At 39.5% G+C, this 144,179-nt stretch overlaps 2 protein-coding genes and 2 long non-coding RNA genes across 6 annotated transcripts in view; 3 read left to right on the top strand and 1 right to left on the bottom strand.

The window, feature by feature from the left end:
• The window catches only part of OBI1 (ORC ubiquitin ligase 1), a 54,322-nt gene extending 49,616 nt beyond the window's left edge, over positions 1-4,706 (top strand). For both annotated transcript variants that reach the window (XM_073614354.1, XM_073614353.1), the window contains one exon: positions 3,168-4,706. In XM_073614354.1, coding sequence (XP_073470455.1) covers positions 3,168-4,539 — 1,372 coding nt within the window. In that variant the 3' untranslated portion in view covers positions 4,540-4,706. The remainder of the gene's footprint in view (positions 1-3,167) is intronic.
• A 29,472-nt stretch (positions 4,707-34,178) lies between these two features.
• Positions 34,179-38,193, top strand: POU4F1 (POU class 4 homeobox 1). Its single transcript, XM_073614352.1, has 2 exons — positions 34,179-34,884; positions 35,785-38,193. The coding sequence occupies exons 1-2, from the start codon at positions 34,762-34,764 to the stop codon at positions 36,784-36,786; spliced, it is 1,125 nt and encodes a 374-aa protein (XP_073470453.1). The 5' UTR covers positions 34,179-34,761; the 3' UTR covers positions 36,787-38,193.
• Positions 38,194-41,851: 3,658 nt separating this feature from the next.
• On the top strand, positions 41,852-143,938 carry LOC141127648 (uncharacterized). Its single transcript, XR_012241571.1, has 3 exons — positions 41,852-42,149; positions 54,769-54,872; positions 141,765-143,938. It is a non-coding gene; the product is annotated as an uncharacterized lncRNA (long non-coding RNA).
• On the bottom strand, positions 54,458-98,347 carry LOC141127649 (uncharacterized). Of its 2 annotated transcripts, none has more exons than XR_012241572.1 (3): positions 98,113-98,347; positions 85,559-85,602; positions 54,458-54,862 (listed from the first exon to the last, which is right to left on the bottom strand). It is a non-coding gene; the product is annotated as an uncharacterized lncRNA (long non-coding RNA). The 2 variants fall into 2 exon arrangements; XR_012241573.1 differs by having other exon boundaries at positions 54,458-54,828.
• Positions 143,939-144,179: the final 241 nt, after the last annotated feature.

Genomic DNA, 144,179 nt, shown 5'->3' with positions numbered 1-144,179 from the left:
TCAGGAAGGATGTACTGGAAATGGAGCGAGTACAAAGAAGGGCAACTAAGCTAATAAAGGGTCTGGAGGATATTAGTTATGAGGAAAGGTTTGCGAGCACTGAACTTATTCTCTCTGGAGAAGAGACGCTTGAGAGGGGATATGATTTCAATTTATAAATACCGTACTGGTGACCCCATAGTAGGGATAAAACTTTTTTGCGGAAGGGAGTTTAACAAGAGTCATGGCCAATAATTAAAATGAGAAGAAAAAGAGGTTTAACCTTAAACTACGTAGAGGGTTCTTTACTGTAAGAGCGGCAAGGATGTGGAATTCCCTTCCACAGGTGGTGGTCTCAGCGGGGAGCATTGATAGTTTCAAAAAACTATTAGATACACACCTGAACGACCGCAACATACAGTCATAATACTGACATACAACCAGACAGGTGTTTTTTTTTCAACCTCACCTACTAAGTACTATATGTAGCATAGAGCACAGGATTGAGGGGCATTTTAGGCAATTTCCAAGCAGAAAAAGTCACAAATCATAGAATGTGGTGATATATGATTATAAAGCTGTAAAAAGTTTTGAGACTTCAGTTTGTCTTTTTAAAGTGATACTAAAGTCTTCCTTCTTTTTTTTGTTTTGTTTAAAAATAACATACATGTTCTACTTAACTGCTCTGTGTAATGGTTTTACACAAAGCAGCCTAGTTCCTCCTCTTCTCGCGTCCCTCGCCCGCACTCCTGGCCCCTCCCTCCTGTTGAGTGCCCCACAGCAATTGGCTTGCTATGGGGGCACCCGAGCTGAGCTTCTGCTCTGTCTGTCCATTCAGACACAGAGCCACTGCTCAGCGCCGCCCCCTCTCTCTCCTCATTGGCTCACTGACTTTGACAGCAGTGGGAGCCAATGGCCAACCATGTTTTTCGTGCAACATTGCTGGATCGAGATGGGGCTCAGGTAAGTATTAGGGAGCCTGCTGCACACAGAAGGCTTTTTCTCTTAAGTCAAGAAAAAGAATCTGCCACTCCAGGTGTGTACAATGACCCTATTGGAACTGAATAGGGGTGCTATCCCCGGCCCGCCAAAGGTTCCAAAATGTGCCTTTATTGAAATTCACCAGGATACACCAGGACACCAGATGTTTTGTCATGTAGACGCATTTCACACATCCAAACTGCTTAATCATTATTATAGAAGAATATTATACAAACACTATTATAGAAGATTATTATACAAACACTATATGTAAGTATAAGTAAAAGAAACAAAGAAGACTACAATTCTGTACATGTATGACACAACTAGGTCAACATGTATATGGAAACTGGTGATTTTAAGGGCGTTAGGTGTGTTCACAGGACCTGCCAGTTATCAAATATGCATATATTAGTATGTGACGGCAAAAAGGAACACACAAAAATGTGTGTATTTCAAATGTTTATGGAAAAAATAAGAGTGTGCTTATTCAATAACGTGCCATGAATTAATATAGTTAAAGAATGAACATAAGTATCCAAAACATACAAATAAATAAATGTAAATAAAAGTCCAACTAAACCCCAATGGTAGGAGTCAGTTCACATAGAGATAAATGTACCTTTTCAAAGATGCTGATTTTCAAAGTTGCATAGATGGGAACGGGTGCCATTGAAATCAATGGGCTGTAACTTGTCATGCAACTTTGTGTCCAAAGTCACATTACAAGTCCCGCTAGTGGAAACAGACCCTTATGCCCCGTACACACAATAGGATTTTCCGACAGAAAATGTTCTATAGGAGCTTGTTGTTGGAAATTCCAACCGTGCGTAGGCTCCACGGAATTTCTGTCACACAAAATTTGAGAGCTGGTTCTCAAATTTTCCGACAACAAAATCCGTTGCTGTAAATTCCGATCGTGTGTACACAATTCCTACTCACAAAGTTCCACGCATGCCCGGAATCAAGCAGAAGCATTGCACTGGCTATTGAACTTCATTTTTCTCAGCTCATCGTATGTGTTGTATGTCACCGCGTGCTTGACATTCGGAATTTCCGACAAGATTTGTGTGACCGTGTGTATGCAAGACAAGTTTGAGCCAACATCCGTCAGTAAAAAAAACGGATTTTGTTGTCGGAAAATCCTATCGTGTGTACAGGGCATAAGTGTGGTTGCCTGTACTATGATCATTGTAGACTGTGAGCTGAGACCCCAGAGCACTTCCAGCTACACTGACAGTCATCCCACACCATGTCCAGCTCCCTTCTCCTGTGCACGGCTATACTGTATATGTGCACTACACCTCCCAGCCCAACCCCCCCGTGTCCTGTGTGGATGGGGCTTTTTCTTCATTTTTTCATGAATTAGGATGTACAATGAGAGAACACTGGGCAGGAACCTATGATTAGCTCCTCCCATCCTGTATACCCTTACTGCCTACACAGGAACAGTGTTCCTCCCTGGAAGTGATGTCATTAGCTTTCAGTAACCACACCCACTGGCTGCTCTCAGACTCAAAAGGAAGTAGAATTGAAGTCATGTGACGGCACTGAATACTACAAAATAAAGTATATATAACTAAAACTGGGATTTTTTTTCATTTTGAGGCATAAGTGTGAACTTAGCTCACATTAATGATTGCAGGGGAGAATTTAAGTATTAGGCTGGACTTCCACTTTAATGCATATATAGCATCAACAGTTTGCGCAGCACTTTACAACATGAGGATAGACAGTACAGTTACAATACAACTCATTACAGGGGGAATCAGAGGGCCCTGCTCGTTTGGACTATACAATCTAGGAGATTATTTGGGTTACTCCTCAAAAAATTATTGGAAGTTGTGTTGTGAAGAAGAAATAATCAGTTCTACAATATTAAAGCAGTTTTAATATGTTAGGTCCAAGTTGCAATCCTAATTATTTTGCAAAACTTTTTTTATATTTTTTTTTTTTGTGTTGTAATCTGTTATTCCTGAACTTTTTTTTTTGCCTTCATTCAAATCCTGACCGCTGTGGACAGTGCTGTTTTAAAAATGTATTACGTTTGATGCAAATAATTTCTGGGCAGTTTGTATTGGATGTTCTCATAGTGAGAAGGGACTCTTATTAAATATTCCTGAGTATCTTTTGTAAGGCTCTCTTTTTATCAGTCTTTCCAGATTTGAGATTAAACTTTCTGTCTTTCGTTTGTTCTCTGCTTTCAGATTTGGACGATTTACAGTGGCTGCATTGCAAGCTAAAGTAGATCAGTATGAAAGAGAGATGAGCAGACTCAAAAAAGCTCTAGAGAGGAGTGATCAATACATAGAAGAACTGGAAGCGCAGATTGTGCAGCTGAAAAGGCCACCAGAGGATAAGCAAATGGAAAAATCTCAGTGTGGAAATACTGCCTTCATGGAAGAACATACTGTCAGAGCTGCAACTAGTCACGTCTGTCAAGATATTAGCACTGCCAAATCATTTCCGAAGTACAGCAAGGATGATGGAATCTATTCTGATGACTCCAAAGGCCTTTGCCCCATTTCGGTTAGATTAAAGCTAACACAATCTAAAACTGTTGGCTCACCTAAACGGAAAATTGGTTTACATACCACTGTTTTGAATGACGAGGAACAAACTAGCTTGGATAGAGATAGTCCTAGTAAGATCATGGTTTCAATGTCCCAGGACCTGGGTAGCCCTTCTTCGTCCTTACCTTTTAGCTCTCTTCAGCTGAACACACCAAACTGCAAAACTAGCTCTCTCAGCAATACAAATTTAAAAAAGCCACTAACATACCTTCGAAAATTAGTGTTTGATGATTTGCCTCGGAGGCGAGAACTTGGCAGATTGGCTCCTGCAGGTGGTGAGTACAATGCAAATAGTGCTGATGGAGCAGCACAACCTGGGCAAACAAATGCTGTATTTCCACATTTTTGTCATATTAAAGAAGACTCCCAGGACAAGAATTCTGAAAAGGCAGACAATAGTTTACAGCTCAGAAAACAAGGGAGAAATGCGGCAGATCAATTTTTAAGCAGGTTACACAGTATAAGTGGAGAAGACTTAAACCAGGCTGGGACCTCACATGAAAACACTGCAGATGTAAACTTAAATTATGACAGTGTTGATCCCAATATAGCGGTGTCTCACCTGGAAAGCCAAGAAAATCTTCCTCATACAAGTGTTCCCTGTTTGACACCAGACTGGGTCAAACAGTTTCAAAGTGACTCTCCAGTCCACATGTGTGAATCTTCTGAAAAAACTACACTGTCTCATCATCATGAAAGCAGTCTGTTCAACTCACTGTCCTCTTCTTTAGCCGACAATGAAGAGCAAGCAGATTTGTTTATGGCTCAGTCATCTACTGATGGGTATAATATAGATTTTAATAACCATTTGCACTCAAATAATTTACCTTGTCAAGAAGAAGTCAGACCTCATGCTTATTCTGATAAGGTCTTCCTTCCGGGATATATTTCCGAGCCAGCAGATCTATCTTCCTCTCTTCCGCAAATCTACTGTGGAAGTCCTCCAGCAAAACGAAAGCTACTGAACCGAAGTAATGACAGTCCTTCAAAATCCTCCAAACGCTGAACCTGCATCCTCCCTCACACGTCAATATAAATTGGCGTGATTGATTTAGAAGCTGAATATTCTTGTAAAATATCCAGTGACTGCTCTTTTTAAAACACACAGAATTTGATACACATCTATTTTTCTATACTACTTTACTTTTAACTTGTAATAAAATGTTTTTTTAACGGTTTTGAAATTATTTGGATTTTATAGTTTGATCAGCATTTTAGTATTGTGTTACTGTGGTACACGAAATGCCTCTCGCTTCCCCACTCTGTCCAAAAAAAAAAAAAAAATATTAGCTAGCGATATCCATAATCGTTTACCTTCAAATGAAAGCCCAATTAGTCCTGAAAAAAACAAAACAAGGTATAATCCACATGGATGCACAAAGTAGTTGTGATGATACAGTATTTCACAAAACTGAGTTCACTCACATTTTTGTAAATATTTTATTATACCTTGTGACAACACTGAAGAAATGACACTTTGCTACCATGTAAAGTAGTGAGTGTACAGCTTGTATAACGGTGTAAATTTGCTGTCCCCTCAAAATAACTCAACACACAGCCATTAATGTCTAAACCGCAGCAACAAAAGTGAGTGCACTCCTACGTGAAAATGTCCAAATTGGGCCCAAAGTGTCAATATTTTGTGTGGCCACCATTATTTTCCAGCACTGTCTTAACCCTCTTGGGCATGGAGTTCACTAGAGCTTCACAGGTTGCCACTGGAGTCCTCTTCCATTCATCCATGATGACTTGCACCCGAGGGTACTTAGAGAACTCAGTCAAGTGATTGCCAGACCGTTGTTCCTAATTTTTACAGACTGGAATGGTACCAGCTGATTGGAGAAAAGCCAATGTAGCACCAATATTTAAAAAGGGCCCAAAATACATCCCTGGGAATTAGACCAGTTATCTTAACATCAATAGTATAAACTCTTGGAGGGGATGATAAGGCACTATATACAAGATTTTAGTAATGAGAGCAGTATCATTAGCAGTAACCAGCATGGATTCATAAAAAATCGTTCTTGCGAAACCAATCTACTAACCTTCTATGAGGAGGTGAGTTGCCAGCTAGATAAAGGAAGGCCCGTAGATGCGGTGTATCTGGATTTTGCAAAAGCATTTGACACAATTCCCCATAAACGTTTACTGTACAAAATATGGTCCGTTGTCATGGACCATAGGGTGAGTACATGGATTGATAACTGGCTACACTGGTGAGTTTAGAGGGTGGTGATAAACGGGGAGTACTCGAAATGGTCAGGGTAGTGTAGTCCCCCTGGGTTCGATAGACGATACTAAGCTAAGCAGGGCAATAACTTCTCCGCAGGATGTGGAAACCTTGCAAAAAGATCTGAACAAATTAATGGGGTGGGCAATTACATGGCAAATGAGGTTCAATGTAGAAAAATGTAAAATAATGCATTTGGGTGGCAAAAATATGAATGCAATCTATACACTGGGGGGAGAACCTCTGGGGGAATGTAGGATGGAAAAGGAGCTGGGGGTCCTAGTAGATAGGCTCAGCAATGGCATGCAATGCCAAGCTGCTGCTAACAAAGCAAACAGAATTTTGGCATGCATTAAAAAGGGGATCAATTCCAGAGCTAAAACAATAATTCCCCCACTCTACAAGACTCTGGTCCAGCCGCACCTAGAGTATGCTGTCCAGTTCTGGGCACCAGTCCTTAGGAAGGATGTACTGGAATTGGAGCAAGTGCAAAGAAGGGCAACAAAGCTAATAAAAGGTCTGGAGGATATTAGTTATGAGGAAAGGTTGTGAGCACTGAACTTATTCTCTCTGGAGAAGAGACGCTTGAGAGGGGATATGATTTCAATATACAAATATCGTACTGGTGACCCCACAATAGGAATTGATAGTTTCAAGAAACTATTAGATAAGCACCTTAATGACCACAACATACAGGGATATACAATGTAATACTGACATATAATCACACACATAGGTTGTCTTTTTTCAACCTCACCTACTATGTAACTATGTAACTTCACGGAGCTGGTGGATGTTAGAGACCTTGCGCTCCTTCACCTGTTGGAGGTTGCCCTACAGATGCTCAATAGTGTTTAGGTCTGGAGACATGCTTGTCCAGTCCATCACCTTTACCCTCAGCTTCTTTAGCAAGGCAGTGGTCATCTTGGAGGCGTGTTTGGGGTCGTTATCATGTTGGAATACTGCCTTGCGGCCCAGTCTCCAACAGGAGGGGATCATGCTCTGCTTCAGTATGTCACAGTAGATGTTGGCATTCATGGTTCCCTCAATGAACTGTAGCACCCCAGTGCTGGGAGCACTCGTGCAGCCCCAGACCACACTCCCACCACCATGCTTGACTGCAGGCAAGACACACTTGCCTTTGTACTCCTCACCTGGTTGCCACCACACATGCTTGACACCATATGAACCAAATAGGTTTATCTTGGTCTCAGACCACGTGACATGATTTCAGTAATCCATGTCCTTAGTCTGCTTGTCTTCAGTAAACTCTGGGCTTTCTTGTGCATCATCTTTAGAAGAGGCTTCCTTCTGGGATGACAGCCATGTAGACCAATTTGATGCAGTGTGCGGTGTATGGTCTGAGCACTGACAGGCTGACCCCCCACCCCTTCAGCCTTTGCAGCAATGCTGGCAGCACTCATATGTCTATTTCCCAAAGACAACCTCTGGATATGACGCTGAGCATGTGCACTCAACTTCTTTGGTCGACCATGGCAAGGCCTGTTCTGAGTGGAATCTGTCCTGTTAAATCGCTGTATGGTCTTGGCCACCCTGCTGTAGCTCAGTTTCAGGGTTTTGGCAATCTTCTTATAGCCTAGGCCATCTTTATGTAGAGCAACAATTCTTTTTTTCAGATTCTCCGAGAGGTCTTTGCCGTGAGATGCCATGTTGAACTTCCAGTGACCAGTATGAGAGAGTAATGCCGCGTACACACGGTCGGACTTTTCGTCTACAAAAGTCCGACAGCCTGTCCGACAGACTTCCGGCGGACTTTCGGCGGACTTGCAGCAGACTTTCTAACGAACGGACTTGCCTACACACGACCACACAAAAGTCCGACGGATTCGTACGTGATGACGTACACCGGACTAAAATAAGGAAGTTCATAGCCAGTAGCCAATAGCTGCCCTAGCATGGGTTTTTGTCCGTCGGACTAGCACACAGACGAGCGGATTTCGGGGTCCGTCGTAGTTACGACGTAAAGATTTGAAGCATGTTTCAAATCTAAAGTCCGTCGGATTTGAGGCTGAAAAAGTCTGCTGAAAGTCCGGAGAAGCCCACACACGATCGGATTACCAGCCAGCTTTAGTCCGTCGGCGTCCGTTGGACTTTTGTGGACGAAAAGTCCGACCGTGTGTACGCGGCATAAGAGCGATAACGCCAAATTTAACACACCTGCCCATTCACACCTGTGACTTGTAACACTAACGAGTCACATGACACTGGGGAGGGAAAATGGCTAATTGGACCCAATTTGGACATTTTCACTTAGGGGTTACTCACTTTTGTTGCCAGCAGTTTAGACATTAATGGGTGTGTGGGTGTGTGTTGAGTTATTTTGAGGGGACAGCAAATTTGCACCGTTATACAAGCTGTAGATTCACTACTTTACATTGTAGCAAAGTGTAATTTCTTCAGTGTTGTCACATGAAAAGATATAATAAAATATTTACAAAAATGTGAGAGTGTACTCAGTTTTGTGAGATACTGTATCATCACAACTACTTTGTGCATCCATGTGGATTATACCTTTTTGGGGGTTTTTTTTTTAGGACTAATTGGGCTTTCATTTGAAGGTAAAGGATTATGGATATCGCCTGATTTTTTTTTTTTTAATTTTACTAATATTATCAAAGGAAAACTGGCCCAAAATAACCTATCACTAAAGAACAACCTAAAATAATTTATCCTGCTCCTGACGATCACAGCGATACCACATATGTATAATGTATTTGTTGTTTGTACCCGTAGTACAGCCCAGATACAATAGTGCATGTTTTGTTTTTTGGTTTTTTTTGTGTCCTACCTAAAACCCACTGACACTGATGTGAATTTAAAAAATCCTACCCAAAATATACTGGACCCTGACCTTTGACCCTTTACTCAAATACTAACCCTGGCGATGATTAAGTAGGGGAGTGTGAAACGCGTTTGCTGACTTTCCATGAGCTGTACGTGCATGTCTTGTCCTTGCCTTTAATGAATTTTCAATAAAGACATTGATATTTTATGGTGGAAGTGCCGCTATCTCTCCTTTTTGTGCAACTAACCCTGGCACTGACCTGGATCAATCCTTTTTTCTAGGTTTTCTTTTTTTTATTCTTTCTCCAAAGAGAAAGAAAGATGCATTGTATCTTTCTTCTCCATTCACAGAGAGAGAGAGAGAAACACTGGGGTGGGCTTCACAGAAGCTACCACAGCAATCGGGTGACCCAGAAAAGGTCCCGATCGTTGCACATATATGCAGCCCCACAGAAAAAACCCAGTGCAGTGGGGAACGCATATATGTGTCGGCATCAGGACGTAAAACATGAATAGAATTTTGTTGCAAAGAGCCCAAAATCATGTGCGTTTCTTTTAATTGACAAGTCAGGTCTGAATCACACTTGACTTATTGATTACAGTACCTGTCTGTAATTACCCACTTGTAATGATGTCAGCCATCATAAATGAATGAACTGCCAATGAATGACAATAGAAGGAAAATGCAGCGCATCACATTGCACTTTATGGGCATTGTGCTGCATTGTGGGTTAGGTCTTTACTGTGCATTGTGTGTTGGGGTTCCATTCTAAATGTGGTGCATGGTTTGAAACCAACCTAAATGTTTAAATTCTGTTCAGTAAAGATAATCCTTCATCAAATATGTATTTGTTAAAACTGGCTTTATTATTTTTAACTACTCCTAAATGAGGGGCAAAAATCTAGAAATTTTCTAAGAATTCACAACTATTTTTCACAACTGCATCAGGTTATCTTAAATTAAAAATGTTGATGTTCCCTCAATGCAGCAACAACATTCCTACATTGTTCTTCCATCCAAAACCCTACCTTGATAAATGAGTCAAAATCCATTTTATAACTATTAGGTTAATAAAATAAAATTTGGAAATGTAAATTCTATAGCGATCCTCACCCTCATATAAAACTGTGTGGCTCAGTTAATTGTCTTCACATAGGGAGTCTTCAGTCCAGGGTCCTGGGAAATGCAGATATATCTTCTGGTTTGCAAATAACTCTCCCCTGGGGTTAAAACCCAACTTGACCAAAACTGAAGTTAGCTGTAATGCAGTGTACACAGTAATAAATATGTTGATCTTTTAGAATTTTTTTTTTTTTAAGTTTCTAAGTGCTTCAGCAAGGGTTAAATACCCAGTTTCCAGCAGACTTACCCTGTGCTGTAGCACTTAGAAATTATTACAAAAAAACCCCAAAAAGACCAGCTTATTATTGAACATTCAGCATGACTGCATTAAATAAATATAGAAGGTTCAGTTGGGCTATAAGGGTAAATGTTATACCTCTAAATCAAGGGTCTTCAAACTTTCTAAACAAAGGGCCGGTTTACTGTCCATCAGACTTTAGGAGGGTCAGACTGTGACCAGTTGGAATAGAAAATGCCCCAGTGTCGGTGGGAGTATACTTCTCCGGCTTTGTGGTCAGTGGGAGTAAGAAAAATTACATAATGCCTGTGGTCAATAGGAAGAAGAATGGTGCCCCATCATTGGTGTCAGTGGGAGGAATAGTGTCCCATCATTGGTGTCAGTTATAGTAATAGTGTCCCATCATTGATGTCAGTGGAAGGAATGGTGCCCCATGATTGGTGTCAGTCGGAGGAATAGTGCCCCATCATTGGTGTTGGTTAAAGGAATAGTGCCCCATCATTAGTGTGAGGAGTAGTGCCCCAACATTGGTGTCAGTGGAAGGATTAGTGCCCCATCATTAGTATCGGTGGGGGGAATAGTGCCCCATCATTAGTGTTAGTGGGAGGAATGGTGCCCCTTTATTGGTGTCAGTGGGAGGAAAAGGGCCCAATCATTGCTAAGGAAATAATGCCTCGTATCAGTGTGAGGAACAGTTCCCCAAGGGCCACAGTTTGGAGACCACTGCTCTAAGTTAATGCCCCATGCACTGTATTCTTTAAAGCCCAGCTCTGTTTTTTATTTATTTTTTTTATTTATTATAGTGCATGATTACAATTGCATCATGTGCCCACTTGTGGAATCGGATGTCCTTACAAATAGTGCCATTCAGCTCATGATATTATGTTCAGACAGTGGGGTCCTAGTTTGCCATCCCTTTTGAACAACACCATATCATCAAATCAAATAATCCACTTAAGGCTCAGAAGATTTTATCTCCCTCATGACCAGGTCATTTTTTGCAGTTCAGCACTGTGCTACTTTAACTGGCGATTGTGTAGTCATGCAATGCTGTACGCAAAAGTAATTTGTATAATTGTTACACACAGAGCTTTCTTTTGGTGGTATTTGATCACCGCTGTTTTGTTTTTTTTGCTATATAAACTAAAAAAAAAAAAAAGAGAGGCAAATATATATATATATATATATATATATATATATATATATATATATATATATATCCCACACCGGATTGTGTGTCCAGTTTCGCGTGCCAATGGTCGCTCAAACACTGGCTCTGTCTTCCAATCAGCATGCAGCGTGATGTGAGTGGGGTCCTGTGGCGATGTGGTGGGTATTTATTCCACACAACTTATGGAGCACACACTCAGTCTGCTCCTTGCACCTTGATGACACTATGCACATCTCTGGACTATGCTTTACACTTCATACTAAGGGTAACATTTGGCTTTCTATTTATCTATGTTTTTTGTGCTGTCTTTGATCACATCACCCATTCTATGGTGAGTCACTCACGATCTGGTCTCTGTTTCTCTTCCCTTTGCTATTGGCTCTTTTATCTTCTCCAGTTATTTATTGTTTAGTCACTTTGATGCACTTTATTTACAATTTTTCCGCAGAAGCCCTATGGGCCCCTATTCAGCACTTTTATTACAACCACAGTCATTTATTGGGGACGACATCTCTATTGATGCTTACCTCTTGTTTTCTGTTCACTGCTGCCGCAGTCACCGCCACCTCAGTTTCCGGGGATGATGTTTGCCATAGTGCCTCCAGCTACTAATATACTGTAGCTTACTTATAGCTTGGATTAGGTTGTGGTTCTCCCTCTTCCTGTTATTTTAGTTACTATATTATTTGGTATTTACAGTATATTTTATTACAGGCATCCCATTTGCTCCAGATGAGTGGAATTTATCCATGAAACGTGCGTAGAGCTATATACCAATGTATTGTCACAGCTACCATGCGTCTACTATGCGACTACCTTGAAGAAATTTGAATCAATTTTATATTATCACGTGTGCAATCAATCATGTTTATATGCAAGTTTGGGCTATATTTAATACATTTAAACTATATATTATTTACTATGTAGGAACACTTGTGTGTGTGTGTGTGTGTGTGTGTACATTTTTATGTATTATGATATTTGGTACATGTTGTTTACTGTTCCACATGCATCCATGTGCACCACTAAATAGTATCTACTAATTGATTTATTTAGTTCTGGTGTTATATGCTTCATACAAAGTCCCCACCATTCCCCTTTCCCCTCTTTTTTTTCTTTGATTCAGGGATGGAGACATACAAACTCTGTAGCAGTCTTGTCTCATATAAAGTCCCAAAAAATGTTTTTTTGTTACTACTACCCCAATTCCCAAAAAAAAGTTTGGACACTGTATAAAATCCTACATAAAAGCATAATGCACTGATTTTCAAATCTCATAAATTTATATTGTATTCACACTTGAAAACAGAAACGTATCAAACATTTGACTGAGAAAATGTACCATTTTAAGAAAAGATTAAGGTAATTTTTAAATTAATGACAGCAACGTGTCTCAAAAAAGATGCCACAGGGCCGTGTTTACCACGGTGTAGTGTCTCCACCTTTTAACAATCTGTAAACATCTGGGAACTGAGGAGTTGCTGAAGTTTTGGGAGAGGAATGTTGTCCCATTCTTGCCTGATATAAGATTCTAACTGCTCAACAGTCCTGGGTCTTCTTTGTCCTACTTTTTGTTTCAAGATACACTAAATATTTTCAATTGGCAGAAGTTATGGACAGTAGGCAGGCCAGTTAACCACTTCAGTACCAAGCACTTTTACCCCATTACTGCCCAGGCCAAATTTCAGCTTTCAGCACTGTCACACTTTGACAATTGCGCGGTCATGCAACACTGTACCCATAAGAAATTTTTATATTTTTTTTTGCCACAAATAGAGCTTTCTTTTGGTGGTTTTAATCACCACTGGGTTTTTTTTTTCATTTTTTGCTAAATAAACCAAAAAAGACTCGTGAAAAAAAACAAATTTTTCTTTGTTTCTGTTATAAAATTTTGCAAATAAATCTTTCTTTATAAAGTTAGGTCAAAATGTATTCTGCTATATTTCTTTGGTGAAAACAACCCAAATTAGTGTTTAATTTAGTCTGTAGGAAAGTTAGTCTACAACCTATGGTATATATATATATATATATATATATATATATATATATATATATATATATATATATATATATATATATATATATATATATATATATATATCTCTCTGAAAATCGATCAGTCCTGATGTACTGACACCGTATCTCATTTCTTGAGGTCCGAAAATGCCAGGACAGTACAAATACCCCCAAATGACTCCTTTTTGGAAATTAGACAGTTATTTAGTAAGAGGCATGGCAAGTTTTTTTCAAGTTGTAACTTTTTGTCACAATTATTTGGAAAATTAAGAAATATTTATTTTTTTACATACTGTCACCAGTGCAGTACATCATTATCATATAACTGGTGTGGCAGTGATCAGAGACACACTGACTGGTGACAGTATTTTTTTTAAGATTTTGCTTTCTAACACATTGTGACCAGAGCAATACAGCATTACCATAGTAACACTGCTCTGGGGATGTGATCAGGATTTTTTTTTTTACATATTATGATTGCATATACCAATTAATTTCGTTGGTATAAGCAACCTTTTTTTACTGAATGAAACATCATTCAGTGTCTCTTGTTGTGATTAGTTGTGATTGGTCAAAGCTAATCACATGGTACAGATGGGCTGGGATTAGCCCTGTCTGTACCATGTGATCACTGTAACCAATCACAGCTAGCAACAGAATTGTATACAATGGGTGGCATTAAAAGAAGTCATCCATTTTTTTTACAATTGTGTTATCCGCTGTGATTGGTCACAGCGATCTTATAACACTGGCAGCGGGATGGTGCAGTGATCAGTCATTGGCTGTGTCTGATGGACACAGCCGGTGACAGATTGCGCCACTGCGCAGCCCTGCAAAAGGCATGTCCAGAGAGGACTTCATTTGACGTCGTCCCAGAACAACAGTGTTCCTGCCCAGCTGTCATTTTACTATAGGCCTGACGGGAAGGTGTTAAGCACCTGGACTTATCTACTTCAAAGCCATGGCCTTGTTCCTTGCACACAGAGATTTCTCCAGATTCTCTGACTATTTTGATGATACTATGTATTGTAGATGATGCTATATATAAAGTCTTTGCAATTTTACATTGAGGAACATTATTCTCTAAATTTTAGATGTAGCTTTTCACAAATTGGTGAACCTCTGCCCATCATTACTTCTGAGACACTCTGACTCTCTAATAAGATGCCTTTTTATACCCAATCATGTTATCCGCCTGTTGCCATTTAACCTAAATAGTTGCAAAATATTCTTCCAGCTCTTCCTTGTTAGTACTACTTTTTGTTGCCCTGTCCCAAGTTTTTGAGACATGTTGCTGTCATCAATTTCATAATACCTTATTTTTTTTTAAATGGTACATTTTCTTAGTTTAAATATTTAATATGTTTTCTATTTTCTATTGTGAATAAAATATAAGTTTGAGATTTGCAAATCATTGCATTCTGTTTTTATGTAGATTTTACACAGCATCCCAACTTTTTTGGAATTGGGGATGTACATCAAGTATGTTTCTAAGAGCTCAAATGTTGGTTTGTGAAACAGTGGTCATTCAAAAATGAAATGTTAACTAAAATTAAGTTTAAAAAGACCAGGCTTTAAATCTACTGTTCATGTATCAATTTATTTGCTCTTCACAAATTATCAACTTTATTCCTTAATACATTTACAAAGTGTTTTCTTTTTTTGATTGTGTGATCAGCTATTTTGTTATCTTTATGCACACTAGCCAGTATTCTTTAGAAAAACTCCCGTAATTACTGCTTTCTGGCTTATGAATATGTAATGTGTCTAACTTGCTAACAAAATTTGCGTAAATGCCAGAAGTGCGCACTTCCATGCTGCATCAAAACTTCTCATTGTGGACCTGAAAAGAGTGTTTATTAAATACAGTGTGATGCAAATTAGGCTATTCTGTGTCCAATGTACACTTATCTCAGTTTAATGACTGGAACCCTTATGTCCATCTCAAGTTAGTAATTTAGTCAGTGAGTACTGCTACAGAAACTATTGTTGTCCCTTCCATGTGCTTTGCCAAATCAGAAAGACATTAATCTGTCATTGAGCTGTCTTAATTACTGCCTGTGCAGTGTAGCTTTAAAGGTTAATTAAGCAGAGCAAAACAAGTCAACATTCTTGTTCACAGTTGTACTGAATTGTTATATGCAAATGTATACACATTGCCATAATACTGCATTGTCTATTAGTTAATATTTAGATTATGCATCCCCGTTTTAGCTGTTTTCATATAAATTAACATTTGGAAAATAAAAGCACAACTCTGTTTATTCCCCTTAGCAAGTGAAATGTGTGATTAAGATTTTCTCACACATGATTAAACTGATTTGCCATATCAAGTTCCAATGCCATTTGTTTGTGACAGTATATGATTTTGTTCCAAGTGGTGCAGCTTTGTAACAACTCTCTTCAATGTTTTATGTGATCGTGTGCTGCCAAATCTATCCATGCTTTAATTCACAATGGGATGACAATGACAATAAGAAAGTTGAGGGCCTTGCTGGACGAGAATGAGGAACACAAGGCAGATCTTTAATTGAGCAATGAGAATGAGAGCCCCTGCTGAGCAGAGTGAAATTCATTAGAAGTGTGAGATGTCTGGCTTGCTTCTAAATGATGCTGTGAGATACAGTATTGAGGAGATACTCCTGAGACCAAAGGTTCTGTTTATAAAGTTAATGATTTCTTTCATTGTTTAGGATTGCAAATGGCCTAAATTTGATGCACATTGCACCCTTAAATTGTACTAAATATGCCCTAGTGCATCTTTCCTTCATTAAAATTCTAATGTCACTACAGTTGTAGCTAGTGATTAAGTCCACTATCATTAAAAATGTTATCACAAATAATCCAGTGACCCAAGCCATTTTGATATTAAATGTTTAAAACTAATTTTACAGTCTGTAACCACTCTGAATTTCTGAAACTGCAGTGATGGTCAAACTTCAGAAAAGTGAATATCTGAACCAGGATTCAAAAAAGTGTATATTGCAGAGAAAGAAATATAAAATTCTGCAGAATGGTTTTGGGAGCTGATTGGACCAAAAATATCCTGAGCCATTTCCTTTCATAATTCTACTAGGGATACTGGGATAGAAGGGTTTGGCCTGGTAGCACTGGTGGTCAAGCTATAGTTCCTTAGGCTGTTTTTCTGCATATTTTCTTCTGCTGTTCCCCATGGAGCAGCCTTCAATACCTTTCTTCCAGAAGCCTTTTGGAAATCTGAACCACCAATTATTTACCAAGTAGACCTGGATTCTAAAGCCTGGTACACACTGTCAGCTCTGGTTCTGGTTGGAGCTGTTGTACTCACTATGCAAAGTAAGTACAGCGATCTCCCCCCGCTGAGCTATTGTGTACTGACATGGGGGATGGCCCCCCACCAGAACACTCCAATCAGCGCTCTCCACCATTGGCTTAGAGCGCTGATCCGGAGTTGGTCGGCTGCTGGTTTCCCAGCATGCTAGTCTTCTGTCGAATAGACTAACATGCAAACAGACCGAATGTCAGGCGGTTTATTTTTTTGAACCAGCAAATGTCTCCCGACATTCGGCCCATGTGTACCCGGCTTAACTCTTTCCCCACTTTGTCAAAATCCAAACACAAAGCTTTTGCTGGAGTTGGACCATAACAATTCTCCATTGCTATTGACCTTTTTTGTAGGAAATCAAAGGAGGGTCTTTCACCCTTGCACACCCATTTTATGGCGTCTGTGATTAAAAATATTACAGTGGACTATCACCATCATCTAGTAGAACAAGCTATTGCAGCCTATTCTATGACCAAAGTTGCCTTTGTATCAGCTTATAGTCCATCAAGCTGATGTTTGTCATAAGTGTAAGGGTATTACTGTTGCTTTTTTTAAAGCCCTTCCTGCCTAGCCCCGGTATCCCTTTATTTGGGATTTTATAGCCCTCTGCTGCCCATAGATGCATGCGTGTGGCTTGCGGGCTTTAAAACCCTCCATTTTGCCGCCGCACATTAACGTTACGTGGGCGGCAACAAGTTAAGTTCTGAACTAGCTTCACAATATTGTTAAACTAGACTTAAAAGCTGTGATGACATTTTCATCTATTCTGCAGTGACTCTAAAGAAATGAATATAATCCATCTTCTCAGTTAAGTTTTGCTGGCAAATATATTGTTTACTTTGTCAAAATGCAAACTTCCAAAGTGTTCGCAGAGTAAACATTAAGCTACCTTTGGGAAGAAAGCTTTGCTCAGCTACAAGTAGATGCATACTGTTTGAGGAATGATAGTAATTCAGTCTCAGCTTCTTCCACTGCATTTAGTCCATTTACTAATGGGCCCTGTAGTGTAACTTGCTTGTGCCCATTGATTATTGGAATTCATTAGGTAATAAAACGATGTTTTGGAAGATGACTTGAAAACACTCTGAAAACAGAACTGTCATCTTTGCACATAACATTGTAATTTCCTACATCACAGAAATGTTTCTCTTGACCAACAAATTTGCACATTCTTATTTTAAGTGTTTAACCCAGTAGGGCATTTTGAAGCCACAACAGGTTAGATGATTTGACAAAAAAAAAATGTTTTACAGGTCACCCCGTAGTCTTTTAAATGGATTTGAATGAGTTACAATGATCATATGAAGCACATCTGGTGACATTGATAGATGTCTGGGCATGTTGCCAAACCGAAGGGAATTCCTGGCTTATCCTATAAGGATTAATAGTGATCCTGATCCCCCCCACTGCAAATAATCTAGCGCAATGAAAACTGCATGGGTTTAAGTTTCTAAAGATGTAGGGCCTCCAATATTGTAGCTGGCAGAAATGCTTGGTTTGTTGTTGCCAGCCCAAATACTTATATTAGCTTTTCTGACCTAGCTATATGGAATCAAACATTTTTAAAGTAGATTTAAACTCAAATAGTTTAGATTTGCTTTGTTATAGGAAATATCTAGAAGAGTTATTTATGCCAGTGCAGTATCCTGAAAAAATGTACCCTTTGTCATGAATAGTATGTTGTACCACTAGATAGGCCAATGTGGTGTCTATTTAAAAAGAGACCAATGTAACTACAGACTGGTTAGTTTAACTTCTATTGTTAGGAAGATTTGGGGGAGTTTAATAAAGAGGCCACATAGACGTTTTGGCTAGAAAATAATATTTTAAGCAATAGTCAGCATTGATTCACAAAAGACCAAAATGGTAAAACAATTTTTTTTTTTTTTTTTTTTTGAGGATCAAGTTAGATGGTTTTGTGCCCCAACAAGTATAGGAATGGAATCGGTACCAATGTTTCTACTTACAGCTTGATAGTCATACTCCTATTACTTTATAATGACTAATCAGCTGTGGTAAAATCTTTCTTAAGTAAAAATTTTTATTGCTATGCAAATCAATTAAATTAATCTTCAGTGAGTGTTAGTGGAAAACATTTACTAAGTACCCATTTTGTTCCAATACTAGGGTGTTTCAACCCATAAAATTAGCACATGCAACATCTGCTCCTCTGTCATGTAAATGAGGCAAGGGACTGTGAAATGTTAACTGTATAACTGATTGGCATATTGACAAACAGCGAGCAGCGACAGTCCGTATTTGTAAATTGAACAGTCAGTCATGGAGCTCTCCTTTACCAAAATAGTAGAATTACTTGAACATGCTAACTTGAAGCAATGTCATGTGTATCTTGTATTACTAGTTTAAGAAAATTGTTCTTCTTTGACCTCTGTTTTTTTAGGTTGGTGCTAGCTGCCCTTAAAGGGGTAATTCTTAGGCTGCAGTGCATATGGCTGATATCTATAATGAGGGCCAATTAACAAATTAAAAACTGGATGTGTAAAGACATTAGAGGTCTATTTATATATTTTTCACACAGCTTTCACCCAGTATTTGAATATGTTCTAATTGGATGTCATTTCTATAAATATGGGAATCATGGGTGAAATCTTGTATAAAAAATGTAATACATTGAGCCCTTGGTGTTTTACCAGTGCAATTATTATTATGCAGGATTTATATAGCGCCAACAGTTTACGTAGTGCTTTACAACTTGAGGGTAGACAGTACAAATACAATACACTTTAATACAGTATGAATCAGAGGGCCCTGCTCCTTAGAGCTTACAATCAAGAGATTGCAATTAATTTTATATTACACAAATAAAGTTATTTTCCAAAATTATCATCTTCTAAGCTTTGAATGTTACCCAATCATTGAACTTAAATGATTGATCTTATAGGAAAACTTTTTTTGCAAGGTATGTGACAGATTTAAAGTGTAAGTTCACCTTTTCGTAAAAAAAGGTTCCGCTGCACTTGCTCTTGTGAGTGATTAGCTGTTACTGCCCATGCAGCAGGTGCAGCGGTCCGGGGAATATAAAAGCCCTGCTTTATTTTCTTCCCTGTTTTTCCTTAGGCCCTTTCACACTACCGCAACTTCAAAGTTGCATGATTTTGCCGCGATTTTAGGGAATGCCTATGTAACTCTCACATCAGAGTTGGACCAAAGTAGTGCAGGAGCTACTTTGAAGTCTGTGTGACTTGAAGTCGCACAGATATGAATGGTACTCATTGGAAATCATGGGGTACGACTTGTCATGCGACTTTGCAGGGTGGATCAGAGCAATTCTGATTGGTCAAGTGCTGGTAGGTGACCGCTTTGACCAATCGGATACACTCTGATCAGTCCCTAAGGAAAAACTGAGAAGTGTGATGCTTTTGAATCCCTGGACCACTGTACCGGCTGTGTGGGAAGTGACAGTTGATCACAACAGGGGTAAGTGCAGTGGGGACAGAGAAGATGTGGCGGGGAGGTTGTAGAGTGTTCACCTTTTCATTTTCTATGAAAAAAGTGGACTTAAACTTTAAGCACTTCATTATTGCGCTATAGCCAAGAGATGACTACAGCGCAGCTCTCTCATTCTTGGAGGGCATCCATGGACATCCTCCCAGAACCACGAACCCCCTGGGGCGTGCATCAGGCACTCTCTGTGATCGCTACATACCCAGGACACAGCTGATCACAGATCGCAGTAAAGGGCCAATCACACCGGCCCTTTACCATGTGTTCAGCTGTGTGCAATCACAGCTGATCACATGTAAACAGACTTGCCAGTCATCAGCAGGCCTTTCCTCATGCGCTATGTCTGTGTGAGGAAAGAAGTGCTGCTAACTGGCAAGGCTGTTAGCACACTGTTTACACTGCTCAGTGTCCTAATTATTGGTGCTGCCTCATCAGTGTACATCAGTGAAGAAGAAAAATTACATATTTGCAAAAAAGGAAAACTTTTTCTTTCAAAATTTTAGTTACATTTTCATTTGTTTAGCAAAAAAAAAAAAAAAACCACCGGTGATGAAATACCACCAAAAGAAAGCTCTATCTGTCTAAAATAAAAAGATAAAAAAGTCATATGGGTACAGTGTTGCATGACCGCACTATTGTCAAAAGTGTGACAACACTGAGAGCTGAGAATTGGCCTGGGCAGGAAGGGGGTGAAAGTGGCCAGCATTGAAGTGGTTAAGCATCTCTAACAATAATTATGCAGTGTGAGGTATATAGAAAGACTGACTCTGAGCATATCATACATTGTAGATATTTTCCTACCTTGTAGCTGGCCAAATGTTTTCACTTTTTTCTTACAGTATTTAGAATGGAAGTTGGAACTACCTACTTTGGTGAAAAGTAACCCTTTTAGTGTCGCAATATTCTATCACATTTGAGCATATATATAGCTGACAGTTAATACTATATAAAAAGATTCTCCAGCAATGCAGAAAAGGCTGCGACCATAAGAATTATAAGGAATCACAATGTACTAAAGTTTAAACAAATTCATGATACTTACATGATCAAGCTGTTGGGATGTAATGATGGGTGAATATGTTTTTGGCCTAATACTAAAAGATCCTTTACGGTATATGTGTTTGTTGTAATGAGTGGTGCATTGAAGCCTTTCTAAAAGTGCATCTCATACCTCAGTGCTATGTTAACTACAAATAAGGAGGAGTATAATTAGGTAATAAAACATAGTTGTTAAAGTTGTAAATGTTTATAGGAAAACAGTACATCTTTAAGAAAGGGGTTTTAATTAATCAGGGAAATGTCAATGCCACATCAGAGAGTGCTTGTAAATCTCTCGCTAAATGCACAATCAGGAGCTCATTGTCCAATAATCATCCCCTTATAGTTCTATATTTGTGGTGGGCAGAAAATCACAGATGTTATCAGTAGGGTGCAACTGTACAGCACAGGGGCTGGGTGCCCTTTTTTAAGTAATATTGCAGAGGCTGGACTATTTGGTTTATCAAATGCATTATTGTATGAAGTAGAGGCATTATCGTATGCCTGGTATGTACACTGTGGAGGAAGTCTGTTGTGTATATGAACCAATGTTCCTCAGTGAATTAATTCATTCTTAGTGAACAAAATTTTGGCTTCTAGTTCTGCCGTACATGTAAAAATTTATTTTACTCACTTGCACTGAAAAGCTCAGATGGATGAATTCCCCCTCCCCCTATCAGGCTATTGTATTCTGACAACAGGTTAAAATGACTCTTCAAAGGAGCTCATCGGAAAATTGTTGGCTAGATAGCGCCTGTATCTAATCAGATGCAGGCACTGTTCGGGTATTCCTTGTTCACACTGGCACGGCCAAACCAGCATTTAGAGGACATTTCTAAATGAATATAAATGTATGTAATGTTTTTTCAACAGTACCATTCACACTGTGTGTTTAGCATTTAGAGAAAATGGAATTCTATGCATCCAGGATCCGATTAATTAAATTATTAATTTGAGGTCTCATTCACACTGGGCTGAAGCCCATTCATCGTGAACAGATCAACAGCCAACAGGTGCAGCCCATTCATACTTATGATGGTGCAACTACACAAACAGTGTGTGTTCAGGGCACTCACCTGCACCAGCATGCCTGCCACCTGCTGACTTGGGGCAGATAAACAAATAGCCTGACAGGCTCCTTTAACAAGATTCAATGTAACAATTGCATTTGTCGAGTTTGATAGCTGTATGATGTTCAAGGTTACTTGAATTTGAAAAGTATATGTTCAAAGTAAAGAAAACATGAATGAAAAATGTACCTTAATGGAAAAAAATGGTCGCAGACAGTAAATGAGGATGTTGTTTCCACACAGGTGTAGAAGCCGGCTAATGATTTTATGCTATGTTTTGACCCACCAGTACTGTGTAAACTAGGTTTGGTGTTTAATCTCTGTGAACGATTTGCATTCCTCAGTGCCTATGATGGTAAAGTTTTTTCATGCAAGTTCACTATACATTAGAAAATAAAAAAATAGCCATTTTCCCCAACAACCAAATGTTCAAACTGCAAAGTAAGGGACCACCCCGATGACACCACCGGCAAATATGCCTCCTCACCGACATCTTGTTGTTTAAGTCCTTTTTCTGGGGTCAGCATCCCTTGCATTTCATCAGACTTGCCCCTTTGGGTCCTCCTAAGACGTACATCCTTTCTATCTTATGTATACATCATTGGGTTCTGTATAAGTAATTGATATTATTGTTTGATTTATATCTTATCTTTTGCTGTTATTGTTTTTTGTATTTTTTGTCATTGGTAAAACTATGGGCGTTTAGTCATGTTTGTATTTCAGAATATAATTTTTACCTCCTGATGAAGATTCTTTATGAGTTGAAACTCGTTGAGGTGTTGGTACAGACTGATATTGAAGATCTTTGCCCATGATGAAATGTATACATGTTACATAAAAAACCCTGAATGTAATCAATTGCAATCCTTTTAATTGTGTCACGATTTTAACTTTTGTTAATTAATAAAATGTTATATTTTTATATAAATTCCTTTCTTTGGTACCTATATAAAGTCCCATTCCATGTTTGTATACGATATATACTTATTTGGGATGAAGTAACTTTGATTATATTGGTCAGGGGAAAGCAATAAGAGTTTATTGACACTGGCCTGCTGTTTAGAAGAATGGAAGTAACACCCCACAGTGGCTTTAGATGGATTAGATGATTCTGCAGTTAAGACAGAAAATTTACTCTAAGGTTCGCGTATATTAATGAACTGAAGAATTAACTAAAGAATGTATTTGCCGGTGGTGTCATGGGGGGGTGGTCCCTTACTTTCAGGGTTCTACATTTGGTGTGGTCCCTTTTTTTTTTTTTGGACCATTCAGGCTGGATGATAGCCATCTCCTTGCAAAATTTCAGAGCAGCTATTTTACTTTGTATCCCCTATTGTCTGCCCCTGAAGAAGTGGAATGTTATTCAAGAAACTCGTAGAGCCATATAGGGTCCATCCTAAATTATAGGTAGTTTTATCCACTAACTTGTTATAACAATTGATTTGTGAGGGATGACAAAATATGACAATTGGAGACACGTTTGTATTATTTGTTTTTAACAAAATAAAGTATTTTAATGGTTGAAATTATGTAAAAAAAGTCTTTGGAAATTTTGTAGCATTATTGTGTAAGTTGTGCCTCTAAAATCACACAATATTTTTTATATTTTATTTGAATTGCTTTGTTAGGGATGCGGCATGTTTTTGGAGCCAATACATTATACTTCTGAGTGATCACATGACCGCTGATCATCCTTCTCCGCTCTTCCCCTCCTGCACTCAGTGGAACACCAAGCTGGAGAGGGGGGTGGGTACAGCTGACTTGGACTCTCAGCCACACACCGAGAGCGAGGTGCACAATAGGATGGTAATGATGCAAGATTGTTATCACCAATACTGGGAACCATCAGTCTATAGGTAGGCAATGTATGGCAATGGGCAGAGAAGGAAAGTCATACAAGGTGATTTAGCAGATGATCCTGCAATAGTGGTGGACAGTCCGAAAGTTCTGGCAAGCTTCTTCAGGGAAGTAGAAGCACACTCCAGGAACATGTAGAGAAAGACAGAAGCAGAGGCACCTTCTAAGTGCAGACTGTATGGCATTTAATACAAAAAAGTATAAAAACACTCACATTTTCGTAAAAACAAGCACATCAGGAATATCCTGCAAGCGTGAGTCTCAATGCACGCTGGTGGGCTGCTCTTTGTGCTGTGTTCTGCCGTGTCTCCTGTGGGAGCTAAATGCCAGCTCTGTGTGTGGACCGGACCATGATGGAGGGCTGGAAAGCACCTGGACTGCAGCGGCGGGCGTGTGACATCACCGGAAAGACCGCAACGCATTTCCGAGCGTGCACACTGATGATGGTGATAACAGGTGCGCTCCTTCCTCAAGCTTCTCGAGTGCGCACACTTGGAAACGCATTGTTCTATTAAACTTTGTTCTATTAAATGCTATACATTCAGCACTTAGAAGGACCCCCCTGCTTCTTCTTTCTCTACACTGAGAGCGAGAGCCAGCTGTCAATCAGGCAGCTGGGTGGATCCTGAAAACATGGTCAAGATCCTTTCAGAACCTGGAGCTGCCTTGTGGGATCAGCTGACAGCGAGCTTTAGCACACTGTCTGCTGATTCTGGGTCACAGAAGAGCAAAAGAAAAGTGCACTTCTGTAACCAACAAGGGAAGTATGGCCAAAAAAAGCTTTGGGCATACTTCTCTTTTTATAAACTGCAGGTGAATAGCTGCCTGTACAAGCTGACAGGTCTGAACCATGGATGTTTTTATGATTCACTACTGTTGAGGTATCCCCAAGCCTTATTAATCAGTCTGCTTTAAGCAAGAACTGTCTGTATTAGTCCATGGGAACCAATCGGATTCACATGCAACCGTGCACAGTGGTATCATGTTTCTGAAAGCAAGTTTGCATTGAATTGATTGCAATCTGACACTTTAATAAATAAAGCCTGGAGCATGTCTTTTTGTGAGATACATTATTATATGCTTGGTGGCATTGTGTAAACACTTGGCTGCACTAATATGTTGCATATCTTAATTACTGACAACCAATAGAAAGGGAGAACATGGAGTGTGAATTCTAGGCACAAGTCTAGGTACAGCGACCTCAGCAAAGGTCTGTTCATTTCATCCTCGCTGATTACCCAAATAAAATGTGCTGTGCCTGGGGCCTAATCCGATGACCCTTGCTTGGATTTTATCTGGTGTAACCTCATTATCCACAGCAGAGGTTTTGGCTATACAAGCCTGAAATTCCCCAGGGGATCTCACTGAATTATTTGATTCCATTCACAGTGAAGTGGCCCTAATCAACAGCAGTCAACATCTGATGGGGTTAATGTGTTAACCCTTTCATTGCTGCAAAGTTTTGGCCACAGATCAACAGGGATGTTTGTAATTGGTTTAGAGAAAAGAAAATAATGACTGCTCTACATTCTAAATTTATGTAAGCCAGACAGCCATATCTATTATATATTTTAATACATGTTGTTATTAATAATAATATAGTACAAAATGTAATAATATAATACAGGGTTGTAAAGAATACATGAAAAAATACATTTTGTTATATTGTACATTATGCGTTTTACGTGTTTTCTTTAAATCTTCCAACAACTACACAGTACAAGGGCTTGCCTGGTTGAATACAAATTAAGTAAAGTATTTAGGTAACCTCTTCAGCTACATCATTTTTAGAGTATTTAAAGTTGTCTCCCAACATGTGTACCCGGCTTACGGAGATGTTACTGAGATTGTACAATCAGGATGTAAAGTCTGTGGTTAACTTTAAAGTGGTTGTAAACCCTTACATATACCCAGTGAAGTGACTGGCCTCAGGTGATACACAGAGATATAATAAATCCTCCTAAATAAGTTTTACTTGTTTATCTGCAGTTTTCTTGCTTCTACGTCCATTTAAAGTCCAGAATTTATAAAGGTTGTCTGAACTGTCAGAAAACAGTGGGCAGAAAGCTGAAATTACACACTGCAGAGCTCAGTGAGGAGAGCTCTGAGTGCTGATTGGAGGGAAGGAACACACCCCCATCACACAGCACACAGGAACATAGATGAGGAACAGAGATGAGGCTGTCAATCACATGCTGTGCGCGGGAGCTCCCTCCCCTGTCCCCTTTTTTTTCTCTTGGTGTCAGTTATACAAATGACCATATATACGGTGTGTATGTATATATATATATATATATATATATATATATATATATAGATACATTAACAAATCCGTGAAACCATTGTTAACTCCATAATTAAAAACAAATATAGATAAACAATATGAAAGTCTTTATTGTAGTGGATATTTATATAAAGAAAAAATCTTCTAATCCACTTCTTCCTTTCACCACATGTGTATGAAGTATCACATGCTTTTCCAAATTTTCCAGTGCTCCAATTAAATAATGTGTTCCATCACCTAATGTAAGGGGGGCCACTCACCAGATAGCTTTGGGCCACCAGGACCCTCACCGCTTTAGTAGTTGATCCTATGCTTGGCGTACACCTGGCATTCACCTCCTTCGCTCCAATCTCACCAGCAGAGATACCCCAGAAAGAGATAACAATAACGCAATAATCGTGCAATACGTTTATTAAAAGACAGCTAGTTAAAAATATGTGCCAGTAAACTCACGTTTTTATGACCGATAGAGCGGCACTCACTGTAGAAAGCCCGGTTATTTACAATCCTTGCAGCCGTTCATCTCTCTAAGCCGGCATGCGTTCCACCAGAGCTGGCGTACGTTCCACCTGAGCCGGACGTTGCGTCACGTCCGGCTCAGGTGGAACGCATGCCAGCTTGAAGACATGGGCGGCGGCAAGGATTGTAAACAACCAGGCTTTCTACAGCACTGACCTCTCACAGTTACAGTAAGGTGAGTAGTCAATGTTACCCTAGGACGGGAAATGTTACTGGCAGGATCACCAGGTGAAAGAAATAGCCTAAAAAAAAGAAAACTATTGCATCAACTACATCTAAGGACTGGTAAGCTGCAATACACTACATTTTTGTTGTTGGGTTTGGATAAGCCAGATGGCCATTTCATAATGTGATCATTGGCTCAGAATAAACTGTTTTCCAAGTCTATGGTCAACTTTACAGATGACAATTGACAAGATGGAAAAAAAGGTGTGTATATAAAATATGAGGTGCTAAAGGGGTGTAACCACATATAACATCGAATATACATAATTAACCCTCTACACACTGCCATACACCTATAGCAATGTTTGTATTAAAGTACAGTATATCCAAAGTCATTTTAAATTTTTTTTTTTTTTTTTTTTTTATATTCTGGACCTGTTGTTCCTCTAGAAAGAGTTTTAATTGTATCATTAGAGTGGTACTGTGGATTAAAAAAAACATACAAAAGTGCCACGTTCCGATAGGATTGGAAGGCTAAATAGATACATTGATGATGGACTTTGTAGGCACCACAATAACAATATTTATAAGATTCTAATGTCTTTATTACATATTATAAAACATACAAACATTTTCTATTCACTGTATCACAATAATTGCCCAATTGGCACATAACACACCACCTTGTTACACCAACATTGGTAAGCTGTCTGGTCACAAAACCATTCTGATAGACATAATTGATAGTTGATAGTATTACAACAAACTTGTTGTTCCTGTTGTTCCTCTAGCTAACCTCATGTATTCATAAACATGTACATGACATGCATTTGCCCATGCAGTGTAAAGACACTAAGTAATTCTGGTGCCCAGGTTGTCCTAGGGTTGCGTATAGCTGTCCATAGACATGAGTGGGTGAAGCAGCTCCTGTACATCCTGGAGACCAGAAATACACACTGGGGTGTCAGAAACCACAAATCAGACTGAGACAGAAGTACAGTTAAATCACACTTGTTTAATAATAATAAAAAAAGGTAAACAAAGTAAACGTAGTCCAAACATAGCCAGCGTTCAGGAACTGGAACAGATAATCAGACAAGCCAAAACTTATGAGCCAGAGATGAGCGTAGTAGAACAGGAAAGGCTGAGCCCAGCCCTGACATGGGGTTGATTTACTAAAACTGGAAAGTGCAAAATCTGGTGCAGCTGTGCTTAGAAACCAATCAGCTTCTAACTTCAGTTTGTTCAGTTAAGCTTTGACAAAAAAACCTGGAAGCTGATTGGTTTCTATGCAGAGCCGCACCAAATTTTGTACACTCCAGTTTTAGTAAATCAATCCCATAGTCTTTATGCTGCATTAGAAATGCACCGTGTGCATGTAGCCATAGCGTGAAAGGGGGAATCAAGTTATTTCTCTAATTTAGACTTCAGTATAGGATGCAAAAAATCTTAAAAGTGTATAGCAAGCTTTTCCTTCTCGACACTCAATAGGAAGTAAGAGGACATCTCTCCAAACGTAGCAACATTTTCTCTTAGGACTTTTTCACACCAGCTGCTGCATTGCAGTACCCAGTGATGATGCTCCCATCTTGGCACATTGAACTGTTTCCATTTCTTTTCAAATGAACTTTATTGAGATGTCACACAGACATGTCATAAAGTTCAACTGCCAGCCATGCAGTGTGAGGCAGTCGATTGCTTCGCACTGCGATACACTCCGCCACAACACAATGGTGTGAACTGGGCCAATAGGGAGACAAGGCAATTTGCCTTGTCATATGGTGGGACTGCGCTGGAATAGCTGCCCAACTCCGTCCCACCAAACGTGGTGTAAATGGACCCTTGGACAGCTGTCACCAGGACAAGTGTTTCTTTAAAGAGAAATCTTCCAAAAAAATTTCTTCCAATTTGTCCTGGAGACAATGGTTACCAGGGCAAATAGAGGTGGTGAACCCTTCCATTGGGGCACAGACAGCAATAAAACATTAACAGGGGCTCTAACTAGTGGTGGCCCGTGCACTGTGGGCGCACGGGCGCCGCTCCCCATCCATGCGTCTGGCCCCTTTCAGGACACCGGACGCATGGATTCCTATGGGGGGGCAGGAGGGGGTAGTACTTTTTGAAGCACCTGATTAGAGCCAGAGGCTCTAATAGGCTTCAAAATAGGGTGGGCTCAGGGTGCAGAGAGTGCACCCTGATCCCACCCAATTGTGTGACGATAGTGAATTAATCTATTAATCGCTATTTTCACACTAACCTTCCTCCCCGCCAATCATGAGGCAAGGCGTCAGACCTGTTTCCTGATTGGCCAAAGCGCCAGGCCACCCTATTGGATGCCTGGTGCTTAGAAAGAGGAGCGGAGGAGACACATGCTGGAGCGGAGGTCGCCGCCGCTCTGGTGCACTGAGAGGAGCTGTTGCCTGGAGGTAAGTGCCAGGGGGTCTGTCAGAGCCGCGCAGGGGGGGTTGGGGGTGCTGCCAGAGCCGCGAGCCCTGCAAGTGGGGGGGTCAGTGGGCACAGTGGCTGCATAAGATGGGCACAAGTGGCTGCATTTGATGGGCACAGTGGCTGTGAGTGATGGGCACAAGTGGCTGCATTTGCTGGGCACAGTGGCTGCATATGATGGGCACAATGGCTGCATATGATGGGCACAGTGGGTGCATATGACGGGCACAGTGGCTGCGTTTGATGGGCACACTGGCTGTATTTGATGGGCACAGTAAGGCTGCAATTGACGGGGGGGTTTCAGTATTTTTTAGTTTGCTTGCGCCCCCCCAAAAAAATTTTGAGCAACAGCTGCCACTGGCTCTAACCCCTTGCCATTCTATTCAAAAAAGGAAATGGCTTTAGGTTAAATTTAAAAGCAGTTCTTGCTTAGCATTTATATGCTCAAGCTGACCAACTTCTGCTATGGGACCCCGAACAAGAAGCGTGCAAGAAAGTATCTTCCATTCCGCTCTTTTACACATTTTGCCTCCAAAATCTTCAATTTTTTATATCACCTGAAACTTTTTTTCACATTTATTAGTGAATGTGCTATTTATACTGCATAAGCAATGTGAAATTGATGTTTCAGTTAAAAACAGGTTGCTTCCTTCAGCTGGTTTGAGATCACCCTCATTCACATTCCAGCTGTGTTGTGGTTTCAGTGACTCTATGGCTCCCTGTTTATCCACACCAGCAGCCAGCCCAGCTCCAGTGTTTTACTGCTAACTAAACCTCATTATTAAGTCACGAAACTAACAAAGGAGTTTTATTCCACCTTAACCTTGCACACAATCCTTTAACAAATTAATTAATCCTAATGAATTAACACTTCATTTATTTAAACGTGCTACAGTTCATGAATTAAATTTTCATGCAGTGATTAAAGGCTGCTAAAATATGCATGATTTCGTTAAAATTTTATCATAAATCAGGGCAATGTGTTCCATGACAAGGCAACTATTTTTCCAGCCCCTTTGTAGATTATTTGGTGAATGAACAAAATAGGGGGGGGGGGCTCTTATTGATGAGGAAAGGGTGGGATCAGTGTGAATTTTAGGGACTTTGAAGCACATGGAGGGAACAAAAAATAAATAAACATGTTCTTAGTAAGCAAGGGCTGTCTTGTTTGTGTATGAGTTATGAGACTGAGAGTTTTATTAGGAAATAGAAGAGATTTATTAAGATGTATGGATGGTCCCAGTTGAAAGTTTTCTTTTCCCTATAATATTGTAAAAATTTGGAAAAGTTCCGCTAAATTTCACCATTTTCGATGATGTGCATTAGAGTCAAGAGGTGAAATTACGGCAGTTTTTAAAGGTGCAAAGGGCCTTAAATGGTTCTGGTGATTTACGGAAGCCCCTTTATATTCTGGACTTGTTATTGTGCCCAAAACTAGCACTTGTTAGCTTCATTATTTTACCTTCTTTTATATAAGGGAAAAAAAAAAACAATAGAACAAAAATGTAAATAAAAATTTAAAGGGACAGTACACTAACAACATCAAATACACAAAAAAAAGAGGAAAATTAACATAAATGCTGAACAATAATTGAAATGGGCTATTAGGGTGCATGCTTTCACAAGCAGGGCCCTCCTAACCTACTTGTATTGACTTGTATTAATACTGTACTGTCTCTCTTTATATTGTAAAGCACTGCGCAAACTCTTGCCGCTATAAAGATCCTGTATAATAATAATAATAATAAAAAACTACCATAAATGCACCACACACGCACACAAGGGTTTGATTTACCTATGGTAAATAGGCTATTCACTATGCAAGGGAAGTTGCACTTTGCAAAAAGAATCTCCAACAGAGCTTAGTGAATATGGTGAAATGTCAGTTTGCAACGAATACCCAATTATATGCAAGGAAAAAAAAAAAAAAAAAAATATATATATATATATATATATATATATATATATATATATATATATATAATTTTTTTATTTATTTATTTATTTTTATTTAATTTTATTTTTTTTTTTTGCTTTTTTTTTTTTTTTTTTTGCTTGCACATGGTTGCATGATGGATGTCATCAAAAGAGCTGCACCTCATTCACTAAGCTCTAGGGAAAGTTCCCATGCAAAGTGAACAGTCTGTTGGCCTTTAATGTTTGCCTTTAATTAATCAACCCTGAAATCTCTATATAAAAAACTAGATTTTATTTTTCTAAGTGAATTTTCCCTAGGTAGCTTAATGAGTTCAGTTTTTGCTCTGTAAAAGTTCTTTGATGGCAAAGTTGGTAATTTTGAGTGAAATCAGTTTTGCTGCAATCACTTCACTCATCCCTACTACTAAGATCACCATTCTACAGACAATCCAAAGAAAATCTGCTAACCTGATTGGTTGTTTGGAGCTAAGCGGACAGGAAAAAAGTTGTTTTCTTGTTTAGTACATCAGAGTCATCTAAAGGGAGCAAAGCTAGAATTCAATCAGCTGTCTCATTCCATCAGTGAAGTTCCCTGGGACCCACACGACATTCCAACCTTTCAATTTTTAATTTGACAACATTCTACACTTTGGCAGTAAAGGAAATAATTGCAGCGTGTACTTAAGTAATTAGCAAGTGTGCTGATGTCAGGAAAGCCCCGATCCACTGACATGGAAATACTTTCTGCACAGACACATGTAGGACAGCTCTCCTGATTCCAATGCCTGAGACTTTCCATTTTTTTTTATATATAATATATAAAATAAACTCCCTCTTCCTGCACAGTGCATAGGGTGAATAAATCAATCTCCAAGCAAGCTAATATAAAGAGGCTTTTTATACACCACGCTGGTGGTAGAAGAGTGCAGTGATCTCATTCTTGATGGGCCAGAAAGATGCCTCCAAAGTAATTAGTGCTCAGGAACGTGCCATAAATGCAATTTATTTGGTGTTTGTTGTGCATCTTTGCATGGTAATTAGATGATCCTGGAGGGGTGCTCTTCTACACAGTGCAAGGCACATTATTCTGCATTACAGAGTTTCCCTTCAAAATGAGGCCTTGCAGAGCAAGTATGTCTCCTAATCCATCTCCCAGTAGACAAATCAGTTACCACTGACTTCCATCTATTTCTTATTCTCTTTGAAATTACGTTTTCTGTGGCTTAGTGTCAGCTTGCACGAGTGGAAGACCCTTACCTTTCAAATGCCAATTACTTTGGCAGGTCGATTTTCATCAAAATGCAACTAAATAATGAAGATGATGTGTACACAGCTATATTTTAGAAGCTTGAGCATTAAAGTCGGGGGATGCATAGGTTCCTAAGAGCTGGGCATAGCTGACATGTGATGTATAGTCGGGAGATCTCTAGATTTGGGCATCTGCTGTGTGATTTAGAGATCCATGACAGCCTCCCTTGGGAAGATGTAGTGACTGGTTACCCTGGCTGCAGGTCCTATGGAGAGGCGCTAATACAAAGTGCAGGCGGATCGCTGCCTGCCTCTATCGCTATGCCTAGCTGTCACTGTGGGGTCAGCTATAGGATGCCAGGCTGCTTGCCTCCTCCATCTCATAGACAATGCCAGCAAATATACATTCTGGGCTGATTCTTTTTTTTTTTTCCTGGGTCACTCCATCAGGAGATAATTCACTGAAATGGTAATTGAGATTGTCATTCCAGATATGATTAGCGGTGTGCAAAGTAAATGGACATTAACAGAGATGAGCTTTAGAATGTGCCAGAGAGGATGCAAAGTAGCACTGCCTGCATGTCTGCCTATAACAATCAGTGGAGCCGTTATGGGGTTAACCGCTTCACTGCCGGATGGGAACATACCCACACTCATGTCCTGTGTGGAGAGCATGGCTTATTTATGAATAATTGTCTGGGACAAATGATTTTTCATTTTTAGATCTTTGTAATAATAATAATAATAATTAGATAGATAGATAGATAGATAGATAGATAGATAGATAGATAGATAGATAGATAGATAGATAGATAGATCTCTTTCTATATATAATCATGTATGTGTACAGCTAAGAATTGTTTGAAAAAGAATTAATTGTCTGGGTGGTACAATGATAAATCCTAACATCTTCATGTGTATATATATATATATATATATATATATATATATATATATATATATATATATATATATATATATCATGAAAATGCATGAATTGTTTGAAATATATATATAGCTATATTCATGGATAATTGTCTGGGTTGTTTGGGTGATAATATATAGATATATAAACATATATATCTATATAGATATATAAATATATATGTGTGTGTGTGTGTGAATTGTCAGTAACTGTATAATCTGCTAGAAAAAATAGAAGCTATCCACCAGGAGAAAACTTACAGCACACACAGGACAATACTCTTACACATTGATGCTTGCTGTGGCCATGCAGCCAGTGGAGTGATGTATGTGTGCAGATAAGAGTTGTCTGGGAGTAGACATTCTAAGAGCTTTATGATATTGATATATATATATATATATATATATATATATATATATATATATATATATATATATATATATATATATATATATATATATATATATATATATATATTTATATATAATTTGCCATGAAAGCAAGAAACAGCCTGGATGTAAAATGCTAAGATCTGATCACATGATATAAATAAATAAATATATATATGTGAAAGTGATTGTCTGTGTGTAGAAATGCTAAGATCTGATCACACACACACACACACATATATATATATATATATATATATATATATATATACAATATGAATAATTATATATATGAAAGTGATTGGATGTAAAATGCTAAGATCTGATCACATGATATAAATAATTATATATATGAAAGTGCTTGTCTGGGTGTAGAAATGCGAAGATCTGATCACACACACACATATATATATATATATATATATATATATATATATATATATATAAATAATTATTATATATATGAAAGTGATTGTCTGGGTGTAGAAATGCTAAGATCTTTCTTGTAAATATTCCAATATGGAACCACGTAGAGAGTATTAGGATGACCCCCAGACAACAGGAGAGGTAGGGAGCGCATGCCTAGTGGTGGCTGTCAGGTGCAGCACCTGCACCGCTGTGGTGTGTGCTGGTCACTGTATAAGAGCAGCCTCCAGTCCCCAGCACCGCCCAGACAGCCAATTGAGCAGTAAACGCAACAAGCCCCACAGACAGCTGATGTCTGTCAAGCCAGGGAAAAAAAAAAAAAAGATCTGCAGTCTCGCGATACGAGGAGCCGGCTGGGCGCTGCGAGATGTGGGGGCTCAGGTGTAAGAAAGCATCTCATCCCAGTAGTAGAATAGAGCAGAGTGATAAGTGAGAAGGAGAAGCTGGAGGGACACGCACACACGCCGTGTGGTCATCATCAGGAGATTGCACAGCAGCCAGAGAGACAACGAGCTGCATCCTACACACCACAGCCCGGCTCACTTTTCTTCCCACTTCAGGACTCTTCCAGGATTCCATGCAATTCATTCAAGATGATGTCCATGAACAGCAAGCAGCCTCATTTTGCCATGCACCCGAGCTTACCTGAGCACAAGTACACCTCTCTGCACTCTAGTTCGGAAGCAATAAGGAGAGCATGTCTGCCAACTCCGCCGGTAAGTCACATTTCTCGTGTCTCTTCTACTTTCTTCTTCTTCCCTACCCTGGCTCCCTAGCCATATAGAAATAAATATGTTGATGTGGTCATTACAGGGATCTTTGTGAAGACACTGAGCTCAGCTCCCTGCCCTTGTAATTGCACCCAAAGCTCAGCTCAGTTTCCTTGTCCTGGTCAGACCCACAGCTTTGCCCATGTACTTCTCCTGTTTGGACCCATAGCTCCTTCTCCTTGAACTGTTTGGACCCGGTGCTTAGCTCCTTGCCCTGTTTGAACCCCGAGCTTCTTATTCTTGTCCCTTTAAAATCCGGACTTATCTTTTTCTCCTTGTCCTGTATGGACTCAGAGCACCTTCTCCTTGTGTTGTTGGGCACCATCTCCTTGTCCTGTTTGGACTAAGATCCCCTTCCTCTTGTCCTCTTTGGACCAAGGTCCCCTTCTTCTTGTCTCGTTTGAACCAAAAGTCCCTTCTGCTTGTCCTGTTTGGACCAAGAGTCACTTCTTCGTGTCCTGGTGGAACCCGGAGATCCTTGTCCTGCTTGGACCCAGAGCTACTTCTCCTGGTTGGACAGAGAACCCCTTCTCCTTGTCCTGGTTGGACCCAGAATCCCTTCTCTATGTCCTGGTCGGACCTAGAACCCCTTCTCTATGTCCTGTTCGGATCCAGAACCCCTTCTCCTTGTCCTGGTTGGATACAGAACCCCTTTTCTTGTCCTGGTTGAACCCAAAGCTTCTTCTTTAGGTCCTCTCTAAACCCAGAGCCCACATTCTTCTCCTTGTCCTATTTGTTTCGATAAATGAATGATTTATTGTACTGTGATATTGTTGTGGTTGTAGAAGTTGTATCCAGTTTGTAGTCGGTTGTGATCTAAGCCTGTCTTATGTGTTCTGATTGCAGCTGCAGAGCAATATCTTCGCCAGCCTGGATGAGACCCTCCTGGCACGGGCCGAGGCCCTGGCCGCAGTGGATATGGCCGTGTCCCAGGGCAAGAGCCACCCGTTCAAGCCTGATGCCACCTACCATACCATGAACAGCGTGAACAGCATGCCATGCTCGTCCAACTCCACGGTGCCACTCGCCCATCACCACCACCATCATCACCACCACCACCACCAGCCGCTGGAGCCCGGGGATCTTCTGGACCATGTCACCTCTCCGTCTCTGGCACTTATGGCCTCCACCGGGCACGATGGAGTCGGGGGTGGCGGAGGGGGTGGAGGTGGCGGCGGAGGCGGCGGAGGGGGGTTGATTTCCACCTCGGCCCACCCGCACAGCCACATGCATGGCCTAAGCCACCTGTCCCACCAGGCTGCCATGAACATGACCTCTGCCCTGCAGCACCAGGGGCTGGTGGCCCATCACGGATCTGCCGGACAGGTGACCTCAGTGGGAGCGGCAGGACTAGCCTCTATCTGCGACTCAGAGACCGATCCGCGGGAGCTGGAGGCGTTCGCGGAGCGCTTTAAGCAGAGGCGGATCAAGCTGGGGGTCACCCAGGCGGACGTGGGTTCTGCTTTGGCCAACTTGAAAATCCCCGGGGTGGGTTCCCTCAGCCAGAGCACCATCTGCAGGTTCGAGTCCCTCACCCTCTCCCACAATAACATGATCGCCCTCAAACCCATCCTGCAAGCCTGGCTGGAGGAGGCCGAGGGGGCCCAGAGGGAAAAAATGAACAAACCCGAACTGTTCAATGGGGGGGAAAAGAAACGCAAGAGGACTTCAATCGCTGCCCCTGAGAAGAGGTCCCTGGAAGCCTATTTCGCTGTCCAGCCCCGACCCTCCTCCGAGAAGATTGCAGCCATAGCAGAGAAACTGGACCTCAAAAAGAACGTGGTGCGGGTCTGGTTCTGTAATCAAAGACAAAAGCAGAAAAGAATGAAATTTTCTGCCACTTACTAAAACAAAAAAAAGTCCTCCTAGAACGAAAACATAAAAACTATTTCTGTATTTATTTCCTTATTTATTCTGAATTTAATTTATCTGGAGGGCTTTCTTCTCTTCTAGAGGACTCTAGTGAAACTTGAGATCAAGACGGAGAATTAAATCTTAAGAAGAATATTAGTAATAAAAAAAAGATTATTTATTGCCGGGACCAATGGACAATGAAGGGTGGAAATTCGGCGACTGGGACTCTGTGAAAACTGTAGATCTATTCTTGAATTTTACTAGTTCAATAAAATCAAGGGCAAGTGTACTTGTATTGGACAAGAGCAAGTCTATAGAAGTCATCACACGGAAGCCCTAGGGGTTAAAGTGTTGGTGATGCTGATGATCAAAATTAGAATAATGTGAAATTGACAGTATTTTAGCCGAGCTCTGTTTTATTAATTTATTAATGTTCTCATTCTGTCTCTTGTTGTTGGTCACTGGGGGGGAGGGCTGTGACTTGAGGGTCAAGATAATAGATCAGGAAGCATTGTTTTTTATTTTTATTATTATTATTAATTTTTCACTCATCAATTTCCAATAGTCTCATGTATTGGATACTGATGTCCATAACAGTATTGTATCTCACACTCCACAAAGGAGTATGGAGCCTTCACTTCTGTTGGCTGCTACATGACATGTGTCATTGTCTATTAGCAGACCTCCAGTTCTCTGCCATTAAATACAGGGGTTATGATCACTGCTTCATTAAACATTTTGCACTACGGCAGTGTCAATCATTTAGCAATCAGTAGATTATTTTCAGGAAGCTCCTAGCTAATATCATCTGTGATCTCCAGCTCTGCAGATACGTCTCATAATTTGTTTCTTCATAGGTCTTAGAAAAAAAAAAACAATTTGTCACCCTGTTAGGGGTATCTATGGATGAGTTGGCAGTCCAACTGGGATCTTTGAAACAAAAACGTCTTTCCTTTCCTTGTTTGCAGAGCAAACTTTCTATGCATATGGGCACTACATAGGCTAGTTTCTGGTAGACTTTGTGTGTGCTGTGATATTCACTGTTTTTTGGCTGTCTTCACCCAAGCAAAAAAAAAAGGAGAAAAAAAATATTCCACCACGTTGATGTCCAGTATTTTGTGTGATGCAGAGCAAAAATGTTGTAAATATTTTTAATTTTGACATGATGGTAAAAAAAAAAAAAAAAAAAGCGAGACCACAAGTTATTTCCTCCAGACGCCTCATCATTTTATCTACCTGTTTATACAAATTTGCAGAGGTTTTTTTTTTTTTTTTTTTTTCTTATGTACACCACCGACCCAATATTTTATTTTTTATTTCTATTTATGTACGCCAGATGCAATATGAAGATGTGCAATGGTGACAAGATACTTCTAAATAAATGCAAACATTGAAACATAACAGGCTGTGGATTGGTCAATTGTCGAAAGAAGTGGGGGCAAGGAATAGAAATTACAGATACGCGAAATTATAATATATACAGTATATATATATAATATAATATAATATACAGTCATATATAATGTATATTATAATCTATATGTGTAAATATATATACATGTATGTATATGTCTAAATATATATATATATATATATATATATATATATATATATATATATATATATATATATATATAAAGACACACTCGTGTTATATACACATGGTTTTGTATATATAGTTTTATATATATATCACAAAGGTGTATGTATGCATATGTGTGTTAAAAAAAAAATATATATATATATATATACGTATCATAAAGCCATACGTGTTTGCATTTTTTTTTATATATACACACACATTTTTTGCATACAGTAAAAAGTATGTGTGTGTGTGTGTGTATATATATATATATATATATATATATATATATATATATATATATATATATATATATATATATATATATATATATATATATAGACTAATAGGACTATTGAGCTCACTGTAATAAAATTAGAACAAGCCAGGCCATAAAACGAGCATTTACACACGATTGCAGTTTGTCATTAGGTGTCAAATGGTTTGGCTGATATAATTTCCTTTTGCACTAACGATGATTTTAGCAGAATCAAACGTTGACCTAACACGCTTCTTGTTAGCGTTTTATTAGGAGCTATAGGATGCCACCTACCGCTCCAAATGATCAAAGGAGATGTTGAATAGCAATTTTAAGGAATATGCCAAATACTCAAGATAAAATACAATCCATTATGAGAACACGGAGTCTGTAGACTATAGTAAAGTCATCAGAGTGAAATAGAGAACTGTACATATCAGTGACATTATTAATAGAAGGACAGTGCTGTGGAATGTGTTAAGAGGCTTACAGAACATTTGATAGAATGTATTAGAGATTATCCTATTAGAACCACCTAATGTAATATAATTATCGTTCATTCTAATTTCCTTGTGTTAAGCAGAATTACTTGCTTTGCTTCTTGTGTAAGGAAACTCTATAATATCATTAACACACTGGTGAAAAAGCAATATATCAATACAGAGAGTTATGTACAAAATGACTTGTCATTGCTTTTTTTCCCCAGATTATTCAAAGTAAAAATAATTCTTTTAGATTAGGGGTTAAAAAAATAAATAAATAACAAGTACAAAAGTCAAAACTAAGCACAATTTATTGGCACTTTGCGGTTATTTACTGAGCACCCTGAAAGATTAGTCGCAAATGACTTGGCTCTGATTGTCCCAGCAGCTTTTTACTTGCAGGTCCTGAGTGCATGGAGTCTGAACTATCACAACGCTGCTTCTAGAGTGTCCTTCACTTTACATTAGCCCATTGTCAATGAAGAATAGACAGTAGCTGCCATGATACTATTGATTTTCTTCTCGTGCCATATTAAAGCTATTTCTGGCCTCATTCAACAAGTGCAATGATTTAGCAGAACACCGAAAAAAACAAACAAAAAAAAACAGGAAAATGTTCTGTAAATCGAAACCTAAATTTACTGAAATGTTAGCAATGTGTAGAGTATTTAATGATTATTTTTGGTATTCACTTTCTCATTGTTATAATAAATTCTGCAACTCTGATTACTTGTCATTTGCTGACAGTTGTTTAGTAGCAAACTTTAAAATACAAACGCATTTCTTGTCATGCAAGGCAAGAGCAAATGAAAAGTACAACACAATATAACTTTAGGCAATGAAAAAAGAAAAAAAAAAAAAAAACTTTTGTGGACCACCAGTTTTAATCACGTGCACTACAAAGGGATGTTGTAAATACAATTACAGAGCCGCTGTTAATAATTCATGGACTGAGATTTGGAAAATTAATAAAATGAATTATAACAAGAGGCTAATTAAAAACTTTAGTAATTGTTGTGAAGACAGCTGAATGGGAGGAGTAACACACAAAATCATTTTACACTACATTCTCCTGGCCACCTGAACTATTCAATACAATTGTAAATGTGGCTCCGTGTTTTATTTTCTAGCATTTTTCTCTTTTTATTTCACATTTTTCCCATAACTATTAGACCTTTACCAGAAATAACAAGAACAAATAACATCGAAATGACACATGGTGGGTGGTTGAAGAATATTTATTAAAAATGTATACATGATTACATATATATCATTACATATGGGAAGAAAAGCATTTGTGAACATATATAGATAGTATCTATCTATCTATCTATCTATCTATCTATCTATCTATCTATCTATCTATCTATCTATGTATCTATCTATCTATCTATCTATCTATCTATCTATCTATCTATCTATCTATCTATCTATCTATCTATCTATCATATATTCTCTCTCTCTCTCTCTCTCTCTCTCTCTTTCTCTCTCTCTCTCTCTCTCTCTCTCTCTCTCTCTCTCTCTCTCTCTATTTATCATTTGTATTATATGTCTATCATATTTTAGCTATCTATCTATGTATTATATCTCTATCATATCTAATCTACTCTAACTAGTTATCTATCTCTATCCTTAACTTTTTATTCTCTCTCTCTATTTATCATATGTATGTATGATAAATGTACCATCAATCTTCCCTAGTCTATTTCTTTCTTTCTTTCTTTCTTTCTTTCTTTCTTTCTTTCAGTTATCTATCTATATTCTCTCTCTCTCTCTCTCTCTCTCTCTCTCTCTCTCTCTCTCTCTCTCTCTCTCTCTCTCTCTCTTTCTCTCATTATCTATCTATCTATCTATCTATCTATCTATCTATCTATCTATCTATCTATCTATCTATCTATCTATCTATCATATGTATTATATGTCTATCATATCTAATCTACTCTAGTCTACTCTACTCTATCTAGTTATCTATCTCTATTCTCATTGTTTTATTCTCTCTCTCTCTCTCTCTCTCTCTCTCTCTCTCTCTCTCTCTCTCTCTCTCTCTCTCTCTCTCATACGTATCTATCTATCTATCTATCTATCTATCTATCTATCTATCTATCTATCTATCTATCTATCTATCTATCTATCTATCTATCTATCTATCTATCTTTATATCTATGGTATACATTTCGGAGCTGTTAGTACACACAAACACACACGTAATTGTATGGATATATGTATATTATTATATGTGTCTGCATGATAATATATAATATTATGTGTCTGGGCGATTATATGAATATAATTCATATCTATCTATCTATCTATCTATCTATCTATCTATCTATCTATCTATCTATCTATCTATCTATCTATCTATCTATCTATCTATCTATCTATCTATCTATCTATCACAAGGGGTAGACGATTAGGGTAGTATAACCCGGGTTAGTTTGTCGCACAGTTCTTGTGCGTCTCTTTGCTCCAACATAAAATGTATACAAACTTTAGTACACATTGATCAGAATAAAACAAAATGTTGACAGCATCCAACGGTGGAAATTCACTTACAGGAGACTCTCTTTTCACTGAAGTGTTGACAATAAACATTTAATGAAGGCAGAGACTTGGATGTCTCCAGACAGAGTCAGAATACTTTAACAGACCATTAGCATGGCTTTCTCTACTTCAAACACATCACCCTATACCATAACAATATAAATATGAAAAGGGGAAAAAAATCCTAAACACAAAGCAAATCCGATGTTTCTAGGAAGGTTGGAGTGGCTGTGCTTCTTCTGACACACTCTGTATTTGCTAGGAGAAATTTGCTCATTGCAGATCACTGGCTCTTCAAAATGTTAAATACAGTTAATGCAATATTAATCGCCCTTTGGTGATATAAAATGCAATATTTTCAGGCAGCTATCGAGCTTTTTGTAGAGGAAGAGCTGATGAAAACAGTCACAGCTGAATAGTGGAGAGAAAAGCTCTATATTTATTGCTTTTGTTTGGCTTTTGGCTACAGACACAGGAACATTGTAATGGGGTAAGGACATTTATTTTATCTGCTATCTATTGCGGCAAGAGCACCACTGGCAGATGGGGTTTGCTGCTCCATTCGCAAAGTCGTTTAGAGCAAATCCTAATAACTAATAATGATTTATGTTAATTTGCTTCACCTATGCTACTTTATTAAAGGCGCATTATGCAATGGGGAGCCCAGCACAGTGGCTGTACAGTTAGAAGTGCGGCCGGGAACTTGTTTACTCTAGAATTCAATTATTTTCTAGCCTTTATTAGGTGAATCCATTTTTATTTTATTTTTGCATTTGTTCATCAGAGTTTTATTCAAATTAACCCATTATCACTGCAATTTAGGCAGGCGATCTCTTATAACATTGATATTTAAAAAAATGACACTGCAATAGAATAAGTTGGATTTTGAATCTAGAAGTTGCTGCATGGCATTGCACAAGAGTTAAGAACAGGATGCAGTAACTCGTTGCAACCTGATGAGAGGTACAATTGTATTGGTTGCTATGGGTTACTGTAGCTTGCACATCACTGTGGGTTCTGCTGCTTTAAGCATACGAATTTCTACAGATTGATGTGGGGGGGGGGGGGTGCAAAGGAGCATCAAGGTTTTGGAGACCTCTGTGTGTGATCATGGCAATTTTACTTCCACTTCTGTGTCTCATCCCATCTGCCTAAAGGCATTCTCTGAGAAAATAACACCCCTTCAAAGAGCCTTATTAACACCCTTTCCCCCAGATCACACACACTCTGATTGCTCCTCTTGTTTCATACTGCAGGTTGGATCACAGAAGGGTTAGGGGGAAAATTTGGTGTCATACAGAAAACATGACTGCATCAAGGGTGTAGCAAGTGACCCCTTGCCCTGGTGATTTACTAAATGGTGTACATTAGTCACCGTGATAGGATTATTATTATTATTATTATTATTATTATTATTATTTTGTTTATTTGATTTCAACGAATTTGCACCTTTTAATAAACATCCGATCTGGATGCCCAGCGCAGTTTAACAGTAAGGGATCTGAGCGATGTTTGCACAATAATTTATCAGAAAATGGCTTTTCCTCCTAGAAATCTATGTAACCCGATTTCATCTTTGTTTCCCCTGAGTATTCCTAATTCACACGTGATGTAAACGTAAATACACCGCACCCCAGCCTTGTCAGTGTGGAGTTGAAATGAAACTTTGAAAACGAATAATATGTTTTTTTTTCCCTGTGTGTTTAAACAAGAGAGGTAGATTTGTCACTGAACTCTGCCAGGACTATACCATCTCTCCTCCATCACAACAAGCGTCTCCCTTAAAATTGAGGAGTAATGCATTATTGAAAGACTATATCAAACAGCTCTGGCTTGCAAGCTCTCTACTCTGGGCTCTGGATGAAGTCTGACTGTCTGACTGCACATAAGCCTCTAATATGTTAATGGCCGTAGGGGATGCCTTAGGTAGCATCTCAAGCTGCTTCGCACACCATATGTCAGACCGTTAGCCACATGGATCTATTAATCAAAACAAAAATGTACCCCCACATACAGTACCCTGCCACATATCTCCCTCTTGCCTTTCAAATCTACAAAAAAAAAATTAAACAAATAAATTAGAATAAGTGTATTAAAAATGCAGATATTGCCTTACACGTACATGTTTCTTAGAAAAATGTACGCAAGCATGAAGGTTATGCAATAAGGCACCGAGCACATTTCAGCAATACCCAGCTACCAGTCAGAAATCAGCTTTTATTGTGTTTACTACTGTAAACTAGGAAAGGTGAAATTTGGTTTGCTAAAGACCAGACATGCCTGTTTGTGTATATATATATATATATATATATATATATATATATATATATATATATATATATATATATATATATATATATATATATATATATATGAATTTAAAAAAATATGTATATTTATAGTATACATACACATTTACATATTTATGAATTGTGCACATGCTGTAAAAAAGAATTATATATATATATATATATATATATATATATATATATATATACTGTATGTACGAATTAGGCTGTGAAACACCACTATTATTACATTTATGAATAAAACACAATATCTGCATGCTATGTATATAGATAGATAGATAGATAGATAGATAGATAGATAGATAAAAAAATACACACACACACACACACACACATATATATAGCTATAGATATAGAAATATATAGGTAGATAGATAGATAGAAAAATACACACACACACACACATATATATATATATATATATATGTATATTACATGCAGATATTGTTTTTATATATATATATATATATATATATATATATATATATATATATATATATACACGGTAACTGTAAAGCAACACTAGTATTTTCAAGTACCGTGACTTTCCTGAAAATCCAATGTCCCCATCCATGTACATCGCGTTGAACCTTTGAAGTGAACACGTGGCTAATTGTGCACGGAGGGATGCATGCAGTGTGGATGTAGGCAGTTGTGCATTCGCTCACATATGTCACAATCCAGATGGGAGTGTGGGTTGGTGGCAAGGTTTTTTAAGGCATAAGGCAATGTTTTATTTGATCCTTAAAAAAGCTGTCCTGTATTTCTGTCGCTTGTGGTTAAGGATTGAATCTCAATTCCTGCAGGCTATTCATCAACACAGTAATTACCAGCATATGGATGTAAATAAAATAAAATTGGTTTCATGACAGATGAAGCGGAGAGGCCTGACTGGGCAATCTCAAGTCCTGGACTGGTGTTTAAAAGGAACACCAGTTCCAGAATAAGGATGTGATTAAAGGTCTTCCCTGCAGCTCCATTACATGTGTTTATAGCCATGACAATTACATTAGTATCTGAGCACTAATATGTTACAAAATATTATAGTTTCACAGATCCTCTTTAACCTTGCTGAGCTTAGTGGTAAATATATAAAAGGAAACATTCAGGTTAATGCAGATAAAACAAAAAGCTGATAGCCGTTTATTTATTTGTATGACAATTGTTACAAAACACTATGGTACTAATATAATATAGGCATGGTTAATACCAATGTACACTGCAAGGGTATAGGAAAAAAGCAACTGATCACTCTTAACCATATAAGAAAAGTTACGCTTTTAAATATTACAGCACACTTATCACCTATTAAGTTTAGCTGGAATCAAACAGTCCTGAGAGTTACATGTTATGAGGATCACTTTTAGTAAAATATTCAGAAATACATGCTAACTGTGCAAGCAATAGCAGGCTGGGTACCCTGAACGTCCTGTCTGTGCTATGGAGAGATTTCAGCACCATGGCCAGCTCCAGTCCCAGGACAGCCCTGCTATATATAGCGCCTGGTGCTGAACATCCTCTACACGGGTATAGCTAGAAAATCTATCTTCTATCTATCTATCTATCTATCTATCTATCTATCTATCTATCTATCTATCTATCTATCTATCTATCTATCTATCTTTCATCCGTGTTATCTATAGATCTATCTTTACTCTCTAGCCATGTGTGATCCTGATTCTGTATAATTTAGAATAGGCTACCAACCATGCCTCGCTCCCACCATATTAAAATGAGGCCCATCACTTAATTAGAATACAATATGAATAGGGGTAGCATATGGAAGAGAATGTCAGGAGGAAGGCGCCAGGGGCAGATCAGAGGAAATTTGTATTCATTTCGGGCTCTTATTTGTTCAGTAATCTCTACCATCATGACTAAATCTTGGAGCAGTGATGTAGTTGAAGTTGTTGTTGACTTAACGTCAAAATTCAATCACTAGGGGTTTTGCTTCAGCCGGACTCCTTATTTGTCTAATAAATCCGTCATTTTGTAAGAAAAATATTTGAGCAGTCGCACTTGACCTCTTAGTATCCAGAAGTCACACTTTTTCCCTTCCAGTTTACAAATGCAAAATCAAGATAATAATTTAATGCCTGAAGGTAAAGTGTTGATTCCTGATTGGATTTTAGATGGAAATGTCTATTTTAAATACCTGTGATTAAATTGTAGGTGAATGCTTTCAGGGAGATATTCAATCTTGTTTTTAAAATATTAAAACAAAACAAAAAAAACCAAAAAAAAAAAAACAAATATATATATATATATATATATATATATATATATATATATATATATACATATATTTTATTTTTGTATGGTACAAATAAAACCACATGTCATTGATCCAAGATAGAACTAATATATATATATATATATATATATATATATATATATATATATATATATATATATATATATATCTTGGCTCAATGACATGTGGTTTTATTTGTACCATACAAAAATAAAATGCTATGTGCTTAGAAAGAAAACAAATATACATAAGGTTTTAAGACAGATAAACTGAAAGTTCATCTCATACAAATCTATTGCTTGAATGCAGCCCACCTGTATCAATCAAAACTGAAATAAATATGGTGTATTCGCTTTGTAAAGCCCGTGAGCGTGCTTCTTGGAGCAGGATTTATTATTGTTATTGATGACATTCAGTCACTCTCCCCTGTCAGGGTAGATAACAAGATAGATAGATAGACAGACAGATAGATAGATAGACAGACAGATACAGTAGATAGATAGATAGATAGATAGATAGATAGATAGATAGATAGATAGATAGATAGATAGACAGACAGACAGACAGACAGACAGACAGACAGACAGACAGACAGATAGATAGATAGATAGATAGATAGATAGATAGATAGATAGATAGATAGATAGATAGATAGATAGTCCTATTTGTTGAAAAAAAAAAAAAAAAAAACAAGGTCAAATTTTATATAGAGGATTTAAACATGCTTGGACTTTTAGTTCCATAAAGCATTTGCCAAACCACAACTTTACAGACCATGCCACTTACTTGTTTCTTATTTATAACACAAGTCTTGTTTCTTATAAAGATATTGAAGAAATTGATTGTACACCTGTATATAACAACTGAAGTCCACTAACTCCCATATGTGCAGCCAAACTAGTTCAGAAGTGAATTCATACAGATAAAACAATCTAGATAATGCCACAGGGATTAAACTCTTGATGGCTGAACAGTTATACAATGTTTTACAGGGCACAGCAAAATAGGATTGCTGTGTATTCCCTAAACAGAGCAAGGAGGTGACTGAAGTAGAATGGTTGTGTTTTTATCTGATTCTACTCACATGAAATCTGGAATGTCATTCTCAGACTTTCTTCAACTATAGTCTTTCTGCATCATTGCTTTGCTTGTCCTATTTATAGTATTCCACCTCATCCAATGCTGGAAGATGAATATTGATGGAAGATTGATTCCTTCATTATTTGTCAGTGTGCCAATACTACATATTGGAGCCCTATTTGTAAGGGTATTTATTGTGATCAAAGCACATCCTCCCGACAAACTCTCTCTCTCTCTCTCCTATATTTATTATTTGTCTTTTGTTCCTAATTACATTGACAAAGGAATATTTATTCTTATTTGGGATGGTCCCCCCAATTATTTTTTATTACTGCATTCATAAGGATCCCCACTGTTTAATGTGTTACATAACTATTTTTGATCTGTTTTGTTCAACCTATGCTTATTATATCTGAAAATACCATCATGTATCATTATTTACCCATATGGCCTTATGACTATTGTAGCACTAGTCACATGACCATCCCACTGTCTTTCCTCCACCTTGAAAGGGTTAACATCTAAACTTGATTTCTGGGTTTCCAGCCACTCACACATCTTTGATAGATTCTCTTTCTGAGCATTTCACTCATTAGGAACCTTTCACTGGAACATTATTACATCTTACAGGTATGTCTCTGAATGAATACATTTGTGGATCTTGAACCAATGGACTGCCCTTTATTATAATGTGGGGTAGGCAGACAAAAAATGTTAATAATCATCTTTTACAAGATCTTTTATCTTTAATTCTCTTAATCTAGAGTCCTTTCTCTGTCTCTTTCGCTATAATCCCCTATGATTCATACAGTGCTGTCTTATTCGATGGAACTAAACTAGAAGTTTGTATATAGTTATAGCAGTGCTTTTCAGTCAGTGGCTCCTGTGGTCTTCAGCCCAGTATTGTATTTCTTACACCAGCAAGGTGTAGTTCAAGTAGGAACTTTATACTGTTTTCAGCCCAGTATTGTATTTCTTACACCAGCAAGGTGTAGTTCAAGTAGGAACTTTATACTGTTTTACACTTTAAAAAAACAAAAACAGCAATAAAATATTTTATTTTTACGGAACATTTAGGTGGCTGTAGAGGGGATCTAAAATATCATGTATCATTTCCTAATGGTAACAATTTGGGTGCAATCTTCTAAAAAAGTGGTTTACACAATTAGGGGAAGTTACATTTTAATTGGATATTTGGGGCAAAGAGAATATTTGGATTAAGGGAAGAAATAACCATTTTAGTGAATTACTCCTATCCATCTTCTTAGCGGATTCATGCAATACCTATCATGCTTGAGGTGATTGTAGCCATATGAATGCAATTGAAACAAAAACAACTGAGTACTGTTTGACTGTAGGAGAAGGGGGTACACCCCAAAACCTTGTCCTGAAAATGTGAATGTTAGTGCAAATAAAAAAAATTACATGGACTGTATGCGGTTGTTTTTGTAATGACTAAAAATAGTGAAGCCAGTGGTAACTTAAATTCTTGGAAACATTAGTGTTCTATCAGGCAAATCCAGCTCCAGAGCAATTGGCTGGGGCTGTGTACTTACATTTGAAAACAGTTAAAGACAGTCAGCATGAGCCAAAATCTGATGTATATTGACACCTTAATGCTGGATAAACAAAGGTCATTGTGGTTTATCTGTTATTTGCTATCTTTAGATATATAGACACTTTTTGATTAAAAAGACAAAGGGTTTGATTTACTAAAAGAGCAGCAACTGTTCAGTTGGCAAGGCGAATGTTCATTTTGAATTTGTGTGATCACTTAATTTAGTAAATAGGGTGATGCTGTGTTCACTTTGAAAACCCAGTCATGGGCAAGGGAAATTAAAGACAACATAATTTGTGCATGTACATGATTGGATTACTGGAGTGAACACAGCCTCACCCTATTCACTAAGCTGAATGAACATTTGTTTTGTTGTGCAAAAATAAATTAGCAAAGTGCATTTTTTTTCTTTATTTGAGCAACCCCAGTACAGCAGTACTTCAAAAATATAGTATAGATTATAAGTATAGATTTGGTCTCAGAAATGTTTTTAGAAAGGTTGAAAATATTTGTTGTTTTGCCCTCTCCCTATTCTACTCTGCCTTTTCTGCTCTTTCTTTCTGCACTATTACTATTTTGGTTGGGTTGTTAAGAGACATGGAGCTACCGAGTGTAGGACTGGCCCACTTTACTTCTAAGAGGTACCTTGGTATGTTTTGTTATTTGGTCCATGTGTACTCCAGAAACCTAATGATTTAGTGATCTATAGGCCCTCTGGGCACATATTTAGAGGCTTGAGCAATGAATCCCCTAGCTCTAGCCTATTTACTTCTCACCTTATGGGGTGCTCACTGTTTGTGTGGTCTGTTACACCCCCACATCTGTTCTCACATCAGATGTACATTGTACCAAGTACTGATACGTGTTTTTTTATGTCTTGCATTGGTAGCATTATTTGTATGTTACCTCTGTGACTTTTCTTTACCAATATATAATTTGAACAAGAAAATATTTGTTATTTGGTAAAAATAAGGAAGTAGCAATTAAAAAGCATGTCAATTTCAGTTAGTAGTACCTTACCTTCTTGCGTAAATTCCTCTGTTGCATTGTAAATCTCCATCTATCATATCGCAACTTTGGTGTTGTTTGGGATAAGAGAGTGAACATGGTTAGCCGTCTTAAAGTTGGCTTATGGAAAAAAAATACTTTGTATTATGTAATGAAAAACCTTAATATTTGTTAGTTCTCTAATTGATTGTAGCACACATTGTACACATTCCCTTTAAATAGGTTTGAGATAATATGACTGATTACTATGGTAGTCAATTTCATCAAAGCTTTTGGATATTTGATCATTTCAAATACGCATAAGGTGTACACAAGGTGGGAAAGGTGTGTGTGTGGGGGCACTTTATAACTCCTTGAAACACTAAGGGGCCCCATGTGAAAAGGGATCATATGTCTCCACTCTCCTTCTGAAATCCCTTTAACATCAATGTAGCTCAGAGCTGTGGTACCACATTGTGAGCAACAGAGCTGTGTGCAATGAGAAACTTCTGTTGCTCAGCTCAAAATGCTATTGTTGAAATATGTCACATATAAAGGACAATCTCTGTGTTGTAGAGTAAGCAGCAGCTGAAAATATGAGGTTTTATTGTCTTTTTTAAAAGTTGAACTTCAGGCAAACAGATAAATACACAGATGAAATACATATAAGGGAATTGTTTTACCTTCCAAAAGGATTTTTACGTTTGTCTATCCATTCCCGAGAGTTAAGCGAGCCATAGAAATTTCCTTTCCTTCAACCATGAGTTGAAGGAAATGGGGGAATTTCTCCCGCTGTGCTGTTGTATTCTTACAGCGGGAGGTTTCCCCGCTGCCAGAATACAATGAACACTGCAGTGGCTATAGCCGCCAGCAGGGCTTTTTTCCAGCCGGAATGGAGTGGTACTCCATTCCACCCCTCGGCTTTCGCCCTCCACTCCCGGCTCACCATTGTCACTTGTAAACACAGAAGCCTTCTGTGTTTATAGGGACAACATTCCTCTCGGCGGCTCTCACAGATACCTGCCTGCCCTGCACTCATGGCAGGGGCAAGAGAAATGCAAATGAAGGTGCAGTGTGGGATAGCGCATCATGTTGTAAGTTGCACTGTAATCCCCATCTGTACCTAGGCGCACAGATGCTGATCAATGATCTCCCTGCAATAGAGAGAGGAGGAGTTGCCTATACTGCTGGGAGGTACTATAGCCGGGCTGGGTAGGTGAGGTGCAAGGAGGCTTTTTCTTTTGTGGAGGGGGGGGGGGGTGAGGGCTGTGGAGTGAGATGTGTATTAAATGCGACATCCTGTGATTTTTTTACTCTACTACTGGATACAATCAATGTCCCCATTACTCCATATGGATGCCTCATAATTCATCTGTGAAGACACCTATTACTATAGATACCTATTGGCAGCTTCAGTGACTGTTTGGCGGGCCACAGATGGCCAGGACCTTATGAATATGTAGACAGAGTTGCGAACTGCTTTGTTTTTGCGATATGGCTGGTTTTCTACTCTTTTTTTTACTTTCTTGTTCATTACAATATTTTGCCACACCTCTTGCAGAGCTACCCCTGAAAAAAGAGCTAATTGACTTTGAAACACATTGGGTTTCATGTGACAAACTCTGCATTTCAAGTTCCTATGTAACAACTATGTACTACAATTGTGGTGTAATGCATTTGTATGAAGAAGCAACAGCCATTAAATGTTTTTTATAATCACAACATTTATTATTGGTTAATACAATAAAGATCAATGTGATTTTTTAACAGTTGGTGTATTTCTTCTACTAAAGTCCCAACCAATTGGGGATAACCTTTTATAACCTGTTATAGACATAACTGCTCACCCATCTCTGACATTAAATATGTGAAATTTTTGACCATTTTTCAAGGCAAAGTTGTTTTCAGATGTCCTCCACAAAATTCCAAAGGGATTCAAATCAGGATTTTGCCTAGGCAAGTCCATAACCATACATTTCTTCTTTTTGAGACACTTTTTTTTAAAGGTACTTTATTAGTTTTCCAGTAAAGGGCAAATAATCATTGAACAGGGTATATATCATACTTTGAGACATTTCTTGCTGCTTTGAATCGTTATCGTGTTGAAAGATCCATTTCCAGCTCATTTTCAACTATTTTTTTGGCGGTTCTGTGCTGTTACTGGGAGTATAAGTAAGGGGCCTAATGTGGTGTGGCCAAAAGTTGGTGTGGACAATAAAGTTGTTTTTTTTTACCTTGTATGGCTTGTAGTGTGCGACCTTTCCCCCTTTGTTTAGTCAACATAAGGCCTGGGGGTACTTTGATGAGATAAACCAGCAACAATACCCCCCTGCAAGTGTTGGGGATGGAAATTATAACTTCCAGCAATAACCCCTAGAAAATATCAGGTCAAGTAATAACTTCAAGCCCATTAATAACCTCCAGCACAATGATAATCGCTATAAACCACAATAATAAACTTCCAGTACTGCACAGTAATATCTGCCATCACTGCAGAGTAATAACCATCAGCACTGCACAATAATTGCCAGCACTGCATAATAATAATAACCACAAGCTCGGCACAATAATAAACCCCAGAATTGTTGTGCAGTACTATGGCAGGGAAAAAAATCAAATAATGCTTCTATAGTACTGTGACTAATACACCTAAAGTGAGCTATTGGTAGGGACAACTTCTTGGCTAGTACAACTTCTACCAACTGTTCACTTCAAATGTATTTTTAAAACGTTACCAGCAGCATTAATTGCTTTTTGCTTTTGCCACCACAGTCCACAGAGTATTTTAAAAACGATTGTAGGCTGCAGCAGATTAGAAGAACAGCAGAACAAATTTTTTCACCACTTCAAGGTAGACCAAGGCAACAAATCTCCCATTACAATAAAAAAGCACAGCCACGAGTTCTCACAACATGCTTACAGTGATAGAGCAGTGAGAGGTGAGCACTCTCTTCCAGATGTAGGCAAACTAACATCACAAGTTCAGCACACCAGAAATTGCCACTTCACTGTCTTCAGCTGGGCATATCAGCTCTCCTTGCCAAGCCCTGTAGCAGTCTGCGTTGGCTCGGCAGGTGCCGACACTTTGGATAAATTGTCAGATGCCGAAGGGAGACTATGTCACGGGACTACTCTGCAGATGGATCAAATGAATAAAAAAGTCCCTCTCTCTACCATTGCTAGGGACAAAGCAGTCTGTGACAAAAAAAAAAAAAATATTTTTTAATGTTGCTGTACACAGTGGGCTGGTGCATGTATAGTTTCCAATATTGGAATATAATTAGTACACCTTGAAAGACCTAAGAAGAAAAATAAGGTGATCAAAGTGCATCTCCAGCCAGGTGTGTGGGGACATAGGTAATACCATGGGTGTTGCTTTACAGGGTATAGCTTTAAGTTCTCTGCCTCTTATTTGTTATATTTTAGACAAGATATGGTCTGGTCTAAGAATTGGTGTTCAGTGGTGACTTACCTAATTACACGCTCCCAAACTGCTGCTCTGCTCTTTGCTCTGCTGAAGCAGAAGCTATACTGTGACTGTTGGCAGGACACCACTTCACCACACAGTGTGGCATAATTACAGTGTCAGGTGCTGGAGTGCAGATCATTTCAGCATTTCGCACCTCACTGTCAATCTTTACAGTGTCCAATCAGCTTATAACTTCAGCTTGTTGAATTACGCTTTGACAATAAAACCTGAAAGCTGTTTGCTTTCTATCAGAGCTGCATCAGATTCTGCACTCTCCAGTTTTAGTAAATCAACCCCTATGGGACATCCTGCAATACACAGAAACTGAGAGACCAAAATCTTTGAACTTTCCTGCAGGATCTGGAACACTTGGCAGACCCACCCAATCTCTTCAGGAAAGATGCAAAGCCCCTGCCAAGTGGCACAAGGGTGGTTGCAAGCAGTTTTTTTTATAATCTACCTCAGTTACAATTTACAAAATTCTTCATACTTAATAAATGTTCATAACAAATAATATGGTAATACAGTAAAGCATATTTTTTACTATGACTTTACCATACTACAGACCTCAGTCAGATGACTCAGAAAGTTGGGACCGTGGAGCAACGGGAACCAGGCAGCTGAAACTCTGTGTCATGAAGCTGAACTGTGACTGCATTTTAAACACATCCAGCTCCATGCTTTGGCATGACTTTACGGAGGAGAAAGGCGGTTGCCGTGAAGCAGCTGCTACGTACAGGCATCATTAACATGACTTCACATTGTGTGGCCATTCTCTAGGTTGCTGTCAGCAGTGACACCAGCGCACAAATTTGTTGAAGGTTTATTGCAAAGCAACAGTAAGCAGTAGTGCTCAGTGTCCTGGATACTGCATGATAACCTACAGGACATGGACATTGTGAGACAGTATGCAAAATCCCAGGACTGTCCCACAGGATCCAGGGCATTTCTCAACTATGCCTTTGTTTTTAATGGGGGTGCTAGCAGAAGTTTTGGGTGTTCTGTAGCATACCCACACACCCACAGGTCCCGCCACTGCAAGTTTTTTTTTTAATATCCATATCTTATTTTAATTTCACTGTCATCCAGTATGTGCATACCTTCATATTTTGGTGCAATTTTAAAGGGAACCTGTCACTAAGAAGGGAATATTTGGATGTGCAGTAGTTCACTTGTAAATTTAGCATATTTGTTAGTGTATAAGCATGGAGTTTTAAAGTAGATCCAAAACTAATCAATGAATTCTCATATAATCTTTAAAATGTTAAAATAATTAAAACATTTTCAATATTCTTAAAACTGCAGATTTTATTAAGAAATACCTGTTAATCCTGACATAAATGTCCTTCTTCAGACTCTTTCTGTTATGGGGTGACAGGGCTTCGTCCCTGTATCCCAACTGCTCTCCTGTTCCCATTCCAACACTCATTGTTTTGCCAATGTCACCATCAGGAAGCCCACTGTGAGCAATGACATGCAGCCACCACTGGACATAATGTATCTGCAAAGAGGCTGGAGAAAATCATCACAACTGGGATGCAAAAACCTGAAAAAAGGTATTGAAAAACATTACAATTTTTGATGATACGCAATACTTTAGCAAACTCAATGTCATGGTTGTCAAAAATGCTACTTCTCCACTGTTGATTATTTGGGAATATCAAAATTAGTATAAAAACTAAAATCTTACTGCTTTGATTTAGTCTGATTTTGCTTCACATATAAAATTTTCATGAAAGTTATTAGAGAATTAACACTATTTAGCCTACAGATGAAAATGTATCTGTATATTATTATTAATATTTTAACCACTTGAAGACCAGGCTTTTTCTAGCACTTTTGTTTACAAGTTTAATCAGTATTTTTTGCTAGAAAATTACTTATACATCTTTTTTTTAGCAGAGACCCAAGGGAATAAAATGGCGATCGTTGCAAGTTTTTTTGTCACACAGTATTTGCGCAGCAGTTTTGCAAATGGAATTTAAAAAAAATACCCTTATTATACCCCAATGTAAAATGTAAGAGATAATGTTGCACAGAGTAAATAGATACAGTATCTCACAAAAGTGAGTACACCCCTCACATTTTTGTAAATATTTTATTAAATCTTTTCATGTGACAACACTGAAGAAATTACACTTTGTTACAATGTAAAGTAGTGAGTGTACAGCTTGTATAACAGTGTAATTTTGCTGTCTCCTCAAAATAACTCAACACACAGCCATTAATGTCTAAACCGCTGCCAACAGCAGCGAAAGTGAAAATGTCCAAATTGGGCCCCATTAGCCATTTTCCCTCCCCAGTGTAATGTGACTCATTAGTGTTACAAGGTCTCAGGTGTGAATGGGGAGCAGGTGTGTTAAATTTGGTGCTATCACTCTCACTCACTCTAACTGGTCACTGGAAGTTCAACATGGCACCTCATGGCACAGCGATCTCTGAATCTGAAAAAAAAATGTTGCTCTACATAAAGATGGCCTAGGCTATAATAAGATTGCCAAGATCCTGAAACTGAGTTGCAGCACGGTGGCCAAGACCATACAGCGGTTTAACAAGACAGGTTCCACTCAGAACAGTCTTCGCCATGGTCGACCAAAGGAGTTGAGTGCACGTGCTCAGCATCATATCCAGAGGTTGTCTTTGGAAAATAGATGTATGAGTGCTGCCAGCATTGCTGCAGAGGTTGAAGGGGTGGATGGTCAGCCTGTCAGTATTCAGACCATACGCCGCATACTGCATCAAATTAGTCTGCATGGGTGTCGTCCCAGAAGGAAGCCTCTTCTAAAGATGATGCACAAGAAAGCCCGCAAACAGTTTGCTGAAGACAAGCAGACTAAGGACATGGATTACTGGAACCATGTCCTGTGGTCTGATGAGACCAAGATAAACTTATTTGGTTCAGATGGTGTCAAGCGTGTGTGGCGAAAACCAGGTGAGGAGTACAAAGACAAGTGTGTCTTGCCTACAGTCAAGCATGGTGGTGGGAGTGTCATGGTTTGGGGCTGCATGAGTGCTGCCGGCACTGGGGAGCTACAGTTCATTGAGCATGATCCCCTCTCTTCGGAGACTGGGCGGCAGGGCAGTATTCCAACATAATAATGACCCCAAACACACCTCCAAGACGACCACTGCCTTGCTAAAGAAGCTGAGGGTAAAGGTGATGGACTGGCCAAGCATATCTCCAGACCTAAACCCTATTGAGCATCTATGGGGCATCCTCAAATGGAAGGTGGAGAAAGCGCAAGGTCTCTAACATCTGCCAGCTCTGTGATGTCATCATGGAGGATTGGAAGAGATCTCCAGTGGCAACCTGTGAAGCTCTGGTGAACTCAATGCACAAGAGGGTTAAGGTAGTGCTGGAAAATAATTGTGGCCACACACAGTATTGACACTTTGGGCCCAATTTGGACATTTTCACCTAGGAGTGTACTCACTTTTGTTGCCAATGGTTTAGACAATAATGGCTTTGTGTTGAGGTATGTTGAGGGAACAGAAAATGTACACTGTTATACAAGCTGTACACTCACAACTTTACATTGTAGCAAAGTGCAATTTCTTCGATGTTGTCACATGAAAAGATATAATAAAATATTTACAAAAATGTGAGGGGTGTACTCACTTTTGTGAGATACTGTATCTAACATGTCATGCTTTTAAATGGCGATAAACTATGGTACTTAAAAATCTCCATGGGCGATGCTTTTAACATTTTTAAACGTTACCTGTTTGCAGTTACAGAGGAGGTCTAGCACTAAAATTACTGCTCTCGCTCTAAAATTTGCAGTGATACCTCACCTGTTGCTTCAAATACCATTTACATATGCTTGCGTAACTTATGTATGCGTTTGCTTCTGCGTGCGAGTACAGATTTATTTTACTTTTTATTTTTACACTGTCCTTTTCATTTCATTTTTTTTAATCACTTTTATTCCTATTAGAAGGAATGTTAACATCCCTTGTAATAGAAATAAGGATGACAGGTCCCCAAATCTTTTCTTTACCTTTAAAAGCAAAAGATCAAAAAAAAAAAAAAAAAAAGATCTTTTGCTTAAAAAAAAAATGTTTACTTCTACCCTGGACCAGAAGTGATGTCATGACGTCACTCTGGTCCTCCAAGGCCATAGAGGCAAACACTCTTTGATTGCCTGTGTGACTAGCTGGTGGCACCGTCGGATCATTTCTCAGGCAAACTGGTAAGCGGCGGGGGACATACCCTCCCACCTTTTCTCATGAGCTGCTTGGAGTGCTTTCTGAGAAAGCTAGCCACTGACTGTAAAAACTATACGGGGTTATGGCTGATATCTTCAGCCATAATCCCGGTAAACCACTTTAAATCTGCAATGTATAAATACGTATTGTGGTCTTAGAGTGGCAGAGGAATACCTTATCTGGTGCTCCCATAGGCTTTCTCCACACTGTATGACTGGTCCCAGAAAGCCGCTACTCTTCGCCAGCTACTTAGTTATGGTCTCTTCAACATCATTATGTAGAATACAGGATGGTCCTACATTATGCATGAGGATGTTGAAGTCCTGCCACAGAACTGCAGAAGAGCACCAGCTCGTGGGGAGTAAAGAATAAGGTAAGTTTTCCTGTTACTATACAAGCCATTAAACTTTACTAAACAGGGTGCACATGATATTTATATTTTTCTGTTGACTGGAGTTCAGCTTTAAACAGTTCACTCTTGTGGAAATTTTCCTTTTTTTTCTGTCCCCCTTGCCACTACAGGAAGCAAAGGAAAACCTTGGAGACACAAATAGCAATAAAAACAAATATTTGTTTAGTACAGAGTATCACTAGTACCTCTGTCAGGCTTTGACAACTGTTTGCATTTTACAGGGGATAAATTACCTCACTCCCTGTCCTTGTGACATCTGTCTCCATACTACTAATACATGTTATTTCTGTATGTGTTAAGGGGATATCTCAGCCACAGGGATGCAGAAATCAATTAATAAATGCCCATTATGTAAAAAACGGCTGGAGTCGGACTATAAATTATACATGTTTTAAGAGAGAAATCTACTAAAGGGGTACTTTTTTTGCTGGCCCAATGTAGCTTCATTCCTTTCAAAAACCCAGTGAGTGTTCAGGGAAATACAAAATAAACTCATTTCCCCTGAAGCTGCCTGCATGTGTAGAAAAAGCTTGCTGGGTCAACATAAAAATGTGAAGACAAAAGTCTCATATTCATGATCACCTGTTGCTGGAAAAGTATATTGCTGATAAAGCTTACAACATATTTCAAAGTCTTTAATCCAGACATACTGGTATTTACACTTGTTTAATAGCAGTTAACATAAAAGATGTGGTATACATAGGCGTGCACTTATGTACCTTGATGAAAATTAAATAAGTACTTATCTTGAAACAACAATATCTCTCATTTTTATTTCAAATGAAATATAAATGAGAAAAGTTTGCTAGCACAAATGCATTGTTTTGCATTTAAATCGTTATTGTACACATCTAGAACATAGAAGGGAAATTGTATGAAATGTAAAAAATTTGCAAGTTGAGAACTGGAAAGCTGTGCATTTATTTACAAATCAGTGAACTTTCTGAATAGCCTAACCATATTAACAAATACTTATAGTCAGTATAGATATGTAGATTTAGGCTGGTTTCACATGCAGTGTTAATTTTGGCAGCAAGTTTCGATTTAGTTTTAGTCTTATGCCCCGTACACACAGTCGGACTTTGTTCGGACATTCCGACAACAAAATCCTAGGATTTTTTCCGACGGATGTTGGCTCAAACTTGTCTTGCATACACACGGTCACACAAAGTTGTTGGAAAATCCGATTGTTCTAAACGCAGTGACGTAAAACACGTACGTCAGGACTATAAATGGGGCAGTAGCCAATAGCTTTCATCTCTTTATTTATTCTAAACATGCGTGGCACTTTGTCCGTCGGATTTGTGTACACGCGATCGGAATTTCCGACAACGGATTTTGTTGTCGGACAATTTTATATCCTGCTCTCAAACTTTGTGTGTCGGAAAATCCAATGGAAAATGTGTGATGGAGCCTACACACGGTCGGAATTTCCGACAACAAGGTCCTATCACACATTTTCCGTCTGAAAATCCGACCGTGTGTACGGGGCATTAGTCTTAGGACTAAAATGGCATTTTAGTTTTAGTCCCATTTTAGTCTTATGCAATTGTTTTAGTTTTAGTCGTAATTTAGTCGACTAAATCTCCAGTACATTTTAGTCGACTAAAACTAATTTTAGTCATCTAAAATCTAATGGGTGTATTTAAATTGTAATGCATTAGTTAACATTTCTCTACAATTTCCAAACTTATTATATACTGCTGGAGTGAAAAATCTAATATGTTATTTATTATTACATTGAGGTATGAACATGCACTACAGACCAGTGTTAATTTTGAAGTCTAATTTCAATTTAGTTTTAGTCTTATGCCCTGTACACACGATCGGACATTGATCAGACATTCTGACAACAAAATCCATGGATTTTTTCCGATGGATGTTGGCTCAAACTTGTTTTGCATACACACGGTCGCACAAAGTTGTTGGAAAATCCGATCATTCTGAACGCGGTGACGTAAAACACGTACGTCGGGACTATAAATGGGGCAGTAGCATATAGCTTTCGTCTCTTAATTTATTCTGAGCATGTGTGGCACTTTGTGCGTCGGAATTGTCCACATACAGTCGGAATTTACGCAAACGTATTTTGTTGTCGGAAAATTTTATAGCAAGCTCTCAAACTTTGTGTGTCAGAAATTCCGATGGAAAAAGTCCGATGGAGCCCACACACGGTCGGAATTTCCGACAACAAGCTCCGATCGCACATATTCCGTCGGAAAGTCCGACCTTGTGTACAGGGCATTAGTCTTTTGACTAAAATGGTATTTTAGTTTTAATCCCATTTTAGTCTTTTGACTAAAATGGCATTTTAGTTTTAGTCGTATTTTAGTCATCTCAGTTGTTTTAGTTTTAGTTGTATTTTAGTCGACTAAAATAATATTCATTTAGTCGACTAAAATGTTTTAGTCATTTTAGTCGACGAAATTAACACTGTTCACATGGGTGTTCTCCGTAGTCTGGATCTGCCTGCTCAGCAGGGGATCTCCCCGCGGAGCAGGCGGATGACAGGTCCATGTCTGCTTCGCTATGCAGAGCGGACACGAACACAGCTCCGCTGTTCTCTATGGGGTTGTCAGATGGAAATGGACACCCTTCCTCTTTCCATCTGACTGTCATCGGATCCGCTGTTTTTTGGAGAAGAGGATCATATCGGATGCCGGCAGGTGTCAGCACAACACATGTCCGCTAGCTAACATCCACCGCTCCATAGAGAGCTATGGATGGTCAGATCAGGGCCGCCTTAAAAACTGAAAGGTGGACCTGATTAGACAGCCCGTGTGAAGCCTGCCTTAGAGCCCAACTCGTTTTGTTTATGGTCTGTTTTTTTTTTTTTACCCCAGCAGACTCTAGCTATAACATTTGCCCCCTCTCAGTTGCTGTCCCCCACAGTACCTTTTTTCACCTCTAGCTGTCCTCAGTGTTCTGGGTTAACTGGGATTCTGGATTTCTGTGGAACTGAGGAGTTCTTGTGAGTACAGGGTGTCATGAATCTACCCCTTGAGGGGGCCTCACCATAGCAGAGAGGGACAATGTTGTCATTATGTCAGTGCCACTCTCTGCATCATTAAGGACTGTCCACTGCTGGGAGATGATGAAAACGTATGGAAAAGATAAGTATAACCGCTTAATAATGACTGACTGACTGACTGACAATTGCGTGGCCGTGCGACGCTGTACCCAAACAAAATTTTCCTATTTTTTTTTCTCACAAATAGAGCTTTCTTTTGGTGGTATTTGATCACCTCTGTGTTTTTTATTTTTTGCTCTATAAACAAAAAAAAGACAGACAATTTGGAAAAAATAAATATTTTTTTTACTTTTTCCTATAATAAATATCCAAAAAAACAAAATATCTTCATCAGTTTAGGCCAATATGTATTCTTCTACATTTTTTTGTTTAAAAAAATCGCAATAAGCGCAAAAGTTATAGCGTCTACAAAATAGGGAAGTGACTTATGCCATTTTTATTGTTATTATTTTTTTTACTAGTAATGGCAGTGATCTGCGATTTTTAGCGGGACTGCGACATTGCAGTGGACAGATTGGATACTTTTGACACTTTTTTGGGACCATTGACATTTATACAGCGATCAGAGCTAATAATAGCCACTGATTACTGTATAAATGTCACTGGTAGGGAAGGGGTTAACACTAGAGGGCGATCAAGGGGTTAAGTGTTCCCTAGGGAGGTGTTTCAAACTATGGGGGCAGTGTACTGACAGGGAACAGAGAGAGATCGCAGTTCCTGATTACTAGGAACAGCAGATCTCTCTCTTCTTTCCTGACAGAACAGGGATCTGTCTGTTTACATTGACAGATTCCCGTTCTGTCTCTCTCAGGAGCGATCGCGGGTCTCTGGCAGACTTCGCGGCCGCCAGCCACGCACATTGGCTCTGACATCACACGGCACGCTCGCTCCCTATACCCCTTAAAGCAACCGCCGTACAGCTACGGTGTTGCGCACAGGTGGGCCAACCTGCCGTTGTATAACGATGGCGGCTGGTCGGCAAGTAGTTAGTTAAAAAAACATAAAACAAAACATGCAGTGACCTTTAGGCCTCATGCACACTGGAGGTTTTTGCAGATGCTTCTAGGGGTGTCAGAATTTTTTTCCTGCCTAAACTCCCCTGCATGTTAGCCTACGTGTTCATGCACACATAGGCTTTTAGCAGCATTAGTGGCAGGGGCTTATAGAGACAGAAAAAAAAAACATTGCCAGTTTATCCAGGAGCAGCAGAGTTTTGGCAGACAAAATATGGACACACATGTAAATGTATGTTAACCCTAGGCACGTTTAGTGCTTGAGTGTTAATTAATTTCAATGGCCAGAATAAATTATTATTCTGGCCAATGAAATGAATTGTCACCCATTTAACACACTTTTACAAGCGTCAGACGTTTTTTTCTGCCAAAATGCTGCTGAAGAAAAGCTTCTAGGAGAGTTTGGAAAATGTCCTGCGTGCATAAGGCCATAGATTGGGTGGGGAAGCCAGATACCTAGAACAAACGCATAATATTCCGCACACACACATCAGGCACAATTGAAATCCATGTATGGGTGAACTATAACTTACCAATATTTCTAACTATTGCAAGGCCTTAGGATATACGGTATTCACCACAAAGCAATAAAACATGATATTAACTTTATTGAGAAGCAAAATAATATTTTGACTGTATAAAAATAAACTTGCTGCAAATTCTTTTATAGTATTGTGGTGGCCAATCTTGATCAGTCCCGAAGCATGGGAAGATACTGATTGGAAGAGCGAAATATCAGGTATAAAGGTATAGACAAATATATTGTGAAATAATTAAAGTTTTATTCTTAAGGCTTAAAGTATAACTGAAGGCAAAACTTTCTATTTAGTTTTGGACAGAGTGGAGATGGATTAAAACACCTATCAGGTTTTTTGTTTCTGTTTGTGCCCCTATTAGTGAGGTTCACCCTTTCTATTTGTCCTGTTTACCATTATCATTGAAAGTGAAAGTAAAGAAAAATCCCAAATTTCCAATGGGGGCCCCCAAGGGATTCCTTTCATTTTCAGGAATTTTTTCTTACTGTCTGTTTTGGCTAGTGGACAGAGAGTGAAGGCAAATCTCCCCAATAGGACACAGGGCAAACAAAAACAAACTGGCAGTGTTATAACCCTGAAAAACAAGTTTTGCTCATAGTTTTACTTCAAGAACAGATGGAATAGTAGCTGGCCCTTAGGGGACGATTAGGTCCCCACAAGATGCAATACTGATACATTTACTACTATCCTACATGGATACTTTGCAAAATGTTCCAATCTGTGGGCTTCTTCTGCAACCCTGAAACTATCTTTGGACAATTTTTAATCGGAATCTCTTGGGTTACAAAATACACGTGTGTTAGAAACTGTTTGGGTTACAATTACATGCGTGTTAGAAAATGTTCAGAAACATGTATAAAATCATATTCATATAATCATAATCATATAAAAAATTTGAATTAATTCTTTGTGCATTTAAGGGCTGTTTGCAAAGCTTTTATAACACCTCAAAGCTTCCTCAAACTTTACGAGTGCTTAAGGCATACTTGGGGGCATGTTTTTTGTGCACCTTCATTGATATGACTAGATGTTTGCCAAGCAATTGGAAAGCATTAATAAAGCAAATTCCTGTTCTATAGGACTGTTTAAATGGGGCCTTATAGTGCTTCAAGCAACTTGATACAGGGAGACCATAGTAATAGGAGAAGAAACCAAGGACAACTAATGTTTATGAGTAGAGAAACAGAAAATTATGACATAATTGAAATGTAGTTGGGGGCTGTGGTTATGTACAAACCTAGCACCAGTTAATTCAATTAACTAAAAAAAATGAACGGCCTGTCTTGAGTAAAAAGTTGTTTTGAGCTAATTATTAACAAATAAGTTAAACAGCACAACTATTACTACTGCAACTAAATGTGTTACTTTGGGCAAAAGAGACATTGAAAAAGGCATTGAAAAGGAAATTTCATATATTTAAGGGAAACCTTTGACAGTGATGTTTGGCCTGCACCTTAGCTCATCCCTGGATGCTAGTTCTGAATGTTGGCTCAAAATTCTAACTGTTTGGTTGTGATTAGTGATTAGCCAAACTGTCCTAGGCTCGACAGGGATTCATCGAACTTCAAAGACATTCAAATGCCAAACCTGAACCCCATTGGAATGAATGGGAGCTAAATATGTCAAATTAAAAATGCCCAGTTTCTGGGCTAATAAGCAAGGGGGTGTTAAAATAGCATGGGGGAAGTTAGGCACTGGCCTTGGGAATATGTACCAATGAAAAAAAAATGTAACAAAAATTCAAATGCGACCGGGAGCAGTGATTTTTTTAGCACCGACATTTACAAAGGAAAAAAAAGTTTTAAATTGCAAGCAGATGACATCTCCCTTTCACTTCTTTTCTATTACAGAAAAAATGTCACACAGGCCCCAAAGGTTCCCCAAATACATTGCAGGCCCCTAAGGGACCCTTTGAGTCTGGTATGGATTTTAAGGAGGACTAAATAAAAATGCATGAGGTCCCCATAAAAAAATCCATACCACATACTTTATCTGAGCATGCAGACTGACTGACCAGGAAAGGGTGGGGGTGGGGTGGGGGTTGAGCATGTGCCTCCCTCCTGAACTATACCATGTCTTCAACTTGGGGGGCCTTGCCAAAGGGGAATCTCCCTGCCAAAGTACCTTGTCACATGTTGATGAGTGCAAAGGCCTCTTCTTCACACTTGCCCGGTGCTTGTGGGGGTCTGCAGGCAGGGGGCTTATTGGAATTGGTAAGCCCCCTTTAATATTAAAGAGGCTCCCAGATACTGACATCCCCCTACTACATAGTACCCCTCCCGATTCACAAAAAAAATCACCTAGAAATAAAGACACCCAAACATTTGAAAAGTCCTTTATAAAATAAACAAAAAAGTATTCCTGTGCTTGGTGTATCAACATACAGGACAGCAGCACACAAAAACTTCTGAATACAAGAAAACAAAAAAAAAATGGTGTGCTATCCCTTTAAACCACTGATACAACAAATAACAATACATTGTGTCAAAATAAGTGAACATAGAAAAAGAAATTGGTGCTCAATAAACATAGTAAAAAATATAAAATGCACGTGGAAGTCAATTTAACAAATGAAAACCAAATCACTCTTGTAAGACAAAATGGCATACTCCACACCCTTGTAAACTTCAAGGAATATTACCAAAACAGTGCTCAAGCCTTTTACCAGCTGCATGGGATCTCTTGGTAGTAAGAGATCAAATAGCATTTTTAGAGATGAGCCTAGTTCTTTAAAGACTCTCCTGCTCGGCCACTCATAGCCAAAAATCACATAAGGTACAACATATGAAAGAAAGACAGGGCAATATTCATGGTGTAAAACCATTGAAATTTTATTAACAGAAATGCACTTACATAAAAGAGAAACAAGGCTTAAATTTGGAGGAATCCTCCACAGGACATAATGATGTCACGAACTAGGCCCTGCCCAACGTGTTTCATCAGTATGCAGACGTCAGGGGAAGAGCTCCCTGATGACGGTAATTGAAGTTGACAGGGATAATTTGAATTGTGTTTTTTCTTTGAATACCTACTTTGGGCTGAATCATAATTTTTATAACACACAACACATTATCTGGTGGCAATTACAATTATAACACAATCAATATGCAGATCCAACAAATGCCAACTGATTTTAAAAAATAAAAGTAACAGTGTATTTTAAACCTGTGTGATTATTTTAATATAGTTCTGCAGAGCCTGCATGCAAGCACTGGTTTTCAGCATGCAAACAACACCTTAATGCCTCTTAAACATTTCATTTTTGCAACTGTGTATTAAACACAAATTTTTAGGGCAAATAAAATAAAATAAATTTTAGCGCAAACACACACAATATAATATGCTTTTTTGGGTAAAATAAAAAAAATGAGGTTATGTCTAGTAAATAGATACCCAACATACCAAGACTTTAAATTGTGTGTGCCTGTGACATCGCAAAAACTATGGTGCCCCAATATTGCCATTGGTGATACTTTAAAAGCTTTTACAGCTCATCAGTTTAGAGTAAACCAGGAGCTGTTGTGCTAGAATTATTGCTTTCACTCTGCTGTTCACTGCGATATGTCACACGTGTGGTGCGACCACTGTTTACATACGTGTGCCTTTACGCATGTGTGCAGGGATGCAAAGTGATATGTACATTTAAAAAAAAAATGTAATACATTTTATTATTAGTTTATTTCTTAAAACTTTTCTCTTTCATTTATTCATTTCTTTATTTTTACTTGATTGCTTTCACATAAGGGTGAACAAAAACAAAACCCCTATGTGATAGCATTAGGCAGATTACAGGTACTCTAGAGCAGTGTTTCTCAACTCCAGTCCTCAAGGCGCCCCAACAGGTCATGTTTTCTGGCTCTCCATTATTTTGCACAGGTAATTTGATCAGTTTCACTGCCTTAGTAATTACCACAGCTGTTTCATCTGAGGGAAATCCTGAAAACATGACCTGTTGGGGGCCTTGAGAACTGGAGTTGAGAAACACTGCTCTAGAGTTCTAATAGGCCTCAGTGTCTCCCCTGCCCTTCACACCATCTAACCAAGCACAGATCAACTTGGTTAGATGTGTGTCCCCTGGCTGTACTGGCCAGGAAATGGTGGATTTAAAACCAGAAGTGACAAAATCATTGTTGCTTCCGGTTTCATTGTTTGCCTGTGAGATCAAGGCATGCATTTGCCTTTGTCACCAGAACAAGTGCTCATAATAAATCCAATGGGAATACTAGCAGGGCTGAAACTGGGGGGGGGCTTTGTCACCTGCCCCAGGCGCTGCATTGGGATGGGAGCTGCCGCTGACAGGAGTAATAACAGCCGCATCACTACTGTCAGCTCAGCCCTGGGAGCGAGGAGGAGAGAGCCAGGAGAAAGTGCAGGCTGCCCGGCTGTGCATAGCTCAGCTGTCAACAGTCCCCCTTGTTTGCTGTTTGTCTCTGGATGTTTTCAGGTCGGGCTCCATCAGGAACAGAGTGTGCCTTCCTTACTGAAATGTAGCTCTGTTACAGCTCACAGCCTCTTTCCCCTTCCTGGGGCACCTGGAAGACGTGATGATGTCACGAAACGTGTAGGGCGGAGCTAGACGACGCGCTGACGTCACCTCCAAGCTGTGCTGTGCTCCAGTAGGACGGGTTTGTCCGTGTTCATTTGGCCAAGAACCGGACTTAAGGCTATCTATTCTTTGGATCTTTGTAAGTGTTCATTTTATGTATACTAAATTAAATAAATCCTTATGGTTTTACGCTATGTGAGTTCCCTCTTTCGTTTTATGGTGCATCTCTGCCACGAGCTTGCTGTTGTTATTGACAGTGTGATGACCCCTAGCGGATGTTGACAGGAGTTTCCACAGCCAGTTTTAAAGTGTACCTGCTAGCTATGATCCTCTGTAGTGGGGGATCGTGGCCCTCCGGTAAGAAGTGACCCCTTCTATTCCTGGTGGTGGATCTTATCTGGTTCTCACGGATGAATTATTATTAATCACTTGGTGTTTTTTAATATTTATGGGTGATCCGTAGTCACTTTTCATTTTAGTTGATGTGACACAATTTTTGGATCTTATGCAGTTGTCACGTGTATCCATTTTCTTTTCACATATATTGTATGTATTTTGCATTATTTTATGTATGCAACATTGCACATTTATTTAGCGTGATTCCTTTTTTTTTCCATGTTTCACTTTCACAATTGATGTTTATTGTTGGAATTGCTGCTCCTTGCACGATTTTTTCACATGTAAATATTTTATAGCGCAGTTTCTTTCCCTAATTTTTTCCGTCTTTCCCCTTCCTCCCTCTTCACCTCTGTGCTTGCAGTGAGAGCTCTGCACAGAGGACACATCTGCTGGGGAGAGGGGTGGGGCATCTTTCTGTGTCAGTGAGAGAGAGGGAGGCACAAGCCTGCATGGAAGGAAGAAGTGAGTTAGTGGCTGCTGTCTGAATGTAACGCTGAAGAATCTAGCGTGGCCACAGAAATTTCTGCAGGTTTGATTTTATTTCTTGTGAACATCTAAGTGTTTGTAAATGTTATTGCAGTGATAAAAGTTGCAATTATTCATGGTTATCGTTGTCAATAGGACATTAGGATTGCTTGTTAGAGATGTTATACTGTCATTATGATGTGTATGGAGATGTGGAAAGTTACTAAAGTGAACATATGCACTGTGAATGTGCATTTGTATTTATTTATTGGTAATATGAACATCTGGATATTTGTTGGGGTTTAATATAGTTTATAATAACTATAATAATGAATCCAAACATACACATGTTTACATTACCATGAAATGCTGGTAAATATAAAAGCACATTCATAGTGTATATGGTCACTTTAGCAACTTTCCACATCTTCATGCACATTATGATAGAAGTTATTCTATCCCTTCAAGTGTAGGTGTGGGTTGCCACCATCCCTAATATCAACATTTAACTTTTTGGGGGATTTTGTCGGCAACCATATAAACACATAGACATTACATCATAAAATATTCACCACTTAAATCTGTGGCATAGTAAAAACAGTAATTCTTTACAAAAGATAACAGAGGGTCTACATATACAGGAATATACTTGTCAGTTGTTGTCCACTAGCAGTGATGTTATCCCCACAGTGAGCTTCAGCTAGAGCTTCCAATGCGTGTTTCGAGCATAAGTCAAAACAGTTCTTCATCAGAGAAGTACCACAATCATATCTGACTGTTAGACCACTTATGATTCTCAGAGGCATCCAGCAAAGGAACCCATTCTGGGCTTCGCTACGTGTCTCTTCTCCTTCCCACCACAGAATAGGTTCCTTTGCTGGATGCTTCCGAGGATCAGAAGTTGTATAAAAGTCAGATATAATTGTGGTTCTTCCCTGGTGAAGAACTGGTTTGACTTATGTTCAAAGCGCGTTAGATAGCTCCAGTTGAAGTGATTGCAGGGGTAACATTCCAGCTAGCCGACAACAACTGGTCGTACCACTATCCGACAGGTATATTCCTGTATATGTAAACCCTCTGTTACCTTTTGTAAAGAATTACTGTTTTTAATATGCCACAGATTTAGGTGGTGAATATTTTATGATGTAAAATGAATAATGAAATCTATATTTGTACATTTAAAATGAAGTGTCTGTGTTTATATGGTTGCCAACAAAATCCCAAAATAGGTGTAAAAATTCAAAGCATACGCATTATGATGATATCTCCAAAAGCAACCTAATGTCCTAATGACAATAATAATAGATACGTGCAGTAGCTTGCCCTGAATCCCTGGAAATCTGTCCACTGATCAAAGCAGAGTGGGCACATGGCAGGTCTATGTCCACTCAGTTTATGCAGAGTGGACATGGAGACAGTCCAGTCTGCTCTATGGGCAGACCGGCTGTCTGTTTACACCTAACTGTCCTCCCATCCCATCAGCATAGATGGAGGGGCACAGGTCCCCCTCCATTTTTTTTTTTTTGCAGACTGGTTTAGTTTGTAGATAGGCAGGTGTAAAAGGACACAAGTTCATTTACACTCGCCATAGAGGTGAATAAATGGTCCAGTCGGGTCTGCCTGAAAAACTGACAGGCATACCTAATTGTACCCTTTTTGTGAAAGGGGCCTTAGACAGAAAATTTCAGAGCCAAGGAAAGTTACCCCCATAATTGTCAAGTGTCGAACTAAGTCTTTGCCCCAGGTGAAAGAATGTCTAGCTTCGCCACTGGATACCGGTTCTGGTGACAACTTTCTAAGATAAAAAGTCCCTTCCTTTTGTAGCGATTTCCTGCCATTTCCCCAAAAAGTGAAGAAATCTCCTAAGTTGGACGAAATATAACCTAACACAAGTTTTAACTCTTCCCTACTCTATCCAAACTAATATAAAATACACACACTTTAAAATATATCTAAAGCCCTTTTTTATTATGGAATAGAGTGGGGAAGGGTAAAAAAAAACTTTGTCAGGTTATATTTTCCATCTGTGTCTTGTTAGGGAGAATTACCTTCACTGCCTGTTCAAAGACACAACAGGAAGTAAGAAGTAATATCTCTAAAATAAGAGTGCTCCTTTCTTAGACAGTTGTCACTAAAAAAAGTTGGTATTGATTTCCCCCCATTCCCTTCTATTTGTGTGTAGATTTACCCTCAGTGGGGGATCTGAATCATTCTGTTGTCCCTCAGTGGTAACCTGATCTAGACCCAAGCTCACTGACATGCCAGTGGCTTAAAGTGGCCTTTATTAACCACTTCATTTCTAGAGCGTTTTTAAATTTTTCACATGCATATTAAAGTCTGCATTTTTGCTATAAAGTTACTTTAAACCTGCAGACCATTATATATACTGAAAGCAGGGGCCCTATAGTATAAAAAGGTGCACAATATTTGCGCAACTGTTTATCAGTTTTATATTTTCAGGGAAAAAAACACTAAAATTCATTTTATTGCATACAAACACAATTTAGTCCCATTTTTAGTAGTGTAGCGTAAAAAGATATGAAATGTGTCAGGCCTCAAAGATGCTGGTGCTCATTAAATGGCAAAAAGAGTACTGTATCCAAAATTATCAATAGGCAAAGCCTTTATAATTATTAGTTTAGAGTAAACTATAAATGATGGCTGTAGAATTATTGGTCTCACTCTGTTGTTCATGGCGTGTGTACCCTGGCCTCATGTTTGCATTTACAAGTTTCCCCAGGATGACAGAGCTGCTTTTAACTTTTTAAAAGTATTTTTAATTTTGTTTTATAATTATATACTTTTATTTATTTTTTTTAAATCTACATTTATTGCACATATCACAAGGGGTCTAACAAGCCAAAAATGTGATAGTACTGGCGAGGTTACAGGTAGTCTCTGTTAGACCTTTAATGTCTCCCGTGCCCTTTGCTTCATCCAACTGTGCTTGAAGAGCTCCACATCTGGCTTTCTAGCCAGGCTTTTGACAGCTCTGAACTGACAGCGCTTATAGCTGAGCACTTCTAGCTCACATTACTGCAGAAGAGCTAAGGGAATGGATGTTCCCTGATCTCCTCCTGCTCACCATCCTAACATTAACTGTTGTGGTCTTGGGTTCCTGTGAGGAGCTGGAGAGCCTGAAAATCGATGGGAGCTGGTGTCAGGAGGGGGGTTGGCATTTGCCAGTCAGGTAAATGTGAGATGGGGGTTCCACAGCTACCCAGATCACTTTTTACCTAAAAATGTAGAACCTGCTCATAAAAACAAAACAGGTTCATGACGCCTACTGCAGCTGTGAGCGTGTTTTAAATGGTTCCAGACACATCCAGAGGCAAACTAGTTAAAGAAAGAATAACATCTCTGCAGAAAAAATGTTTGCCAAGACAACATGGCAACACCAAAACAACAAGCTTATGAAATATTCCACTTGCTCCTGGAGGATTAAACATAGTCTGCTGGCATTGAGGCCTCTGGACCCTCTCTTTCAAGGATATTTAGAATCCGAAATGGGGGTGCTCCTAAAGTACCCCTTAAGTACTGAGCAGTCTCTCTTGGACAAAAAGAATTTATACTCAGCGCTGCACCTATAAACTACTAATGTACATATACAAGCATCAAAATATGAAATACAAAAACAAAATGTATAACAAAGTGCTCAGTGTCAATCCAGTGCAAATAAAGTGCAATCAATAAAATTCATCAAATGTGCAGAATAAAGTGCAATCAATAAAGTTCATCAAATGTGAGGTATAGGGTTGGTGACATGTTGATATAATCCTGGTGGCTTCCTGTGCTCCCCTCCTGGGTCCCAACTCACCAGATGAAGATGACAAATGCGCCTGTGTTATATATCAAGATGGTGCCTCCTGTCCAACGAGTAGATTGGTTTGTCGTGCCTTAGGGAATGGGATCTCCTATCCTCCACCACATAGTCCAAGTCCTAGCTCTGCATGCAGTATTGGTTCTCCACGAATCAGTTCTGCTAGGTAAAGAAATATTCTACATGTAGTAGTGGTGGTACCCCAGTACTCCGCTCTATGTGCATGCAGTACTGATGCTCCAGTGCCCACCTGTACCCGGCAAGGGAATGCTCTGCATGCAGTGCTCAGTTCTCTGAGCACTGCATGCAGAGCATTTCCTTGCCGGGTACAGGTGGGCACTGGAGCATCAGTACCGCATGCACATAGAGCGGAGTACTGGGGTACCACCACTACTACATGTAGAATATTTCTTTACCTAGCAGAACTGAGTCATGGAGAACCAATACTGCATGCAGAGCTAGGACTTGGCATTGATTCTGGATGCCTATCGATGTTGTGATATGGTTTTGATTGCAGGATCTATTCCTTCTTCCCTCTTTTTTCTGGTATGTACGTGCACATCTTTTCCCATTTATTTAGGGAGCCTCTACACAATATTAATGGCATTTTACTGTTATCCTTTTTGTGCTATAGAACTTCTGATCCGCTCTTGTTGAGACTATTTGAGTTAACTCAATTGAAGCCTTTTATATTAAATCTTGCCATTTGAGGAGGGTTTTTTTGCCACTTATCCTGATGCTTTTTGATTGAGACATTTTACAGTTAGCGCAAATACCCATATGGATAAAAATTTTTGGGGGGTCTTGTTCATTTTCTTATAGACCCTTTTCACTTATTTGTACTATACTATTCTATTGCCCATTAGGTGATCTGCTAGGTCATTCTATGGGGAGTTTATTGCATCTTTTGTGCTATATTGGACGCTGTCATGTGACTGCCCTTGGTAAAGGCATTCATCCTACATCGATCCCATAATTCTATGTGTATGCTACTATATATATGTATATACACTATCTCACAAAAGTGAGTAGACCCCTCCCATTTTTGTAAAGATTTTATTATATCTTTTCATCTGACAACACTGAAGAAATTACACTTTGCTACAATGTAAAATAGTTAGTGTACAGCTTGTATAACAGTGTAAATTTGCTGTCCCCTCAAAAAAACTCAACACACAGCCATTAATGTCTAAACTGCTGGAAACAAAAGTGAGTACACCCCTAAGTGAAAATGTCCAAATTGGGCCCAATTAGCCATTTTCCCTCCCTGGTGTCATGTGACTCGATAGTGTTACAAGGTCTCAGGTATGAATGGGGAGCAGGTGTGTTAAATGTGGTGTTATCGCTCTCACTCTCTCATACTGGTCACTGGAAGTGCGGCACCTCATGGCAAAGAACTCTTTGAGGATCTGAAAAAATGAATTGTTGCTCTGGATAAAGATGGCCTAGGCTATAAGATGTTTGCCAAGACCCTGAAACTGAGCTTCAGTATGGTGGCCAAGACCATACATAATAGGACAGGTTCCACTCAGAACAGGTCTCGCCATGGTCGACCAAATAAGTTGAGTGCACGTGCTCAGCGTCATATCCAGAGGTTGTCTTTGGGAAATAGATATATGAGTGCTTCAAGCACTGCTGCAGAAGTTGAAGGGGCCAGCCTGTCGGTGCTCAGACCATATGCTGAACACTGCATCAAAGTGGTCTGCATGGCTGTCATCCCAGAAGGAAGCCTCTTCTAAAGATGATGCACAAGTGAGCCCACAAACAGTTTGCTGAAGACAAGGTGACTAATGACATGGATTACTGGAACCATGTCCTGTGGTCTGATGAGACCAAGATAAACGTATTTGGTTCAGATGGTGTCAAGCGTGTGTAGCGGCAACCAGGTGAGGAGTACAAAGACAAGTGTGTCTTGCCTACAGTCAAGCATGGTGGTGGGAGTGTCATGGTTTGGGGCTGCATGAGTGCTGCCGGCACTGGGGAGCTACAGTTCATTGAAGTTCATGAATGCCAACATGTACTGTGACATATTGAAGCAGAGCATGATCCCCCTCCCTTCAGAGACTGGGCCGCAGGGCAGTATTCCAACATGATAACAACTCCAAACACACCTCTAAGATGACCACTGCCTTGCTAAAGAAGCTGAGAGTAAAGGTGATGGACTGGCCAAGCATGTCTCCAGACCTAAACACTATTGAGCATCTGTGGGGCATCCTCAAATGGAAGGTGGAGGAGTGCAAGGTCTCTAACATCCACCAGCTCCGTAATGTCATCATGGAGGAGTGGAAGAGGACTGAAGTGGCAACCTGTGAAGCTCTGGTGAACTCCATTCCCAAGAGGGTTAAGGCAGTTCTGGAAAATAATGGTGACCAAGCAAAATATTGACACTTTGTGCCCAATTTGGACATTTTCACTTAGGGGTGTACTCACTTTTGTTGCCAGCAATTTGTGTTGAGTTATTTTGAGGGGACAGTAAATTTACACTGTTATACAAGCTGTACACTCACTATTTTACATTGTAGCAAAGTGTCATTTCTTAAGTGTTGTCACATGAAAAGATATAATAAAATATTTACAAAACTGTGAGGGGTCTACTCACTTTTGTGAGATACTGTATATTTATATATATATATATATATAAATATATATATATATATGGTGCTTTTTGACTTCATGTACATTTTATTTTGTTGCCTTTTGATATGTTGTAGACTATTGTCTCTTTTAAGGAATTGTATTAATAAATATTGTGAATTTTAATTCAGCTGTTTGTATCCTTGGTGCCAATTAAAAATCCCAGGCCACTAATTTACCTTCTTGATATGATTATATAGGGATGTGGCACCTTTAAACTACTTTGGGTCTAATTAAGACTATCAATTTTACTTAGGTCTTGCACAATAAGCTGCATAAATAGAAAAAATATTTTTGTTCTTTCCTCTTTCATAATAAAAAGGCAAATCTGCCACAAGGTTTGGATTGATTAAGCAAAGTCAACTGGTGCATTCTCATCAAACTTTTCATTCATCTTTAACAGGCAAAGGAGTAATGTCTGCTTGGGTGATGAAAAAAATATGAATTGGGATATGCTACAATATAGTATGTTGAAGAAAAGACCTTTTGCTTTGGCATCTACATTAATCCTCTGTAAATCTCTGTATATCAGTTCTATTTGGTTTAAGCGGAGTATCTTTGTTATTGATGCAGTGCCATAGCAAAAATCATTCCATCAATATACATCCTGATCACAGCAGAAAACAGCTGTCCTGACTTTAATTCAGGAGATATGATCACTGAAAGTGTTTCATTTAGTCTTACCATCCCTGGTCTTAAAATAAATAAATAAAGATAAATAAAAAGAACCCACCCTTGGATGGTAGCAAAAGACTGGTAGGTTATCAGGGGTGATATGTCCCTCTTGAAGCCTCCACAATAACATTTCACTCATCTCACTGCTAGCACTCTAATAATCCTCCTCCTAACCACCAGTATGCCAAAAACATGGCTGTTATGTGGCCTTGAGGAAAAGGAGAAGTCCAAGAAAGGGTACCTGTTGGCAAGTGCACCTGGGGGAATTAAAAGGAGAAATGGTTTCTCAGCTACACCAATACCTGCTGTGCTTTTTACTGCTAATGGGGTAATAAAAGCCAAAATTAACCATAAGAGTATTTTTGCGCTGAGTGAACTCCTGGATGCTGCACACTGACAGTTAGAATGCACAACCGTAAAGCAATACCTATTAATACACAACCGTAAAGCAATACATATATACATACAGGTGTGCTTCCTTCAAATGTCATATAAATAAATAACTGTGAAGAGTGACCACAATATACTAATTGTGAATAAACATTAAATAAAAATATACAAAAATGTGAAGCAAATAAAATATTCAAACCATATTATCCTATATATGTGCAAACAAATGCATGTGACACAATGCATGAAAAAGATGCATGTCAGTGACCACAATACCTTTAATGTAAATGAATATTAAATAAATATGTACAAAAATGTAAAACAATAAAAATACTCAAACCATAATGGGCTCCATTCACAAAGCAGTATTGCTCCCCTTAAAAAAATGCTTTAAAATGCCGTTCAGCATTTTTCAAAACATTTTTTTACTATTCACAAAAAACTCTAATAAAATACAGCGAGACTTCATAAAAAAACTCATGCGATATTTTAGGAATTGAATGCCTGGTACTAGCCTGCATATTTAACATTAATAAATAGGTATTGTTAAGGAGCGGGCATCCGCCCATGTGTCCTTAACAACCATTAAACAACATGGTTGTTAAGGAGCAGGCGTCCGCTGCATACTTAACAACCAAAGAGTCATCAGCTGTCAGCGGGGTTCCCACTGACAGCTAAATCTAAAAAAAAAGAATTGCCGGCAATAAAGAAAAATGTAAAAAAATGGTGTAAGGTCTCCAATGCATACCAGGCCCTTCAAGTCTGGTATTTATTTTGAGGGGAACCCCACACCAATTTTTTAAATTTTTTAATCCATACCCTAAAGTACCCCCCATGTTGAGGGAATGTTGCCTGGTATGGTTCAGGAGGGGGGAACCTGCTTGTCCCCTCCCTTTCCTGACCAGCCAGGCTGCATGCTCAGATAAAGGGTCTGGTATGGATTTTGGAGGCAACCTCACACCTTTTTTTTAAATATTTTGGCATGGGGGTTCCCTGATCTGGAGTTGGAGGGGGGACCTCTGATTATTTTATTGCCCACACTGTAAAACTCTTTCTATTGCTGCGTATTCAAGTGCTAGCTTACTGTCTTCTACCAAACACATACCTAAAGTCTTGGAATATTTGGGGAATAATTAGGGATACAGGGATGTGATATTCACTCTGTTTTGATATTTTCTTAAACTTTTAAGAGAACACAGTCGGGTACTGCAAAAAAGTACAAAATATTGCCAATTTGCTTGAAGTAAATAAACTTTCCTATATCTTTTAGATCTGTTATGACTCCTACTTTCACCATTCAATTCAGGCTTTTTACTGCTGGATAAAATAAATCAGGTGTCACACTTAAAAATTGTGTTTTCTTTCAAGTTGTAATGAATCAAATTGGGGTGCTGAAGCTTTATTTAAGCCAAGCAATAATGTAAATCTAAAAGTATCAACACATTCAAAATATGTGATGCCAGAATACAATGTTGTGAAAATGTATTCTATGAGGATATCCTTCATAAAGATATTCTTTTTGTGGTTTTTCTCAGTATGTATGTATTATACTAAAAAATCTCTGACTGGACAGTTGCTTTTTTTTTTACCTTGAAATATTTGGTACTCAGTGCCTAGTGCAATGTTTTTCCATTAATTTCACTGTTACGAGTTAGGACCAATCAAGTTTTAAAATGTCATGGTTCTCTGATAGATAACTTACATGTTCAAGTAACCAGAAAATACAAAACTTGTCAGATAACAAAAATACATTTATGAATTTCTTCAAGAATGATAATAAACTTACTCATGACTAATGCTAACTTATTATAAGGACTTTTTTAAATGTAATTTAGGAAAACTGAATTTGGCAAAAAATGGAAACATTTTCTGCCTATAATTACATAAAACATCTGCTCACAACAATCTATCTTTTTTTCTTTTAAAATAATAGTACAGCTAAAACTAATATGATCACATGTTCTAAACTTTAAAAAATGAGACAGTACAAAATATTTTAAATGTTAAAGTATCAGGAAGCAGTGGAACTGTCTTAAATATTAACTTATGCAAAAACAGGTTTTTCATCTAATTACATGTTTAATCTTAATCCTTTTTTGCAGTATTTGAGGCAAAATAGATTTATGGAAATCGAATGTTTAATATTGTGAAATATTTATCAGTCTTGATTGAGATGGTAGCAGCCTGCAGAAGCATATGTTGTAGATTTGAATTTAGACTAAGTCCCATGTAAAAATATCTTTCTGTCTTCTGATGACAGAGGCAAGAGGTCAGAGTAGATGGAGGTCCTAGCTTAGCATAATAGGTTTAACATTTCCATGACATCATCAGGGATTCTGCAAGACAGTTCGAGGATCATCTGAGTGGTCATTCGGTGGGGTGTAAATATTTTATGAGGATATATGGAAGGAAGGGAAGAAGTGGTCAGAAAGGTGAAATTATAGTGCTCACTGTTCTGTGAAGACAGCCATTCTCTTCTCATAGTTAGAATTAAAATTACAGAATCCTATTTTAACACTAGCTACAATTGTAATAGTGGTGTCTATTTATTTATCTTATTAAAAAAATGAGCATTTTTGTCACTGAGTAGCTAGACACAAATTGGAATGTTAGCAATGGGATTTTTTTGTAATTTTTACATTTACAAATGCAGACCGTAGATTCCTTTTCAGAACACAGAACTTGATTTATTAGGAGTCATTTAGGGCTCACTGTTCATGGCAGTGAATTGAGTTTAGCTTTCACTTTTCATGCTTTAGTCTTATATTATATGAGACATATATAAATAAAAGTGTACCTCTGAGAAAAAATTTAAATATACAGTATATACATACAGTAGATGGTTTCAACTGTTTTACCTGCCTAACAGTTTGTAATTATGTTATATAAATCTTGAATAATAATAATAATGTTCAGTCATTCTAGTTATTTAAATACATTTGCCATTCTGTTCAGCGAGGCAGCTGACATATTTATTTCCTGATTCAGTGATACAGTTTACTTTGGTTCCCCTATTCCCCCAGCCCGCTGATTGGAAAATGAAGCTGATTTACTAAAGGAGTTGAAAATCTTTACTTAAATGTTGTGAATATGCTTTCACTTAGTTGGATAATTGAACTAAATATTCACACTAGTTTTTCAGTTAAGATTCTCAACTTCTTTAGTACATAGCCTACAGTTATTAACCCCTTGCCGACCAGCGCACAAAGATGTATGTGGCACAATAGCATGGCTGGGCAAATGGGCGTACCTGTACGTCCCCTTTAAGACATGGCTTAGTGGGCGTGCACACGCCCGCCCGCCCCCCACGTACTCCGTGAGCATGCCCGCGGGTCCCACAGACTCGATGTCCGTCAGGGGCCGTGATCGTGACAGGGAGCGGCAGAACGGGGAGATGCCTGTGTAAACAAGGCATTTACCTGTTCTGCCTAGCAACATGACAGGAATCTACTGCTCCCTGTCATCGGGAGCAGTGATCTCTGTCATGTTGTAGTGAGCCCATCCCCCCACAGTTAGAATCACTCCCTAGGACACACTTAACCCCTTGATCACCCCCTAGTGTTTAACTCCTTCCCTGCCAGTGTCATTTACACAATAATTAGTGCATTTTTTATAGCGCTGATCGCTGTATAAATGTCACTGCTCCCAAAATAGTGTCAAAAGTGTCCGATGTAACCGCCGCAATGTCACAGTCACAATAAACATCGCAGATCACCGCCATTACTAATAAAAAAAAATAATAATAAAAATGCCATAAATCTATCCCCTATTTTGTAGACGCTATAACTTTTGTGCAAACCAATCAATATACGCTTATTGCTAATTTGTTTATCAAAAATATGTAGAAGAATGCATATCAGCCTAAACTGAGAAAGAAATTAGTTTTTTTTATATATTTTTGGGGGATATTTATTATAGCAAAAAATACAAAATATTGCTTTTTTTCAAAATTGACGCTCTTTTTTTTTTGTTTATAGCGCAAAAAATAAAAAAATGCAGAGATGATCAAATACCACCAAAAGAAAACTCTATTTTTTTGGGTGCAACATCGCACGACCACACAATTGTCAGTTAAAGCGACGCAGTACCGTATCGCAAAAAGTGCTCTGGTCAGGAAGGGGGTAAATTCTTCCTGGGCTGAAGTGGTTAAAGGATAGGGATGGGCTTTATGCTTGGGCCGAACATGAGTTAGACTCGAACATTGGCTGTTCGCCGAATAGCGAACAATTTGGGGTGTTCGCGGCAAATTTGAAAGCTGCGGAACACCCTTTAAAAGTCTATGAGAGAAATCAAAACTGCTAATTTTGAAGGTTAATATGCAATTTATTGTCATAAAAAGTGTTTGGGGACCTGGGCCCTGCCCCAGGGGACATGTATCAGTGCAAAAAAAGGTTTTAAAAACGGCCGTTTTTTCGGGAGCAGTGATTTTAATAATGCTTAAAGTGAAACAATAAAAGTGCAATAGTCCTTTAAATTTTGTAAATGGGGTGTCTATAGTATGCCTGTAAAGTGGCGCATGTTTCTCATGTTTAGAACAGTCTGACAGCAAAATGACATTTCTAAAGGAAAAAAAAGTCATTTAAAACTACTCGCGGCTATAATGAATTGTCGGTCCGGCAATACACATTAAAGTTCATTGATAAAAATGGCATGGGATTTCCCCACAGGGGAACCCCGAACCAAAATTTAAAAAAAAATTTGTGGGGGTCCCTCCAAATTCCATACCAGGCCCTTCAGGTCTGGTATGGTTATTAAGGGGAACCCTGCGCCAAAATTAAAAAAAAAAGGTGTGGGGTCCCCCTCCAAACCCATACCAGACCCTTCAGGTCTGGTATGGATATTAAGGGGAACTCCGTGACAAAATTTAAAAAAAAAAATCTATACCAGACCCTTATCCGAGCACGCAACCTGGCAGGCCGCAGGAAAAGAGGGGGACGAACCGTACCAGGCCACATGCCCTCAACATTGAGAGGGTGCTTTGGGGAAGCCCCCCAAAGCACCTTGTCCCCATGTTATGTAAACGGGTGACCCCACCCCCTCTGACAACATGGGGAAAGCCATAGGGAAGTCCTGTGCGTCAGAGGGGGCGGGGTCACCGGGTGGCCCCGCCCTCCGTTATATAAGAGCTGTCACCTGAACAGAAGCGTCACACAGCGGGAGACTCCCATTGAGGCAGATCGGAGGACGAAGTGGAGAAGAAGATGCCGGACGAGAAGATAGAGGAAGAAGCGGGGGAAGAACAAGATGGAGGAAGAAGAAGAACACTGAAGGATGACTAGAAGAAGATGGAAGAAGAAGCGGGGAAAGAAGAAGACATTAATAAAGGTATTGTCAAAAAACGTCTATTGTCTTTTTTAACCTTTTTGACACTTTTTTTGTGAAATGGTAGGGGTACATTTGTACCCCATTATCAATTCACATAGGGGGGCAGGATCTGGGGGTCCCCTTGTTAAAGGGTGCTTCCAGATTCCGATAAGCCCCCCGCCCGCAGACCCCCCACAACCACCAGGCAAGGGTTGTGGGGATGAGGCCCTTCTCCCCATCAACATGGGGACAAGGTGCTTTGGGGGGCTACCCCAAAGCACCCTCCCAATGTTGAGGGCATGTGGCCTGGTACAGTTCAGGAGGGGGGGCGACTGGGAAACCAACTTACATAAATCCCCCTATGCAATGGGTATAGAAAAGATTCACCCCCTTTAAAATCACTTTTTGTTGCTTTGAATCCTGACATGGAGACAGGCATAGTTTTTGTTGTATCCAACTGTATTTACTCAGTGCAAACTATAACATTTAAGTGAAAGATATAACACAAACATATCAGAAAAAAATCAAGTCACTAGGTTGGAAAAGGGATCACTCCCTTCCTAAAAATGACTCAACCAGGTGTAGCTAATTACCTTCTTAATGGCAAACAAAGCCATTTGATTACCAGCTGTGATCAGCTGTGGTTATTTTGATTAGCTCACCAAAAAAGAGCTTTCCTGGAGCATTTCAGTCCCTAAGAGTGCAACTGATGCAAACAATCAGCTATGGGTGGCAAGGTGTCAAAAGATCTCCAGGATAAAGTTGTGGACAGGCACAAGTCAGGAGATGGATACAAAATTGTAAAAGCCTTATCAATACCTAGAAGCACAGTAAAGTCTATTATTAAGAAGTGGAAGGTATTTGGTACATCACAGACCCTCTCTGGATCAGGACATCGCCCCAAACTGAATGAAAGAGCCAAGAGAAAACTGATCAAAATAGCTACCAAGAGGCCTACAGCAATTCTGCAGGACATTATGACAAAGAGTGATCATTGTGTGCATGTGACAACAAGATCACAAATTCTCCACAATTGTGGCTTATATGGGAGGGTTCCAAGAAAAAGACACTCCTCAAGAAAGGCCACATGCAGTTATGACTGAGCTTTGTCAAAACACACCTTGAAGATTCTGAGGAAAAAGATGCTAAGGTCAGATGAGACTAAAATGTAATTATTGTGCCTCAACACCAAACAATATGTCTGGCGGAAATCCAATACAGCTCACATCCAAATATAACCATTCTGCCAGTAAAGCATGTAGGTGGTAAAGTCCTGTTATTGGGGTGTGTCTCTGCAGCAGGGACTGGAGCACTTGTCAGGATAGGAAGAAAATGGATGGGGCAAAATACCGTCAAATTCTTGAGGAAAATCTGCTGCCCTCCTGCCAGAAAGTTATCAATGGGAAGGTTTACCTTCCAAAAAGTGGCAGCCCATTCATTAGGGGTGCAGGGACGCTGCCCTCCTAATCCATGCGCTCGGTCCCTAATCTATGTGCAGGACGCTGGATGCACGGATTCCAATTTTTTTTTTGAAGCACGTGATTAGAGCCTGAGGCTCTGATTGACTTCAAAAAAGGGTGGGCTCTGGGCACAGAGCACTGCACCCTGAGCCCACCCAGTTGTCTGACAATAGCCAATTAATATTTGCTATTGTCTTCCTGATTCTCCTCCTGGCCAATCAGGAAGCTGGTCCTGAGACCTGATTGGCCAGGGAGTCTCAGAGCCCACTTCCTGTTTGGCCGGGAGGAGAATCTCCCTACCATCTCCCATCTCTCCCCGAAATATTAAGCATCAGCCGCCACTGCTTGCAACATGACAATGACCCAAAGCACACAGCAAAAATTACCACATAGTGGTTCAATGAGAAAAAAGTCCTTGCATGGCCTAGTCAAAGCCCAGACATAAACCCAATTGAAAATCTATGGAATGACTTGAAGACTGCAGTCCACAAACGGGCACCATCAAATTTAACTGAACCTGAGCAGTTCTGCAAAGAAGAGTGGGCAAATATTGCAAAGTCTAGATGTGCAACATTAGTACAGACATATCCCAACAGACTAAAGGCTGTAATTAAAGCAAAAGGTGGTTCAACAAAATACTGACACAAGAGGGTGATCCTTTTTCCAGCTCAGTGATTCTGTTTTTGATTTTTTTTTCATGTTGGTGTTATATCTCTCACTTGGATGTTATAAGTTGCACTCAGTATATACAGTTAGATAAAACAAAAACTGTGTCTGTCTTCATCTCAGGCTGCAAAGCAACAAAATTTGATTATTTTAAAGGAGGCGATTCTTTTTTAAAACCACTGTATGTCTCCAGACAAGTCAAAGACCAAGGGTAGTTTGAGATCTGAGAGATTTATTCATCTCTACCCATATATGTCCATGACTAGAAACCCTTTACTGTATGGCTAGAGATAAATTAAAGGGTTAAACATGAATTAAAATTTCTCCTTGATTGCACCAATTTGTAAAGCATGTATCTAGGAAAGACTAGATTAATGAGTTTGCTCTAATAATTTTGGTTTTTTTTACTGCTCTACATAACAAAAAATACCCTGCCACTACCTTTGCTACAGCAGTCCAAGTACATGTGCATGGCAAGCATCAGATGAAGAATCAGTTGAAGAATGTAAAGGAAGGGCACAGGTGTTTGGGTCTGCCTACATGGGCTTGCGGCAGCCTCGCCCCTCTATGCTTGTGTTATATTGGATACTGTCTCTTAAAATCTGGAGAATGAATTATCCAATCAGAATTCATGAAATTTTCGAGAATTCCTGGGAGCCCTATAAATATGGAAGAGCTCCCAGTTATTTCACAGTTGGTCAAGCCTGGCAAAAGAGCTACCCTCCCACCCTTGTCGCTGGTGCTTTATGTGGTAGGTCACCCGGGATTGCATTTATTGTTCTTTTAGTTTAATATGGCTTGAGTTCTAATAAATGAGCTTATATAGATATTAAATATTTACTTTATTCATGGTTAAATAATAAATAATAAATATTTATGGACTTTGAATGTTAATTGCAAACCAATAAAGTGCCGCGGCCATTATTTGCCAAATAGTTTTGTGTTATGTTTTTCTTATGGTTGTATTGGGGGAAGGTTGTTCGGTTTGAGGTGTTGACTGCCTGCAATCCCATGAGTTTTCATAAGTAATGTCCATGCCAAAATTACTTGTTGAGTGGCCTAGTTATTACAGGGTAAAGTAAAAAATGCTCTGTTCAGTTGAGTGTTAAGCAACGGTTGATAATTTAGGTGACTGTTCAGGTTACAGTAAGATTTTTTGGGCTAAATAATTAAGCTACAGTATATTTAGACATAGGGTCAAGAGCTATGGGGTTACCTTAACATTTTAGGTTAAGGGTTAAGGCTGGGAGAAGGATAGATTTAGGTGTTAAGTAAAATACATTAAGAATTTATTTTAGGTGTTAGGTGATTCATTTTAAGGTTTATGGTAAAGGTAAAATCTTAGTATAGGTTAAGTGTTAAGGGTTAAAAAGATGAAAACTCTAAGGCAGCTCATACATTCATCATTTCTTATTTTTTTTTTGTTCAATCAGCAGGTTGATTAAAAAGGAGATGCAATTCCTTCCCACTGTGCTATTATGTTCTGACTGTGGAGAGACTTCCCCGCTGTTGGAATACAATAATCAGTGCTGCTAGCTATAGCCAGCGGCACTGATCGATCGAAAAAAACAACCGGATGGTTGTACAGAAGTCGATTGGTAAATTGACTTCTGTAAATTAAGGTGCCCATACATGGTTAGAGCCAGCCCTTGTATATGACATTTAATTTGCTAAAGCAATGTATATCATAAATAACTGACATTTTTTCCTAAACAAAGTACATTTTTTCATTCATTTTTACATCTCAGTGCTGATAATTTTCTGCAGCCCCATTGCAGCAACATCCTGTCTTTATCCATGCACTCCAGCAATGGCTACATGTCATGTTCAGTGCAGGTTTCCTGGTGGAGGCAAAAGTGGACCATGCCTGCATAATGCATTTAAAAATAGCTGCTTACACTCTTCATCAGAAGACCCCCCATTAAATCGAAGCCTGCAGTGCAGGGCTAAGGTGTAAAGTTAATTCTTAATGTGGAACTAAAATCAAATATTGATAATTTCAAATGTATGCTCCTGAGCTACAAACTCTAGTTAAATACTTACCTGCCAGCTGTTGTGGACTCAGTTTGGGTTCCTCTGCTTGTTGTCTTCACTTTCTCCTAAGATTCTTTCCTGTAATTCTTTTTGAGGAAAAAATACTGATTGGCTGCTTCTGCCTGTGCAGCCAATCAATGCCTCTTCCACATACAGAGCCACAGCGTGAGTTTATATCAATTGACTGATAATTGTATAGCACTTTTTCTCCAGCATTTAAAACAGGAGTGGCAGACCTGATGTTTATATTTGACTTTAGGCCCACTATAAATTCTTTTAAAGCTGAACTCCAGCCTTACCTTCAGTCTTGTACAGATGTACAGGCTCTTCATTTAAACTGACATTGCTTTCTCTGATTTCACTGCATGTTGTTAAGGTTGTTTTTTAAGGCTTTTAAGGGCTTAGAATGGCTGATGAATGTAACTTTTGACAACATGCATTAAAAAAGTGTAAAAATGGGACCCTAAACTTTTCAGAAGATAGTACACTGTAGGGGTTTTGGGTATTTTTGTGTATTTTACTGTAACTTGATGTTTCTTAACATGTAACAGTACTATACACCAACTAATACAGAATAAAGAATAAAGAAAAAAGCTAAAACAAATAATACATTTTATGTGGTTTCTTCTGGAGTGCATATTTACGCACCTGTGTGAATGTCTCCTTTGAAAACAATGCATCTGCGTTCAGATCTGTAAATAAAAAAATGGTTGTAAATCCGTTTTTTTTACAGCCGCTTGAATGAGGTCTAAAGCAGACCTTCCATGAAAACTCTTATTCTTTAGACCAACACAGAGTTACATTTTGGTTTTAGGATGAATCGTCTTGATTATCCCAGGATCTTTTCAGAAGGCTCATGATATCACCATTGCCTAGGCACCACTGGTGGAAGCAGGGTGTAAGGTAGGTATATTTTTCTCTTTTTTTCTAAAGCTTGATTAACAACTGGTGATCCAGCACACATAATTTTCTTTAAAAGTTGGACAAGTTTACGGGGAATACAGTGGGGGAGATTTACTAAGACGTGAGCACTGGTGCAGCTGTGCGAGGTAGCCAATTACCTTCTAGCCTCAGCTTGTTCAGTTAAGATTTGACAATAAATCCTGGAAGCTAACTGGTTTCTATGCAGAGCTGCACAAGATTTTGCATGTTCCAGTTTTAGTAATCCCCCCCCCCCCCAATGTGTTATAATAGACTTTTTGTTTATTATATTTAGGACAACATGTGTAAACATTTAAAATGATTTATTTCATATTTCAGGTTGTGTTAGGTCGCATTAGTGTATTGCCAAATAGGGTAGAAGACACCCACTTTCCCAGTGACCTGCCACACCTTAACAAAACAATTAACTACTCATCCACATTTACATTCCCTTTTGTAATGAGCCACCTGTCTTTAAAACTTTTAAATCACCATATATATCTATAGTCATACATCCTGGCTTTTATTCCTGGAATAAAGAGATATTAGTCATAGTATATGGGATACAATATATGATTATTATTATTATACAGGATTTATATAGCACCCAGAGTTTACGCAGCGCTTTACAACATGAGGGCAGACAGTACACTTACAATACAAATCAATACAGGAGGGATCAGAGGGCCCTGCTCGTTAGAGCTTAATATAGTGTACTTCCTTCGACCCTGGATGAGCCCCCTTGCCGGGGGGGAGGGGGGTGATAGGGTGGCTTTCTGACCCCAGGGCTGCGATGCATAGCAGTCTCTCCCTTTCCCCCATATTCCCCTAAACAGGTTGGGGGCGGGGTCTTGCCTCTTATGCCTCCTATGCATCATCATCATGCTTGAATGCTCTACTCAATGTGCCTCCTCATGGAGCAGATTCCCTCTTTCCATCTAGTTGGGGCTCATGATGTTGGTGGGGACCCGGGGATATAAGCTGCTTGGGCTGGCCAGCTGACCATTTCACATGGGCCGTTCACACAAGCAGGATTCCAGGCATGCCTATGGCCACAGAATCATACACAAGGTAATTGACTTTCACTCATACCCACTACAACACTTTTTGGGTTCATTTTAGTTTTTCATCTGTTGCGGGTATATGTATACATAATATCCCTGGCTGTAGTTCCCTTAGCTAACATACTTCATATCACTATAGGCACTCACAGGCATAGGTTCACACCATTAATTAATACATTCATTTCACATGGTTCCATCTTCATATCCTTGCAGAGCAGTGTAGAATGTTAAGCATACATCAGATTACATTGCCGTGACATGGTCACCTGGTCTTCACCTGGCTGCAGTCTCTGGTCTGGATGGGATTCCTCACCTCAGCCCCAGGGGAGATTGTCATCTCTGTCCCCTGCTTTCCCTTGGACATTGGTTGGGTGTCACCATTGGGCCGTATTGTAAGTTACATACCTTTATTTTGAGAGATTGTTCTCTGTTTAAAGTGTATCCTATATTTAGAGATATCACTGATTCAATTTCAGAGCATTTTACTCCTGATGATTGGCATGAGCCATGAAACGTGTGTCGAGCATACATCGAACTTATGCCCAGACAAGTTTGGTTCACCATGAGCAATTGTTTATGTTCATTGAACTTTTATGCATGAATGAGTGTTTTTATGTAACTGAACCGCTAATCATGCTGTATTTTATTTTGTATAATAATTATATATTCATAAAGTGTATCATAGTACATTTTGTCCTGTATCACAGATTGACACTCTTTACAACGTGATTTGTAGTTAATAAATCGTTTTATGAATGATATGAATAAGGTATCAATTCAGTGACATGCCTCACACAAAGTCTCATTCCTTTCTCTTTTTCTGCATTGCATTTAAGTAGTTTATTATCGTATGAAAACATGTAAAATACAGTTGTTTATTTATTTGGACTAACTTTGTGCAAACAATAAGAATATAACCTATAATAGTAATAACAAGATCAGTCTTTTTATTTTTACTATATTGTATATAGATAGACACAATAGCTAAAAAAGTTAACAGAATATTATGTTAGTCTAGTATTTTACTGCCAAGATTGTTGTGTACAACTAAAAGCACATATTTACCTTAATGCTTTACATGCCAAAAACTGAGCCATGGAAGAGCATGGGAAATGCAAAATTCAAAACATTCAAAAAAATAATTAGAACACGGAGCAGAGGAATACAATGACCTTCCTCTCTCTCAATCAGATCCTGCCAGCTTCGTATTTGAGTCTGAAAAATTGCACTAATGAAGCTATTTGAAAGCTCTTGTGGACAACTGCTTCCTTTTTGAAGATTAAATGAATGATGTTGATGTGATTAATCTTAGTACAGGGAGTGATGCAGCAGCCAGAAAATACCTTGGTGATTTTCATAATTAAACTAAATCAACATTTCAAAGAAATGCCAGTGTTATCACTTGTATATTAGGATTACATTCATTAGACAGAAGAAACAAATAATTTAGGCAAACAAGGTTTTGCTCTCAGTGTACAGAGACTTGGGTCATGCCTTGCAGTGTACTTTAAATCACCATTATCTTTTCTGCTTTCATTTGGCAGTTACTTGCATTTTCTTATAGTAATAATCTACTTGGGAAATATAGGAAAGAAGAGTTGTTTTAGTAAGGAATATCTGCAAACTATTATTATCAATTATTGATAAAGTTTAAACCTTTCACACTGCTGTTTATAGTAGTGGATCCCATTACAAATTAAAAACAATGACATGAAACCAAAGGTAAAAATAGTTGTGTCCAAGCAATCTAACCACCTAAAAGAATAAATAAGTACTTGAGGGTGTGATTTCCAAATGGAGTAAAAATTTTAACTAGCTCAGCAGTCTTGTTTTTTTTTTTTTTAATGCTGGTTCAGCTCAAAGGTACTCTCTAGTTCAAGGGAATGTATAGTGTTTTTAATGATTTTTTACATATCTGTATCTTGAGATTAGTTTGATGTAAATACTGTTATCAATCAAATTAATGTTTAAAAAATAAATAAATTGTTCCTGATTATAACCTATAAATATATTCTTGCTTATATCACATCTATTCTTCAAATTATTAAAATTATTGCAAAAGTAAAAATACAGAAGAGCAATTATCTTAAAATATGAAAGTCAAATCAAATTTCTTTAGGGTGGCTCAAAATGAACTCAAAATACATGATGCTTTCCTTATAGTAAAACTTTTTTTTTTGTTTTGGTTATCAAAAGAGTAGGGACAGGCTAAACTTGTTAAGTGTTTATTGCTGTCTATGCCCTCACTGGGAAGATTAATCCTTGCTATTTGTACTGCCAAGACAGAAAGTGATGTTGTAACCAGAAAGGAGCTAAGGATAAATATTGCTATGGGGATAACCTATTCCAGTAACAATTGTCTAAGAGGAGAATGCCCCTAACTTTGTAGAGATTTGTTCTTATTTCTGTTGTGTCTCCAGAATGGGAAATGCATTAATTGACATCTTCCTCCTTCGTTGTCCACTATAGTACTTCTTCTATGATCAAAGGAGGTGGGCAGAAGGGGTGGGGATAGTCCTTATTCTTGACGAGTACCAGTCACAGGTCCCTTGGCTTTACCGAGAGATTACGGTGATGAGGGTAGAGAGGGATCAGAGGATGAAGATTTCAACTAATGCAGGAGCCAGCAGCACAAGGGATACATCAGATTAACAGTAAGTCATGTCCCTTGTGCTGATTTTTTTTTTTTTTTTACTAAATTTAAGCTTTGAGAACTGGTTAGCTGCAATATATCAAGGTTTTGTTCTTGGGTTTATATATGCTTAAACACCCTTACATGCTCTCTTCTGCCTCTTCCATTCATAAAGCCTAACGTTAGTGTTAAGACATTTCTCAAATCTACCAGTCAGATTCAAACATGCCTTGAAAGAATGAATGTGATTGGTAATGCAGGAAACAGAGAGATCGAGAAAGATACAACAGTGCAGAATTCAGGAATAAATCCCCCCCATTGCTTCTGTTAAATGATCTTGCTGCGTTGGGCTATTTTATTCATTTTAGCTGAAGTGTATATTGGATGGCATTAGTAGCTCATTGATGGCCTTCACCTTTTTCCTGGAATGTCACATTAACCGATTCAGCCCCGGAAGAATTTACCCCCTTCCTGACCAGAGCACTTTTTACGATTCGGCACTGCGTCACTTTAACTGATAATTGCGCGGTCGTGCGACGTGGCTACCAAACAAAATTGACGTCCTTTTTTTCCCACAAATAGAGCTTTCTTTTGGTGGTATTTGATCACCTCTGCGGTTTTTATTTTTTGCGCTATAAACAAAAAAATAGCGACAATTTTGAAAAAAACGCATTATTTTTTACTTTTTGCTATAATAAATATCCACAAAAAATAATTAAAAAAACATTTTTTTTCCTCAGTTTAGGCCAATACATATTCTTTTACATATTTCTGGTGAAAAAAAATCGCAATAAGCGATTATTGATTGGTTTGTGCAAAAGTTATAGCGTTTACAAAATAGGGGATAGTTTTATGGCATTTTTATTAATAATTTTTTTTTACTAGTAATGGAGGCGATCAGCGATTTTTATTGTGACTGCGACATTATGGCGGACACATCGGACATTTTTGACACATTTTTGGGACCATTGTCATTTATACAGCAATCAGTGCAATACAGCAATCTAACTGTAGGGGGGATGGGCTAGCTGTGGCACGTCACTGATCTCTGCTCCCAATGACAGGGAGCAGAGATCAGTGAGCCTGTCACTAGGCAGAATGGGGAGATGCTTGTTTACATCAGCATCTCTCCGTTCGTCCTCTCCGTGAGGCGATCACGGGTATCCCCGCGGCGATCGAGTCCACGGGACCTGCGACCTGACTCACGGAACTCCCGGCTGGCGCGTGCACGCAATGGCACAGTGGCGAATTCAAATGGGACTTACAGGTACACCCATTTGCCCAGCCATGCCATTCTGCCGATGTACATCGTCGTCGGGAAGTGGTTAATGTAAAAAAAGTAAGTTCCCTTTTATCACGTCAGATGCTTGACCTGAACACACACATTCAATTTGATTCCTTGGCTTTCTAAACCAATGTAAAAAAAACCCTAATTTAGTAAATCATCCAATTATTATTTAGCCTGGAGGAGGAGAAAGAGTAAAGGTAGTAGAGATGCAGGGTTTACAAGTGTGTATGGTGTATTTGATTTAAACTTGTTTTATGTGGACATAACAATTTACACTTCACATAAATCAGTAGGGCTCTTGTCACCATTACCAGATCACATCCTTATTTGGAAAAAAACCTTGTTGAATTGAAAACTGAAGTTCTCCAACTCCCAACTTAGCCAAGGTTACATAGTTTCTGACAACCAATTAAAACAGCATTGAAATAAGAGGATCAAAAAAGCTGCCCCATGTACATGGTATATAATTAAAAGCTAAAAATAAAAACAAGGTTTCATTGTATTAACACATACGCATAACAGCAGTGAGAAGCAACTTAACATTAGCAGAACAGAATTTACTCACAAAGCCAGGAGACTGCAAACATATTATAGATAAAATGATGTACTGTATGTTTAGCATGGCCCTGGCGCTTCTCCTTCTAGTGGAAAGAGAAAAGTAAATACATTCTTGTTCTAAGGGTGAAGTGGTTTGCAATAGATGTGGAGTTCTTTGGTGCTGCCTGTTGTGGAGATTTGCTTGCTAATCAGGATTATGATCTGCAGACTGAAAGGCAGTTAGCCCAGCTTAAGACCAGGATATATGGAAGACAGTGGCACACCAATGGTGGTATGCAGTGTTTGATTATAATAGGGTCAGAATGAACATTTTGTCCAGGGCCTTAGACTTTGAGAGGGGGCTGGGGGGGGGGGGGGGGGGGGATGTGGGGATGCTAATAGCATTTATGCCCTTCAGTAATGTTTATAGTAAGTCCATTTCAGCTTTGCAAGTCTTTAGACTTCTTTGTCCAAAGGCTGTCAGCAATAGCATCCTTCTTATTTCTTTTCAATGAAGGTTTGCTTTAAGATAATCAAATGATCATAGACAATGCATATACACATTCTCTGTCCCTGACAGCATCCTTTCCATATTATCTGCAATTGCTGCATATGTAATTTGCAAAGAATATACTGCTACATTGGATCCACTTGAAGGTGAGTAATGGAATGAAAGCCACTATGTTCATTTTTATTAACGTGGGGAAATCCTTTTTTTTTATATACCTAGAGTTTAAACACTGCTCCAAATTAAATGTTTTCATGCTTCTTGATTGCATGTCAGAATCAATAGACAGATTTATAATTAATCCACCACTGAGTGTGCTGTTTCACAACAAAGTTATAGTACTTGTGTGCCTCAGTTGGATTAAGATATTTACTATGAACCTATCATAGGTAGATTGTGCTTTTATCATAGGTGGTTTGTGACTTTCTTTAAGACTGCTTTCACACTGAAAGCGCCGACCCTTAGCGCTAAAGCGACCGTCTTAGCTGGGTTTTAGTGATGTTTTGGGGCGCTTTCCGTTCCAAACCACCCCAAAGGTGCCGCTTGCAGGGCTTTTGGGAATGTCCCGCAAGCGCACCGCCCGAATGTGAAAAATGACACTGGAATGAATGGGAGGCGGTTTTCAGGCACTTAGCAGAGGCTATTTCAAGCGTTAAAGCACCTGAAAACCACCCCAGTGTGAAAGGGGTCTTAGTGTACAGATTTTTTTGATGGTGTGTGGTTTCCAATTCTGCTTAATACAACTGACAACTGTTTTTTATTGTTTTTTACAAGCTATTTGTATCTTAGCATGGGGGGGGGTTGATTTACTAAAACCGGAGAGTGCAAAATCTGGTGCAGCTCTGCATAGAAACCAATCAGCTTCCAGGTTTTTTTGTCAAAGTTTAATTGAATAGGTTGAAGTTAGAAGCTGATTGGCTATCATGCACAGTTTCACCAGATGTGTCACTTTTACAGTTTTAGTAAATCAACCCCAGTGTTAGGGCTCATACACACTATGTCGTCCGAGGAACTTTCATATTATTTTCTCAACTTTCAACAGCCGATTCTGACTTTTCGTACAAAAATTCATGAAGGGATAAACTCCCATTTTTTTTCATTTTCGTACCATTTTCATCCAAAAAAAATCAGAAAAGAAAGACTGTGCATGATCAAAAACAATAAACAAACAGAAAAAAAGTCTTTGTTGTGTGAGAATTTTTGTACGAATTTTCGTTCATCGGTTCCGATTTGCTGTGAAACAATGAGGAAAATTGCCCGATTTTCTTATAGTGTGTACCCCACACTGCAACTTATATTTTACAATTTTTTAATTTCCACTATGCTCTTATTAATTTGGCAACACTGTGAGTTCTAAAAAAAACAATGTAAACAAAATAAAATATATGTTTTTTTCTAATTTGACCAGTGTTAGAAAAAGTGCAATTGTATTCATTAAGTTTAATATTGTTACAGTGTGTTTACCACTGAAGCTAACAAACACTGTTTGCACTTGTATAGTAGAGATGGGGTACTTTGTTATCAAGTTACATAGTTACATAGTTAGTCAGGTTGAAAAAAGACACAAGTCCATCTAGTTCAACCAAAAAAAAAAAAAATAATAATACAATCCCATATACACAAACCTATACCCACAGTTGATCGAGAGGAAGGCAAAAAACCCCATAAAAGCATGCTCCAATTTGCTACTGCAAGGGAAAAAATTCCTTCCTGATCCCCCGAGAGGCAATTGGATTTTCCCTGGATCAACTTTACCTATAAATGTTAGTACCCAGTTATATTCTTTACATTTAGGAAAGAATCCAGGCCTTTTTTAAAGCAATCTACTGAGCTTGTCAGAACCACTTCTGGAGGGAGTCTATTCCACATTTTCACAGCTCTTTCCTGTGAAGAAACCTTTCCATATTTGGAGATGAAATCTTTTTTCCTCTAGATGTAAAGAGTGCCCCCTTGTCCTCTGTGATGACCTCAAAGTGAATAACTCAACATCAAGTTCACTATATGGACTGCTTATGTATTTGTACATGTTGAACATATGCCCCCTTAATCTCCTCTTCTCAACAGGGAATAGACTCAGTTGCTCTAGTCTTTCCTCATAGCTGAGCTATTGGGCATGCCTCTTATCAGTTTGGTTGCCCTTCTTGGCACCTTCTTCAGTTCCCCGATATCCTTATTGAGAACCGGTGACCAAAACTGAACTGCATATTCCAGATGAGGTCTTACTAATGATTTGTACAGGACCAAAATGATATCTCTCTCTCTCTCTCTCTCTGGAGTCCATACCTCTCTTAATACATAGTTACATAGTTACATAGTAGGTGAGGTTGTGTTATATGTCAGTATTACATTGTATATCCCTGTATGTTGTGGTCATTCAGGTGCTTATCTAATGGTTTTTTGAAACTATCGATGCCCCCCCCCCCGCTGAGACCACCGCCTATGGAAGGGAATTCCACATCCTTGACGCTCTTACAGTAAAAAACCCTCTACGTAGTTTAAGGTTAAACCTCTTTTCTTTTAATTTTAATAAGTGGCCACATGTCTTGTTAAACTCCCTTCTGCGAAAAAGTTTTATCCCTATTGTAGGGTCAACAGTATGGTATTTGTGAATTGAAATCATATCCCCTCTCAAGCGTCTCTTCTCCAGAGAGAATAAGTTCAGTGTTTGCAACCTTTCCTTATAACTAATATCCTCCAGACCCTTTATTAGCTTTGTTGTCCTTATTTGTACTTGCTCCATTTCCAGTACAGCCTTCCTGAGAACTGGTGCCCAGAACTGGACAGCATACTCTAGGTGTGGCTGGACCAGAGTCTTGTAGAGCAGGAGAATTATCGTTTTATCTCTGGAGTAAATCCCCTTTTTAATGCATGCCAATATTCTGTTTGCTTTGTTAGCAGCAGCTTGGCATTGCATGCCATTGCTGAACCTATCATCTACTAGGACCCCGAGGTTCTTTTCCATCCTAGATTCCCCCAGGGGTTCTCCCCCCAGTGTATAGATTGCATTCATATTTTTGCCACCGAAATGCATTATTTTAAATTTATCTACATTAAACCTCATTTGCCGTGTAGTTGCCCACCCCATTAATTTGTTCAGATCTTTTTGCAACGTTTCCACATCCTGCAGAGAAGTTATTGCCCTGCTTAGCTTAGTATCATCCACAAATACAGAGATTGAACTGTTTACTCCATCCTCCAGGTCGTTTATGAACAAATTAAATAGGATTGGTCCCAGCACAGAACCCTGGGGGACCCCACTACCCACCCTTGACCATTCCGAGTACTCCCCATTTATCACCACCCTCTGAACTCGCCCCTGTAGCCAGTTTTCAATCCATGTACTCACCCTATGGTCCATGCCAACGGAGCCTAATATGTACAGTAAACGTTTATGGGGAACTGTGTCAAATGCTTTTGCAAAATCCAGATACATCATGTCTACGGGCCTTCCTTTATCTAGATGGCAACTCCATGCTGATTACTGCTAATGATACTGTTCTCATTACTAAAATCTTGTATATAGTCCCTTATCATCCCTTCCAAGAGCTTTCATACTATTGATGTTAGGCTAACTGGTCTGTAATTCCCAGGGATGTATTTTGGGCCCTTTTTAAATATGGGTGCTACATTGGCTTTTCTCCAATCAGCTGGTACCATTCCAGTCAGTGGACTGTCAGTAAAAATTAGGAACAATGGTCTGGCAATTACTTGACTGAGTTACCTAAGTACCCTCGGATGCAAGCCATCTAGTCCCGGTGATTTATTAATGTTAAGTTTCCCAAGTCTAATTTGAATTCTGCCCTCTGTTAACCATGGAGGTGCTTCCTGTGATGTGCCATGAGCATAAACACTGCAGTTTTTGTTACTGAAGCCCCCCGATTCCCTTGTGAAGACTGAGGAGAAGGATATATTCAACAGCTTCGCCATCTCCCCCCATCCTTTGTAACCAGATGCCCTTCCTCATTCTTTATGGGGCCAATATGGTCTGTCCTTCCTTTTTTACTGTTTACATACTTAAAGAATTTCTTAGGATTTTTTTTTGCTTTCCTCCGCTATGTGTCTTTCGTGTTCTATCTTAGCCGCCCTAATTGCACCCTTAAATTTCTTGTTGCATTCGTTATACAGTCTGAATGCTGATGATGATCCCTCAACCTTGTATTTTTTTGAAGGCCTTCTCCTTTGCTTTTGAATGCATTTTTACATTGGAGTTAATCCATCCAGGACTTTTGTTAGCTCTTTTAAATGTATTACCCAATGGGATGCATTGGCTAATGCCCTTATTTAATATACTCTTAAAGCAAACTCATCTCTCCTCCATATTCTTTGTTCCTAAGATTTTATCTCAATTCATGCCTTCTAGCAAGGTTCGTAGTTCAGGGAAATTTGCTCTTTTGAAATTCACTGTCTTTGTATTCCCCTTATGTTTCCTATTTGTGTGATTTATACTGAAGCCAATTGACCTGTGATCACTGTTACCTAAATTGCCCCGTATTTCCACATCCGTGATCAGGTCTATATTGTTGGTAATTAGTAGATCCAATAATTCTTTATTTCTAGTTGGTTTGTCTAACATCTGAACCATAAAATTATCCTGCAAGACTTTTAGGAACTGGCGAGCCTTAGACGAATGCGTGGTTCCCTCCGCCCAGTCTATGTCTGGATAATTAAAATCCCCCATTATGATAACACTTCCCATCCTTTCTGCTAATCCAGCTTGTGATAGGAGATCCATCTCCCCCTCCTCCCCTTAGCTTCATCCCTCTGGAGCTTTACCCATAAGGATTCCACCTCCTCTCTAGCTCCCTTAGTGATGTCATCTCTCACATTCACTTGTACATTATTCTTGATATGTAGGCATACCCCTCCCCCTTTTTTACCCTCTCTATCCTTGCGGTATAGGGTATACCCTTCAATGTTTGCCAGCCAATCATGAGAGCTGTTGAACCAGGTCTCTGAAATTCCCACAAAATCCAAATCCTCCTCGTACAACAGTATCTCTAGTTCACCCATCTTGTCCGCCAGGCTCATTGGTGAACATGCCACGTCGTTTAGACCTATCGCATACTATACTCTTATTGGGTGTTCCGAGATTGCAACTAGGACTTGTTACTATTCTTACCTTGGGTTTGTATGCTTTAGTCAACCTACCACTAATGCCCCCAGTACTACCCTCTGGAATATGTTCAGCGATGACTATCTCAACCTCTGGGCCCTCCTCCCCACCGCCTAGTTTAAAAACCCCTCTAACTTTTCAGCCATCTTCACTCCCAGCAGATCTGCACCCTTCTCATTTAGCTGCAGTCCGTCCCTTCTATTATACTGGTGACCGACTGAGAAATCGGCCCAGTCCTCCAGGAACCCAAACCCCTCCTTACTACACCAGCTCCTCTGCACTTGTTTACTTCCCTAATCTCCCTCTGCCATTCTGGTGTGGCTCGAGGTACCAGTATTACTACTGAGAATACTACACTGGAGGTCCTTTTCCTCAATTTAGCTCCTAAGTCCCTAAAATTGTTCTTTAGGACACTCCATCTGCCTCTGACTTTGTCATTGAACCATGCACCATGACAGCCGGGTCTTCCCCAGCCCCTCCCAGTAATCTGTCCGCCAGATCTGTGATGTGCCGAACCCGATCTCCCGGTAGACAACATACAGTTTGGCGCTTCAGGTCTTTGTTACAGATTGCCCTCTCTGTCCTTCTAAGAATTGAGTCCCCTACCACCAGAATCTGTCTTCCTTTCTCTTCGCTTCCCCCCCACTCTCACTGGAGGAGTTCTTCCCCTGGCAGCTAGGAGAGTCCCTCAGCTCCAGCAGTGTTGGTCCCTGACTGGTTTTACCAATGTTACTCAATTGAGCGTACTTATTGGGATGCTCCAGCCCTTGATCGGCCTCCCTGGCACTTCCCCCTCTACCCTTGACAGCTATTGGAGGGGATTTTTCCAGAAGGAAGAACAGGGAATGCAAGGCATGTCCATTATATTTTGATAAAATTTTTTAGAGCATACCTCATGCAGGTTAGAAAACAAAATGACTATGGTTCCCTTTAGTACCAACTTACCAACTTACACTATGTGGTTTAAATAATTACAGAAGTACTAAAACTGTATCTAGTGATCTATGTACAGTAGATATGTTAAGCCCATAGGTAGGTAGGTAGCCCATCATCTGGCTCCCCCTCCCCTTCCTTCCACATCCCCCTCTCCCCACAAGCTCTAATGCTACCATAAAAATAAAAATGCCAATTTTACTTACATACATTCACAGTTACATGACATTCGGGTTCTTTCTTTTCTTCCCTGCACAGGAGGTGGGTCCTTTTTTGGGTGTTTATGTCACTGCCAGCATGACTTGGACACTTCCTACTGCATGTCCAGTGCAGAGGCCCTCAGTATCCAGAAGAGAGCTTGCAGGAGATGACATTAGTTCAAGGGAACTGTTGGAGATCTGCTGGTGTAGGCACATCTGCAGTGCTGGATTACCATTCCTCCACACCTGTAAACAGCAAAGGATAGTAGAGGCCCCAAATAAAAGACAAGTGAGTATAACACGGGATCAATGTAACAATGCAAATCTAACAGATGAGCAGTAAGAGGGGCTGAAAGGGGAGTTGTTTTTGTCAAGAGTAAGTAAATGTATTTTAATGATAATTTAGGATAAATTGTACATCAAGGACATAGCTGTGATATTGTTATCTTAAAGCTAGCTACAAATACTGTAGCTGCTGAATTTTAATATAAGGACACTTACCTGTCCAGGGATCTTGCAATGTCAGCACCCCAAGCCGAATCGTCCATCGGCTTTGGGTGCAGGCACCAGCATTGCAAGTAAGGGAAACCGGCAGCCTTCAGGCTTTACAGCCAGCTTCCTACTGTGCATGCGCGAGTCGGGCTGCACTTTCTGAATGGTCCCGTTGTCTTCTGGGACACACACAGGTCCTAGAAGTCAGTGGGGGAGGAGAGAAGGAGGGGCTGGGCGTGACCCAGATCGCCATGCGGCGATCTTACCAGGAAGTGGGAGCGGGTCCCTCTTCCCCCCCAAAAAGTGCCAAATGTCCCCCTTTGGGTGGAGCTCTGCTTTAAATAGAATGAAAATGATTTGTGCTGGTAATGGGAATTTGCCCACTGCTACTGCTGTTACTACATACCTTATTTGCTTTTTATTTTGTGGAGGACATTTTAATTGAAGAAAATTCTGTTCATATTTTTTTCATCATCTGTACTGCATCATGTCCAACAATTCACTTTGTGACATATTGAGTAGCACCAATCAGAGTTTGAAATTTAAATAAATTCTTGTCTTACAAGCATCATACTTTGGCAAACAAGGCCTATTGTTTTCCTCAAATCATCCTTGAGAAAACTCAAATGACTAAAGCAGCAGCATTTTTGTCAAAACAGCCTTATTTTTGCACAGGTTTTAATATGTTAAATTTCAAAATAAATTCCAGCCCATAGGACTAAGGCAGAAAAGTATTTTGTAAAAGATGTAGATCTAGTTTTTCTGCAATAAAGGGCAGCACCAAATTTGGAAATTGACAGCACTCTGTTTATTCCCATTGACCCTGCTTGCCTTATAGGTATACTGAATAATCGTGAAATATATGTCTAGTAGTAGGCATTGTGTCATGATAGCTTGGTACATACCCACCATGCAATACGTTTATAACATACTAAACAACCATCCACTGGAACATCATGAAATGTAGTGGGGTATATGACAAGGGATTGGTAATGGATTCAAAGTTCAATTATAGATTGCTATATCCAGCAGATAATGGTCTTCCTAGTGGATTTGATCGCCAATAATTGCCAGTGATGTAATGCCTAAATGATAACAGATATGATAAAAATTATGACACAAAATGAGCACAAACAAAAACAAAAAAACAAATACAGGGCCATGGTAATAATATGATGTATAAAATCAGAGTGGAGATCAGTTACAATCAAAAAAGTAAGCAAGATCATGTGAAAAAACTACAGGCAAGGCAAAGAGGTGTGTGCATATGTTCAAGGATAGTAATCAACAGCAAACAATCAGTTTCCAGTATGCTAAAGTCAGTTTGCTGCAAGATAAAGATAAATTCTGGTTTACTGTAGGCATTGTTTTCTGTATATTGTCCCCTTTAATATTTCTAAACCAGCAACTCTGACATTCAAAAAACATTCACTGCAGATGAATCTTGCAAGTTCTTTAGGCTGCTTTACATGACAATGATTGATTAATCACCAGGGATGTTTTTTTTGTGACAGTCGCATTCACTGCTTTATAAATATGCCCTTTACAAGCAGAAAGAGATAACAGATATGAAAAACTCCAAAACTTCACCAAGACATTTTTTCTAAAACAAAATGTAGTACACTGAGTTTGTAACCATATAGCCAGTACCCTGTTGATCCTTAGATCTCTGTTGAGTGCATTATATCATTACAATGTAGATGCCATAAGAAATGATCTGATCCTATCATACATGACACCTAATTTTTTAGCTTGTTGGCTGCATGCATGCATAATTCTCATCTGTTATCTGATGCCAGGATGCCAACACCCCCACTAGATGATCTCTCTGCAGAGAGGCAGAACCACCTACAGTGTGCTGGGAGGTACTAGTGTCAGCCTGGTGGTTCATCTTACAGCAACAAAGGTAAGACATGTGAAGGATGTTGAAGCTTTTAAAGGGGGAGATGAGGGCTGTGGACACAGCCCTCACAGATTGGGATATGGGCTCTCTGATTGTCCCTTCCATTCATGGGATAGCTGTGTCCAATCACAGCCACCATGAGTACAAAAAGATCTGACTGGGGAACCATTGTCCCATCAAAGTCTTTCACAGTGTACCAGTAGCTCATCAACATCTGTCATGGTGTACCAGTGTCTCATCAACATCTGTCACAGTGTACCAGTGTACCATCAACATCTGTCAGTGTAACAGTGTTCCATCAACATCTGGTGTGATCAGATGCTTTTAGGCCAGACAAGACCCCAGATCTCTCCATAAAGAGTACCTGTCACTGCCTATTGCTGTCACAAGTTTACATTTCTTGTGACAACAATAAAAGTGATAAAAAAATGTAAGAATCAGTGTAAAAAAAAGAAAAACTTAAAAATAAATAAATAAATACATTTAACCACTTCAATACCCGCATATTGTCATATGACATCCGCAGGTGGGATCTCCCATCCTGGGCGGGCATCATATGACATCCTCGGCTTCCCGGCGGTATAGGGGCCGATGCACGCGCCCTGCGGGCGGGATGTCCGCCGGGCACCCGCGATTGCTAGTGACAGAGCAGGAACATGGATCTGTGATCTGTGTGTCTCCCCTAGTCAGTCTCATCCCCCCAGTTAGAATCACTCTCTAGGTAACACATTTAACCCCTTGATCGTCCCCTAGTGTTAACTCCTTCCCTGCCAGTGACAGTAATCATTGCATATTTATAGCACTGATCGCTGTATAAATGTTAGTGCTCCCAAAATAGTGTCAAAAGTGTCCGATGTGTCCGCCGCAATGTCAGTCACGAAAAAAATAGCTAGTTCGCCACCATTACTAGTAAAAAAAAATAATAATAAAAATGCCATAAATCTATCCCCTATTTTGTAGGCGCTATAACTTTTAACAAACCAATAAATATACATTATTGCCATTTTTTTACCAAAAATATGTAGAAGAATACATATCGGCCTAAACTGAAGAAAAAATTAGGGATATTTATTATAGCAAAAAGTAAAAAATGTTATTTTTTTTCAAAATTGTTGTTTTTTTTGTTTATAGTGCAAAAACAAAAACCAGAGGTGATCAAATACCACCAAAAGAAAACTCTATTTGTGGGGAAAAAAATGATAAAAATGTAATTTGGGTATAGTGTTACATGATGTAAACTGAAAGGTAACCAGGAGAGTCCGCCTAAACCTGCACTACCACCTCCGCGCTAGATGAAATAGAGAGCACAAAATAGAGCTGCCACTTAAATATCAAATCATATATAAACAGAATCCACCCTCCAATGGTGCAGATGGATAGCAGCGCTAACTATAAAAATGATGGAAAAAAACAAAAACAAAAAAAAAAATAGCTTGAAACCCCACCATTCTTAGTACCTTGGGGTGAGTTAGAGATGTGCTGAATCTCAAAGGTGAAATGCCCTGTATTGAAGGGGTTAAAGAGCCCCTATCCCCCTGTGCAAACACATGCTTTGGTCCCGTACGCATACGTAAAAGGTGATTGCACCACACATGGGAGGTATTATCGTGAACATCAGAGCAAGAGCAATAATTCTAGCACCAGACCTCCCCTGTAACTCTAAACTGGTATCCTGTAAAGGCTTATAAAGCATTGCCTATGGAGATTTTTAAATACTGTAGTTTGATGCCATTCAATATGCGTGCTCAATTTTAAAGTGTGACAGGTTTGGTATCTATTTACTCAGCGCAAAACCATATTTTACCAAAAAAATGGGTATCAAATTGTGTTTGTATGCATTAAAATTCATTAAAGTGTATTCTTCCCAAAAAAAAATATGTTTTAAAAACCGTTGCGCAAATATCGTGCAACATAAAAAATTGTAAAGGCCACCATTTTATTGTCTAGGATCTCTGCTAATATATATATATATATATATATAGTGTTTGGGGGTTTTAAGTAATTTTCTAGCAAAAATACTAATTTTGACTTGTAAGCAAAAAGTGTCAGAGAAGGCCTGGTTTTAAAGTGGATAATGCCAGAGGGTGCTCCTTGGATGTTGGGCTTCTCTATGTGGCTAGGCTGTGAAAATGTCTCACATGTGATGTCACCATAATCAGTAGCAAAATTTATTTTGGGATGTAGTTGCAACTATGCCTATGCCATGTGTGAGATGTTTTATTACATTTCTTCATTTTCCAAATAATTGTGGGAAAAAAAATGACAACTTCAAAAAACTCACCATGCATCTTACTAAATACCTTGGGGAGTCTACTTTCCAAAAAGGGGTCATTTGGGGGGTACTTGTACTGTCCTGGCATGTAAGGGCCTCAAGAATTGAGATAGGCCTTCAGTACATCAGGTGTAATCAATTTTCAAAGGCTGATACCATAGCTTGTACAAGCTATAACTTTCACCCAGACCAAATAATATACATTGATTAAGGTTATTTTTACCATAGAAATGTAGCAGTATAAATTTTGGTCAGAATTTATAAAGAAAAATGTATTATTTGCACAATTTTATAACATAAAGTAAGAAAAACACTTATTTTTTTTCAACATTTTCTGGCTTTTTAGTTTATAGCCCCCCAAAAAACCCAGTGGTGATTAAATACCACCAAAAGAAAGTTCTATTTGTTCGCAAAAAATGATAAAAATGTCACATGGGTACAATGTTGCATAACTGAGTGTTGCGAGCGCTGAAAGCTGAAAATTGGCCTGGGCGGAAAGGGGGTGAAAGTGTCCAGTAATATCACTTTAACAATTCCTGGCACTTGATAAGACCAGTATTATGGGTACTTTATGCAACTTTCACACAATGTGGTAACTTCTGGCCCCAAATACATAGTACCGTGTACATACTGTATGTACACCAAGAAAGTGGATTGTTGACCGTGAACAGTGGCCATGTCAATAGTTACCTGGTGAATGTTTGTTCTTAATCTAGCAACACTTTTATTATGTGACTTACAAAATACACCACCAAATTAAATTTTTCCTTTCTTTTGAAAATACTTTATACTGCCATCAGTAAGAGACTTTACCTTAATATCACAGCTGTAAAACTAGAGTTGATTTCTCACCACTGACTGCACTTTCTCCTTCCTTCACTCTAAATTATTTTAAAGGTTCCTCTGTGACTTTTGTTAACCTTGATATTTGCAGTGTGCAAGCTAGACTCCGCACAATCTATCCGCATTCAGCTGCTTAATAGAAAAAATAAATTCTTTTTTTAGCTTGGTGGATAAACAAGTAGACCTTTACTTCATGGACCAGCATTTTAACAACTCATATATTGAAGATCATCCTATCTATCTACAGTATCTATCTATCTATCTATCTATCTATCTATCTATCTATCTATCTATCTATCTATCTATCTATCTATCTATCTATCTATCTATCTATCTATTATTAACTGGCTGAGTGCTCTGATTGGGAGCTGATCAGCAGATCTTTTTCGGTCATGCCCCTTAACAGAAGCTGGCTGAATGGCTAGTACATGTGGGCTGAATGTCGGACAGTTTCTATTGAACCAGCCGATGCTGCCAGACATTTGGCCCATGTGTACTAGGCTTAAGTAGCCTGTCAGTCATCCCTGAGTAGTATGCATGACCACCCCAGGAGAAAACTTTAGATCAAGGGAGGCTGAAGGAGATTGACTAGGTAAGAGAGAAATAATCAGATAAGGGCATAATATAGAATGGAGCCCACCCTATTGACCAGGAATTCATAACTAACTATTCCTCTGAGGTTTAGGAACTGGAGCCACAACCCATCATACATGGCCACAATGGGCGAGGAAAAATAGGTTGCTCACTGTAGCATCTCCCTCTGTGCCTATGCTGTTACAAACATACCATATCTCACAAAAGCGAGTACACCCCTCACATTTTTGTAAATATTTTATTATATCTTTTCATGTGACAACACTGAAGAAATGACACTTTGCTACAATGTAAAGTAGTGAGTGTACAGCTTGTGTAACAGTGTAAATTTGCTGTCCCCTTAAATAACTCAACACACAGCCGTTAATGTCTAAACTGCTGGCAACAAATGTGAGTACACTCCTAAGTGAAAATGTCCAAATTGGGCCCAAAGTGTCAATATTTTGTGTGGGCGCCATATTTTCCAGCACTGCACTCCACCACAGGTTACCACTGGAGTCCTCTTCCACTCCTCCATGACAACATCACAGAGCTTGTGGATGTTAGAGACCTTGTGCTCCTCCACCTTCCATTTGAGGATGCCCCACAGATGCTCAATAGGGTTTAGGTCCGGAGACATGCTTAGCCAGTCCATCACCTTTACCCTCACCTTCTTTAGCGAGGCAGTGGTCGTCCTGGAGGTGTGTTTGGGGTCATTATCATGTTGGAATACTGCCCTGCTGCCTAGTCTCCAAAGGGAAAGGATCATGCTCTGCTTCAGTATGTCACAGTACATGTTGGCTGTCATGGTTCCTTTAATGAACTACAGCTCCCCAGTGCCAGCAGCACTCATACAGCTCCAGACCATGACACTCCCACCAACATGCTTGACTGTAGGCAAGACACACTTGTCTTTGTACTCCTCACCTGGTTGCCACGACACACGCTTGACACCATCTGAACCAAATAAGTTTATCTTGGTCTCATCAGACCACAGGACATGGTTCCAGTAATCCATGTCCTTAGTCTGCTTGTCTTCAGCAAACTGTTTGCGGGCTTCCTTCTGGGATGACAGCCATGCAGACCATTTTGATGCAGTGTGCAGTGTATGGTCTGAGCACTGAGAGGCTGACCCCCCACCCCTTCAGCCAGCCAACATGCAGAAATGCTGTCAGCACTCATACATCTATTTCCCAAAGACAGCCTCTGGATATGACACTGAGCACGTGCACTCAACTTCTTTGGTCGACCATGGCGAGGCCTATCCTGAATGGAACCTGTCCTGTTAAACCGCTGTATGGTCTTGGCCACCATGCTGCAGCTCTTTTTCAGGGTCTTGGCAATCTTCTTATAGCCTAGGCCATCTTTATGTAGAGCAACAATTATTTTTTTCAGATCCTCAGAGAGTTCCTTGCCATGAGGTGCCATGTTGAACTTCCAGTGACCTGTATGAGAAAGTGAGAGTGATAACACCAAATTTAACACACCTGTTTCCCATTCACACCTGAGACCTTGTAACACTAACGAGTCACACAGGAAAAATGGCTAATTGGGCCCAATTTGGACATTTTCACTTAGGGGTGTACTCACTTTTGTTGCTAGCAGTTTAGACATGAATGGCTGTGTGTTGAGTTATTTTGAGGGAACAGCAAATTTATACTGTTATACAAGCTGTACACTCACTACTTTACATTGTAGCAAAGTGTCATTTCTTCAGTGTTGTCACATGAAAAGGTATAATAAAATATTTACAAAAATGTGAGGGGTATACTCACTTTTGTGAGATACTGTATGTCTACATGGCAGGCATTTTATTAGGAAGTTAAAACGTTAAGCAAAGGGAAAGAGTGTACCATCCTCCCTGTGTGCCAGGAGAGTTGGAGAGTCCAAAGCAACAGGTGGGAGGGTAGGACCACAACTGTAATGACCTGTGCACACGGTCGGATTTTCCGACGGAAAATGTGTGATAGGACCTTGTTGTCAGAAATTCCGACCGTGTGTAGGCTCCATCACACATTTTCCATAGGAATTTCTGACACACAAAGTTTGAGAGCAGGCTATAAAATTTTCCGACAACAAAATCCGATCAGTTAAATTCTGATGGTGTGTACACAAATCCGACACACAAAGTGCCACGCATGCTCAGAATAAATTAAGAGACGAAAGCTATTGGCTACTGCCCCGTTTATATTCCTGACATACGGGTTTTACGTCACTGCGTTCAGAACGATTGGATTTTCCGACAACTTTGTGTGACCGTGTGTATGCAAGACAAGTTTGAGCCAACATCCGTCGGAAAAAATCCATGGATTTTGTTGTCGGAATGTCCAATCAATGTCCGACCGTGTGTACAGGGCATTAGAAGTTGATGCCTGTGAACAGTGAACTGCACTCACTCTTGCATTTTCTCCACATTGACAAAAATGTAGCTCAGTAATGACAGGTTAAGTATCAACAATAATGTCAATACCACTTGATTTAATCCCTGTTGCAGCATGGGAAACCCACTCCAAATTTCAAATAGAGTGTCCATCCTGGACAACTCAAAACATTTAAACATCACACAAAATGAGTCCATGATAATAACGTGCATAAATCAACAAGTTTATTTATGAGCAGAAGACATATTACATCAAAAGATCAAAAACCTTTAGAGCATTTTCTGCACATCTGGGTGATTACTCACAAGCCAATACCACCCACACTTAGTCCTTGATTACAGCCTGATTCCTGCACTGACTGTTCAACCTTGGTTTGACTGAACATGTAGTGTAGGAACCTAAGGTTACATGCCTGTGAGGTTGTACAACTGAACCAAATCTTCCAAGAACTGAACGGTTCTGGGAGAAGTAAATTTCAAAGCTTAGGTTAAAGTAAACCCGTGCTTTTTAATGTGGATCAAAGCAACAGGTTCACTTTAAATAAAGCCCCAAGAGCTGTATATCCTTACCTTACCTTCATTCCATGCAGACCACTGGGAGTAAAGTTATATACCCAGTACTTCTTGCCATTGAAGAGCATGTGACCAACTCCCCTATCTCTCATGCACCAGCACTGGTGCTTGGGAACTGGGCTACTAGTACTTGAGTATGGAGACAGTCTTCAGGTCTGTGTTAGTTTAGCCAGGAGCTCCCTGGTGAAGGAGCAAAGAGACTGTAAAGTTAAGCAGATATGAAGTTGGATAAATGGAGATATGTAATAATGCTTATTTTTTTTTTTTTTCTTTTGAAAAAAAAAAGTTCCAGAATGTTTATATTGATTATTGAAAATTCAGCTTTGTTTTGCAGACCATTGTGTACCATATTTGCATGCCTGCTGTCTGTCTATCTGTGTAAAGGTCTCTTTTTTTAGTAGCCAGCAAAAGGAAATGTACTTTAAAACAAAATTCTTTTTGTTCTTTTTTCGATTTTTCCATAGAAATATTAGTCCAGTAAAGGCAGAGGCAGTGAGCTAGTCAACAGTAAGTGGATTCAAACAACAATACTCAGACAAAAAATGTAAAATAAAAAACAAAAAAAACAAAAAAACAAAAACAAAAACTCAAAAACATATATAAATATAAAAAATGGGGCAGGCTCAATGGACCACTTGGTCTTTTTTTTCTGCTGTCCCTCTTCTATGTTTCCATTTGAGAATACATTAGGGATTACCCTCTATTAATGTGAGAAACACATCAGCTGGAAAAATGTGTTGACTGACAACGTACTCTTCGACTAACTTGTGGCATTTGCTGTACTCATTATGAAAACAAAGCACTTATGTTTACAGTTAACATATATTTCTTTGTGTTAGTGATGTTCACACAATTACAAGGGAGGCAACAAGTGACATGATAATTATTTATGTATATTATGAGCTTTAATCACAAATATATAATATATTGCAACAAATAACAATTTAGTAACAGTGTTTTTCAAGCTTAAGAGGATGGCATGTGGTTAATCATAATAATAATTTGTTTAAGACCATGACTTTTCTCACACTTTTTGTTTACAAGTAAAAATTACTATTTTTTGCTAGAAAATGACTGAGAACCCTCAAACATATTATATATATATATATATATATATATATATATATATATATATATATATATATATATATATATATATATATATATATATAATATGTTTGAGGGTTCTCAGTCATTTTCTAGCAAAAAATAGTAATTTTACTCTATAGATATAGATATATCTATAGAGATATAGATATCTATATCTATATCTCTATAGATATAGATATATCTATATCTATAGATATATCTATATCTATATGTATATATACATGTTTTAGCAGAGACACTACAGATTAAAATGGTCAGTCTGGATGTCACACCACTTCCTCAAACTCAATCTATAATAATTATAATTTTTCCTCCCCCATGTGTCCCCTCCCCTACCCCTGATCTCTCTGTCAAAATGGATGGCACTATAAGCCTATCCCCACATGCCAAGGTTCTAGGTGTAGTCCTGGACTCTGGACTCTCCTTCAAGCAACACGTCCAATCATTGTCCAAATCCTGCCACCTCAACCTTCGCAACGTCTCCAAAATACGCCCCTTTCTAATCAATGACACAATAAAGCTCTTAATTCACTCGCTGGTCATCTCTCGCCTTGACTACTGCAACTCTCTTCTCATTGGCTTACCTCTACATAGTCTATCACCTCTTCAATCCATCATGAATGCTGCTGCCAGACTCATTCACCTTACCAATCGCTCTGTGTCTGCTACTCCTCTCTGTCAATCCCTCCACTGGCTTCTGTTCGGCCAAAGAATTAGATTAAAAATACTAACAACTACATACAAAGCCATCCACAATTTCGCACCCAGCTACATCACTAGACTAGTCTCTAAATACCAACCTACTCGTTCTCTTCGTTACTCTCAAGACCTCCTGCTCTCTAGCTCCCTCATCACCTCCTCCCATGCTCGCCTCCAGGACTTTTCCAAAGCCTCTCCAATCCTATGGAATGCCCTACCCCAATCTGTCCGCTTATCTACTACTTTATTAGCTTTTAGACGATCCCTGAAAACCCTTCTCTTCAGAGAAGCTTACCATACTCACACCTAATAAATGTATTTTCATTTTCTCCATCAGCTCATCCCCCACAGTTATCACCTTTTGTTTCCACTTGACCCTCCCATCTAGATTGTAAGCTCTAACGAGCAGGGCCCTCTGATCCCTCCTGTATTGATTTGTATTGTAACTGTACTATCTGCCCTCATGTTGTAAAGCTGTTGGCACAAACTGTTGGCGCTATATAAATCCTGTATAATAATAATAATAATGGTGGTCGTTGCAATTTTTTATGTCACACAATATTTGCACAGCAGTTTTTTAAATGCAAATTAAAAAAAAACTTTAATGAATTTTATTGCAAAAAAAACACAATATATAACCCAATCGGTTGGTGAAATATAAAAGATGATGTTACGCCAAGTAAATAGATACTTAACGTGTCACTCTTTAAAGGCTAAGTTTGCCTTTTTTTTTTCTAAATTCCAGTTCCCCATGCACCAATATAGCATTCATGTACTTTTTTTTGCAAAAAATATCAAAGCTTTTCTAAAATCTACAGACAAGTACCTTAGACCCCTTTCACACTGGGGCACTTTGCAGGCGCTACAGCGCTAAAAATAACGCCTGCAATGTGCACTGAAATGCCACTGCTTTGTCTCCAATGTGAAAGCCCAGAGGGCTTTCACACTGGAGTGGTGCACTAGCAGGATGAGAACAAAAGTCCTGCTAGCAGCATCTTTGGAGTGGTGAAGGAACAGTGTGTATACCGCTCCCTTCACCGCTCCTGCCCATTGAAATTAATGGGGCACCATGGCTATACCGCCAGCAGAGGCACTTTGCGGTGGTTTTTAACCCTTTCTCGGCCACTAGCGGGGGGTAAAACCACCCCACTAGCGACCAAATACCACAGCTAAAACAACGGTAAATCGCTGCCAAAAATAGCGGCGCTTTATCGCCGATGCACCTCCCGCCCCAGTGTGAAAGGGGCCTTACTGTCCTAGATCAATGATTCCAAACATTATTGATCCTGTCTTATGTCCTTACAGACCTTAGGTCATGACATAGGAAGGAGTTGACCAGCTGACCTCATTAGCACACACCCAGCATCATCCACCCACCCACTCCCAGCTGCACATTTTTTAAATGAAATGCAATCAATCAGTGATCATCCTTCCCACTAAAGACACAATATACAATCAAATTGCATAGTGTATGGCCATCTTTATACAAGTACATAGAAGGGAGTGGATAGAAACACTCAGCTGTCAAGCCCCATTCACATCTCTGCATAGCGGGAACTCGCATTCCCACATGTGTTTTTGTTTTCTTTTTTTTTTAAGCGAGGTGGGGAGGTGTTTTGGAGCATTTTCACTCATCACACATAGGGCAGTCTATCCACTTGAATGGGCTTCCCTACACACAGCAATCGACCCAAAGAAGCTTTGATATTTTTGCAAAAAAAAGTACATGAATGCTATATTGGTGCATAGGGGAGCTGGAATTTAGAAAAAAAAGGTGAACTTAGCCTTTAAAATTGTGCACGCTCGTGGAAAGGCGACAAACTACGATACTTAAAAATCTTCATAGGCGATGCTTTAAAGATGTTTACAAATTACCAGTTTAGAGTTATAAAGGAGGTCTGAGGCTAGAATTATTGATCTCGCTATAATGTTTGTGACAATATCTCACATGTGTGGTATGAACACCATTTACATATGTGTGCGCGACCTCCATATGTGTTCGCCTCTGCACACAAATACGGGGGAATGGGGGAGCTTTAAAACTTTTTTAAAATTCATTTTATAATTTTCTTTATTTTTACACGGTCCCTTTAATTTTTTCTTTTATCACTTTTAATAATATCACAAGACATGTAAACATCCCTTAAAATGAAGCATGTCAGGCCCTCTTTATGAAGGCATCTGGGGTCTATAAGAACCCAGATGTCTCCTCTACCCTTGACAGTGTTTACATCGGCCCTAAAGTGAAAGTGACGTCATGATGTCGCTTTTGGCCTCCTAGATCATAGAGGTAAACAGAGATGATCTGGTCTCTCTTCACCTCTATGGCCAACCACGCATACTACCGAATCAGATCCTGGGCTTACAGGTGAGATGGGTAAGCCCAAAAAAAACTAATGAGTGGTGGGATGGGGGGGGGGCTTCTAAAAGCAATCCAGTGGCTAATCTGACCACTTTTAGGAAAAAGGGAATCGCCGGTTGAAAATGTAAATATCGGGGTTATGGTTGACAGCTGCAGCCATAGCCCCAGTAAACTGCTTCCAAACTGTAATGCATACAGTATATACTTATTGCAGTCTTAAAGTGGTTTTTAACATTTGTGAAATACTGTAATTTTGCTTAGGCTTTTGTTACAGCACATCCCATAAGCTTAGGAAGATGGAATCTGAACCACTGTGAACAAGATCCTTTATCCAATCGCTAAACCTTAAATCAATAAATAAAAAAAAAATGTGAGCATTATCTGTTAAATTGACAGCTTTTGAATTTACTGTAAATGTGTTCATTTTGTTACAAATAAGTCCATCAAACTGTTTCCCCAAAAAGTTACAGCACCATGGCAACTGCAGATCAAACAGAGGCTAAGATAGCAGCTTCCTTAGCTGTAAAGGATATGAGGGTTTAGTTCCGCTTCAACATTGCAGGATAGTCAGTAAATTGTACACTAACGTTAGAATGAATTTGGAATATTAGGTGGGTTCAAGAACCCTCAGAAGTGGCAAGGTAGGGTTATGGAAGTGAGAGAGACATTCTTCTCTTCAAACACTAGGCTTACTTGAGAAAGAGAAGCTGGTGAATAAAGTGGGTAAAAGTGACCTGTATCATTATGATTAGTACAAGCATAGACCATTACCATGTCGCTGGGATTAAAGTGGTATACCGGGATGATGCCTGCTTTTATAGAGCTGGCAGTCAGCTCTCTTGTAAAAGAAATCCTAGTGGCTAACTAGCCACTGGATTGCTTTTACAAGCAGTGGAAGGGGTCAACCCCCCATATGACCACCTTCTGCAATTTTCTTGGGCTCTCTCAACCCGCCGGGAGACCCAAGCATCCAGCCGGTGCTTCCACCTGCTGATCAGAGAGCTAAACAAAGCCGGATTGGCTTTGATCAGCTCTTGGCTATGGTAACCCAGAAGCAATGACCTGACATCATTTCCAGTTTACCCAGATATCAACAGTGCCATTTTTAAAATGTAAAAGCATTCCAAAACACTTATCTTGGTGTACCTCCAGATGTTTCCATAAAGAGTACCTGTCAAATGCCTTTTACTGTCACAAGTATGTTTACATTGCTTGTGACACCAATGAAAGTGATCAAAAAAATAAATTAATTAAAGCAACAGTGTGAAATGTAAAAAAATTAATAATTAAAGAAAAATAAAGTGCCCCCATCCTCCCATGCTTGCATGCAAAACAAATGCACGCTTCGGTCCCGTGCGCAAACAGCGATCATCCAACACATGTGAGGTGCCACTGCGAACGTCAGATAATGGGCAGAAATTCCAGCACTAGACCCCCTCTGTAAAACTAAAGTTGTAACCTGTAAAGGTTTTTAAAGCATTGCCTATGGATAGTAAAATTTACGTCGCTTGTTGCCTTTGCACGGGCGCATGCAATTTTAAAGTGTAACATGTTTGGTATCTATTTACTTGGCATAACATCATCTTTTATATTTTACAAAAAATGATAGTTTTTTTTTTTTGGATTAATATGTAAAAAAGTGTATTCCCCCCCCCCCAAAAAAATGGGTTTGAAAAAACGCTGTGCAAATACCGTGTGACATAAACGATTGCAAAACCCACCAATTTATTCTATATAAGGATGATGTAACACAGAAAGAAAAAAAATGTAATATTTATGGTATATTACCTTTAGACAAATCAGCACTGGTAGACATGTTTTCTGATTCTAACAGTACAGAAAAGAAAATCATAGGGGAAGTGGGTTTTTTGGCTTTGATATTTCCTCCGCAAAAAGAAAAAACCAACAAAATAGTCTAATACATTAAAAAGTCATTACACATTCAACTCTATCATTCTAATTACAAATAATACAGTAGAGGATACCTGTCAATTCCATGTACAGGTGAACTTGACCCTGTCCATGCAGTTATAGACATCATGGCTAAGATTATTTAAGGTGTTTCCTTTATGTAGTCATCCACTGTGTTACAGAATTGCCTTTGGGATAAATGCAGGAATCATTTTTTTAACATTTAATGAAAAAATTAACATGTTTTTACCTTGCAACATTCAATTGTCCTACTTAACATTAGCTATTCCATTCTGACAATGTTCTGTTGTTTGTTAGTAGATCTCAGCCTCATAGGTGTGCGCAGCCTATTGCATTAGGGTGTGCACCCCAAAGCTCAAACATACGAGTGTGTGCAGGGTAGAAACCTAGAGCATTTGGCACCCGGGGCAGATCCTATATCTGGCACCCCCCCACGTTAAAATGTAAAAAAACACCCCACTGTGCTCCCTGCAAACCTCTGCATCCTTCAGTATCTCTTTGTCACTAATGTGTACCCCCTCTCCACAACTGCACCTCTGGACCCCTTTACATTACACTCACCCTGCACCTCTGGACCCCTTTACATTACACAGCACCCTGCATCTCAGGACCCCTTTACATTACACAGCACCCTGCACCCCTTTACATTACACAGCACCCTGCACCTCTGGACCCCTTTACATTACAAAGCACCTTGCATCTCTGGACCCCTTTACATTACACAGCACCCTGCACCTCTAGACCCCTTTACATTACACAGCACCCTGCATCTCTGGACCCCTTTACATTACACAGCACCCTGCATCTCTGGACCCCTTTACATTACACAGCCCCCTGCACCTCTGGACCCCTTTACATTACACAGCACCTTGCATCTCTGGACCCCTTTACATTACACAGCACCCTGCACCTCTGGACCCCTTTACATTACACAGCACCCTGCATCTCTGGACCCCTTTACATTACACAGCACCTTGCATCTCTGGACCCCTTTACATTACACAGCAACCTGCACCTCTGGACCCCTTTACATTACACAGCACCCTGCATCTCTGGACCCTTTTACATTACACAGCACCCTACCTCTCTGGACCCCTTTACATTACACTGCACCCCTGTACCTCTGGACCCCTTTACATTACACAGCACCCTGCATCTCTGGACCCCTTTACATTACACAGCCCCCTGCACCCCTTTACATTACACAGCACCCTACACCTCTGGGCCCCTTTACATTATACAGCCCCCCTCAGCTCTGGACCCCTTTACATTATACAGCCCCCACAGCTCTGGATCCCCTGCATGTTACACCAACCCCTCCCCTTCAGTGCAGAACCCCCTTTCAGTATAGACCCCCCATTCAGTACAGACCCCCATTCAGTGCAGACCCCCCATTTAGTGCAGACCCTCCCATTCAATACAGACCCCCATTCAGTGCAGACCCCCCCTTCAGTATGATCCCATTCAGCAACTTAGATCAGCGCGGCACATGCACAGCAAGTCCCCTCCCCCTGTGTACACATAAACAGAGAGGAGGGGGAGACGGCTTCACTCTGCTCAGCTGTGCCTGTGTGAGACATCAGGGACCGCTCAGACAACCCGCAGCCCTGAGAGAAGGGGATTGTTGGTGCAGTGGTATCACCCTACCCCCCGCCCCCCCTCCAATGCCACTGCAGCTCGCCTCCCCCTGCTCTAACCTGCCCTGTCACCACGTCACTGCCTAAACCTCGCAGCACTGTCACTGCTTCAGTCGTGGAGGGGGGCGCCAGCCTGACACCCCCCCCAGTGTATGGCACCCGGGGCAGCCCACCCCCCGCCCCACACTTGGTACTCCACTGAGTGTGCATATATATATATATATATATATATATATATATATATATATATATATACACACATACTGTACATACAAACACAGACAGACACACACTATTATGGCAGAGCCGGTACAGTACGGTAGCACTTCATTAATGACAGAACTGGTCAGAGGGAGATATTCCCACACACAGAGCAATAATGCTAATGTGCTTGGGGTGATTATGTGTGCCCAGGCACACCTGGCACAACCCCTGTGCAAACCTATGCTCAGCTTCATTGATGGTACAACATGTTTTATCCCATATCAAGCCTCTATGGGTAGTTACTAGACTATCAAATACTATAAGCCAATTTGAAACAACTTTCTTTGCCAGGACCATTTTGATCATAGCAGAATTTGATCATTTTTAACCCTTCATTTAGCTCTTTCAGGTGCCCCAATAGATTCATTGTCACATATAGCAGTAAAGCAGTCTGCTTCTTTTATTGAAACAACACTTTCTATTTCTTGTTCTTAAAATCTACCTTTTACCCTCTAGCTACTTGCTTCTGCACTGGATTTGCTTCTATTTGTTGAAGTCTGATACTCTCTACCATCCATAAAGCAAAGTGTCTCATGAGTTTGTAAGCCTCTATTCCCTCTTTCTCTGCATTTGAACATTTTATCTATGTTTAGGGTCTTACGTAAAACCTTATATCGCTTTGCTTTACTGCACTTTGCTGAAAATTTACTATTGGCATTAACATAGCTGTTTTCATGAATTAAGGTGGAGGTAATTTATATCGGAATGAGGAAAATAATATGTGACACATTTGAATTTTGTTATACTGTTGAGGAGGTAGAAACTAAGGCGAATGATTGTATTGGGAAAAGAATTGTCTAAAAAAACAGAACACTAAATGTATTTGTAAATTAACTATATTAAAAATGGCCTTAATTTAGCACCAATATTAGAACATATACAGATATTAGTTCTGGGAAAAGCATAGTGTTAATATATAAAATATGAAATCAGTATTTAAAAGCTATTGTAAGGGATGTACCTGTTCAAGGTTACCAAGTGGTCATCATCCCAAAAATGACAAAATAGTCAAAATGGAACAAAAAAAATGGAGTTCAGGGATGACCGCAAGGTATGTACAACAAATAAGATATAATAGCATAAAAACCAATGTATATTACAAAAGATTTTCATAAAATTTTCAAACACATCTTAAAATACACAATCGCCAATCATGTCTATGAGTTTCACGGATGGCTCGCTTCTTCAGGACAGTATTTAAGGTACATTACATAATGTGTTCCATCCACATATACACCTTAAAAACAACACAAGAAGGGTGAACCAACTATGACATCCCGGATAGTGGGGAGTTGTCAGGGAACCCAGCAGGGGAAGATGACCAAGATGTGTTTGAAGATTTTATGAAAATCTTTTGTAATAAACATTGTTTTTTATACTATATCTTATTTGTTGTACATACCTTGTAGTCATCCCTGAACTCCCCTTTTTTTTGTTTGATTTTGACTATTTTAAATATATAAAATATCACCTTTTGTCAAAAGCTGAATAAAACATACAGTATATTGATTAAAAAGTATTGTAGGCCCAGATTACCATGCATTATGAAGTGGGAAACAGACCTCCAATGCACTTTTACAACAGTCCAGAAACAAAACATGATTAGTCTCTCCCTTAAGTCCTCAATATGCACTAAAGTCCAAGAGCCGAATTATAAGATCCTGACAAAGTGGTACCTAACACCAAGTCGATTACATATCATTTTTTCTGACACTTCAAAGTATTGCTGGCGTTGTCACCAGGAAGAGGGAACGCTTCTACACATGTTTTGGTCATGTCCTATGTTGACAACTTTCTGGACTGCAGTTCGTACCATTTCCCAAAAATTCACTGACTTTCAAATCCCGAATGACCCGGCATTTTTTCTACTCCACATTTCTTCCATACCAATCAAAACCTATAAGAAATCTCTACTGTATTCCCATGTTGTGGAAACAGCAATCCCCATCAACCACAATGTGGTTGAGAAAAGTAGAAGACATAAATAAAATGGAAGACTTGATAATGACAGCTCAAGATAGACAGGAAACCTATCGGAAAACATGGACTCATTGGAATATATTCAAGTATTCAGAAGAGGGTAAATCCCTCCTTAGGAACTAAAACCCTACCATTTCATACTGATCATCAACCTACAGTAATCATCGTACACAGGGATTCACGTATCTGAACGCCTAATACCCCCCCCTTTCTTACCCCCCCTCTTGTTTCTTCTTCTTACTTCTTTCCCCCCCTATCTATTACTTTCTCTCCTATCTCTTTTTTCTCTTCTCTGGTGGCTGCCTCCTGACTAGGGTATTTATACTCTCATATCATACTGGGACTCTAACTCAGAGAAACAAAGATACCCATATATATTTAAAGATATGATAATGCTACATGCCTTGATGTATTACATGTACTACTATAATGCAATGTCGGGAGGCTGCGACCCCCTTTTGTTATATACCACTGTGGTATGTTGTGGGCTCTGCCCCTCTCTTTTCTATTGAAAACTGATAAAATATATATTTGAAAAAAAAAAAAAAGTATTGTAAGGCCATGCTAAAATTGAGTACTGTCCGTGATACTTTTTTTATTTGCACTAACATACAATTTTTCAATACAATATACAATATATAATATATAATATAATATATAATATACAATATACAATATAATACGGCTACTATCAAATCAAGTAGGGCCATGCTAGGAATGCAACTCTAACTAAGTATCACATCACGTAGACCTTCTATGAATGATTGTGAGAACAGTCCAAAAATGACGTTGCACAGGACCGATACTTCAAAAGGGTGTTCTAATATTATATCCAGAAAACCCCATGAAAGGACTGGAATTTTGATATCATAAAGTGATTTTTAAGCCTAGGTTTACACTAGTGCTGCTGCATAATATTAAATTTCCAGTGTGTTTTTGTGTGTTTTACATGCATTTTTGATGCATATTTTTGAAGGAGACTGTTATACACAAAACTCTGTCAAAAATGCGCTAAAATGCATATACATTGGTGTTGCATGCCTTTTATATGCACTTTCCATGCATTCCCATTGAAGTCTATGGGGTAAGAAAAGGTGCTGCACCACACCAAAAGAAGTGCATGTTTCAAAAAAATGCTCTGCATCGCATTGATGTGAATATGCACAGTAAAGAATAACACAATTTACATTGTTGTGCATGCAAGAGAAAATGCACTAGTGTGAACAGTCTAAAGTAAATGTTAAATGTGGAATAACCATCCATACGGTCATACGGTACCGTGGAACCTATGTCCAATGCAGGGGGATCAGGGTTGCCAATCTCCCGTAGCATTTTTTACTGACAAAACATGTCAAATTTACTGGCGGAGTACATTTTTTACTAGCAACCTGATAAATTACAAAACTCCTAATGAAAACTAACACAGTGAATATTTGAACAGTATAAGCATGATATGGAAACACTGACAATACCTATAACAAAATAATTTGCTTGGTTTACACTTAGAAAGTCTAAACAGCATGAAATTATCAGCCCCTGATATTTACTGGCAGTTGCAAAAAAATCACTGATCAGTACGGTACGGTCAGTAAATTTACTGGTGGTTGGCAACCCTGAGGAGTATGTATGTGCATATACAGTAGTACAGTACATATACAGTAGTCTTTAGCAAAGAGTCATTTGTCATCTGTAATAGTATCATGGTAGATAGTATAAGACAGGTCCTTTACTTCTGCATAGAAAAAAATTCTGTTCACAGTGATAATGTCCATGTATTTGCCTTACTGCTCTTTGAGCTAACAACTAATATGTGGGACGCTGGGGTTGATTTACTGAAGGCAAATTGACTGTGCACTTTGTAAGTGCAGTTGCACTCCAGAAGTGCGGTTGCTCCAGAGCTTAGTAAATGAGGTACAGCTTCACTTACCACAATACCAGTGATGTCAGTGATGGCAAGTTGCTTTAAGTTTTAACATAACAGAGCATTTCTTACCGATTTTTAATGTAAGAGGTACTATTTTTTTTAATAAACTCATTGCTTTTAATTAATACACCATAGGAGATTACTTTGTTTTAACCTAATATATGGATTGTGCATGGGAGATGGAGCTTTAAAGGGACCACTACCAAGGATTATCTTAATACATCTGAGAGACCTGGAACCAGGCTAGGATTGGTGGAACATCGTCCCAAGCATTGTAATCATAAGGTTTATTTGACTTCTTTTTAAGGTGAGAGTTCTGGGAGGACAGATGTGCCACAAGGAGGTGAAAGCACACCAATTTGTTTCTATATAAGCACACAAGAGGCACTTTGTTTGGAAGCAAGTGATTATAGCTGTCACATCACTGTTGGAGAATGAACTGTTTATACACTTTAATATACTGATGCACCTTTGCAACGGGTTGCACATTATATGTTTATTATGATATATATGCACTTTATATGTTTTCAATGTTATATATCATAGGATATGATATAATCATGATTTGCTGATACACTTACATATTTTAGAGTCTGCTCAACACCAGTCTTTACATATTATACTGTCTATACTTGTGGGAACACAGAGGGTGGCTGTAGCAGCTCATCTTCAATATTAACACAATAATTTTGATTTATTTTATTTAATTTACACCACAGTTTGATTATTATTTTGCACTTGGGTAGCGCAGAGATACATTTTTACCAATGGTCAGATTTTATATATTCATAAAAAACCTTTATTCTTAAAGGGGAAAAAAATGAACAATGTTGCTATCCAATGGTGTCCCCTGTGCATCTTCATCCAGAGTGAGGGCACATCTAGTGATTGGTAAGCTGCAGTGTATTATATTTTTGGTTTTGGGTTTAATACCGTTTTAAAGGTGTTGTGTTTTCCACCACTTAGAAAATGTGGAAGAGAGACTGCATCATTACATTTCACTTGCTCTGTATAATAACAAAGTGTAAAAAAATTACAAGATATTTAACTGAGGTGCAGCTGCTTTTTTTCTGACAGCATTTAATGAGTTCTGACTTTTTTTGATTTTTATGTATGTTTTCTTGGAAAATTACTTCTTTTTAGATCTATGCCAAGTACATACTGACAGGATTTAAGTAGGATCTTGACAGATTTACAATATTTTATTTAGTATATTGTTTTTATCCTCTATTCTCTGTTTTGTACTCCTTATGAATGACATACTCGATACCAAATGAGTAGCCCTGACTGCAGAGGTCACCATCTTTCTCTCTGCTCTTTTGCGTCTCAATGCTGATGAAGCTGCTAACCTCTTTTGCTGACCTACATGCATTTCCTCTGGACTTTAACATTCTGAACATCTGTCTTAAGGCTTCGGTTTAGAACCCCAAGGGGCCACGTTGTGCATTTTTATTGTGTATAATAAAACCCACTACAGAATGTCTCTGAAACCTCAGTATCTCTTTATATCTCAGATTGTTTTACTGTCAATGTCAGTCAATTACCCTTTCATTCAACAGTTCATGCAGTTCTCAGATATCAATCATTGGATTTAATAGAAAACTGCTGATTTAAGTCAAACTAGATACATGATATTTATTTGTACAGCACCGCTCTAAAATATATTTCATGTGTTCAGTTAACATTTGCTTTATATATTGGGTCAGATTTTACCAAAGGCTCAAGTTAAATAAAGTGATCCTTTATGTTTGTTTTCTGGTAATTTCAGTCAGCCTCTTATTATAGTTACTATTGCTGTGTGTGGTTCCAATGAATACTATATGACATGGATTTGTAAAAGTGGTTGAGCGTGCATTTTGTAATGATTCACTATCAAAGGGAGAAAAAAAACTTACCCTGTTTTATCATAAGGATGGTTATTACACCTACTGTTACTTCCTCTACTAGGAAGAGTTGTTAAAACTTGCTCTGTTTGACAATGAGGATTACAAGTGCAGCTAAGACTAAAACTATTAGAAATAAATAAAAAGTCATATTTAAAAATGTTATTTGTTTATGATAAACTACTACTAGTTCTTCAATTTTATTACTTCTATATTTAAAAATAAATGGCCTAATAGTTTACTATTGTTTATAAAAGTAATTACAAAATAATAATACATAGACACCTATAAACACAGTACACATAGTAAACATACACATTGGTATTTTCTGTTGATATCTATTATGAATGTTCATAATATTACTACATCACTTGAGATAATAATGCATACAATACATATATATATAAGTATTGAAAGTTGCATACTAACATAGAACATAGGGCAATAAACTAACACTGCTTGAAGCTTTAAGTTACACCAAACAATCCCTATTTTCCAGCTTTTAGTAACATTAAATAATCCTTATTTCTAAAAAATAATCCATACACATCCACGACTTAACCACTTCAATACCAAGCACTTTCACCTCCTTCCTGCCCAGGCCATTTTTCTCACTGTCAGACTTACCTTACCTTACTTTACTATTTTTTCACACACAAAAAAAGCTTTCTTTTGTTGGTATTTAATCACCAACCACAACAAACATATTTTTCTTTGTTTCTGTTATAAAATTTTGTAAATCAATAATCTTTCTTCATAAATTTAGGCCAAAATGTATACTGCTACATTTCTTGGTGAAAATAACCCAAATCAGTGTATATGTTTTAGTCTGTAGATAACTTATTGGTATTTAGTAAGAGGCATGGTGAGTTTTTTGAAGTTTAAATTTTTTGTCACAATTTTATTGGAAAATTTAGAAATGAAAAATAATATTTTTTTTCACAATTTTGTTTTTAACATGCTGTCACCAGTGTAGTACATCGTCATCATATACGGTAATTTTCACTCCATAAAAATGGGGGGAAATGTCTGTGCATCTTATGGAATACTGACCAGGCCTCCCCCTCTTCGCCACTGCTGTGTTACAATACAGGGCCGGCCATTTGGCTCTTCTGTGGCAGAAGAGAGGAGGACAGGATGTGAGGCGCATTCCGGTTACCACACATCCAGGTCTCTGGTTGCTCGCATACGGTGGTGGAATGCACGCCATCCTGTCAGCGTGAGCCGGGTGGCTATCGTCTCCTCACATGTTCCATGCTTGGCACACATCCTGAATTTGGTGGTGCAGCATTTCTTGACCAGGTACCCAGGCTTAAAGATCTTCTGGGACAGGCCAGAAAAGGCTGAGATCACAATGCCAATGCTCTGCTGGCTAATATTCAAAGGGTAATCAACCTGCCCACCAACCGCCTCATTTGTGACATGCCCACCAAGTTGAACTGAACATTGGCAATGCTGCAGCAGCTGCTAGGGATGAGCAGAACACTCCTTGGTTCGGTTCGCACCAGAACAGGAGAACAGGCAAAAAGTTTGAGCGAACATGCAAACCCTATTAAAGTCTATGGGACACGAACGTGAAGAATCAAAAGTGCTCATTTTAAAGGCTTATATGCAAGTTATTGCCATAAAAAGTATATGGGGACCCGGGTACTGCCCCAGGGGACATGTATCAATGCAAAAAAAAGTTTTTAAAATCATCGTTTTTTCAGGAGCAGTAATTTTAATAATGCTTAAAATGAAACAATAAAAATTAAATATTCCTTTAAATAGCGTGTCTGGGGGTCCTCTTGGTCTGCCTGTAAAGTGGCGCATCTGTGCGACGTGTAGAACAGTGCCGCGGTAAAATGACATTTCTAAGGAAAAAATGCCATTTAAACTTGCTTGCGGCTGTTTAGTATTGCTGGCTCCCGGCAATATAGATGAAAATTTAATGAAAAAATCAGCGTGGGTTCCCCCCCCCCAGTCCATACTAGGCCCTTTAGGTCTGGTATGGATTTTCAGGGGAACTCCACGCCAAAATTAAAAAAAGCAGCATGGGGTCCCCCCCAAAATCCATACCAGGCCCTTTGGGTCTGGCATAGATTTTAAGGGGAACTCCATGCCAAATTAAAAAAAAAAAAAATTTGGCATGGGATCCCCCCAAAATCCATACCAGACCCTTATTCAAGCAATCAGCCTGGCATGCCAGTAGAGGGGGGGATGAGTGAACAGCTCCCCCCTTCCTAAACCTTACCAGGCCCCTTGCCCTCAACGTGGGGAAGGGGACAAGGGCAAGTGCAGGGTATATAGTGCAGTACAGAGTATATAATACAATGTATTGAAGTGGTTAAGGGGAACTGTATGACAGAATTAAGAAAAAAACGGCATGGGGTCCCCCCAAAATCCATACCAGGCCCTTTGGGTCTGGCATAGATTTTAAGGGGAACTACATGTCAAAAATAAAAAATAATTGGCATGGGGTCCCCCCTGAAATCCATACACCCCATCCGAGCAAGCAGCCTGGCAGGCCAGAAAATGGGGGGGTGAGCAAGTGGGGGATTGGAATTTTTGCCCCCTTTAACAAGGGGGCTCCCAGATCCCGCACCCCCATCTGAATAGCTATCAGGTACATTGTACCCCTACCTATTCACCAAAAAAGTGTCAAAAATTAAAAACCACAACAGACAGTTTTTGACAATTCCTTCATTAAAAAAAAAGTGTCCCGCGATGTCCATCCATCTTCAATCACGCCACCCAACGGACCCGAAAAATAGAAAACAAAAAAAGCTCCACCTCGATGGGAGGCCTCCTGATGACTTCTGTCTCTTGGCTGTGACATCTGTTATATAGGCAAGGACGGGGCCACCCGGTGACATAACCGAGTGACCCACCACTTCTGACATCATGTGAGGTCAGATGGGGCTGGGTCATCCGGATATGTCAGCGGGTGGCACCGCCCTTGCCTATATAAGAGCTGCCAGAGGGAAAAGACAGCAGTCGGCAGGAGCCCTCCCATAGAGGCAAAGTTTTTTCATTTTTTTTCCTATTTTTTGGGTCTGTCGGCGATGTGATTGAAGATGGATGTACATTGCGGGACACTTTTTTTTCTTTTTTAATAAAGGAAATGTCAAAAACTGTCTGTTGTGGTTTTTACTTTTTGACACTTTTTCGGTGAATGGGTAGGGGTACAATTTACCCGATACCCATTCACATGGGGGGGCGGGATCTGGGGGTCCCCTTGTTAAAGGGGGCTTCCAGATTCTGATAAGCCCCCGCCTGCATACCCCAACAACAAATGACCAGGGTTGTCAGGAAGAGGCTCTTCTCCCCATCAACATATGGACAAGGTGCTTTGGGGGAACTCCCCATGTTGAGGGCATGTGGCCTGGTATGGTTCAGGAGGGGGGCGCTCACTCATCTCCCCCTATCCTGACCTCCAGGCTGCAGGCTCGAATAAGGGTCTAGTATGGATATTGGGGGGGGCCCACGCCAATTTTTAAAAAAAATTGGCGTGGAGTTCCCCTTAAAATCCATGCCAGACCCAAAACTTTTGATTTTTCATGTTTGTATTCCATAGACTTTAATAGGGTTTGCATGTTCTCTAGAACTTTTTGCCTGTTCACATGTTCTGGTGCGAACCGGGGGTGGGGGGGTGTGGCCCTTCCCTATTTACAGCCTTTACAGGTTACCAGTTTAGAGTTAAACAGGATTTCTGGCACTGGCTCTTACTCTCACTCACTCTGACATTCAAGACAATACCTCACATGTGTGGTGCAATCACTATTTACATATGTGTGTGGGACCTATGTATGCATTTGCGTGTGAGGATGGGTGGAACGGGGATGCTTTACATTTTTTTTAATTTTTATGATTTATTTTGTTAATTTTTTTTTCTTTTACACAGTCTCTTTAATTTTTTAATTTTTTTAATCAACTTTATTGCTTTTACTGTAGAAGGGATGAACGACATCCCTTGTGATAGCATGGGCAGTGACAGGTACTCTTTACTAAAAGACCCAAGATCTCTCCTCTGCTCTCAAAAGCATCTGATCAAACTGAGATTGGTTTGATCAGATGCTTTATGAACAGGTAATGGCTTGTAAAGAAACCAAAAGGTAGGCGCCACTACTTCATTCATCTCCACTAACTTCCAGGTTCCATACTGAGAGCCTGGCCTGAAGCCTTATGAACACAGAAGTTTCAGTCGCTCAGCAAGGGCACCATTCAGAGAATGCTTTGCATTTTCTGATTGAATGAAAAGCATTCTCTGATTGGACGAGGTGAAGCGTTATGTCACCACCCCACCCCTCCACCTAGTCCAACCAGAGAACACTTTGCATTCATTCAGAAAATGTAAAACATTCTCTGAATGGCATCTGCGCCGAGCAGCCATAAACCTTCTAAGTTCAGTAGGTAGAAGTGCAGCCACTTTGCGCAGGACTTGGAGGCAAGTGGAGATCACTGAAGTAGCAGTGTTTATTTCAGTGATTTCCACCTTCCAGGGGGATTGGCTAGGTAGGGTAAATTTATATTTACCTTGGTCCAAGCTGGACCAATGTAACTATATCATATAGCCATGCCTGCAACAGACCTTTAAGGATTCAGGGTACAGATAGGATAAGTGTAGGTTGTATTTTAAGGGTAAGGATACATTGGAGAATGCTAACTTTTTTTTCAGCCAAATGCTCTGCACTGAACACTACCATGCTGGGTTCCTGGTGCTAAAATCAGAAGAAGTGTGTAATCAATACATATAGCAGGGTGACCAGTGAAACTTTAAAATCCAGAAAGTATTTTAATATCCCTGCTGTACACATTGTTATTTTTAATTAAAACAGCAGCACAAATGTAAGACTAGCAATACAGTGTTTTTAAATGCCATGATATTTGTGATACATGTTGTGCACCAGTAAGTAAATGGAAATTAGAAAATTACTTATTCATAAGAATTTAACATGTTATTCACGAAACACCAATAGTGCCTTACTGCCAAAAAATAACACAATTTTAATACTTGCAGGATGTAATCCAGGGACTATATAAGTTTAATTTCTATGCAGTAAGGTACTGTAGCAGCTGGTTAAATAGCTGTACTGAAAGCTATAGTCCTGTGCCAGCACTGCTGAAATACATGAAAAGTCACATACATATTAAATATTTAATTGTATCATTAAATATATGCCAATGTAATATAGTGCTACAAATGAAAGGTATGGAGACATCATTCCCTCTGTCGCTATTCACATGGTATTGTCACCGTAGACATAGTATATCATCATCTTGCAAGAGTGATGAAGAGTGATGAAGGAAAAGGAAATGCTTTTCTTTAAGTTTTAATATGATTTTACCCAAGGTGTATTGAAAAGGTTTTCCATTTGAAAAAAAAAAGGGATCTCTGCTTCATACTCCGGAATGTAGTAACCTGGAACATGCTTTTGTCCTGCAGGTAGATTTAGAAGACAAGTTACTGGTGGTCCCAGCCATCAAAAAATATAAGAGCTACATTAAGAGGTCCTACTATATTGAGGGGACATATGCAAGACTCTTCTATTGATGGAAATTAAAAAAAACATATGGTGTAACATCTGTAGGTGTAATGTGTTATCTAAATGTATCCACTTCAATTAACCACTTGCCGCCCGCCCACCGTCAAATGACGACTGGGTGGTGCGTCTCTCGTTCTGGGTGGACATCATATGACGGCTACCCAGAACAACCGCTCTTGTGCACTCCCGGGGGTCCGCAGGGCGGTGTTTGCGACCGCGCCGTGTTGCTAGGACACGGCGCGACCCTGATCTGTGTAAAGACCAGCAATTAGTGCCAACCAGTGTCCACAAGTACCAGCAATCAGTGCCCACAAGTGCCAGCAATCAGTGGCCATTAGTGATGCCAGTCAGTGCTGGCTATCAGTGCTGCCCATCAATGCAATCACTGCTGCCCATCGATACTCATCACTGCTGCCCATCAGTGCTGCCCATCAGTGCCACCTATCTGTGCCCACCAGTGCCGCCTATCTGTGCCCAGTGCCCACCAGTGCCACCCATCAGTTCCGCCTATCAGTGAGCATCAGTGCCACCTATCAGTGCCCATAAGTGCGGCATATTCGTACCTCCTCATCAGTGCCACCTAATCAGTGCCCATAAGTGCCACCTCATCAGTGCCCATAAGTGCCACCTCACCAGTGTCCATCAGTGCAGCCTATCAGTGACCATCAGTGCTGCCTCATCAGCACCCATCAGTGAAGGAGAAAAATGACTTATTTACAAAATTTACTGACAGAAACTAAGAAAAACTTTTTTTTTTTCCAAATTCTTGGTCTTTTTTTTTTTTTTTTTCAAGAGAATAAAAAACCCAGGAGTGATTAAATACCACCAAAAGAAAGCTCTATTTGCGTGAAGAAAATGATACAAATTTCACATGTAGCATGACCACACAATTGTCATTCAAAGTGTGACAGCCCTGAAAGCTGAAAAATGGCCTGGGCAGGAAGGGGGTGTAAGTGCCCTGTATTGAGGTGGTCAAAGTGAAATATATGGTAAATACACCCAATCCCCCACACATAAACAATACAAGAAAAGAAAAGGAAAAGAAAGAAAGAAAAAAAAACTACTGTGTCATCATTACCACTGCATAAATCTGAAATGTACTTGAGCTTCTGTAATGCAGGGTTTGTATCCTAGGTGCCCCCATCTTGGAGGACATCAGGCTGAAGAGGGGGACAGACTCGCTGTAATACCCAAAAATGAACTAAAATGCTTTCAGATGGAGGTACTGTGGATGAGATGATACACTTTACAAAAGAAAATGACATTAGATCTAAAAGTTTCATAAAGACTGGCGCAAACAGATTTTGTGAAAGTGTCTCCCATGCAATCTAAAAGTGTTCTCCAAATTCATGTGTCTGTCTAGAACTTGTACTTGAATTAGGTGCATGCTGCTCCACGTTTAGAATGCATGGGAGACACTCTCGCAAAATCTGTCTATGTAAACTAAAAAGAAGTTGGTCGTAATTAGCTCCACTTTTGTAAGATAAAAGCTATCGGTATTTCATTTTGAAATTGGTGCAAGTGTTGTGCCACAATGTAGAAATGGAGCAAATTAAAACTAAATGAATTTGGTGCACAAGTTGATGTCAGAACCAAAACTTGCAGATTTTTTTATTTTTTATTTGGCGCAACACATTAATCAGAACAATTATGAAAAAGTGGAACAGCAGCTTTATTGAATTCCCCATAGTATTTTGTTTACATTTGCTTTAATTATTCGAGACTAAAACAAAAAGAAAAATGTTTGAAAATTTAAAAACATGTAAAACGTGTTTAAAACTTGAAAAAGTAAAATAAAATTGACCGCAAACCAGTATAGTTTCTTTATAATGGTATTCTTTGGTGGCTCTCCTGGTGAAGAAAACCTTTATTAAAGCTGTGTGCAGTTTGTAATATGCAAACTAAAATACAGACATGTGTGTTATTAATATAGATTACCTAATGAAGTAATTTATGAAACATTTGTAAAAGTGGAAATTGAAAAAAAAAAAAAAAGGAAGGGGAGCAGGTGAGATTTTTGATGCAGAAGAGATGTACTATATCTCTTCTGCATTAACGTTTCTTACCTGCTTCTCCGCCACTATGCACTGAGCTCAGTGCAAAATTCCAGCAATACTGAGCTGACTGAACTCCAGCGCATGTGCCAGAGTGATGTCACCTTGGCCCAGCCAACTAAAATGGTTGGAGATTGGTACCTGGAAACCGCCTGGCCGAAGATGACAGCAGCCGGTGGGGAGATCTGGGACAGTGCAGCATGAAAGTAAAGGTAGGTATAGTTCTGCTTTAATATATATTCCATAATATTGGACAGCAGCCAAAAAGATGTTAACCAATATTTGTCAGTACTGTATAGATAAAGAATCATCTCAGCACTCACGTGTGATGAAATGAGTATTTACAACAAAGCCTTAGTTTAGTGTTAGGGTATTGTCGGGTTATTGTTTTAGTCAGATATTAGGTATTTAGTTTAAGATCTCAGGCTAAGACTAGATTTAGTGTTTAGGTGGAAGAGATTAGGTGATACGTGTAGGGTGGAAGTCAGGTATTATGAGTTTAAGTAAGGAGGTGAGGTAAACACTATAAACCAGAAAATCACAAAAAGCTACAACCTTTCTCAAGACATTTCTCATGATTCAGGAAAGTTTTTGTCTGAAATGTTGGTGTTCTCTTGATCTGTATGTGGGTACTGTAAGAATTCTGTAGTATGTATGTGAATGTCCTTATCTGTACAAGTTCACTAATAAGAATAGTTTGATTCCTTTATCCTTTAGAGGCACCTTTCTTGCATTAGCAGTTTATAACACATTTTCTGCTGATGTTAACACATTCATGCTGCTAGATGGCAGGTGCTTGTTTACAAATCAATTAACATTTATAAACTTCATAAACTTTATAGCTATATAAATTCTGATGCCTCTATATCTTATATTTTTTTTATTGTATGGCCACATTAGTATTTATACAATTACACCTCTTCCCGTTATGTTATTCATTTGTATTTTACTGTAAAAAATAGAAATTAATGTAGAAATGTTTTTGAAAAAATTATGGTGTACACTCTGTTACTTAAGATTATATATACTAGATCTATAGAATGGATGTATCTATTAAATAAACAGTGATAAATGCTGGCAGGTTTTGTTTCCCTGTCTTATGTACTCAGTGAATTAGGTGTGCAAGTCTAACCACCTCTTTAGATTTCTTATGCCTCCTTCTACTACAACTGTCACAAAGACAAGAAAAAAGGTCTTACTTGATTTGCTACATTTTTTGAAATGTAAACTATGAGCACATGGAGAATTAAATGGTGAAATTGAGATCATGCTTCTAGGATACATAAAATGTATAACACAGCTTAAGGCTAAAGTGTCAACTTTACATGGACTTAGCCTTGAAGAATCCGCTAATCAGGTCACTAATCACTAGTTACTAGAGCCTATTTTTTTTTTAATTCTAATGGTAATAAAACTCTTGCTCTACCAGATTCTATACCTACCCATTTTCTCTGGGTTTCATGTCAATGCTGTAGACACTTATTAAATGTAGACTAATCTGTCATACTAGAACATGGGCAAATCAGAAAAACGTATGATGACTGATAAATGTATCTCTGTGTCATGAGCCAAGATTGAGAGGTAAAAGTGACAACAATTAGAACCTTTATAGACATTAGCATTAGGTATAGATTTAGATTGCCGACAAAAAACCACTGTTGATGGTTATGATTAAATGTTGTGTCATTCTATCCCTCAGCTTTCCTGCTTCTTCACTTCTGGGGATATCAACACTAGTAATTGTCAGGCTAGGCGCAATTGATTATCCTCAAAATTTGTTCTAGCTATTGACCATAATGGAATAAAAATTGTGCCTCTAAATTATTCAGAATGAAAACATACACAGGAGAAATCGATATGGCACATCTGATATAAAAGGCAAATTAACACTGGCTATATAGGGAAGGAAAATTCTGCTTATTCATAGAGAAATATTTCATTCACGTGGTTTTCTTTGTTGTTGTTTTTCTTTATCTAAGTGCGATTCATTGTGAGCCAATTTAACAGAATATAAAATTGATATATAGCACATTGAAGCTGATTAATCAAAACTAAAGAAAAGAAAATGAAATACAATTTTTATTTAAAGTATATCTAAACCCAGGAATAAACTATGTATTGTATTGCATCTTACCAGCACATCAGATGTGAGGCTGCATTTGTTTTGCATTTTTTCAACTTTTTCTCCTTAATTTTACCTAGTGATCCTGCCAGTAATACACTTAAAAATGTGCATTTTTGTTTATGTGTCTGTTCTCCTTGGTTACACATACAAACACACAGGGAAAGGTGCGGGATTCCTCTAAATCAAACTTTTCCAGCTGGGCTAGCTGACCTCTGTAGAAAACCAGAATAATTATAAAAGATAGCAACTAGCAGTTGTTTTGGTCGACTAAGTACAGGAAAGAGCCAGGGATGTATTCAACCCAAGATATTGACAGTTAGCAGCCTAGAAGAATATTGAAAAAATGTCAAAATGAAACCAGACTTTTTTTTAACATTTATTGTTGCCTTTTCTTAGGCACGTTTAGGTATTTGTGGGCAAACAACAGGAAATAACAGTAATCAATAGGGTCTGTAATAAGGCTTGTACTGACTCACCAGTGGACTCCAATGGATGCCTGCTGTCTTAAAAAAAAAAGTGCCAGGAATGCTATGTGTTCCAGCTCACTACACTAAAATGTGCATTCTCACTCTGTTGGATAGAGTGATCTCCTGCTTAACAGTAGGGATGAGGTTTAGGTTTGGCCCAACGTAGGATTCAACATGAAATTTGAATGTTTGATGTTCACATTACCATCTCCATTAAATGAATACTTCTGCTGTGCGAGCTGCAAAGCATCATTGGATGTAAGGATTCCGGTGGCATCTTAGCATCCTCTATCCCACTGCATGTCAGCTTGTAAACAATTTGGTGGATATCGGAGAACTAGAGAAAGTGCAGAGAAGAGCAACAAAAATGATAAAAACCATAGAGGAGTTCAGCTATGGGTCAATAAAATGGGATATGATCACCATATATAAATATATATGTGCTCCATACAGTGAACTTATGAAACTGTGAACATGTGAAATAGAATCTCTCAAGAACTAGTTCTGCCCAGCTCAAAAGGTTGATTTAAAAAAAAAGAGCTGGATGCATTCCTAAATGCACAAAATATAACTGCATACTAACATTTACAGGTAATAACACCGGGAGTAGTTGATCCAAGGAATATCTAATCGTCTCTTGGGGGATGAGGAAGGAATTCTTTTCCTCCGCTGGGTCAAACTAGATCATGCTTTTTTATGTTTTCTTTGCCTTCCTCTGACTACTCTTGGTCAAATGTCCCAAGGATATGTCAAGGGTGTCTGTGGGACTAACAAAACAGGGGAACTACATACCCCTTACTTATTCAGGTGGGGGGGCAAAATATATGGACCCCCTTATTTTTAAAGGGGACATCCAGATTCTAATAAGTCACTCGCCACAGAGGCCAGGGTTGTGGGAAGAGCTTCATAAATATGCATTAGTACACTTCCCCAGGGAAATGGCCATCTCCCTATGCCTTTATTTGCCTGTTAGCCTTGAATATGGCCAGAGCTGATCTGAAGATTTGTGTCACATACCTGGTTTATGAGCCTGACGTGTAGAGGAGAGCCTCTCGTACCACACCGGCTTGTGGGCCACTGAGGTTGAGACAGCAGCCACAGAAGCATGGTGACGTAGGAGTGCCTAGGGTCAGTCCAGTATTCAGTATGGCTGGTTGTCCGTGGCTGGATGAGCAGGTGCAGGATCAGGCAAGCGGGGTCGGTAAAGTTCAGGCAGATCAGCAGAGCAGCAGGTAGAATTGAAGTCCAAAACAAGCCGGGGTCGGGGCATCAAGCAGACAAAGTTAGTGAGAACAAGCCAGAGCAAGATCAGAGGTCAGCAATGGTAATAGGTCAGAACACACAGAAACTGCAGACCAAAAAGCAATGAGTCCTTAATGCACTCAGTTTAAATAGCCCCTTTGGTGCCAGCGTTGGTGACAGGTGCGAATACGTGTACACGTGCGCACCGACGCGCCATAAACGCGCGTCCCTGTCATACAATTTCTACTGCACAGCCATGCCTTTTCCCATGCCTTTCCTGACATCGCCCTCCCAGGGCAACCTCCAGATGCCCCACTGGCTCCTCTTTCGTGGCTATTGCGCGTACATTACTACTGGGTTTCCAAGAGTTTTCCTATGGACCATAACCTCTCCATTTAATTAAGTACTGTATTTGCTATCTTCTCCTTCTGCAGTCTATGATGGCCTCGACTTCAAACTCCTCATCCCCATTAATAGCAATAGGTGCAGGGGGTCCTGAACTATGATTGGGAAAAGGATTTGGTACTGCTGGTTTCAACAGGGATACATGAAATACTGGATGTACTTTGAGGGACTCTGGTAATTTTAATTCATAAGACACGTCATGAATTTTTCTCCTTACCGGAAATGGTCCTTTGAATTTCGGTGCCAGCTTCTTAGATGGGCAAGTCATCCTTAAGTTCATTGTGGCATCCCCTGGTTGCAGCAACAGTTCCCCCCTTCCCCTCCTGTCAAACATTCTTTTGTTGTCCTCCTGAGCCTTCTTGACCGTCTCCTGTAACAACAAGTTATTAGTAGAAAAAAAATCCAGAGTACTCTGGACAGTCTGAACAGCAGTTTGTGGAATCAGATCAGGTAGAAAGGTTGGGTGGAAACCATATTTGCAAAAAATGGGGATTGTTTGGCGGCAGAATGACTGGTGTTATTATATGCGAATTCTTCTAGTGGCAAAACAGATACACAGTCATCCTGTGCAAAGGACGTGAAACATTGCATATGTTGCTCCAGGGTTTGATTGGTCCGTTCTGTCTGCCTGTTTGTCTGGGGGTGGTAAGCTAAAGAGAAAGTAAAATTTTTATGCCTTCCAAAACTTGGAAGTGAATTGGACTCCGCAGTCTGACACAATGATCATCGGGATGCCGTGAAGTCTGACCACTCTCCCTAATGAAGACCCGAGCGGTCTCAGCAGCAGGTGGGTTACCCTTCAGGGGTAAGAAGTGCGCCATTTTTGATAAACAATCCACCACTACAAAAATAGCAGAACAATCTTCAGAAGGTGGAAGCTCAACAACAAAGTCCATGGCAATCATCTTCCAAGGCCTATAAGGTACAGGTGAGGGTGTGAGTAAGCCCCAAGCTTTATTTTGGGTGTTCTTGCTCCAAATGCAGATAGTACATGCGTTGACATAAGCCTTGCAATCCTTCTCAAATCCACGTCACCAGAATGTACGTTGTACCAACTCTGTGGTCTTGTAGATACCAAAATGACCTGCTAAGGGGTGGTCATGGCAGGACCCTAGGACAGCCACTTAGGCAGTTTCTGGCACAAAATGTTGCTCCCCTTTCCACAGTAGGCCATTCTTTGCCTGCAATGTGACCCTGGAGGACTGGATGTACCTGCTGAGGCGTGCTGCAATTGTGGTAGCAGGCCTGACTGTAACAGAAGTAAACTTCCGGCTGGTAAGATGGTATCTGGTGAAGGTATGTCCTTTGGATCCTCAAACATGCATGATAACACGTCAGGTTTGGTGTTCTTTGATCCGGGTCTGTAAGTAAAGTGAAAGGAGAACCTAGAGAAAAAGAGTGCCCAGCGAGCCTGGCGTGGTCTGAGACATTTTGCAGTTCGCAAACACTCAAGGTTCTTATGTTCTGTGAAGATTAATATCGGATGAGTTGCTCCTTCCAGCAAATACCTCCATTCCTCTAATGCTGCTTTGATCGCCAGAAGCCTTCGATCTCCCACATCATAATTCCTTTCTGATTGGGTAAGCTTCTGGGAAAAGAATGCAACTGGATGGATCACATCTTTGAGGCCCTGTCGCTGCGACAAGACTGCTTAAACTGCACTCTCTGATGCATCCACTTTCAAGATGTAGGACAGAGCAGAATCTGGATGACATAACAGCAGCAGTGGTATATTGTTCCTTCAAGGTTTCAAATGTGGTCTGTGCCTCAGTAGACCAGTGGAAATGGATGCCTTGTTTGGTAAGTTGAGTGATAGGGGAAATAATAGCTGAGAAGTTCCTGATGAATTTACGATAAAAGTTGGCGAAGCCTACAAAGCGTTTGATTCCTTTTTTAGCGGTGGGAGCTGGCCAGTCCAGGATTGCGGATACTTTTTGGGGGTCTATTCTGATTCCATCAGTGGAAATAAGTAATCCAAGGAATTGGATGCTCTGCTGTTCAAAGTCACACTTTTCAGCTTTGGCGTAAAGTCTGTGCTGGCGGAGTCGGAGAAGTACACTCTTGACGTGTCCTCGGTGTATCTCTAATGAAATGGAAAATATCAAGATGCTGTCCAAGTATACAACGACAAAGATATCTAGGAAGTCTCTGAAGATATCATTGACAAAGTGTTGAAAAGTGGCTGGTGCGTTGCATAGGCCGAATGGGATGGCCAGATACTAATAGTGACCGAAGCGGGATCGAAAGGCGGTCTTCCATTCATCGCCTTCTCTGATCCGGACTAAGTTATAGGCTCCTGGTAAATCAAGTTTGGTAAACACACTTGCAGACTTGAGTCACTGAAAGAGTTCAGGAACTAAGGGCAGGGGGTAGCGGTTCTTTACTGTGATATTATTTATGTTGCAGTAGTCCACACATGGCCTTAGTGACTGGTCCTTTTTCTCCACAAAAATATACCTGCTCCGGCTGGTTAAGTTGAGGGGCGAATGAACCCTTTCCATAGGTTCTTTTCAATATAGTCCTTCAGAACCTCTAACTCACGCTCAGACAGAGGAAAGATACGTCCAAAGGGAATATCTGCCGCAGAAGAAGTTCAATGGGACAGTCATATGATCTGTGTGGAGGCAGGATATCTGCACCCCATTTACTGAATACATTCAGGTATTCATGGTAGCATTTGGGGACTACCTGACACAGTTCAGCATGTGATTCCAAGCATAGCAAAGAAGCAGGAGGTTGAGGCAGTGCTGCACAACACTATTTCTGACAGTACGGTGATAGCCACTATATTCTTCCAGACTCCCAGTCAATATGTGGGTTGTGAGCCTGCAACAAAGCGAGGCCCAAGACAGGGAAAAGTGGTGAAGAAATTGCATCCAAGTGTAATAGTTCCTGGTGGTTAGTAGCAGTGATGGTTAGAAGTGGAGAGTTCCCCTTGGTCACAAGTCCTGATTTAATGCAAGATCCGTTGGCCAGGAACACAGTGAGCCCTTGGTCCTTAAGCGGTAGTGGAATGTGCTGCTGGGCCACGAAGGACAGATCAATGAAGCAGCTGCAAACTCCCAAATCATTGCGGTCACTGGCACGGTTCTTCCTGGAAGCTGGAATAAGATAGGCAGGACTATGTGAGCTGAATTGACAGATATATTGGTTTGTTTAACGGAAGAAAGTGAAAGGCACTTGTGTAGCTCAGCCAGACAGTTACGTACGTAGTGACTGGACTCCCCACAGTAGAGACAACCGTCATCGTTGGCGGTCTTCTGGGGTTTAGAGATGGGTGGATCAGGCCCAACTGCATCGGTTCAGGTGTTTCTGGAACAGGTGGGGCAGGATTTCTAAACAATGGGGTCAGCAGACATAGGTGCCTTGGGTAACATCCATGTTGGTCTGAACTGCTGCGCGGATCTCTCAGATCTGCGTTCGCGTAACCAGCGATCAATCTGTATAGATAGTGTGATCAAAGTCTCTAATGTGTTTGGTACGCCTACCCGAGCAAGTTCGTCTTTAAGTCCTTCTGAGAGGCCCAAACTGAACTGGTGATGCAGGGCTGTGTCGTTCCAGTAGGTATCTGCACTCCAACGTTGGAAATCCGTGAAGTAATCTTTGACCAGTCTGCGGCCTTGAAGGGCATGCAAGGCTGTCTCAGCAGTAGTGTTTCATTGTGGGTCATCGTACAGTTGTGACATGGCCGTAAAGAATAATTGCAGGGTATTTAGCTGTGTGTTTTCTTCCAGGAGGCAATGGGCCCAGGAATGTGGTTCTCCTTGGAGCAGGGAAATCCCACCTTTGCAGCTTCTAGAAAAAATGTCCTTGGCTGAAGAGCAAATAAGAGCTGACAAGCATTGTGGGAGGCTCTAAATTTGCTCCGATCACCGGAAAACCTCTCGGGGGCTGGTACTCGAGATTAGGGAGGTAGCATCATTACTGGAGAACTGGCAGAGGCCCCAGTGGATGTAGTAGGTGCAGATGTGGTAGTAGATGCAGTAGAAGTTGCAGCAGGTGCGGCCAGTGCCTGAACGCAACCCTCCAACCAAGCATAGCCCTCTTGCACAGATGTAACCACCTGGGTGAGTGAGGCAAGGTGCCAGCAGATTTCATAAAAAGGAGAGGATCCTCCTGCAGGCTCAGTTATGGCTGTTTGGTACTGTCATGTACCTGGTTCGTGAGCCTGACATGTAGAGGAGAGCCTCTCGTACCACACTGGCTTGTGGGACACTGAGGTTGAGACAGCAGCCACATAAGTACAGTGACGTATGAGTGCCTAGGGTCAGTCCAGCATTCAGTATAGCTGGTTGTCCGTGGCTGTGGCAGGCTGGAATTGCAGCAGGAGCAGGAACTGGATGCGATTTGCAGAGCAGAGCCGTGGCGGGCTGGATGAGCAGGTGCAGGGTCAGGCAAGCTGGGTTGGTAGCGTTCAGGCATTGACTATTGACATTAATGGTGTTCAGATTAAGGTTCACAATAGTTTGGCAAACTGATTCCAGGTACGGTCAGCTCATCCCTATTGGACAGTTAAATTAAGGCTCTGTCCCTGGCATCAGTGTGAGATAGTGATGAGCCCGATGTTCCAGTCGAACGTAAGTTCGATTCGAACATCGGGTGTTCGCCGAACAGCAAACAATTTGGGGTGTTCGCGGCAAATTCGAAAGCCGCGGAACACCCTTTAAAAGTCTATGGGAGAAATCAAAAGTGCTAATTTTAAAGGCTTATATGCATGGTATTGTCATAAAAAGTGTTTGGGGACCTGGGTCCTGCCCCAGGGGACATGTATCAATGCAAAAAAAAGTTTTAAAAACTGCAGTTTTTTCGGGAGAAGTGATTTTAATAATGCTTAAAGTAAAACAATAAAAGTGAAATATTCCTTTAAATTTCGTACCTGGGGGGTTTCTATAGTATGCCTGTAAATTTTTCCCGTGTTTAGAACAGTCCCTGCACAAAATGAGATTTCTAAAGGAAAAAAGTCATTTAACCACTTCAGTACAGGGCATTTCCCCCTCCTTCCTGCCCAAGCCAATTTTCAGTTTTCAGCGCTTTTGCACTTTGAATGACAATTGGGCAGTCGTGCTACACTGTACCCAAATTAAATATTTATCATTTTTTTCCCCGCAAATAGAGCTTTCTTTTGGTGCTATTTGATCATCTCTGCGGTTTTTATTTTTTGCGCTATAAACAAAAGAGCGACAAGTTTGAAAAAAACACAATATTTTTTACTTTTTGCTATAATATATATCCCAAATTTTTTTTTTTTTTTTCCCTCAGTTTAGGCCGATATGTATTAAACGTATATTTATTGGTTTGCGCAAAAGTTATAGCGTCTACAAAATAGGGGATAGTTTTATGGCATATTTATTATTTTTTTTTACTAGTAATGGCGGCGATCTGCGATTTTTATCGTGGCTGTCACATTGCGGCGGACACATCGGACAATTTTGACATCATATTGGGACAACACGGTTACGTTCCCAGGTGACTCCGCCTCCTTCTGACGCATGGGGAATTCCCTATGCTTTCCTGTGGTGTCAGAGGGGGCGGGGCCACCCAGTTACGTAAATGTAATGGCGGACACATCGGACACTTTTGACACGTTTTTGGGACCACTGATATTTATACAGAGACCAGTGCTATACAAATGCATTGATTACTGTATAAATGTCACTGGCAGTGAAGGGGTTAACAGTAGGGGGTGGTAAAGGGGTTAACTTTGTTGCCTAGGGAGTGATTCTAACTGTAGGGGGTGGGGACTCACAAGGAGAGGAGACCGAACGGTGTTCCTCTGTGCTGGGAACACACCATCGTTCTCCTCTCACCTGACAGGACTTGGATCTGTGTGTTTACACACACAGATCCACGGTTCTGCTCAGTTAATGGGCAATCGCGGGTGCCCGGCGGACATCGCGGCCGCCGGGCATGTGCATCGGCTCCCGAGTGACATGGGGGCGCGCGTGCACCGCCGGCGGCGCGCACATGTCCCCCAGAAGGCTGGGAAGCCCAGGATATCATATGATGCCCGCCTAGGATGGGAGATCTCTCCTGCGGATGTCATATGCACATTCGCAGGATGTGAAGTGGTTAAAAGTACTCGTGGCTATAATGAATTGTCGGTCCCGGCAATACAGATAAAAGAAGTCATTGAAAAAAATGGCATGGGATTCCCCCAGACCATTACCAGGCCCTTTGGGTCTGGTATGAATATTAAGGGGAACCCCAACCAAAAATTTTAAAAGAAAATTTGTGTGGGGTCCCCCCAAATTCCATACCAGGCCATTCAGGTCTGATATGGATATTAAGGGGAACCCCACACCAAATTTTAAAAAAATGGTGTGGGGGTCCCCCTCAAAATCCATACCAGACCTGAAGGGTCTGGTATGGATTTTAAGGGGAACCCGTGCCAAAATTGAAAAAAAAAATGGCATGGGGGTCCCCCCAAAATTCCATACCAGACCCTTATCCGACCACGCAACCTGGCAGGCCACAGGAAAAGAGGGGGGACGAGAGAGCCCCCCTCTTGAACCGTACCAGGCCACATGGCCTCAACATGGGGAGGGTGCTTTGGGGTATCCCCCCAAAGCACCTTGTTCCCATGTTGATGGGGACAAGGGCCTCATCCCCACAACCCTTGCCCGGGGGTTGTGGGGGTCTGCGGGCGGGGGGCTTATCCCAATCTAGAAGCCCCCTTTAACAAGGGGACCCCCAGATCTCTGCCTCCCCCCTGTGTGAAATGGTAACGGGGTACAAATGTACCTCTACCATTTCAGAAAAAAAAGTGTCAAAATGGTACAAATGACAAGACACGGCTTGGGACAAGTCCTTTATTAAAAAATTAAAAAATAAAATTGTCCCACGAAGTCCATTCATCTTCCCTCGATCCGCCGATGGACCAAAAAAAAAAAGCTGTGACCGACCCGCCTTCATGGAAGGCACCCGCCGCATGATGCATCCTCGCAGGTGACAGTTCTTTTATAACTGAGGGCGGGGCAACACGGTGACGTTCCCAGGTGACTCCGCCCCCTCTGACGCACGGGGAATTCCCTATGGCTTTCCTGGGGTGTCAGAGGGGAGCGGGGCCACCCGGTTACGTAAACGTAATGGCGGACACATCGGACACTTTTGACACATTTTTGGGACCATTGACATTTATACAACGATCAGTGCTATAAAAATGCACTGATTACTGTATAAATGTCACTGGCAGGGAAGGGGTTAACACTAGGAGGCGATCAAGGGGTTAAGTGTGTTCCCTGTGTGTGTTTCTAACTGTAGGAGGAGGGGACTGACCTAGAGGAAATGACAGATCGTGATTCCTAGCTATTAGGAACTCACGATCTGTCTCTCCTCACAGAACAGAACAGGGATTTGTGTGTTTACACACACAGGTCCCTGTTCTGCCTCTCATGCCCGCGATCGCTCGTGGCCAGCGGTCATCGCGACCATTGGCCACGAACATCGGCACCCCAGCAGTGCAGCGGGCGCGTGCCTGCTGTCCCGCTTAAAGGAGCCGACGTATAGTTCTGACGGCTCGCGGGATTGTGCCGACCTGCTGCAGTATAATGACGGCGGCTGGTCGGCAAGCGGTTAATGTTTTAAGAGATATACTCTGTATTCCTTCATGTAATCCATGATTTCTACCCTTTTCCTGTACAATTTGATAGATTGCTAGTCTAGGCCTACTTTACTCTATACCAATACATTTTTGTCATTGTGTTAAAGCTTTCACTCATGGTCAAAGAACTCTCATTTAACCCAAATCATATTATCTGAGAGATATTAAATCTCAAATATAGTGAACGGGTAACACCACCCAAACCAGATCATGACCTAAGTTAACCTACAGGACTCCCCTGTTTATGGTTAGAATGATTATAAGTTGGAAACATTCTCTCCGTATCAGTCTTCTTGTTATGGAAATGTAAAATGTGTTGGACAAAGAACATACAGAGTTCGTTTTTAATTTCACAGGAACATTGTCTTTCATTATTGCTTAAGAGTAACATATTTGTGTGCTGTTGCAGCTTCCAGAGAACAGCAAAATACCTTCTCTAATTTGATAAGGATTGTGTAAGATACTCATAGAACATTGTAGAAGTGGCTGATTAGTTCAGTAAATATATATTAGCACCATGTTAACTGATTACAATAGAAAATAAATATGTGTCTGTCATATGCAGAATATATGGATATTGTTTTATTTTATTAATGTACTACTGTTTGGAGTTGGATGAATCCTGGATTCCAGACTCTTTGTATTTGGAGAAAAGCACAGTTCTTATGTTGCATGATGGTATGAGGTTGCTCTCAGGAGTCAAAACGACTCACAGAAATGAAGTGATATACCCGTGGGAATTACAAAGAGTCTGACTTGTAGAGAAAGGAAATAACTCCACTTTCCCAGATGAAAGTTATGTTTCAAATCAATAAACAACATCAATAATAATTACACAGTTCAGAGGTGTGCATTTTGCATTTTGTGCTGAATCTTATTATTTTATATGAAAAGTTGACTATGCAAATGAGCAATCAAAGATATTAAAATTCTACAATAAAATTTCTAAAGGCTAAACACTTAAAAAAGCTGATGCAAGATAGAGGGATTTGACTAAGCACTATTTGCTATAAATATACAAGAGAATGAATGATAGACACAATCTATATTAAATATTTTGTCAATATGGGCATATTTTTTTCTCGTGGAATTGTTTAACAAATCAAAACAAAACCATTCCAAACGAAGTATGTAAAATGCTATAAATGTAAAAAATAAAACAAAAAAAAGTGAGCCAAAAACAAGAAAAATAATGAAACATTCTAACTGACCTTCTGGCCATCACATTTAAGCTAGCAGATCCTAAATACAAATGTTTCCAGTTGTGTGCATTTACTATCAAAACTTATCATTGAATTCCAGCAGAAAACAATACATTGTTTTCCACTTCAAGATCTGTAAATGAAAATGGTAAAAGGTTGTCATATACCAGGGTTACTTATGCTAATGTATCATATTGTTTGTTTATTGCAGATATGAGATGAAAAAATGGATTAGAATGGCTACCTCTCCTTCTTCATCAAAAATGGATCAATTGTCTATGAACATGAAATACAATATACAAAAGAAAACTTGAGGATAAATAAAATAACATCAATAAACCTTACTGGCTACATGTACACCATAATCATTAGAACTTGTACCTCAAACATAGGCATATACTGTATATATTTTCCTATTTTTTATCTTCTATTTTTACTGATGCCTGCAGTTTATAATATAAGAGCTCACATAGGCCCTCACATATACAGAAAAGGATTTTGCTGTATAAATTAAATTCAAAGTTCAGCCTCAGTTATAAAAATATATGTGTGTTTGGAAAAAAAATATTTGTGTGTGTGTGTGCGCGTGTGAATGAAGATATCCAGCTGCGGCACTGAAACAGAACTCAAAATTTTTCTAATATAAACTATCAAACAAAATTATTCAGCAAAAACATTCTATCTATCTATCTATCTATCTATCTATCTATCTATCTATCTATCTATCTATCTATCTATCTATCTATCTATCTATCTATCCTCTATAGGTGTTTGGGGTCTTTGTACATGTTCAGAATAAACAGACAAACAGACATGTCCTTCCTGGCTGACCTACATAAGTTTAACTTGTGTAATTTTTAATCCTTATACAGACATCGCAAACTGAGCCAAAATGTGTTATGTGGATCATATTTATTTAAATTGTATAAATTACTAATTTGTTCTCTTGTATAATTTGTCCTAAAAACTATTTTGTATTACCACAGTAACCAATATCGTTTGTTTCCACGTGATTATTAATGGGGGTGCCATTAATTCTTAATGGCACCCCCATGCATCACAAAATGCAGCAAACCATTGTGTTTTCAAAAAAGGGTCAGGGACTTTTTCCCTGCATTTCCTTCAGATACATATGAACAGGCTGCCGTGCCAGTGCAAACTAATATTCCTACCACAGATGAACTTGCACACACCCTCTAGGACCAATTTGAGAAGACGCCAATAAACTTAGCAGCATGGGTTTTGCTTTGTTGTAGCAAAACAATGGAGGACATGGGCAAACCAACACATACACGGGGGCATTATGGGCAACTCTCAGTGTTGCCAAAAACTTTACCATATAACCACATTGGCATATTACTTTTCTTACAAAAAGTAAATTGATACAGAGAAGTGATGAGTGAATATTCTTGAGTTCAATTCAAGGGCAGGTTTGCTGAAAGGATTAAAAAAAAAATACACAAATTGTTAACTTTAACGAGAACCCAATTGAAGTTAATGGGAGGTAAACCTTGAAAAACAATTCTCTCCATTTTCAAGGCTAATAAGCAAGGGATTGACAAACAAAAGGCTTGGGTATCTGAGAACTTCCAGTGGCATTTATCAATGCAAAAATGAATTCAACCTTAAAATGTCCCCATTGCCATAAATAAAATGCTTGGGGGACAAAGTCCTTTATTAGAAAAAAAAGTCCTAAGGTATAAATCCATCATCAATCATATTAACCTGTGATGCAGACCCATCATAAATTATAATGAGTGATGCCCAGGGATCTGCCCAGGGGCTGCCCAGGAAAAAACCCTCCAACCCACATATGAGATAATTATAGCTTCTGTAACTGAAAGTGGTTGTAAACCAGTTACAACCACTTTTACCTACAGGTAAGCCTAGATTAAGGCTTACCTGTAGCTGCTAGAAATATCTCCTAAACTTCCACGGTTTAGGAGATATTTACAAAAACAGCGATCGCCGATGTCTACGGCGCATGCGCCATAGGCAACGGCGCAGGTGCACTTTAGAGTCCTTTAGAAATGGCGAGCGTGCTGTTTCTAAAGGAGATCATGTCGTGACTGGCAGTTCCCACGCACAAGCGCGGGAGTGACGTCATCGCGGCTCCGGCCAATCACAGCGCCGGAGCCGCGATACCCGGAAGGAAGATGGACGCTTCATGGAAGAGGGGACAGTGGTGACATCACAGGCTTCAGTTTCAGGTAAGTGACACGTAATGGGCTACTATGCGATGCATAGTAGCCCATTATGCTTTACCTTTGCAGGGAAACAAAGAGGAAGTAAAACCCATCAGGGTTTACTTCCCCTTGAAGCAAAGATGTAATTCCTGTTTTCTTCTTTCACCTTGCTAACACATTCTTCTAAGAAGAAAGCATTAACAGCGCTAATTCAATTCTCAGGTGATCTGAGGCTGATAAATGTAATATCACTAAACTTCCAAGTGGGTGAGAGTAGACATAAAATTGTTAATCGAAAAACAAAAAAAGCCAATGCAGTGAAAAAGGACCAATAGTCCCAAATCAATAGTTCATAAGATACCAGCAAAAGTGTATGGACACTGATTGTATCCACTACATAAACTCAAAAATTCCATGAGAACAGTTCATTGCATAAGGTG

The sequence above is a fragment of the Aquarana catesbeiana genome, linkage group LG02 (genome assembly GCF_042186555.1).
Source record: "Aquarana catesbeiana isolate 2022-GZ linkage group LG02, ASM4218655v1, whole genome shotgun sequence".
Taxonomy (NCBI): Eukaryota; Metazoa; Chordata; class Amphibia; order Anura; family Ranidae; genus Aquarana; species Aquarana catesbeiana.
This window is presented reverse-complemented; position numbering and strand designations above follow the sequence as displayed.

Bases quoted from the DNA above. Each gene is read 5' to 3' on its own strand.
- POU4F1 (XM_073614352.1), top strand. From the start codon at position 34,762: ATGATGTCCATGAACAGCAAGCAGCCTCATTTTGCCATGCACCCGAGC. The intron at 34,885-35,784 runs GTAAGTCACATT...TTCTGATTGCAG, and splicing joins CATGTCTGCCAACTCCGCCG to CTGCAGAGCAATATCTTCGC.